At 42.4% G+C, this 144,179-nt stretch overlaps 1 protein-coding gene across 3 annotated transcripts; it reads right to left on the bottom strand.

Moving 5' to 3' along the window:
• Nucleotides 1-34,107: 34,107 nt before the first annotated feature.
• Nucleotides 34,108-90,500, bottom strand: LOC144679487 (sal-like protein 3). Of its 3 annotated transcripts, XM_078539906.1 has the most exons (4): nt 90,353-90,500; nt 48,355-51,288; nt 47,798-48,138; nt 34,108-35,474 (listed from the first exon to the last, which is right to left on the bottom strand). In XM_078539906.1, exons 1-4 carry the CDS (start codon nt 90,426-90,428, stop codon nt 35,043-35,045), a joined length of 3,783 nt encoding a protein of 1,260 aa, XP_078396032.1. In that variant the 5' UTR covers nt 90,429-90,500; the 3' UTR covers nt 34,108-35,042. The 3 variants fall into 3 exon arrangements, with proteins under 3 accessions (XP_078396032.1, XP_078396031.1, XP_078396033.1); XM_078539905.1 differs by having other exon boundaries at nt 47,798-51,288; XM_078539907.1 differs by lacking the exon at nt 47,798-48,138 and having other exon boundaries at nt 34,535-35,474.
• Between the last annotated feature and the right edge of the window lie 53,679 nt (nt 90,501-144,179).

Below are 144,179 nucleotides of genomic sequence, written 5' to 3'. Positions count from 1 at the left end.
AGACTCACACACTCAAGCCCATCACATATTCACTGGCATCTCACTCACTGCCAGTTCAAGGGACATCACCACTCATTCTCACACACACACCCTCACATGTCCATCTGGCCTCATCTCCTTTGGAGGCTGCCTCCTCAGCCCTCACCATCTTGAAGCCACTTACACAGACCAACATGTGCCCCCACACACACCCTGGGATACCCCCCTTCCCCAGTACAGCCCTCGCCCTGCAGCCTCTCCTCTTGCTTGAGGCCACTTCTCCCCCTTCCCCATGCAAGCCCTAGCCCTGTAGCCGTACAAAGCCACCCCCGCCTTAGGGGATGGTAGGTAGAGACCTGCCCGTGAGTCCCCATAAAAGTGCTATGGTGCTGTCTGTGAAGCCTGGCGCTGATGACTGCGAGTGCTGCCCGAAGCAAGGTAGGCAAACAAACCTCGAAGTCCCGAGCAAAGTGCAGCTTGTCAGGTGCACGTCATTTATGTGCAGTTGTGAAATACATCGGCGTGCAATCACGCCAACGTGGGTGGGCGACCCAGCGTGGAGGGGTGAGTCCGGCGAGCTTGCCTTATAATGATATGCATATGTATTACAACGAAGTTCCCAATGTTCAATGGCGGGAAACGCGGCCCCCATCGATGGGCTGAGCGGGCGATCGCAGGCTGGTTTCGTGACATTGTGGAACTGATTTTTAGCCTTCTCGCCATATTGCCCGCTCATGCCGCTGAGCACGCCCGACGCCAGCGGGCATAGAAAATTCCGCCCATTGTTTACATAGCTGTGCTTTACATTGTTCAAACTTCAGGGTAGGCTAATTCTCCTGCCTTCTAATGTGGTACTTCTATTAGTTTGCTTCATGATAGGTGGAATGCATGGAAAAAAATAGACTACACACTTGTGGCTGTGCCAAATATTGTGCTGAATTTTGTAGGGGACACTGAAGTCCCACTGCCAGGGCCAAAAGTGGGGTGACCCCCACTTCAGCCAGTGGCAGAAAGCAGGCAGGCATTTTCCCCATGGTGGCCCACCCCCAAGAGTTGCCAACCCAATCACAGGGCCAGCAGTTCAGCAGCCTCAGCAACACCATTGCTAGGTGGCCAGTGCTGAGGCTGCAGCTGCAGGGACAGAGCATCTCAATGGCCAAGGAGTCCTCGAGGAGGGCGGTGGGATTGGGAAATGTCGGGCAGGCAGGCCATGGCGATTGGGTGAGGAAGGGTCACGATGCCAGATGGCGTCATTGCCATTAAGGCTGGTCAGTGCCACTGGTGGGGGCACTCCGTCGGCCATGGAGAGCCCAAAATGGAACCTCTGACCCTCCCTCTCACAAAGCCCACTGACAAGCAGCCAGGTTTCACTGGGCAGCATATGCACATGTGGCGGTTTGCATTCCCGTCGTGGGCAAAATGCCCACAGACGCAGAAGGAGACCCTTAACTGGCCTCTTAAGTGGCTCAGTTGGTTTCCCAGTGGCTGGCCGATCTTCCAGCTTTCCCATTGCTGGCAAAATAGTCTGGTAGCAGGAAGGCAGCTGAAATGCCCCTGTGCCTTCCCATGCCATTTGCCAGCCTTCCTGCCTCCCAGCCTGTCACCAAGGGGACTGGTAAAATTACAGCCCTTATCATTCAAATAATATACCTAGCAAATAAACATTTTTCTGGATCTTCCATTAGACAATAATTGAACTTGGTATATTCCGAGTAGGCTTTTCTATCTCCACGAATAGACAGAATTATATTTTCTTCAGGTGCTGTTTTTGAACAATAGTTTGCAGCAATGCTACAGAAGGGGACACGTTTCCACCTTTGTCTCCGAGTGTCAGCACCTAACGCTTTCTGATCCAGGGTTGTCAGTTCCTCATCATTATTTTTCCAAACCAACATGTTCCTGTTTAGTTTTAAGTATTTCCTTGTGACTCCCTGCGTACTGCCAAAAAACCTAACGTAAAGAATGGAACCATTGTGATTGTGCTGCTTTCTTTTCCTGAATGACAAGCCACGGTTAACTTAGATGAACAACGAGCAAACAGCACTTCAGACCATGAGTGACTCATTGCTCCAATCCACTGGGAGAGGATTGATCCAACTTGGAGTCGGAGAAGTTGTCCCCGTACAGAAGAATATTGAAGGACGATTTATCTGTGTGTGTGCAGGAATCTTGTAGCACCTGGGAATGCTACAGCACTACTAAATGCAGAATGCAACTTCTTTCAGTCTACGTAGTACTGGAGTGGCTGTAAAGCAGCAGTCTCAAAGCAGTCCATAGTGAATACGGTAATCTTCCCACAATACCAGCCTCTTGGTGTGCCCTAGTTCTCTTCTGCTGCGTGCCAGGCTGTCTTCCTAGGGTGGTACTGAGACCTTTATCGAGTGTAATATACAATTTCAATAGCTACTGCTGAAACTTATTTCATGCAGGATTCTTAGAGCAATCAGAAGAGAAAGCTTACAAGGCTGGGTTGAAAACTATGTCCTAGGAGTCAAAAAGCATTGCACTAACCCACTGAACCACCTGGTCCCTAATCTCCGCACTGCTTTAAAATTAACGAATAAAAAGCCTTTGTGCCTCTTGTGGTTAAAGTTGAAAAGAAGAAGTTTTCTCTTCTCCTTTGATCCGAAGGGAAATGAGACGTGGGTGGTCACATTGCCAAAGTTTGTATCAAATGCCTCCTACAGCGCAAGAACTGAAGGGGACTGCTGAGGAAATGCTCCTGTGGTGTACAGAATAGAAAAGCTGTGTGGCGTGAAATCTCTTAAAAGAACAGCCAATCTGTGGGATTTTCCTAATTGGCCTTTGCTATTGCATCTGCAATGTTATGCAACATTCCTTCAGTTCATAAAGAGAGAGCAGCTACACCTAAAGGTAAGTAACTTTGGAAAGTATTTTTACTTCACTTTTTATTATCATAATTCTCTGGGAAGCCAACAGGAATAGACAGAATATATTTCAACATGCATATTGGAAAAATAAGCACGTTTATACTCATTTATATCCTTTAACGCACAGATTGACTGGCTCCAAACTAGTGAGTACACTTCAGTTGTTTCACAAGGACATGAACGCCAGCTGGTGCAATCCTAGGATACCTAACCTGAGCCACGCAGGTCTAGAAAATGAATTCGCTCGTCACTCTGCAAACAATAACCCCGAAGCTGGCCCTGCACTGGTCCCTAAAAAGGCCAGGCAGCCAAATTACAATAAGGCAATTTGTAAGATCTTCTGCTATTGCAAGATGTCTGGACATAGTTGTGCAGTGTATCTGGAGGAGCTGTGGTGTGTTCCTCGATTTATCAGTGAGTGTTGCTGCACCCTCACAGGGAGGGTAGAGGACTTGGTGACCTGTCCACAAAAGGCTGAAACAGGTTCGGAGGCCGCAGTTGCAGTGCCTCTGGGTCTGCAGCACGACAGGGAGATGGAGCAGGTGGTGCGGAGAGGGCAAGCTCTGCCCTAGACCCTCTGCCAGGTTGAAGCTGGGCTCCTCGGTGCTGCTTGACAGTGAGAAGAGGCTGTCTGACAGATCAGCCAATGTACCCGGCGTCTCAGTGAGCATGCCCATCAGGGCTGTCCTGCATGCTGTCCCATCAAGACCCTCACCTGAGTCCTCTGCAGCAGAACCTGTCTGCGACCTCACCTATCCTTTCCCCCGGCCTGATTGCAACCCACTCATGCTCCAGAGAAAAGCAGCCTGCTTCATTGGCACCCTTCCACCACCTTAAACGTCCACTCCTCCACCACCAACACACAGTGGCAGCAGTGTGTACTGTCTACAAGATGCACTGTAGCAACTCACCAAAGCTCCATCGGCAGCACCTTCCAAACCCACCAAGAAGAACAAGGGCAGCAGATGCATGGGAACACCAACAGCTGGAGGTTCCCCTCCAAGCCACACACCATCCTGACTTGGAACTAAGTATATTACCGTTCCTTCACTGTCACTGGGTCAAAATCCTGAAACTCTCTTCTTAACAACACTGTGGGTGTACCTACACCACATGGACTGCAGGTGTTCAAGAAGGCAGCTCACAATTACCTTCTCAAGGGCAATTAGGGATGGGCAGTAAATGCTGGCCCAGCCAGAGACACCCAAATCCTGTGAAAGAATAAAAAATGAGAAAGAGATGATTCATCGTGTATTGATCCCAACTCTATGCTCACTCCAAGATAAGTGCAGTGCCAGTAATGGAGCTGGTGGCTGCGACTGTCAGATCGAGTAATGGAGTCTCTTCCTTAATGCTGTAGTGTTGCGCTCTCTCTCTCTCTCTCTCTCTTCCTCCTGGGACTGCTGTGACTGGGTGTCCAAGAGCAGAAAGTCAGAAGGCGAAGTTGGTATGAGGGAAATGGGTGCATGGAAAGCAAGGTCACACCCTCAGTAGTTTGCTCATCTTGCCAGAGAGCAGGATGGGGGTGTGCTGGGAGTTGAGAAGACACAGAAGGCAGGAACATCCTGTCATTCTCAATGCTCTCAGTGATGACGGACACCACCAGCCCCATCACAGCCAGCCCCAAGATGTTGAGATCCATCGGCTCCATGGGGCTCAGGAGTTGCTGGTGTCCTAGTCCCCTGTCAGTTCTGATCTGTCCCCTTCTAATATATGCCACCTTGTTCTGCAAGAGAGAGGGCAGAATGTCAGTGATTGTGGTGCACTGCGTTTGCATGATGTGCCTGCCAGGGTTGAATAGCTGGAGGTATGTGGAGACAGCAAGAGGTGGGTGTGAGGCTAGCAGCATTGGTAGGTGTGTGGGGTGAGGTGGAGCATCTGGATGCTAGGCATGTGTCCTGAATGGGTAGCAGTGCTGCTGGTTGAGTGGCTGGAGTGTGGCGCATTGAACAGTGTGAAAGGTTGGTGATGAGGCGGGCAGGATGTGTCATGTGAAGATGCATTCACTGATCTTGATCACCCACATGAGATCATTGGACGTCTTGTGGCATTGCTTTGGGGCCAGACACCAGGAATTGACCTCTCTGGCCTCTTGCTCCCACCCCCTTAAGAGAATGGTCCACGGGGACTTTCTGACTCTCCCTGGAAAAAGTGTTTTCCTTCCTCCCCGCCTCCACCACTAACGCCTTCAGCACTGCATCTGACACCCCGGAATCCGCTCTATGGCCCTGTTCTATTTACCGTGTTTAAAATTATGGCAACATTATACAATGCAGCTTCCCCTTTAAGACGGACAGACTACCTTTAAGAAGAGCAGGCTGGCTGCACCATGTACTATTCTCGCACAATGTTGATCAGCCCCCTGCTGAGTGCAGAGGCAGCCAGCAGTAAGGAACCAGCTCAGCCCTACGTTACAATCAAGCTAATGAGGTGATGAGACCAAATTTGCGCGCTGCCCTCCTCCAACAGAACCGGCATGAGCAGGGTGTGCTACAGAAGCCCTATGCCAAAAAACGGATCAGATGAATTTTTTAACCCCAAGTATCTAAAGTGTAACTCTAATAATTACAACCATCATGGCCATTCTTCGAGGCTAAGATAGGGAGAGAAGGAAGGGAATGAGAAATAACTAAATCCTTACTTTCCATTCATATGCATTCTTATTATATGCTGAAATTATCAAACAAATTTAGATTAGTGGGTAAGGAAAGCGAATCATACATTCAGCTTTTTTTTACTGATTTTGCCACACTGATGAGAAACTTGTTCCATGTGTGCAATTTGCCAAAACTTCGGTTTCCATGAGTTCTACATTGGTGTACACTAAGATCCCCCAGTACAGATGCACAGGAAGTATGATAGATAACCCTGAGACACAATAGGGGTAATTTTATCCTAAGTCACTGGGTGGGAAACCCAAGGGGTCAGGTGGAATGCAGATTTTACACCCCACCCAATATTACTTGTTGACTTCAATGTAAAGTAAAATCGAGCAGGGAAAACCAACATTTTACCCAACCCTGTGGATTTCTCGACTGTTAGAACAGTTTAAAATTGCCCCCATTGTGTCTAAAATCAATATCCTACCTGATCCCGGGGGTTTTCCACTCAGTAAGTCAGGGTAAGTAAGGATAAAATTGTCCCCAATATCAAGGTTTGGATTCTGCACTATGTTGATTACCGATATACTATCCTTGAGTGCTTTATTCTTCCAATTATGGGAGAAGTCAAGAAGATGCGTAAAAATTCTTCACTTCTTGGTCTCTCCCAAACCATTCCATGAGCTTTGTGATGCACAGGATTCCAATGCTGAAGACAACTTGAGAAAAGGAAAAAGAAATGTGTATTTATAGAGCACCTTTCATGACCACCGAACATCTCAAAGCACCTTGCAGCCAACGAAGTGCTTTTGAAGGGTAGTCACTGTTGGAATATAGGAAAGGGAGTAGTCAATTTGCACACAGCAAGCTCCCACAAACAGCAATGTGATAATGATCAGATTATTTATTCTGTGATGTTGGTTAAGGAATAAATATTGGCCAAGATACCAGGGAGAACGCCCTCGCTCTTCTTTGAAATAATGCCATGGGAGCTTTTATGTCCACCTGACGGGGCCTTGGTTTAACATCTCATCTGAAAGACAACACTCCAACATTGCAGCACTCTCTCAGTATTGCACTGGAATGTCAACTGGATTTTTGTGCTTAAGTCCTGGGCCACGATTTTCCAATCGTTGGGCGGGCTTGGCAGGACTGGACGGGTCAATCGTGGAGCCGACCGCCGCCCACAATCGGCTCCGCACCGCGATTTCACCTGGGCGGGCCAATTAAGGCCCGCCCTGTGTGGATTGCAAGTGGTAGCGCTACCTGTGCGGGCAGGGGGAGGAGGCAGAGCCAGGCCTAGCGCGCAGTTTGCGCATGCATGAGAAATGGCGCTTCAATCTCCCTGAGGCACGGAGCTGCCCCAGGGAGATTGAAGCACTTTCTGAAAAACTTAATAAAGGGCAGAAAAACTCAATCAAACATGTCCCCTCATGTGATTGTGTCACATGAGATGAGACACGTTTTTAAGCTCAAATGAAGCTTTTTATTTAATTTGTGATAGCTTCAGGAAACCTCATCCCGCTCATGGATGAGGTTTCCTGAAAAACATAAAGGCCACTTGGCCATTTTGCCGGCCCGCCAACTGTAAGGTTGGATGGGAAGCATAAAATTCAGGTTAATTACCTGGTTAATGGCCTTAATAGGCTTTTTACTTATCGGCAGGTGCGCAGCCGACTCCAGCGCACGCCCGCCAAATGAAATATCAAGGTGATAATGATCAGATTATTTATTTTGTGATGTTGGTTAAGGAATAAATATTGGCCAAAAATGTCCAGCTGGCTCCATTGAGGAGCTGAAGATTACCTTCTGGTACTTTCAGAGTGGAGTGACTTTCCTCTGATGTTGCTGCCAATGGGTCAACACAGGAACTGCTGATTTGCTCTCCCCAGTAGGTGAACAACCCCCATCCTTTGTGATGGAATCTAATGCCCCCTGACTTCTCTGCCATGCTTCAATATTTGCTGCATCCACTTGGACAGTTGTGAAGTGCCTTTCAGTAGGCGTTGGAGTAATGTTCAGATGAATTTCAGATGTTAGCAAAATGTTTGTCTGCAGCATCAATTGTGGAGGCACTGGAGGGAAAAGTGTTTAGCTTAGAGCCGTACTTGTCCTTATTGTACTTTCAGGAACAGCGTAGTACTTTGAAGGAAGCAATAGTAATATTAGTAGTAATGTGAAGGAAAGCTGAATTGATGTTATCTAATAATTTCCAGACCAAAACAATGATGCAATAAGTGGAAAACCATCAAAACATAAACAGTATTTATAGCTTTTCATGTAATGTATAATCTTGCTTCATACTTCCTTTTAGTCCTGTGACATACAATAACAAAAGACTTTAAACATAATCCATTGAATTTCAGCTTGTGATGAATTCTAATACATCAAGGAATATATAAGAACTATCTAATCCAGTTATGCGATCTGTCAAGAGAGCCACAAATAGCCAGGTCTCCTGTGCACCGAGCACAATGATGCACTACCTCCTTGTTAGGATTTGTTCCTTTTCAAATAAAATACTGTCTTTTCTTCCAGTGATTTCACAGCACTTCCTGTGGGTGGACCTTGTTTCTATGAAACTAGAAGCTAATGTTTCACATTGCCGGCCCTTGCAGGGACAGCATGACTCATGGATCTAATTATTAACACAATCCGAATAAATTGTTTGCTTTGCTGAAACATATATATAGTGCCTGCTATATTCCCAACTCACTCTGGAATGGTGGAAGTACAAGATCAGAGTGCCTCAAATTAATGACAGTATTTAGTTCCAAAGGTAAAAAGCAAAATGAAACACAAGCAACGAACAAATATTGCAGAAATTATTTTTGTCTAACACCCATGTGTATTGGCGTCACTCTAAAACTCACATGTACAGTAAACATTTTCTTGGGTTCAGTATCATTGATCATTCCTGAACTTTGACTGCACATCCCCTACAAACTAGAGTGCACCTTTATGCCCAATATTTAAGATGAAATTATGACCAAAAATCATAACAAGAAGATTCCTTTCTATACATTTTGGATATTGTGATCTGGTATGCGTTGTAACATACATTTTTCCCATCTTTTGAAATGTAGATTGATAAGCCTGCGAGTGAGATGACGTCTAACAAACTAATTTATTTTTACATGACATGAATGACATGAAGGCTGTGAGGATCAATTAATTCCCTACTGGTCCTCCTTCACGGACTCATTGAACTTTTCTCCTGGTGCCCTCATTTGCTATGCAGGGCAGCTTTGGAGCATAAATAGTACTCCTGATAGGGACAGAAATTCAATGCTTGAGCAGCAGCCAGCTTTTGGGAAGCATCTGCTTTTCTGCAGGAGTGTGAGGTGCCTCAAGGAGTAACAGTTTCGGGGAAAACCTCTGCAAAACCTCAAGCATCGTCTTTACTCCAAACCACTCTGCCAACTCACAAAAGGCCTCTTCTTGTTTTCTAAGAAATGTCATTTAAACAGACAATGAGGTTTCATCTCTCATCATCATAGAATGCATGGGCTCATGTGGGAGGCAGAGGAAGGCGGTATAGTCACGTAGGAAGGTGCAGGGTGGAGAGCCCATTGCCTTCCCAATGTCCCTGATACCATGAGGGGCACAGAAGGTTGGGCATGGCCTTCCTGCCCAGAGGCCAACTGAGGCCCTTAAGTGAGCCATGTGGGGACACTGCCCGGGTCATGTGGGCTTAGTGGGGGAGGGGCTTTCTCGATCCAGGCAACCTATGGACCATGGAGGGTCCCCATGACACAGCTGAAAGAAACCTGTTTGTGATCCACAACGACATCAACTGCCTCGCCAGGGCCTCCTCAACTGTCCCATTCACCTGTCTTCTGGGTCGTCTATTGATTCTGCTGTTCTGGGGCCTCCTGCAGTCTCACCAGTGGCCACTGTGATTGGTGGCGCTGCTGGACTGAAGAGCTGCCAGTCCTCTGGAGGTGGAATCTTCACCTTTAAAGTTATATGAGCCCCAGTGGCAGGCAGTGAACAGCCTGATTAATAGTTATTCCCGTCAGGGCTCCCAGAAATGGGCAGGATTGCCACAGGCTTTCAGGCCAGTAGACGTGGCCAGTGATTTCAGCCCATTGAGTCTGCATGAGCAGCAGGAACTGGGAATCATAGGCTATCATAGAAATCAGGAAGGGTTGATGGAGAATATAGAGAATAATGTCAGAGATCCAGCAGCAAGTTAGGTTAGAATTATCCCCGAGGTGCTCTCACTTAGGAATAGACAATCCCCTTATGGACAGCAAGCTAAATGATCTCTAAGATGAACTTTCTGAATTGTAAAACCCCACAGTGCTCAGGCACAAATCCTATTTAATCTCAGAATTGCATCTGAAAGGAATGTTACTATTTCACCATGTAACAAAAATAATACCCCCTGAACATTATTCCAAAATTAAATACGTCACAAAAATACATCACGAAATGAACTCTATTCATAAAAGTGATGAAAATATTCACTTTATGAAGATGACATAGAACTCCAGTGGGGACATACACTTGTTTGGTCAACTGCAACAGCTGCAATCAGGTTCACAATTGTTGCCTGTCGTACTCAGTGTAAATGCACACTTCACACCATCTTCTTAGTTAAACACCAGATCAATGTCTAAACTAGATGCAATGGAGTTGGTTGGCAACTTAAATCCAGGGTGTAAAGTATTTTGATTCTGGTTACACAAGATTTCTTAAAAAATACACGCAATCATTTGAGGACAAAATGTTTGTTTTGGGCATCATGAAAATACAAGTTCCACTGGGTGGTTATTCCGCTTTGGAAGAGTCATTAATTCCACTGTATAGTTATTTAACTGCAAGTAAGAGTACATTTTATGGTCCTGGCGCTTCAGCACCAAGACAAGAGGATGTGACATAGCCGCTAACAAGTGGAATGGGTTAAACCCCAGGTCCCCCCTCCTCCCCACCACCCACTCTCTAGAAATGGGCTGCCTTGGGCACTGTTAGTCATGGAAGAGAAGAGCAATCACTATCCAATTAGTTTCCAGGCAGGAGATCTCCTAGAATATTTCCAATCTCCTTGGGGGGGATTGGAGAGGAATTTCCCAGGTTGTCCACACCACCCCCCACTTGAATTGGCCTTGGGGCTTTTGCCTCTCAAAGGAGATTGTATGATGGTTGGTGGGCAGGTGGCTGTAGGTAGTGGTAGGTATGGGTGCCCAATTGTGATGCTCTGGTCATTGTGGTTGTGTGGGGCAGGCCCAATGGACCAACTGGCCTTTTCCTGTCCTTCAGTATTGAATGTTGCAGCAATCATATTGCAACTTCATTATCAGACTCCATTCCAGCTATTGTCCTATGTCACAGATAGAATGTATCTGCTCTCTTATTGCCTGTAATCAGTATGTTTTGTATGGACAGAAGTGTGTCTTTTCTTATCCTCGGAGTGTGTATTCCAATTAAATAATTCAGCAGCAAGCTTTCATGAGTTTAAAATAAAGAAGGTTATTTACTCTCATACGCTTACCCAGAATTTAGGCACACGCTCAGTCTCATGCACACACACAAACAACCAAAGGTTTTTTACAGATATAGACAGTGCACCATTACAGATCACAATTACTTCAGTCTCTGATTTATGATTTCCAGTCTCTCTGTGACAGGCCTGTGGTTTATTGAATCGATTCGATGATTTAAAGTTGAAGTGAGGATCTTGTAAGGGTTCACAGCAGGTTGTGAGGTTTCTTGTAGTAGAATATCTGGAAGGTTGGTTCTCAGGCGAACTTTGAAACTGGGGCAGGTCAAATACTTTGGCTGCTTGATGACTTCCAGCTAGTTTCAGAGTCTGGTTCTCAGGCTCGCTAATGATCGACGACAGATCTGCTGAGCCCTGGGATAATAAAGGTGCAGTCCCAGAAACCAGATTTGATCACATGACCACTAGGTTAAGACTGCTGAGGCCCACCCAGTCTAGCTTGGACAGGGGAGGCCATCATGATACAATTAGAAATGACATGATCAGAAGACATGAAGGAAAAAACTATATATATATATGTCACCCGAGCTACTTCATAAAATTATTATTTTTCTTTTAAAATGGACAAATGGATGGACTGATAAAATGGCTACTGCTGACCACCTGATATTAGCTCTGGAAGTTTCTGAGCAGTTAAAAAAATGGACAGAGGCTGACACATTAAACCCCTGGAATGTAACACCAATCGCATTGTATGAACATTCCGTCCAAGCTAACGCAAAGGATAGTAGATAAGACATCTGCACCAGCCAGCTATGGACAAAGGCAGAGCTATTTGTGACTCCTCACCTTCAATGTGTTATGATACAGCAGCGGGAAAGGCTGGGGTGTTTAAATCCCAGAGGGAAACTTGAACAACTGTCATAACCTATATTTTCAATTGGTATGTTTGAGATGCAGCTCTGAATTCAGGAATAAAACCACCAAGCCTCAAGAGGTTTTTTATATAAAACTAAATTAAACATTTATTAATTTAACTACACATTTAAATAGATACACATATCTACAAATTACTACCATAATACCTTTTAAACAAATAACTTTTAAACAAATCCCCAAATTATTCACTCCCAGGTAAATTTTCACCAAGGCAACAATAGTCCCTCGGGCAGAATTTTTCCCTTGGTGTGTGGGCTTGGCAGGGGCGGGTGGGGGCGGTTGGGAAACTGACCGCTGCCTGCGATCGGCACCACACTGCGATTTCATGCCGGTGGGCCAATTAAGGCCCGCCCACTGTGGAATGCGAGCGGCAGCGCTCAGCACTACCTGTGCAGGCCGAGTGCAAACCTATGTTGCAACAATATGTGTGCGAGAGAGCGCTACATAATCTCCCTGAGGCACGGAGCTACCTCAGGGAGATGAAGCGCTATTTAAAAAAAAGACGAAGAAAATAAAAATGTCATAAAACATGTCTCTGTCACATGAGTAGGGACATGTTTTTAATTCAAGTGTAAAATTTTTATTTGATTCTATTTGCTCTAAGAAACCTCACCCCGCCCATGGATGAGGTTTCTTAAAAAGCGCAAAACAGCAAAGGTTAGACGGCAGCGCAAATTTGAATTTAATTATCTTTTTCATGGCCTTAATAGGCCTTTTAATTGTCGGCGGGCGTGCTGGCGATTCCAGCGCTTGCCCGCCAAACGAAATATCGCGGGACTGCACGATGATGTCGGGCTTAATATTCTGCCCATAGGCTTTAAACAGATGCCAGGCGAAACACATTTGACTTTATCAATTCAAAATGAGGTTACTTTCAATTTGCACACACAGTTGTTGGCTTGCAGGCTGGTTAGATCTTACATGCCTCTGACTCACACACACAAACTCCTTTCAGTTTATACCTAGCTTCCCCTTTGAATGTAAATTATTCCATTGTATTATTAGGTTTTTAAAATTTTACCTCTCCTAACAATAATTCTTTCATTCCACCAATTTTATTTGTAATATAAACACATTGCTTGGCGTCTCGCAGCTAGGTGCAAGATTTGAATGGTTTATTCAACAAATGCAAATTGCACTTTACCTTTTACTCCTTACGTTTATCTAATTAACATCTCAAAACTACTATACATCAAAGCACCCAGACTAACTGGCTTTAATCCAACTCAGACATACATAGACACAGACCCTATTACAATTCCAATTTAAAAATAATTTCCAATAACATTATTGACATTAATATCTCTTCATGATAAATGTTGGGCTAATGGTTCTACAGTTACCTGCTCAAAACACAAAGGGTTTTAACAAGGGGCCTCGTTAGCTGAATGGCTCGACCCAAAACCACCCTGTCACATGACCTAGACTTGAGCTGTTTGAATTGCTTTAATTATACAGTTTTCAGATTCCACCTTCAGTCTGCTGTTTAACAGTCTGCAGGCCACACAGAAGCAAGCTCAGGACAGGTTGGACAACTGGCCCCCATCTAACCTGACTCTGCTGGGAAGACTTGTACTATCGCCTACAGAACTGATTCAATCTCTGCATGCTGACTTTATCTTGGGACATCAACACCACTGGAAAAGTGAATCACACACCACTGGTCTTTAGCCAGCCGAACCCTGCAAAAGAATTCCTCATTTGACTTTCATTCTGGACTCTGGACTCAGGTGAAACCATAATTCTTATTTTTATTGTGGTCTCTGCCCTGAAACTCTTTCTTTCCCTTATCCCCATTTTCATTGTATGAATGCAAAAAGAGGTGGATGTGGCAAAGCCCCTTTCCCATATTTTGCGTGAGTGTAAAAAAGACCAACGCTCTTATTTTACCTTACTTTGAGTTTGCTGTGGGGTTATTAATAGAGGATTGGATCACTCGAAACTGAAGGGTTGGGGAACATACACCACCAATTATAAAAGGGGGAAATCAAAAATCAAAAACACTTTTCTATTTATGGATGGGTAGTAAGCAGAGAAATCAGGGCTGTTCTAAATTAAACCCCCTCCTGTTTGTAACAGTAAGTTGATAGTTGCCATTAAATTTTGATGTCCCCTTTTGTCCAGAATGAAACATGGAGACAGGCAGTCTGGAAACTCCATAGTCTTTAGGTGTTGGCCCATCCCTAAACAATGGGATGTGTGAATTCCACAAATGGCCGTAAGGTAATCTCACTTATGTCCACATTTAATTATGTATTCGCTGGAGACTTGATACTGTCTGTAGTCCAAATGCCATGTCACATGATTTGCAGCAACCATTTTAACAGCTTGTTTCTGTCCAATTTTTAAAAGTAGTGACTGAAAGTTCATAATAAGACAGGTCTTTAGTGGACATGACCCTTATATGTTACCAACTTTGCATTTTCATTCCGACACAGTGACTGAAGATGTTGGTATAGATTTTATTTAATCCATTTTACCGCTCATTTTAATCCTCCTTCTCAAAACTGGTTTCGCAGGCATAAACTCCTTCCCAGTAGGAAACAAGTCAGACAAATGCATTGGATGCAAAGCATGGCAACTGACTCAAGCCTCACACTCATTAAAAATCAACCAATGAATAAACAGTGTCAGCCATGGCTTTTTGGGTAGCACTCTCATCTGTGAGTTAGAAGGTCATGAGTTCATATCCTGTTCCAGGACATGAGTACAACAATCTAGGCTGACACTCCAGTGGTGCATTGTCAGAGGTCTTTTGGAGGAGATATTGAACTGAGGCCCCCTCAGGTTGACAGAAGAGTTCCCATGGCACTATTTCAAAGAAGAGCAGGGGAGTTATCCCTGGTGTTCTGGCCAATATTTATTCCTCAATCAACATCACAAAAACAAGTTATCTGGTCATTATCACATAACTTTGTGGGAGCTTGCTGTGTGTAAATTGGCTGCAATGTTGCCTACATTACGGCAGTGGCTACGCTTCAAAAGTGCTTCATTGGCAGTAAGTCACTTTGGTATATCCAGTGATTGTGAAAGGTGCCATGTAAATGCAAGCCTTTTTTTGTTTTTTAATCACTTAATCACAAAGCTGCACGTTGTACTTTATTAACTCTCAAAAAAGGACAATAACATTTCTTAAAAATAGGAAAAGAAAGCATGTGCAGGTTTTCTCTAACCCCTCCATTGTCTCCCCCACCCCAGTGTTTTAGGAATTCCTAACATGAAAATATTAATTATCACCTCATCCTGTGACATACACAGGATTCAGCCCCTAAAGCCTGTTGCCACATTCAGTTAGATCATGGCTGAACTGTTGCTCAACTCCATTTAATCACCCTTGCTCCATATCCCTCGATACCCTTACCTAACAAAACTCTATCGATCTTGAAAATGTTTACCTCTGAAGAGCTTTGGGCTGTTTTATTACATCAAAGACATTGTACAAATGCAAGTTGTTGTTATTGATTCAGTGATTTTACTAATCCAATACAAATCTTAAAAATGTCGACACAGAGTATACTTTATAACGGCTGTAATTAATAATATAATCAGTATTCCCACAATCTCTACATTATCAAATGCTTATATACAGATATTACATTTTTAATTAAATTTGTGAGGAACAGCTTATTGTCCAATTTATGTGCCTCAATTTAATTAACCTTCAAACTACACATTTTGATATAAAGAACCTATAAAAATGGGAGACTGTGTTCAGTTTCATTGAGATTTAGATTGTATTGTTGGTAAAGGTATTGTTACAAAGCAATTTGCATATAGGTCATATATATTTTCTGGCCTGTTGCAATATAATGTCCTGCAGAATTTGGGCCTGTGGTGTGACCCACCTCAGCTAGTGAGTCACCACAGGATTCAAGTGGACTCTTTAGAAATTTGTATTATGTTACCAGTTCACAGGTAAAAAGCTCCTTTGACTCTTGACTCTTTTGTCTTGTGGCGTGACTGCTTGCTGATACATGTGATCTAACATTCCTTTTTTCTTTGACCTCAACTCTCATTCCATACTTTGTCTGACACTGATTGCTGTCGTCAGTCACACAAATAGTGTAATAGCTTTCACTTCTGCCCTTTGTTTCCCTTGTAGGGAGAGGAGGCTTGGGTTAGGATCGGTAGAACTGATTGTTATTATTTCTAATTCTTTAACTTTACCTTCCTTGCAAGTGCTATTTTTTACTAGATTATTTTATGGATATCACCCTAGGCTGCATGGACATTCTTTACGTTGTATTATCCTGACACTTAAATTTTGTATCTGCAAATATTTTTGTGAGGTTGCTACAATTGTTTCAAAACGCAGCATATTTGTAAAAAGGAAAAGTTCATTGTAATAATATCACAATTTAATTTCATTAAAACATTCCAGATTAAATTGATCCTTGGAGCTGGGAAAAGATGGATTTAAATTTCAGAATATAATTAAAACAAAGTTGGGGCTCCCCCATCGGTTCAGTGATGAACACACCAGCAATGAAGCATCAGTAGCGTTGCTACCGTAAAATTATGGGGCAGCTGTATAAAGAGATAGTTTTCTGGGAATCATGTGCATGAGTCATTTGTCTCTGTGTGAAATATCCTGCAAGGTCTGATGAGAAATATGGAGGAGCCCATTAACTGTATTGTTATAGTCATGGATGAATGGTTGTCAAGCACTGCAGTCTACCAGAGGGCGTATGGCAATTCCTGTAGCATGTGGAGCACAACACTCATTGACACAAGTCATAAGCACATGAAAGTATCTCTAATGAATGTCCAGACAGTTGCTTTAAAAGCCTCAAACCTAAAAGTGGGTATATTGTCCAATTTGAACATGATGGTTGAATGTTGGATTTGGAGTACCTCAAGGCAGAGATCTAAGAGTTCATTGCTGTGCAAAGTTTTGCAACAATAGCATGTTTAGAGTAGGCACACATAAAGCTGCTGTCCGTCACCCTTTGAGCAGGGCCATCACAAAATACTGCAGAAGGAGATATGTCTGCATGGTAAAGAGGCCCTTATTTCAGCTCTTCCTGTTCTGTTGAAATCTTGGAATTGTTTCAATTAATGTCAGCTTTCTGGTGGATTTACAGACAAATCAAGTATTTAGATTTCACATGAACAGACCCCTCAAGCATATTTTGTTTTAAAAAATAGAATTTTTTTTTCATTAAAATGCCAACAAGCGACACAATGTTTTGTAAAACTGGACATAAAAAGGACGGTTAAATAGCCTGGGAATAAGAGTTACATTATCCATAGGCCCACTGCATATGTGCAAAGGTGGTCCAATCCTCCTGCAAGCAGAATCATAACCAACTATCGCTCAAATTCTGCAACATATGGAAATCAGTATGGATAAAATCCAATAGTGCTAAAACACACAGTAGAAGCCTAAATAGGAGGCACTTAAATACAAGAACACAAGAAATAGGTGCAGGAGTACACCGCTTGATGTTATTACTTCATTTAATGATTAATTATACTAATGAAATAGCATGGAAAAGATGGGCAACAATGATATTGGAGGATGTACAGGTGATAGTGTTGCTAGAAATGTTTTATATATGTTTGGACAACAGGGTTTCTTAAAACAGCAGTTCACGCAACTTGCCTAGATATACCTTACACGAGCACCTGCCCAACAAGCCTTGTTCACTGTGTCCAGGTTTCAGGATCGACATCCTCAAGGTTGCAATCTGCCTCCTGCTTTAGCAATGCAGATTACAATTACCTTGGCAACCTAAATCGTCTCTGTGCAGGCATTTGAAACATTACTTCAAGATGCCAGTGATTACGCGGGATCATTGTAATAGTGTTCAGCTTCTGTTCATGACCACAAGGATAACAACAGCTAGAGCTGAAGAGGATATATTTGGTCTCCTGGGGCCTATCCTTCTGGTTTTCCTTAGCCTTTGGATGAGCCTAATACATAAGATTGGCTCAATACGAGCACTACCTGGGAAGCAGGAATTGACCTGCATGATTCTTATACTTAGCAAGCTGTTGGCTCATACTGAGCCTGGTGCTAGGAATTCATCAAAAGCAAAGGGTCACTATGCACAAGAGCAGCCTTTAGAAGGTTCCTGACAAAATTAAAAAGTGACCACATAATTGAGAAATATTTGTTCCAATGGTGGTAAATATTTTAAATGCATTTTTCAACTTTTCTAAGGTTGTGTGGAGCACAATAAGATTGGAAAACGGAGAAAATTGAGTTGAAACCCAAGATTAGTCATAATTGTATTGAAGGACAGAGCAGGCTCAATGGGCCATGTGCTCTACTTCTGTTCCTATTTCTTATGTTCTTATATTCCTATTGTTGGCAAAACCAATAGGAAAACTAATGTGGATGCAGGAAATGGACTCTGTCAAACTGAGAGAGTGACACAGCACTCGACCCACCTGTGTAATAGCTGACGAAGTGGAGGCATCACTGTATGAGCTGGGGCGGGGGAAATGGAGGACGACTGTGTTTTGTACTGCAAGGTAACCACCCCAGGGGATAGTACTATAGTGTACCTGGTGGATGGTCGCTAGGGTCTACACTGTTCAGGACCCATACAGCCTAGGAACAGATGCAGAGAAAAATGGTACATTTTAAGGAAGGTGTCATTGTATTACCCAACAGTGCCTTAATAGGGAGCTGGTCTCAATTTGCATGCCTTATAGGGTTGCCAAACACGCAATTCCACTTATATTGCTGGCCAACACTAAGCCTGCATATAACCTTACAGCTCTTTAATTGAGCATCATGCAATGCCAATATTTTAGTGGGGCACACATTCAAACTGCAATTTTATAACTGACTCCCTTGTCCAACCCCACCACCCCACCCCTCAGAATCTTCAAAAGGCCTTCACATATAAAATCATTCTGACTACCTATCCTATCACATGGACATGCAGAATAGTCTGCAGAATGACCTAAAATCGACAGCTCCGGCAGTTTTAGCAGATGCAGCAGTTCGATATAACTGGTCAGCCACACCATACTGATTTTACTATTCATTGTGAAAGCTGACAAGAGGTTCTGACCACATCACCTCATGCATCAGTCAGCTGTTTGATATGTGTGAGGAGCACGTTGGACGATATTGTAGATGGTTCTTTTTGGACCTGGAAGGGGACGAAGCAAAAATATCTGAGAGGAGATGACACTGATTCCTGCTGACAGATAGGTCCCAGAAATCCTTGCAGTTGAGGACAACTGGCTCTATACTGGCCTGGGACCTGCAGTCAGTTTTGCAGAGTCACTGAGGGGTTGGTGCACCAGGGCCTGCAGGTAAGGTTAGATGTATGATGGCTGGAAAATCCAGTTTGACTGCCGGCCGATTTCCCTGGCATGCCTTCATTACCACAAAATACTCACACTTCAAAATCAACTAACATCATCATTTTTATTTGATTTACCAACTGCTACGGGGCTTTGCACCTAGCTATCTTGACACCTCTAAGCTCCTGTGCAAGTCTGCGTGGTAAAGAGGCCCTTATTTCAGCTCTTCCTGTTCTGTTGAAATCTTGGAAATGTTTCAATTAATGTCAGCTTTCTGGTGGATTTACAGACAAATCAAGTATTTAGATTTCACATGAACAGACCCCTCAAGTATATTTTGTTTTTAAAAGTAGAATTTTTTTTTCATTAAAATGCCAACAAACGACACAAATGTTTTGTAAAACTGGACATAAAAAGGACGGATAAATAGCCTGGGAATAAGAGTTACATTATCCGTAGGCCCATGCCATATGAGCAAAGGTGGTCCAATCCTCCTGCAAGCAGACAGGAAACTGCTGCTGACTTCATTTCAATGGATTTCAATATCTAAAGAACTCTTTGACCTGTGTGTAGCAAGCCCACTTTGGGCATGTCTGAAAAGGCAATGCCAGAAGATTGTGCTCGGTGCTGAGAGTGCAGCAGATCGGATTATAGTGGTCCGAACCAGATTTTGTCATCTTACAGCACCTGGTCCAGAAGAGAAACACTTTGATATCTCACATGGTAGCCTGTTAGGAGGCAGGAAAGTGGGGGATTGTTGAAGACTTTTTATGTCTTGGGTAAATGAGTTTGTTGGCCAACTGAACTCCAACTGGGCGCCTTCTTATGTTCAATTGCTGCTTGCAATTAATAATGGGGAGATACTGATATAAGAATAAACAGTGATGGTTTATTGGGACTTAGGACAGAGCATCAGATCATAGGTACTCACTCAGAAGCCTCCAGAACTAAACTTACAGTTCCCAGTTGCCCGCGCTGTACAGTGATTGGTCAGTGTTGTACACTTGCATTCTCTTAAAGGAACAGGACACCTTAGTTTACCACAAGGCTGTTGTTACCCTGCTGGCTGCCAACAATGCCCTCCTTCGAGGCTTCTCTGCAACGCTACCTGGAATAGGTGGTACAGCTCTGTTACTGCCTCCTCGCTCACTCTCAGGGGGCACATCTTCAGGTCATTGCCAAGTAGCTGTCCTTGGGCCTATGGATGTCGCAGCCCATGTAGGTGGAGGCACGTGGTCCCGATAGCAGTGGGAAGTCGGACAGGGTGCGGGGAAGAGTCAGGAATCAGGCCAGAAGGCTGGCGAGGTTCGGGGGTCATCTTCCGGCCGGCAGTCAGGGTCAAGTGGGGACATTTGGCATTGGGAAGAGTGGGGAGAGAAGGCAAAAGGAAAAGGGGTTGGGGGGGGGGAAGAGTCAAAGGTCTGGAGGAGAAACCCTGCTAAGCCTCCTCGTCTACAAGGATTACTCTTCAGCATCTACCTCGAATCGGCAGCTCCTGCCTCTGGGATCAACCAACAGATTGGGCTTTCCCTCGGTCCCTATCAAACGTTAAACCCTGGTGCCATTGAGTCGTGATTTTAACATATTAGTTAGGTCCTGGCTGCCTTTTTGCGGGAGTTTCGTTATGGTTCGATTTCTGGGTGTTGAAATGCAAGTTTTGGAAACGGGGTCAGGTTGCTCGATCCTGATATTTTAACCTCCCCCCCGAAGTCTAAGCTTTCCACCCCACCCGAAACCTTTGGCGGGCAGCGCTTCCCAACTCCTGCCGATCCACCTTAAGCAAGTCAAATGTCAGTGGAGGAATCGAAGTTATTCTTCTCGCTGTGAAGTGAGTGAGCAGAAAGGCGGTTTCTCCAGTGTTGTGAACAGGACTGGCAGGCACAACGATTACCCGATGTTACAGCACAGCTGGAGTTGCAGCCGTGCACACACAGCCCTCACCGGCTGGACAGCGGTTACCAACCAGCGCCAACAAACGCACCAGGAACAACACTGACCGCTGTCGCACCTTTGCCCCTTGGAGTAACCCTCCTTTATCATCAGCAATTTTTGAGGCTCACGTCTGGCTAGGACCATACAAATGCAGGAGGCGGCCGTTTGGCCCATCTAGCCTGTCCCGCCTCTGTGAAAGAGCCATCCAATTATTCCCACTCCCTTTTCCGCATAGCCCCGCGTTCGTGTTCCTTTCCAAATAAGTATCGAATTCCCCACCTGAGTGTTATTATTGAATTGATTTCCACCGCCCTTTCAGGCCGTACATTCCAGAACATAGCAACTCGCTGCATAGAAACATTTCTTCTCACCTCCCCTCTTTTGCCAATTACCCTACCCCTGTATCCTCTGGTTACCGACCCTCCTGCCAGGAGAAACAGTTTCTCCTTATTTACTCTATCACAACCCCACATTGTATTTAGCTCTAAGCTCCGAATGTTCTCTATTACCATTACAAAATTGCCAGGAATACTCCAAACAGAGGGTTTATTCAACTTCGTACCGCCATTTCAGATTTGAATAACAGCAGTAAAAATTATCAGGGGGAATATTCAATGTTCGCATGTTTATTCATTGGCATTATACATTTTCGGCAAGGAACGTTTTAATTCAAGCGGACTTCAGGAGACTTAGTTTCATCATGGAATGCAATGAAGACAAATGTGCGCTCATAATCAGAAACATTTTTTTTTTGAAGGATGGAACATATGACATTACAGGTTAGTTGGGCCCGTTTTCCTTGTGTTCCCTCGGCCCCAGCCCCTCTAAGGCTCTCCCCTAGCCCACGTGTAAAGTTGTGGCCATGCAGCCATGTCATTTTGGGAGCCTCGTTCACTTTTAGTGAACCGTCGGTTAAACCGATAAGTAAAAACTCCTCAGGCGCCACTCTCCTCGTACAGCTACTGAGGACTCATTTGAAAGAAATTACAACATTTTAAAACCATGTCAGTGGCGGTACTGACGAAGAGTCCCTCGTCATTTGGCTAGGCAACGACTAAATAAATGCTTGGGTCCACGCCGGTCCACTTGTCCTCATCAAATATAAAAACAGAAAAACTCAGCAGGTCTGGCAGCATCTGTGGAGAGAGAAACAAGAGTTAACGTTTCCAGTCCAATATGACTTTTCTTCGGAGCTACTGTGAACGTCTCCGTGTCACAATGAGAAGTTACAAAGCAGTTGGCCCTTATGATAATAGTAATAGATAATAGTAATAGTTAGTTGATAATAGTTGTATTTATTCTGGCACATGTTGTCACAGGCTAGCAATAACCAAACATACCATGTCTGCAGACGTTTCAGGAATCGATTATTCGTTTCCTCGTGTTGTCAAATGCACAGTAAAAAAATCTGCTTAAACCTCACAGCACAGTAAAATAGTCCCGACGATTCTACAGCAGTTATTAAACGACCTACCATTTTACGAAGGTTCCTCACCATCTTTACCAAGTCACAATCTTTTCAGTTCTCCTGAAAGCATCGTGTGTGTGTGTGTGTGTGTGTTTGTGTGTCTGTTGTATGTGAATTAATCAAAGACCAACCAGACATAAACATGTTAACTAGTTTAGTGAATGTAGTTTAGTGCCTTTTACCTGCTGACCAGTCGCATGATTCGCCGCGGGAGATAATTTCACTTGAGTAATTGATTCGGTTAATGTCAAATCACCCAGACTTTAGATTGATAATTTTAAGAGCCGAGTCACAAACATATCGTACATTTCATTAAATATCGCTTCTCCGTCTGATGTGCAACTTCCAGGGAAGAATCCCTGTTAGCACCTGGGAAAAGACACATTAACATTTAAATTATAATTGATGTTTTTAACAAAATACAGTCTCAATAATTGGATATTGTCGTTGCAGCTGGAAATATTGAGAACATATAACGCCACATTTAAAATGCATTCATTAAATTATGACAATAATAAAAATGGTAACTAAATTACCAATATAATGAAACGCCCATAAACCTCCCAGCAGGTAACCAAAGTAATTTCCTGCAATTTTACTTGAAAAATAGTAAATTGAACTACAGATTGATCCTTAAAAGGAATATTTGCTTCATGTGCATTCATATCCTTTGTCGAATTCGGCATTTGCTTTCAATCCATTCCAACATTAAAAAAAAGTTTCGTGATTCTGCCGCCTACTGTACAATTTGTACCTTTGCTGTGCTACTGAGGAAATGGGTACTTGCTTTTAGTTTTGATGCATAGACGCCTATTGTCTTCCTGGTAACTGTTAGTACATTACAACACTTCCAAAGTACTGCGTTTGTCAATTGAGCGCCTATTGGGGGTCGTGAAAGGCGCTACAGAAATGCAAAGTTCGATGCTGGGTCCCTGCACCAGGATTTGCGAAAACCGCCGAACGAATTTCGCACTGCTGCACTGGGAGACTGTGCTCACCCATTCCAGTAATGACCATGCACGTGTACAACACACTGCTTTCCATTTTAGCGAGCCCTTCAGCCAGTCACCTACAGGTTAAACAATCTCGGGGACAGTCACACGTGTTTTGAGAAATGGAACTTGAGTAACTTCAGCCCCTGGAGCTGGGCTGCTCCGGGGATGTGAAACGACGAGATAGGCCCCTTATAAATATATTTATATAAAAAAAAAACCCAGAAAGTGCCGGAAAAGCTCAGCAGGTCTGGCAGCATCTGTGGAGAAGAGAAACAGAGTTAACGTTTCCAGTCCAATCTGACTCTTTTCAGAACAGTTAACCCTGTTTTTCTCTCTCCACAGACGCTGCCAGACCTGCTGAGCTTTTCCAGCATTTCCTGTTTTCACTCCAGATCCCCAGAATTTTGCTTTTATTTCTGTCCTTCTCAATAAAGCCTTCATTCGTTGCTGCCCCATTCACAAAAGGCAAGATTTCCAGCCTATGAGTTAAGCCGGCAGCAACGCGCGTTCAAACCGTTGTCACACGTTAAGAGTTGTGATACTGTCTTGGATGAATGGCTCTGATAATTTGCAATGGAAAGGAGAAATTTTGTGTGGCGGAGGTGGTGGTGGTGGTGGTGGGGGAAGCGTTATCCCGCTCAAGGTGTGAAACGATTTGGATTTGGTTTTGGTTTGGATTCAGTCGCGGCTTCGGATTCTGCTCAATATTCTCTGTTCGCTCTCAGTAAACGTGGGGGCATTTTCATCTTCTCAGGGACGCCCACTGAACAAAGAGGTGGATCAATTGGTGGAATGTACATTTAAAAAAAAATTTTTTTTTTTTTTTGGAGATGACAATGTCTTGCATGATCAAGTCATACGGAGGAGAAGCCTTTGCCCAGGACTCAAGGGATTAAAAAGCCTTTGCCCAGGACTCAAGGGATTAAAGTAGATTGAATTTCACAGATACACTCATTGATTTTTGAACACTTTTTTTTCTCTTGCGTCCCTCCCCTGCTCATTTGTTCGGGGAAACTAAACCTTCAACATTTACATCCAAAATCTCACCTGTTTGCACACATCAACAATTCCATTTTTACATGAGCTGTTTGGCCCTGTCGGATTGCCCTTTCAATGGGCCCGACCAGCATGTGATAGAACCTGATGTTTAAAAAAAAAATTAATAATGGCAAGTTGCAATTTACTGAGCAGGCATTTCCACTCTAATAACAATTAATGCTGCCAAAGTACACAGGAAACTTACAGCTAGCCGTTCTCGCATTAACATCGCCACAGGAAGAAAAAATGCCTGAAGTTTATGCTAAACAACATTTTGAGGTGTTGGTTCTCCTCCTTGCAGCGACCAGGCGATAGTTTAATATTGGTCGCACTTATGCTTATTGGAAACTTTTAAGTTCTCGGAAGGGGTCCGCCCGTGTTCCAAGATTCTGGAATAAATTAAGGAATAATTAATTCACGGCGGAAGGCACGATTCACCGAGTGTACACACCAAATAACGGTGGGGGCAAAAATGTTGAGGCTTTTCCAAACAGTTTGCATTGTCGTCCGTGTGTTTTGTGCAATGTGGGGCAGGAGGAGGAGGGGTGTGTAGGGGTGGGGTTGGGGGGGGGGTTGTGAGGTTTGGTATCTTGTCGCTTGTAGGTTATCAAATACGGTTGTGATGACTGTGTGATTTGCAAATGTTACCCTGCTCTAGTCCGCTTTATGCCATTCGATGATGTCAGTCCCTCCGCTCCCAGAACAGGTGGGAAAAAAACTAAAACTAAACTTACTGGAAGAGAGGAAATGTCTTCACAGAATCATAAACCCCAGCACCACTTCAAGTCACCAACCCGGAAATAACCAACGTTTATAAGAATGAGTGACATGGTAACTTAATTAGGGGGAGAAACCACAATGCAACAGGAAGCCCCAAGGAACACAGATGGATTTTGAAAACAAAACTCATATTCCACATTTTGGTATTAAGTGCGACTTCAGTGTCGTGTCAAAGGGTCCACACCGACACACTCCGGGTGTGCTGTAAATGTACTTGCCCCCTGGCCGGTGCAATATCCTCCCCCACCCCCCCAACCACCCCCCTAGAAAGGGACCCAGTCTTGTTAAACAGGAAATATCAGCACGGATCTTATCTTAAAATAGTCTCCTTCGAGCCAACCAGAATGTTCACAACATCAGTAACAAATCTACTTTCCGACCTCCAGTCCTGAGCTGTACCCTCGCTACGTCTCCTCATTACTGTGTGGATCCAAAAGCGCACAGCGGCTGTGTTTTATACAGCGGTTCACAGGTACTGAGGATTGCGATTGAGACACACAAACACACACAAAAAAAAAATCACAGATGAAATGTTCACCTCCTGTAAGACAACCCACATTCACTGAGAGAGAGGATATAACCGAGCAGTGCCGCCAACACCAAATGTCACCGCGGGCTCTTGTCAGTTAACAAGTTAGCGCTGCTTAAAACAAAATATTGAGGCAAATCTCCGACAATCCGCTTTGAAACATTGAGCTGAAGCAAGTCCTTTGAGGTGGGGGTGGGGGGCAGTCAGCCTGGAGTTAACTGAAAAATATCCGCGCGTGTATATGTTTAACATTCACAGCTCAACTCCATAACTGACATGTTAACAGTATTGTTCCGTTTCAGTTACCGTGTCATGATGTAAGGTTCGGTGGGGACAGGTAGCCAAGGCGGATGAGGAGCATGCAACTGGAATCTAACGTTTCAATGATTCTGCTATATATTGTAGCAGAGTGAATTATATTCTCCAATTAAATCTAATTCGTACATACTGTACACAATGGAGGGTAGAAATCACAGTTCGCTTAAACATAGTTCTGGGGTTTAAAAAAAAACACTTTTACACCTGAAAGGCTTGGTGACATAGGGATTTGCTACTTGCCCTCCTAGAATTTCCTTTCCAGAGTTGCCTGCTCCTCCGGAGCAATGCTGAAGATCACGAATTTTGGAGATCTTTCAAAAGATTTAAGCCCTTACATCGGGTCTCAGCGTCCGAAAGATTTACACATTTTTGCTGCATCTAGTCTCGCCCGGTTGAAAGATGTGCACCTTTGTAATTTGTACAGGTGTGTACATCACCATGAGGGCCCCGGTGAGGTATTGGAATGAAGGTGTGTGTTGCACAGGGATGCAAATACATACAGGTTGTTCGAAGCGTTAACTGAAATGTCATTTTACTCCATGATAGAACTGCCGAGGTATCATTGGCGGCTCACATCCACAAGCGGTTCCAATAGCTCGCAACACTGGTTCCACCGGCGTGAAAACATTATTTTCACACAACTTTGGTGAGAGGGGTGTTGTGAGCGAGAAGCATGTCCACGGCCGTGGGAGGTAGTCACCGTTTCCTCCTGAACGTTGAGCATTTCGTAACGATTTCGGCAACACGATTTGCAAATGTACAGGATCACTTTCTCCGGGATCCCGAATGATCGAAACTATTCGAACTCTGCAGCGGGGATGATTAAAATACAATTATTACTTGGAACATCGATCTGGACAACTGTCAAATGTCTGTGATTTCAATACCTGTAGCTATCAAGGTTGCAAATCTTCTCACTCTAATTAGTCCCATTTTTCAACACCCCAAAGTGCCGTGGAGAAGGAATTAGATCTGGTGAAATGTGTAAATACAGAGTTTGAAAGCAACGAACAATTTCATGACCAACGGTTTAAAGGCAGTACGGTATAATAGGATATTTTTTAACGGTGCTATTTTGCAGATTAGTATGGCCCCAGTTTGATACAGTGTTTTGAGAATTAAAGACAGGTTGCTCAGCTAGATTGGCTCATCACGCGTTTGTACACGAGAAACAAAACAGGGTCTGGTAAAAGTTCACTTCCACGAGAAACCACAGCATCAGATTTGTTTATATGTAGAATATGCAGCGAAATATCCTGGTCCCCTTCGTGCTCCCCTGAGCTGCCACTGCACTCTGCCTGCTCTCAGGTGATTTGAAGAATGTTTCAGTCTGAAGGGCTTATGTTCTCTTCCACGGGGATGCGCTTCACAATCCCGTTTTCTTTCCTGGCACTATTGCCACCTCTACATTTGGCTCAAACGTTTTGGGATGCACAAACATCAGTGGGAGAACAAGAGGGAAAGGCTGGGTTTTTGTTGCTTTGCCCTCAAGGTAATCTGGTGGGGGTTGGCAGGGGGTGTTGAAACTGTCGCTGATTCCCCAGAACTGAGGAAACTCCCCGAGTTGTTTCAGTGCTGCTTGTCCCAGGCCTGACAAATATAATTTAGTTCATCGTCACCTACTTGGGTACATCTTTGTGTGTCCTTGGTTCACTCTTTTCTGTTTAATTTTATGTTTTGTCTTTTTTTTTTACATTTCCTACTGCATGTGGCTGTTTTGTGTTGTGACTTGGTTACCATTTGGAAATGATCATTGTGGTTTTATCCTGTGGAACTATTTGGAAGAAGAGCAGGGGAGTTAACCCTGGTGTCTGGGGGAATATTTATACCTCAATCAAAAATCACTGAAACAGATTATCTGGCCATTGTCATCTTGCTGTTTGTGGGAGCTTCCTGTGCACAAATTGGCTGCTGCATTTCCTACACTTCCAATGTACTTCAGTGGCTGTAAAGTGCTTTGGGCTGAAAAGCACTCTTTAAGTGCAAGACTTTCTTTCTTTTCTCTTGATTATTCTAGCGTAATATTTCAACTTCATTTTTACTCTAACTAAAATCTTGCATGAAGGGATATTCACAAACAATGTGTTTAATATTTAGTGTTTGATTTTGCCAATGGGAATTTGGGAATATATGTTTCCTGGGTTGTAGTTTGGCCATTTTAACTGTTCTGGGTAATTTCATGTGAACTGGTTCAAAATCTACTTGCGACTATGCTAACAAATCAGGTTTCCACCAATCTTACACAATTTGGATGCTTCCTTTGATGTGAAAGCACAGCTGCACCATGATCTGTACATAGTCTCCCCCGTTCACACCCCACTCCCCCCAAAAGAACACCTGAGATTAGTTTTACAAGCGCTAGAAAGATACATTAGAATTTTATACTGGAGTCAGGACCATTGGACTCGGCTGCAACATTGTATGGCAGTGCTGAAATATTTTAGTTGCACTGATTTATGCACATGTTTAGTGTGATTTGCACATTTTCTGACATTGGATATTAAATCAGTGATCCTTTATTTGGCTTGAAAGCTAGATTTAAAACTTTAAATAATTCAATTTTTATTTGCTAGTTTTATTTTGAACAGATACACATTTCACATACATATTGTGCAGTTTGATCTTGTTTGAATGCGCTTTTAGTCTTTGTTAAGAATTTGAATCATATTGCATTTACTTTTCAACCCATTCAACTATTGGCATTTAATTGGAATTGATGTGTCCATCTAAAAGCTAGATGACGTTATCATGGCAATGCAAGGCATCGTTCCAAATCTGTGACATGATTAATTCAGTTTTGTATGAAAATTATTTATTGCAGCTTTTTGGCGTGATGTAGTTTGTACATCACCCTAATAGAAAAGGACCAGCATAACTTGAGGAATAAATTTGGCAAATAAATGATGCATCGAATTTTGGCAAGCACCATGAGGTCACCTTGAGGAGGTAATTATTTTTCAGCATTGGTAAATAAATGCCTTGTTGGTCCTTTGCTCACACTAAAGAAAAAAATGACATTTGGATGTTCGTGGATGAAGTATGAACACAGGATTGCTTTCCTGATTGGAACTTGGTAGGTTTGAAACTCATTTAACTCATTCAAACCCCTTCTACTCGCAGGGTTAAAATCAGGCCCTGCAACTCAGCACTGCTAGCTGTGCGCTGCTGTACGCAGATACCTGTAAACCAGCATGATAACAGAATAATGGGAACTTGCTATTGTTCTCTATTTATGGAAGACAACCCTTTCTCATTCAGGTATTCCGAGTGAAGTCAAATTGAAATACTTCATCCAGATACTGTGGTTGTAAGCATTCACAAAGTTCACTCGTCTGCTACCCAAGAAAAAAATAAATGCATTTATTAACATATTTATGTGTTTTCAGATGTTTGTCATTTGAACCCTGTACTTTGTCATCTAAAGCTTACTTAGGTTACTTGCATCTTTAGTTACTTCTAAAGAACTGAATGAATGGAAGAGCTCATGCACTGCATCCCGTGTGCTTTCTCCAAAGGAGATGTTGTATTTTGAATGTGGGATATACCATGTCCCACAGCAGCACTGAGATGTAATTAATATTTTCACTGCTGATGATGACTAAATTTGATTTCAACTTTAGTTACGAGTTACTCAATCCACCTCCAGTGTTGAAAATACAAAGGCCATTTTGCCTCGGGCCATAACACAAATTCTTTATTCTTCCCTCTGCCCTTCATCTCACTAGTCTAGAAAATGAAATGAAGTGAAATGATGTTCCAGCGTTTTGTATATTCCGCATCTTGCCAATATCCAAGAAGCATTTATTATTAGTTAGAATCTTGTTTTAGTTCTTTTGGAATGAAAAGCACACTTTGTTTTACCATTCAGAGTCTTGTATCAATTGGTACATTTACTATTCAGAGTCTTGTATCAATTGCTACATCACACAAATGCTAAGTGTAGTATAAAATACACTAAGCATTGTTAATATTTATAGTTATAATGTTGAAAATTTGTGTCAATAAATCAGGAGGAGAGATGCGATTTTTTTCATTCCCCAATATAGGTGCAGGAGCACCAGAAATAATCTTATGTTGCTTTACTGCAACATACACAGCAATTTTAAAGATAGGCAATATTGCTTTGTGTGAAACCATGGGCAGCTTTTATGGCAATGGGGGATTTAGGTTACAAATCTTTCAATTTCCCAAACATTGTATGTTGCTATTCAAGATAATAGTGAAGGTCAAGCTATGAAGTCTGTAGCAGTGTAATGGTGCATGCATTTAAAATTGAAAGGGGAATCAAAGTGAACTTTGCAGGAAAGGGATATTATGATTTCAACCTTCATTGAAATGCTACTACCACAGACATAGGTAGCTCACTGGAAATTGTCTTTAAAGAGTTATTACTTAATAAACACAAATTAAATAAGGTACAGCATCTCTAATCTCAAAGTAATGCTCTAGGTCACAAATTAAGAAATTAATCAATGAAAGATTCTCCCATTTTAACCCCCAGCAGGTCATTTAATAATTCACATTTAATAGTTTATTTTAAATTAGATAACACTTACATCAAGTTCCGTTCAAAAAAAAGGATACTGCAGGGTTAAATACTCTCATTGACAGGTTCTTTAGAAGGACATCATCATAAACCACAAACTTCTATGCCAGTATTCTGGTTTTGAAAATTGACAGGTCAGGAAAGAAAAAAACACTTTTACCTTGCAAATCATATCCTGCATTTTTTTTATTTATTCCATATGACAAAATAGTAACCTAGACTAAGACATCCATTTCAATCAGTAGATGTGTCAAGCCAACAAGGTTTAATAAAAATATTGGATATAGGTAACAATTCCCAACTGGTTCAGGTTGGTTTCCCAGCCCTACATGGTATCGCAGTATAAAAATAGTGTCTCTCTTCACCATGTAGAGAAGAACAACCAGTACCTGAATACAAAAGGGTTCAGTCTACCTACTGCCCTATTTACATTGCTTTAGAAGTCTTAAGTTACAGATCCTTATGGACAGAACACTACATGGTACCAAATGCTAACATTTGGCTAACAAAAATTCACACCAAAAAATGACACAGATAAATAAAACATTCAACTGCTGAAAATACAGCAACGTTAAGCCACCTTACAACTTGTTTTGTTTCATTTTATTTATGCTCTTGAAAGGTTCCCAAATCACCCACATTTAGTGCTTAAAAGGTGGAAGTAACACAGGATTGATGCATTGTTCTCACTGTAGGAACAACTCCCCTTGCGGTAAATACAATAGCTTTAGTGGGGGGCAAAAACAGCTCTTCTAGGATCAGTCGTGTCTCTTCAAGTTGGTTGATTTTGACAAGATGGTAGAAACAACGATCTAAAGTGATTTTAAAAAAAAATGTTCCTTAAGTGAACCCTAAAATGTTTATTCAATGAGCAGATTGTCCCACTTTCAGTCCGTTCAAAATACCCGCCATGCAACTCCACCATGTGATTACCGTGTCTTTTGCCCAATCCGTATTGCAATATCTCTTCAAAAACAGTTTCATACAAATGGAAGTTTTTACACCACCGTCCACCGTGCTTTCAATGCAAAAAAAATGAGGTAGTACTGTACACGAAACGGTTACTGTTAGTTCAAGTTTTGATTAAGCTCCACCCATCCCGATTTACTAGCTTAATAATAATGTAGATTAAAAACAGACTTCTTACTATGGTGCACCATTGACAAATGATCACCAGTTGTGTCACTCTTTTACCATTAAGGACAGTTGTGCTTGATACCCAAAACATACCGAGAAGACAATTAGCCAGTCTGAATGGATTTTCCAGCACTTTAAACATTAAAGAAAGTTTACAACACTTTCATCAAATTCATAACATTTGCCTTCTTATCTTACATTTAATACTTGTCTTTAGACTATGGAAATTTGTTGTTCAGTTCTACATTTGCTGTGTTTAAAAAGGTCATAAAAGGTTTGCACAAATCTCTTTTACTCATCTCAGTCATATCATAAGGTGCAAGGTACTTTACATATCCCAGCTTCATTACAGAATTCAAATTATACAAATCAGTTTGATGTGAAATTCCTCCAGTCAATAATTTTAATGAGAAAGATTATTGCGAGTGCAAAATGGGATTTCCCACTTTGTGCTCGTGCTGCTATATTCAGTTAAATTGTTCACAGGTGGAGTTTCACCCTCTTTAATGATCAACTGGCACAAAGGTCAGACTTACAAGGGGTTCAACAGTGTCAGAAGAACCTTCAGATACAAAAGGAAGTTTATATGACTTCATTTTGCTTCACTTCTGGGTCCCTGTTTTGTCTCATCTGCTATACTACACAAAAAAATTAAAACTCAAAAAGTACTACCAGTGCAGGGGCAGCATTATGATCATGCTCTGGGAAGAACTTGCTCTCAATCAGAATAATCGATTGCTACATAATAGAACATGCGCTCAGTTCCATGAATTGAGAACATATTCATAACAGTTTTACTCACACACTTCTATGCACATGGCCATTGCTGACTCTATTAAGGATGGGCACAGCAATAACAGCAATGGTTGCTGCTGGTAACCAAGCAGTACTTCACAGTTACTGCCAAAATTTGAAGGCGAACGGATGCAAGTGGAGTGGATATCACGTCACCTCAACCAAATGAGATTTCACAGCATCTGTTCCAGATGTGCTTTTACACTCGATGAAACCGAGTAAGGATGACAGGTCCAGCGGAAGTAAATCCTAAATCAGCAAGCTTAATGGATTTGAAGCAAAACTTACTTCTCCAACTCGCAGATAATAGTGGCATGCAAATGGGGGGCTTATAGTTTCCTAAACTAAAGGGTTCTTTGCTTCCTACTTGTCCAAAACTTGTTGTCAACATAGAAGGCGAAGGCTCCATGAAGTGTGCAAAATATTAGTGACTCTGCAGAGCAGGGGGGCAGAAAAACGTGTGCTCCAGTGTACAAATGCCCCTGTCTATGGTCACCGAAAAATGGAGCAAAGCCAGATACCTACTGGCATGTGGATTAAAAAAAAGAGTATCTCTTTGTACCTCACATATTGAGATTCTGCTGCACCAAACACAATGGAAGCAGGATAATAAAAGTAGGGATTGCCAGAGTAAATTTCCCATGATCGTAACACTTAAAAGTGGATTTTCATTGGAGGAAATAACAATAAAAGATTTCACGTTGCCACCTACTTTAAGGGATAAATAAAATGTCCTGTTAACAATTTCTAACCAATTAAAAAGTATAGGACTCTGGTGGATTCAATTCCTTTTGTACAGTTTTAACGCACCCATTAACACGTTTGCATAAATTCCTGTCTCTGCCATTTTAATGTAGGTGTTAAGCAGTTTGAAATAATTAAGTTAACATCTACATTGAAATGGAAGAGAAAGGATTTATTTTTAGGAAAGTGTTAACTGCGTTAAAAACAGTTGTAGTACATCTGTAGGTGCTTTTATCTTAAAAAAACACACATTATGTGATATAAATAAGTTTTTAAACTGTATGCAGTTCCATGGCATCAAGCGTTTCCTAAATGGACTCTTGACCACCCCTGCACCCCCAAAATACATGCCGTTTAATAACATATTAATACTGGATTGGGCCAGTAACAAACATGTACCAGTTGATCAGTTAAATATATTAATATTAAAAGAGGGTAGCAGGCACCATAGTTAAGGGGGAACCATCACTTTTTTAGTAATGGGTCTGTGAAAATAACATTTTAACACAGAAATGTTAAAACAAAACAGGCTAAAACTTGCTGGGAGGACTAAATTATTCAAGGTTAAATTGAAAGGTACTGCAGTATACACATGATTTCCGACAGTTTAAGTAACAAACAGGGTTTGTTCTCTCTATGCAACTGAAGTTGGAAGTGAATACATTTAGATTCAGTCCCAGTCTAAATTTTTAAATGTTCATTTAATGGAGGATTTCACTTGTTCAAATATAATTCTACCCTCTCCTATCGGAAATACATATCTGACCTATAAGGGTTAAATAGCAGCTTCTTTAAAACAGTTCAAATTTTTCAACAAAAAAAAAAGGTCACAATGGCATTCAATTGGATTTGGGAAAAAGAAACGAAAATTGACAAGTCTACAAGTTTTGTTCTTTCCATAGGTAAGAGAAGATCTTTCAGACATCATCATGTATCTGGCTACAATTTAAAAACATGTAATATATATATGCATATACCTTGCATATAATTCTGCCAATACCAAAATTGAGGGTGGGGCTGGATACTTTTTCTGACCCGCATAATCTTGACAGTATAAATAGTACAGACAAGCACAATTTTTTTTTATAGTTTACATCTCTGGGGACACAAAAATCACCTTTTTTTCTTTTTAAAGAGCAGGATATCTTAAAAAGGAAAACAAATTTATAATTTCAAGTTTCTACTTCATGTGAAGACAATTAGCACAGTTGTCCAGCCATACTCCAGTCAGTTTATGGTTTCCAGGCCCTTAGCGACTCCACTCACAGTATCGTTGTCAAGGAACTAAATTAGAGCAATGGCCCCACCCAGTTTCCAATCCATCAAACAGTTCATCTGTTCACGGTAATCAAGGGTCTATTAATTTTTTGAAATTAGTTTTGAAGTACTTTTCTGTAAAATTTACTATTGAAACAAGTAGTACCATGCAAATCTTGCAAGACAACTCAAACCATAACCAGAATATGGAACTTTCGTGATTCTGGGTATGAGTAAAGGAGCAAGAAAACACCAACAACTGAGTATTTGGAGTTGAAGTCATATCTTAACAACTATTGAAGGTATGCTCCAAAAACTGTACATTATATAGTACAAGATTCAAAATGGTTCATGTGTTATTTGTGTTTAAGAGTGCCATGTTTTAGTTAATGCCAATTTCTTTGTTATCTTCAATAAATCTAACGAATGGCCGATTTGCTCCTCCTTCTGTGCTTGGTTTCTCCAGCCCAGCGACAGGCGGACTGCTGCCTGTGCGAACCCTGTCCATTCCGCTGGTCACATTAGTTAAAGCTGGGATACCACTGCTCCCCAAGCTAACAGGGAGCTGAGGAATGCCTCCATTCTGTATAACAGAAATCTCATTATTTTTCAAAGCTAGACCATTCGTGATAGCAGCAGCGTACTGGTTCCAGAATGTTGCGTCAACATTCATTGCCCGAGCTGCCAAATCCTTTTGAAAGATCTCTGAGAACTTCATAGCATCACCACCTAGTAAAGCCATTGGGTTCTCCACTGACAGACGACGCCCTCTTCTTGCTGGAGCATTATTCCACATATGGGTTCCCATGTGAACCTAACGAGAAACACAAAACAGTGACAAAGAAAAATTGCATTGTTAAAAAGAATATATTTTCAAACGCAATATATTTTTGATATGCTTTTTTTTTTCAATTACCCCACTGTTACAAACATCTGCACAGACTCTCTTTAAAGGGTTTCATTCTGCAGGGAAATCTTGAAACAGTGAAGTGTGCCAAATGGAATTCTGAAATAGAAGCATAAAATGCTGGAAATTCATAGCAAGGCCAATCAGCGTCTGAAAGAGAAAGATAAGTTAACATTTTGGGTGTGTCCTTTGTCAGAACATTAATCAATGTTTTCCCTTGCAGAGGTTTAACAACTGATAGGCATTTCCAGCATTTTCTGCTTTTCACTTCCAGTTTTTGTACACAAATCCACAAATTCAATTTTGCTCTTGTTGCAATCGCTCATATTCATGTCATGCATAATCATTTTTTAAAAAAACTGAATATTTAAAATATGATTGCAGTTTACACCTCATAAAAGAAGTTTACAATTCAAAAGATCTGATCATGCAAATCTCTTAGCACCAAATTTCTACCTTCCTTTGCTACTTATGTTGCTTCATTTGCATTATTGGATAATTCAACAACAAGAACTTAGTCACATAGTGCCTTTAATGTGGACAAACATTCCAAAGTGCTTCGCAGAAGCTAATGAAAAAGCAAATGGGCTGAGCCAAAGAAGGAAATGTCAGGAGAAGCAACCAAGAGTTTGGTCAAAGAGGTAGGGTTGTTTTGGCAGGGACTAAAAATAATTACTTCAGTGCCTCCAATGGTTAGCTTGATGCAATTGAGGTTCATCCAATATTGAATGTCGGACAAGTAATGAAACAGCACAGTGAGGGTGGAGGGATTGAGAGAGGATGTGGAGAAATAGGGCCAGGTATCACCATGAATGTCTACGAAGGATCTTGGCTAGATGCAACGCAGTAGATTTTCAGCTTGGAGCCCGGGCGGAAATCTGGTATTGTGGATTGGTTAACCATTACAGGAAATACCTGAGTGACATTTCCAGATGAAATAGAGGTTAAAAAAAATAATTGTTTTCCGTAATGACAGCCAATTGCTCGGCCAGTTCCATGATTGGGTGGTAAATTAAAAATCCACCTCAGCATTTAGATGAGGACGAGGAGAGGAGTCAAGGATAGATCTTTTGAGGATTTTGGAAGTAACAGTACATAGGTTGGAAGAGAAACCACTGCTGGAAGTGCAATAGGGACAATCAAGGAGGTAAGAGTAAAACCAAGTGACATGAACACCACAACTTGTTTAGCGTGAAAAAACTTTGAATTATGAGGCGTAGACTATATTTAATTTTGTACAGCCAAATCTCCCATGATGTTGTTCATGGTTAACCAGATTTTACCACCCTGGTTACCACATAGCCAGAATCAATTTCTGGTAACTAGCCACCCAGCGCAGATTGGAGAAGTTGGCATGGAGATTTAAAAATTCTTATCTTGTTTTCAAATACTTCCCCATCTCTGTAACCCCTTCCAGCCATACAAACTTCCAAAATTTCTGCACTCTTCCAAATCTGGCTTCCTGCACATACCCGATTTTCATCGCTTCATGATTGGTGGCTTGAGCTGCCCAGGGCTCAAGCTCTGCAATTCCCTCCCTAAACCTCTCCACCTCTCTTTAAAACCCACATCTTTGACCAAGTTTTTGGCCACCTGTGCTAGCCATCTCCTTTTGTGGCTCAGTGTCAAATTTTGTTCGATAATTATCCTGTGAGATGCCTTGGCGTGCTTTACCACATTAAAGGCATACATAAACATAAGCTGTTTGTGCAAGTCAGCATACTCAACATGCAGTGGTCCAAATTGTTTGTGATCTCTCGTCCACCCTCCCGTCAAACTAGACTCCGTAAGGGTACAGTCTCCCAAAACATACCCTCTTACTTTCTGATGACAGTATTATATTACAACACGCACAAAAAAGTTAAAAAATTACTCCTGTTTCCCTGCTGGACCTGTGCTTAAGTGGCTTGTTGTTTTAGGGCCACAAAGTTTAATTGTTGTAAGGAAACACTGCCAGTGGTCACTCAGAGTTTAACTGTTGCCTGGCCAAAGTATTTTGCAAATTGGAATGTGCTTGTCAGTTTCATTTTGCATCTCAAACACCAAAATTTTAAGCTTGCTTTGCATCTGTGACAAAGTGCGTCATCTGAAATGGGCTATCTGTGGTTCAGAGAAAGGTAATTTTTATCTGAGAAAATGCTAATGTTTCTGAAATAAGATTAGATGTCTGAGTCAGTTTTATTATATTTGTAATATCTTTTTTTAAAAAAAAAATACAAGACTTTCTTATTTTGGCCACTCACCATATTTCTTTGCTAACGGAAATTTTTTGTTATCAAGACATTATATTGATTTTATTAACTATCATTTATCATTCAAACTTATGTAAGAGAAAGATATTTTGACTGTGGTCTTAGGATTTCAACAGTCATGTTCTTCTCAGTTAGCTAAAAGCTACATGTTATAGAAACAAGACAAGTTTTGGGACTTTTATAAGAATTTGGAAACATTTTTTAATGGGGAAAGTTGCTACTCTCAGTTGGGTTGAAAAGTGAAATGTCTTAAAGGGCCACTTGTGCAAACATCCAGCAAAGTTAAACTCAGAAGGATGTTGACAATGGAGATATGGATGAGTGAGCCCAAATAATGGGGACATCCTGAATTTAGGAGGCTTTTTGGGGAGAACAAATTTCAAAATATATTAAAATATACATTAAAAAAAATGATTTTCACTTATATTGTGCCTTATCCTATCGCTCAGAGATGGCACAAAGTGGGACAGACACAATGCAAAAAATTTCATCAGGGCTTTGCAACTTTGGAGGAATTCCTGTTTTTCTGTGCACAAAGGTGTCCAAAGAACTTCTGCTAAAATTATGATGGCAGGAGCTTTGAAAAAACACATGGCAATCAATTACTTTGAAGAGTTGTGACTGTTGTTTCTTGGGCAAATGTAGCACCATTTAGTACCAAGCAAGTTCCCACAGACAACATTGAGGTAAACGACATTAATCTGGGCGGGATTTTCCAGCCCCACCCGCCTGGATCGCCCGGTTCTCCCTGAAAGTCAATGGACTTTTGGCTGGGGAAGCAGCATCCACCGCAGCGGGTCCCACTGAAATCCCGCCCTCTGTTTCTGATAGTGTTGATTGAGTAGACCATTGCCCAGACACTGGAAGAACTCTCTGTTCTTCCTCAAATGAGTGCCATAACGTTTTTAACATCCATTTATCCAGAACTTGCTGACATATCCTCGTCTCTCAAGCTATAAAATGTAGAATCATGAAGTCATTTACTGAACAGAAGGAGGCCATTTGGCCCAATGAGTCCATGCTGGCTCCCTGTGGAGCATCCAGTCAGTCCCATGCCCCTGCTTGGTTCCCATAGCCCTGCAAGTTTATTTCCTTCAAGCGCCCATCCAATTTCCTTTTGAAATCATTGACTGTTTCTGCTTCCACCACCCTCATGAGCAGTGAGTGTCAGGTCATTACCACTCACTGCATAAAAAAAATTCTTCCTCACATTCCACTACCCCCCCACATCTCTTGCCTGAAGTCTTAAATGTGTCTGTAGTCCTTGAACAATAAGCTAATGGGAAAAGTTTTTCCTTGTCCACCTTATCTAAGTTTGTCATAATCATGTTCACCTCTACCAAATTTCCCCTCAATCTCCTTTGCTCCAAGGAGAACAACCCCAGCCTTTCCAACCTAATCTTGAACTAAAACCCTCCCATTCTTGGAAATTTCTGGTAAATCCCCGCTTCAGCCTCTCAACAACATTCACATCTTTTCTAAAATGTGGTGACCAGAATTGGATGCAATACTCTAGTTCTGGCAGAGCCAGAGCTTTATGTAGGTTAAGCATAACTTCCCTGCTTTTGTACTCAATGTCTCTATTTATGAAGCCCAAAATCCCAAATGCTTGGCTAACCACTCTCTCAATATGTCCTGCCACCTTCAAAGATTGAAGAACATGCACCCGCAGGTATCTCTGTTTGTGCACTCTTTTTACAACTTTCAATAAGTCCATATTGCCTCTCCACATCCCTTCTGCCAAAATGCATCACCTCACGTTTTTCTGTATCAAATTCCATCTGCCACTGGTCTGCCCATTCTGCTAGTCTACCTATGTCTCATCGAAGGCAATTTGTATCATTCTCACTGTTTTCCACTCCTTCAAATTTGGTATCATCGGAAAATCTTGAAATCTTGCTCCGTATTCCGTGATCTAACTCATTTATATGCAGCAAAAAATGGAGCAGTCCGAGCACTCACCTGTGGGGAACACCACTGGCTACCACCCAACAGTCCGAAAATAAGCATCTACCACAACTCGCTGCTTTCTGTCCTTAAGTCAATTTTTTATTTACTTTCACACTGGCCCTCCTATTCCATAAGCCTCATTTTTGTTAACCAGCTTTTTATGTGGTACCTTGTCAAACTCTTTTTTAAAATCCACATAGACAACATCCATCACATTCCCTTCATCAACCTTCTCTGTTACTTCATCAAAAAATTCAATTAGATTAGTCAAACATGATCTGCCTTTTAAAAATCCACCCGGGCTTTCCTTAACTCAAACCTTTTCAAGTTCCTGTTGATCTGTTCCCTGATTAGGGATTTCAAAACCTTACCCCACCACTCATGCTAGGTTAACTGGCCTTATTGCTAGCACTGTCTTTGCACCCTTACTTGAATAGGGTGTCACATCTGTTACTCTCCAATTCTCTGGTACCTCAACCATTTCTAGGGAAGCTTGAAAATTTAAGGCAATCACTTCTGCTATCTCTGCTCCCAATTCCTTTAGCAACCTGGGATGTAAGCCATCCACACCAAGTGACTTATCTACCCAAAGCATAGCCAGCCTTTCCCTTTCAGTTTTCACACTACCCATTGCCTCCACTATCTCCATTTCTACCCATACTTTGTCAGATTTCTCTTAGTGAACACTGATACAAAATACTCATTAAGTATTCTAACCTTGTTCTACACCTCTCAGCATATATCACCCTCTTTGTCCATAATAAGACTCATTCCACCTCTTATGAGCCCCTTACCATTTACATGCTATTAGAAGATTTTTGGTTTCCTTTTTATGTTGACTGCCATTCTATTCTCCTCTCATTGCCAGCTGTATTTTCCTCTTTGCTTCCCCTCTCAACCTACTGTATTTGATCTGGTTTTCACTTGAAGAATTCAACTGACATGCATCATACGCCCTCGTTTTTTTTGTTTCATCACAATCTCTATCTCCCTCTTCATCCAGGGTGGACTGTTTTTTGGTTCCCTTACTTTCAGCCTGTGACTGAAGCATCACTTCTTTAAAGATCACCCATTGCTCCATTATAGTTTATCCTGTTAGTCTCTGGTTCCATTTTACCCTGGCTAGATCCCTTCTTAGCACTTTGAAATTAGCTCTCTTCCAATTTAGAATTTCTATATTAGTTTTTCCATTACTAGACTAAACCTGATATGATGATCACTTTTACCCAAATGATCCCCCACAGACACTTGGTCCATTTGACCCACCTGACTGTTCAACACTTGATCCAACAATGCCTCCTTTGTAGATGGGCCGAGAATATACTGATCAAGGAAGCTTTCCCAAACACAGTTCAGAAATTACCCTTTGCTCTAACATTATCTCAATCGATATTTGGGTAATCATAGTCTCCCAGTATCACCACTCTATATTTCTTGCACATCTCTGTTATTTTCCTGCAGATTCGTTCCTCTATCTCTCACTTACTATTTGTAGGCCTATAGAATACACCAAATAGCATGATCTTACCTTTTTCGCTTCTCAACTATAACCAAATGGATTTTGTCCTCACACTCTATAGGAAACCCTCTCTTTCTAATACTACAATGTCTTCCCTAATCATTACTGCCACCCCACCTCTCTTTATTCCTTTTCTATCTTTTACGAACGCTTTATATTAAGTGCTCAGTCCTCACCATTTTTAAGCCACGTTCCCATTATTGTCACTACATCATATTCCTACGCTGCTATTTGTGCTTGGAGCTCACCAACCTTATTCACCACATGCATTGTAAACCTGTCTTTGCATTCCTATAGTTCTTCATAGTCTGCTCCTATCTAATATGGTACTACTCCCTTCTTTAGTACTGTCTAACACTCTGACTTAATGCACCTTCTTCCTTTATTTTTACATATGCTGATGGCTATGCCCCTGCCAATTTAGTTTAAATCCTCCCCAACTACACTAGTGAACCTCCCTGCAAGTACATTGGTGCCAGTCCTGTTATGGTGCAACCCATCCGTTTTGAACAGTTGCCTTCTGTCCCAGAACTGGTCTCAATGCCCCAAGAATCTGAAGCCCTCCCTCCTGCACCATGTTTCAAGCCAAGCATTCCCTTTTCTACTCTAACCAGTGCTAGGCTGGGAGTAATCCAGATATTACTATCCTCCAAGTCCTGCTTTTTAACTGTCGAATATTCTGCCCCCTTTCTGTGATGGCCTTTACTGTGGTACCAGGGAGGCAGACACCATGTGGGTCTCACAATGACAGTTACAGAAGTGCCTGTGTGTCTCCCTAACTGTCGAATCTCCTGTAACAACTGCATTTCTATGCTTTGCTGTTCCCTCTTGTACAGTCCCTTGCCCATTGGTGCCAAGGTCTGGGCTGCACTCCTTCAGGGTATCAATACTCCCAGCTCTCTATAATATTGAGTATCTGTTTGAGGGTTGCACGCACCCTGAAGACTCCTGTACTACCTGCCTTTTCCTACTCTTCCGGATGGCAGACCATCTACTATCCTGACCTCTCACTGCCTGTGGGGTGACCACCTCTTAGAACATATGATCTAGGAAACTCTCATCTACCCTGATGCTCCGCAGTGACTCCATTGACAATTGACAATAATGATTGACAGGTCAGCTTTGACCTGATCACTCAAACTAGTAGTGGCTTCCGTAATTTTTAAGATTTATTAAGCTACTCATAAGATACAGAGATGAAGACATGACCAAAACTTAACACTGGTTAAAGCACCAATCCTTTGAACTGACCTGTGCAAAAATCCTGTGTACATATAGCAGATCAAAGCCCTGCCTGTCCAGCAATGCTGTGCGCTCCCAGTTAAAGCGTGAAGCAACAATTGTAACTTAAGCCCTTTGCTGCAACTAACGCCTGACAAATCTGATTCTATACCTCAATCAGCAACAACAGCAAGTTATGGAACTGCCTGCTATTATCTTAAAGGAACACTACACAACAATAACAAAAATTGCTTTGGACCAGAGTGAGGCATTTTGTGGAGGTGGGAAGCATTTTATTTAGGACAGAGAGGGAGCATTCTTAAAAATGACAATTAGCTTCAGCCAAGCATGTGAAGATCCAATAATGGGTCTCAGGACTGATGGCCCAGGGAGAGAAGAAAAAATCAGTGGTAGGGATCCCGCTCTTGTTCCGTGATCCCTGTCGGATATAGCACACGTGGGTGTCAAATGAAGAGAGGACTCACTTGACTGCGATGATTCCTATATTGAGGTTAAACAGACTAGTGACATTCCAGGCTCAACCATGAAAAATGCAAGTAAAACAAACACCATTTGTTATTTTAGCTATTGTGGTTCGGTGTAGGAACAAGAGTTGCAGGCTACTCCAACCGGGAGCAATTTTCATTTACTTACATGCTGTTTTTGTTTGGCATTGTTTTTTTTACTGAAAGCAGGAGCTCAATCTTATGGGGCAGATTTTCTTGTTAAAAAAAAATGCTGGTGTATAAGGATGATCAGGGTGCAGTGTTTAAAGGAACATACAAGCTGGTAATGGAACTCGACTGGTTCTCCTCTGGTTATATATTGGGTGGGCTCCCTAACAGACGTGCAATACTCCCCAGGCAATCCAATACACTCAGGCGCAAAACAGGAAAAATACCCCATGAAATCACCTATGATTGAATGTAATCTCTCATGCATTTAGTCCTGTATTGTACACCAGCCCTCATTCCACATATTTACAACAACTGGGAGCCTCCAAATATGCTTCCAGTTTCTTAAGGAAAATGAGCACATGAAATGACATGCCATCCACCTTTAGAAATGTGTAGTTATGTCTCTGAGCCCCTCCAGCCAGGTGCTTGCCAAGTATTTTTTTTTTTCGGTATTCTCCAATAATATGTAATTGTACTCTACCAGAAAATGTCAGTTGCCATTGTATATGGCGATTCTGGACCAACTACTAATTAGAAAATCAAATTCCCAACTCAAACTACTTAGGAGAAACAACACAAAGTTATTTCTAGAGGGAAAAGTTCCACAATGTTAATTTGTTCATAAACATTAAAAATGAAAACTAAAAGAGAGTTTATGCATAGCTAGAGGGTAGCAGGATGAATTTAACATAACAGTATGTCAACATGATGTTCGATGATGCTGCTGATTTCCCTCGCCTTATTTCTCCTCTATCCGACTTTGTTGTTCAAACAGGCATGTAAAAGCAAGCAAGCTATACTTTGTAAGTTTGTAACCACTGGGGCGATTTTACCCAACTCACCAGGTGGGAAACTGACGGGATCAGGTGGAACACTAATTTTCAGCTAGTGCAGCGGGGACCTTTTTAAATCTATCCCGCTAGCTGAAGGGAGACAGACTGATTGGGTGCAATGTTGGTTTCCCACCTGCCCAATTTTAATCCCCCATTAAAGTCAACATGTGGATTGGCTGGGGTGTAAAATCAGCATTCCGCCTGATCCCGAGGGTTTCCCGCCTAGTGAATCTGGTGGAAATTGCTCCCACTCTCTTGTTAATCCAGAACATCCAATCTGAGAACACTGCACACAAGTTCCTTAAATATTATTCATATTTGGAAGCCCTACTTGTTCCCAGGCTCTTTGTTTTCACTTGGGTTAAGGATATGGTGGGGAGGAAGGGGGTGTGGGGATTGAAATTTGTCTCAGGCAGTGTTATGTTGGCCACATTTTGTACCTTGCACCTTATATTGCAGTTCCAAGTGCAATGGAACTTCAGGGTACCTGATCATCATGAATCTAATTGAGTTTGGCAGGGAAAATCAGACATACTGACATGGATCAGCACTGAATCTACTCATGGGGCTGGATTTTATGGGGCGCTGTAGTCCGACCCCTTGGCTAAAATGTCGCTGGGGAGTCCGCCAAGGGGAAGAATGGCTGCTCACTATCATTCAATTGACCATTAATATAGGCTGGAGGCAGGATTTCTATCCTTCAGAGACAGGAAGTTCCGCCTCAGAGAGCTTCTGGCCATCGGATGGCTGGCAGTTCTATAGTCCCAGCAGCGCCAGTCGGGAGTGGTGGCCACTGCTGGAACTACAGGCAGCCTGCAATAGAGATTGTTGCTGGAGCCAGACACCAATGACCTAATATCCACCCTCGTCGGGGGTGGGGGGGGAAGATTGGGAGCGGGTGCAAGCAGGCGGGCTCCCGATCGGTGCCCCTGGTCGGGGGGCATGCTGCCATTTTATGTGGGTGGGCCAATTAAGACCCGCCCAGCGTGACATTCGCCAGGAAGCGCTGTGCGCTCCCTGTGCGGGCGGGGGGGTGGGGGGGGGTGGGGGGTGGAGATTCCCTCAGCCGGGAGTGCGCTCTTTCCTCAGCCGGGAGCGTGCTCTTCCACGCATGCGCGCGAAACAGCGCACAGATCTCCCTGAGGCTAAGTGCTGCCTCAGGGAGGTTGGATCCATTTTGAAACTTTAAAAAAGGAATTGAAAAATTTTCCCTGCCACATCCCCTAATGTGACACTGTCACATGATTTGGGGTACATCCATAACTTTTATTGCAACCTTTCATTAAAATTCAAAAACCCTCATCCTGCCCGCGGTTGAGGTTTCAAGTTTTTCCACAAGCCGGCCTGGGCTCCAGGCCTGCCTGCCAACCTTAAGATTGGACGGGCAGGTCTATTAATGAGCTGAATTTCTTAATGGCCTGAATAGGCCATTGACAGGTCAGGGCCCGTCAACCTGAAAATGTAAATGAGGCGGGGTGACGTCGGGAGTTCCATCCCTGCCCCCCGACGGAAAAATTCTGCCCCCGAGGTAAGTAGTGGAGGGATTTTGCCAGGGTCAGGCTGGCAGGCCCTGGTGAGGAGGTGAGGGACCAAGGCCGGTGAGAGGGTAAAGCGGGAAGGATGATCGGGGGTGGGGGGAGGGGTGGGGAGGGGGAGGCGTGTCTCCAATGGACATGGGACACCGCAAAAGAGACCCTTGCCTGACACCAGCCACGCAGCTTCCACCATGTCATGGGCCTCCCCTTGCTGTGGGTAAAATAGGAGGCGGGAGCGGGATGAGGCCGTTAATTGACCATTTAAGGGCCTCAGTAGGCCCAAGGGTAGGCAGGCCATCTGACGCCTACACCGGCCCCCTCCCCCCCTCTAAAAATTTCAAACAGATTGGGGTGGGGGGTGGGGGAGGGGGGGTTACGGGGAGAAGGCGGGAGAATGGGATTGAGAAACTTATCAGCCATGATTGATTGGCGGAGCAGACTCGATGGGCCGAATGGCCTAATTTCTGCTCCTATGTCTTATGGTGGGGGGAGGTGAGTAGGTGGCAGGAAGGCCACATGTTGCATTTTATAAGCACCCTCCGCCTTCAAACCCGCCGACAGGGAAATATAAAATCCAGCCCATGGTAACTGAATAAAAGCGGGAGAGCAGTGGACTATTATGCAGCGCACCTTTAAACTTATACCATTGCTATCTAGTTCAAAAACATGCTCTAAAATATGTGAATGAGCTATAAATGCAAATTTGTGATACGTTGAAAGTGACAGCTTTAATAAGCTAACATAGATTTTCAAGGTTTAACTCTTGTAGATTTATATCTATCATCCTTCCTAAAGAAAATGGTTTAATATGAAGAATTGACAAGAGGCAGAATGCTGAATTTTGGTAATAGCATCTGAGCAGGAAAGGAATGTTAAATGTAATCTGATATAGCATGTAGACATTCAGTTTCAATTTCACAGGTTTAGTATTAATTCACTAGCACAAAATAAATTTATAAAAGTAAAAGTTTTGTTGAAAAAGAAATACCAATTCTGCCCATTTTGTTATGTGGCACTTTTAAGATTGATGGTTCTTGGACACCAATGATCATCATTTTTTAACAGTAATTGCTTAAAATACGAGCAAAGGCAGTTTAAAATGCAGACAAAGTCATTTTGTATTCAATCTTATTAACTGCATAGCTCAGATTTTATATTATATGTCTAATCAGGTTTTCAGCTGAGGCTATATACACCATTGCACTATAATCAGATCTTGCATAGTTTTGGAATCAGTCAGTTAAATATGCACACAACTATATTATGCAGTATTCAAATGTTGGAACAGTACATACGTATGGCTTGAATTTATGGTGTTTTGTATATATCGTGTCCCTCTTGAAATTGCAGAACATAAGAGTTTAATGTAACATAATGTAATTTACTTCATTAGAAGAAAAACACTTGTCCCAGAAGTCTGTGGCTTTGTAGGAGCAACATGCAAAATTTGGAATATTTAACTTAAGTAACCACTTACTGGCAAGGTTCTTCCAGTGTTATGACGCATCCCAAAACTCTAGCTTTATCTAAGCTGGCCTTTTTAAAGGGGTAAGTCCATCCCACCTTCTGATTTTGTAGTGAGACATTTTCTACAGCTATATGCTAGTCAGATACATTCCAGTGAAAAATTAAATGACAAAAGCAGATAGGCTTGAATGAACCAAATGGGGGCATGTTGTGCTATGTGTGGGGTTAAAAAAGACGAATTCTGTAAGATGATAAGGTCTTTCAGTGGTGAAGGTCAAACCCCTTTCCTTTTAAGTCTTAAAATATTTATCCACATATGCAATGCATTATTAAATTACGTTTATCGTTTTTTAATCATTTTTATCAGTTCAAATATTACTCCACTATGTTAAATGTTTTTTGGCTTATATTTTACTTAAGATAATTGATCACATATGCTTTATTTCTCATATTTTTTAACACTAGGTGACAATGACCCGGGAAACTGTTGACTGCCAATCCTCTTGGTCAGAGAATGAATGCAACGTGTGTGTGTGTGTGTCAGAGAGATAGAGAGATGAGGTTGGGGAAATATGACCTGTTTAGCACTCCGTACAAATTAAAACCTCAATGCTGACATAAACAGTATATGTGATTGGGTCATCTTTTTAACCATTAAAGCAAATGCCTTTGCTGTTGCTAACATTCTGGATCAGATTTACTTTAGCAGGTTCATGATTTAAAGAGTAGCAGCCTATAAGTTCTTATCACTAATTTATACATTAAAATGATCTTACCTTAAGATTCCCTTTTGTTGTAAAAGCTCTGCCACAGATTGTGCAGCCAAATGGCTTTTCACCAGTGTGTGTGCGCTCATGGATCTGAAGAGCACTTGCAGAAGAAAAGGTCTTCCCACAGGATGGACAGTTATGCTGCTTGGGTGTCCGACGAGGTGGCGGTGCCAGAATGGGTGTCATACCTGGACTCATGGCTGTCTGTGGTGCAGATGGAGCCTGTATACCAACTGGAACCTGCGTACCATCACCTAGGGAGATCGGCTTGCTGTGACCATTGACTTCCATTTTGACCACGGTTGGTGCGGTGCTGGTGACCAGGCTAGGAGTACTTTGGGTGGGACCTAGAGTGGAGTTGGGTTCAAATAACTGAGAAGGAAGTTCTTTCATCTTGTGCGTCAGTAAGTGCTGTTTTAAATTACCCATAGTGGAGCAACCACGATTGCAGATTGTGCAAAGAAATGGACGCTCTTTAGTATGGCTGCGGTAGTGAATTTCCAATGCACTTTTACAAGCAAAAGGTTTGCCACAGATACTACAAACAGTACTTTTCAACTTACCACATTCTTGGTTGGGGAACAGCATACTAAAAGCCTCTTCTTTGATGATCGGCCGACCCAGGTTGTTGGCTGTCAGATCTAGTGCACCTCCATTCTCCCGATGAGTTGATGGACTGTCCGCTTTTTCTGATTTCACTGATGTCTCATGTGGTTCTTCTTGGTTGCCAAAGCCTGGTGACTTTGACCTTTGACTCTCAGCATTACTATGCACAGGTGACAATGCCTGCATTGAAGAAGAGCACTCGGACATTGCTGGGCTACCTGCACTCTGACTTTCTAAGTCACCCACAGCGGAGGAGGAGTCATTAGTTAAGCGATCACTTTCCATGGATCCATTTTCAACAGATTTCATGCTGGATCGCTGCTGTGTGCTCAAAGCACAGTCTATTATCTTCATCTGATTCTCCAGTGCAGCAATGCTAGAAATCACTGAAGGAGGAGAGTTTGGTGATGAACCAGAATAACATAACAATTGCTTTGAAGACTCAGTTGTGGTAATGTTTAATTCTGCCTCCTCGTCCATTGAATTTTCATCCATCAGTTCATCATCAGGATAATTGCTCATTAGTTCAGCATTCACTTCATCACAAGTTAGGTCTGTGTCCATACTGTCTGAGAAGCCCTCCGGTAAAGGTGTATTTGGAATCTGTCCGCCCATATGCATGCGAATGTGCTGTTGTAAGACTACAGCATTTGTAAATTTCTTCTGGCAAATGGGGCAAGAATGTTGTACTCGCAGAGGTGGCTTTGCTCGGTGAACGCCGAAATGTGTCTTTAAGTTGCCCTTGGTGGTAAAAGCGCGCCCACAGATTTTGCACTTAAACGGCCTCTCACCTGTGTGTGTGCGGTAATGCATTTTCAGAGCACTCTGGCAACTTAGTACACGGTGACAGATAATGCACTGGTTGGGGTCGGTCATCTTTTTATCAATGTTCTCCACCAACTGTTGCAGTTTTGAGGTCTCAGATGTTTGCATAGAGTCTAACAGGCCGCCAAATGGGAACTTTGCCTTAAACTGGCCAGATATTATGGGAAGCAGAGGGCTTGGGAGGGTTGTAGGAATACTGTTCACTCCATTGTCTGCAGCAGTCGAAGGTGTGGTAGAGCATGGGGCAGAGGAAACTGACGGTCCAGTTGTACAGCTTTCTGTGGGTTTGAAACCTGAAGTAGGTACATTTAGTCCTTGAACAATGGGGACCACACTACCACCATTAATTGACTGTGGAGATTCTGCAGTTATTGGAATGCTGGAATCATTCTTGTTCATGTTTGGTGACAAAGAAGCACATTCACTTGATGGAGGAGATGGTCTTTGGGGTGACCTGTTTAAAGGAGTCACAGTTGGGGACTCAGCCAGACTGGTAATGCTTGATAGAGTTGGAGGCAACTGTAATCCAACTGAAGTTGGTAAGGTTGACAGCACAGGCTTGGTGTCCAACCATGTTGTCACTGGTTTTTCTGGTGGCAAGGACATCCCATATGGAATGCCTGTGCTGGTAGGTACATTATCAAGGTATTCAGGGACTGGATATGGGTTCATCTGGATGTGAGGGTATTTTTCTTTATGCCTCTGAAAGTGAACTTTAAGATTACCTTTGGTGGAAAAACGATTTCCACAAATATTACACTTAAATGGTCTCTCTCCAGTATGGGAACGGAGGTGAATCTGTAATGCACTGTCACTTCCAAAGACTTTAGCACAAAACCTACACTTATGCTTGAAAAATGGATCTTCTGAGCTTGTTTTGGGATCAAACACAGAAACATTGGGTGGTTTTCCTTTGCGATGTTTCATGAGGGCAGCCAGTGGATCTAGAGCATTAGTAGTTGCAGCAATGCTGACCAGTGGGTTTTGGAAGATCACACTACTTGATGTGTTCTGAGGTAGCAGTGGATTAGGCATGCTGGAAGCTGGGCTGAGAAGATTACCATGTCCAAGTGATGAAGTTGAATACTGTAACTGTGAGGAAGTGTTACTCGTATTTGAACTGGAACTTGGAGTCAGGGAAGATGAAACTCCGCTAGTGGACGGAGGCAAGTTGGATTCTGATCTGGGAGATACACTGCTGGGCAAAACAGGAGTGCTAGCCCCAGAAGCAGGCTGTGTGATTTGCTGTGAACTATCAAAGGCAGACGGGTGGATACTGGATGCCTGTCCTGTTCCCGAGGCTGAAATAACGGCTGACAACTGGTTAGAAGAATGATCACTGAATGAAACATGCTGGCTAGCAGCAGATACGGGTGTACCTTGGGAAGATGCCGATGGATTTAAAGGGTGCAATGTTTGTGGATTCATCATCGCTACTTGGTTTCGGATTTGTTCAATCAGTTGAAGCTGGTGAAGTTGCTGCTGTTGCAGAGCCATCAACTGCTCTAGAATCATAGGGATCGCAATGGTGGATACTCCACTATTTGAACTAGGACTGTTAGATCGTGTGTCCTGTGAGAACTGTGCTACCGCCACTTTTGTACTTTGCAAAGTCTCTAAAGTCACATTAGTGTTTGGCATGTTATAATTGGTCATGGAAGATGATTCGGGAATCTGAGGTAGCGAAGTAGCAGTACTGGAGGTCCCTTGATTCTGGTAACCTTTGTCAGTGGAGGCATCCACCTCCATCGGCTCGTCTTGTTCTGTACTCTTTACCTCGGAGCTGTCATTTCCCTCCAACTGAGTGCTCTCCTCAGCAGCTTCACTCTCTCCTTGATCACTTGGGCTACTGGCAGGAGAAGGCTCAGGGAAGTCTTCTGAGCGTGCTGCCTCCTCGTCGTTCACGATTAAGACTAGTGGATTCTTAGTGCAATTCTTCTGGTGCTCCATGAAGTCAGACCATTTGAAGAATTCTGCACAGCATTTCTCACAGATGTGGGTTTCCTCACTTCCACTTCTGCTTTCGTTCCCACTATCAGCATCATCTGGTCCTTCCCCTGGGGCTGCTAGGAAATCAAAAGGACACATCAAGCAATGACTTGCAAGACTATCCCTCCCTCCAATTTCAAGTTTTTGCACATAACTAAAATCAATATTTTTTTATTTTGTACAAATTACCTCACTTCAACACATCTCAGGTCCCTCTGTGTGTATTCTATCACTCTTTCTACCTAGCTAATCATTTTCTTTGCACAATCCATCAAATTATGAGGCCCTATCAATTGTGGATACTGCTGCTTAATGAAATTCCATAGAAGCTATTGATTTCCAATATTTTCATACAATTCACAGCTGCCTTGTCTGTTGGGTACAAATCAAGCCTTTGATGGACTCATTAGGATTCCCCTTTACCATCAGGCTTCCTCATTTCCAGCAAAATTAGAGAAGCCTTTGCCAGTTCACTTGACATCACTAAACTAATCTGTAACCTTTCAGGCTCAAATCAGTACCTGACAGGACAAACTGGCCCTCTGTTACTCAAATGTGGTCTTGGACTGACCATATTTATTATCTTCATACAGCATCAAGAAAGTATGGATTTAATGCTAGTCTATATAATGTCTTAAATCAATGACCATATCTTTAGAAATCTGAAGAGCAATGTACTCGTAAGCATTAACTAGGGTAAAGTACCTTTCAGAACTCAGCACGATTTAGTTAAATTAATTATTTCCTGTGTTACTAGAGAAACACAAAAGCTGTGCCATGATTATTACAAGTTATTGACAGAGACTCAATCCATTGAAACTTTGACTAACAGAGGAACACATTTTGAAAGATGACTTTCTGACAAACAAATTGCTGCAAGAATGATCACTTGTAAAAAAAGAGCCAAAATGTAAATCTTTTTGCAACAGGATATTTTTATGATGTTCAACGAAGCCTTCACATATTTTTACCTTGCTTGCAGCTGTTTTTAGCAAGGCATATGTGCAGTACTGGAAAGTGTCTTGGAAGGTTTAGACATTCAACAAAACAAATAAGTTCAATGCCTGTAATCTTTCAGACAAGAACATTCTCAGATGCCGACTTTTACCTATGCCTCAAGAAAAGGCTCAGCGAATTACATGCTAGCACTCTGGCAGAAAACTCACTAATTGGTTACCAATGTTTACCTATGTATATTGTAGGTAGCCTCCTCTCTGGACTCAACTTACCACTACGTGCCAAACAACAAGCATGTTTAATGAATAGAATAGTAATGTGCATTTGCTCAACTAAGTTGTTCTTCAAGAAGGATGAACTGTGAAGTACCAATTCCATCCACAGTGCAATTTCTGATCCGAATCATGCCTCTAATAAACTCTAATGTGCAGGCTCTGATTATTCAGTTGCTGTCATTTGTCATTATTCAGATTATTGGACATACAGCTACTCTCCACATTAGAAATTGCCTATAATTATTCAACAAACTGAAAACCACGAGCAGTTGTGAAAGACTCGTGTTTTGGCAGACGTTACTTTGAGAGAAAAATAAATTTGGCACTCTCCAATATTTTGGCTGGTTAGCCTAGTGTTTAGTTGAGCCATTCCAGGTATTGGCCTGGATGTTCCAGCCATGTAAGGTCTGTTTTTTTTTCATTCCGCTTCACCAGCAAGCTGCATGGCAGGCGTCCACCGCTGGCCAGGGTGACATGTGGCATGTAGCAACTGGTCTCAAACAACAGTGAGTTAGGAAAAGGGCACAATGGAAATTGGTGAGGGTTCCCGTTCCTGGTCACCCAGCCAGCATTGTTAGATTGTAGGTGCGTGTGTGTTGGCGTGTGGGAATGGTGATACTGCGCTTCGGACACATCATGACCCTCGACATGTCGTTCTGATCTCAGCAGTGCTGAATCAAAGCTTCAGCGCCTCCCTGCAGGGAAGGGATATCAGATTAGTGATATTGTTGTTACGTTGTCATGTCTTCACTTCCCAGCCGCCAGCAAAAAAGGGCATTAGCAGGAGTCTGGAAACAGGCTGTGAGACTGTCCTCTTGGCAGAAAACCCATGAGACCCACCGGGACCTTGAATATAATGGAGAGAAAACTGAGGCGGCATGTCCTTCATGGGGTGTGAACTGCTGATCAATACGTACAAAAATGAAAGAACTCTTATAAAGCGATTGACTTACAACAGCATTAACTGGTGCACAATACAGAGATGACGCTGTGAAGTAAGAACTAACATGATATGCATTTCTCTTTCTGATTCTTGATGAATATATATGTATAGTATATGTATATGCCTTAGAAGCTTTACAGCTTCAGATTTAGCACCATATTTGCTTATTTACATACATAAACACTGGAGACGGTGGCATAGTGGTAACGTCACTGGACTATTAATCCTGAGGTCCAGGCTAATGATCTGGGGGCAAGGGTTCAAATCCCTCCATGGCACCTGGTGGGATTTAAATTCAATTAATAAAATCTGGAATTAAAACCTAGTCTCAGTAATAGTGACCATGAAACCATTGTTGATTGTCATAAAAACCCATCTGGTTTATTAATGTCCTTTGGGGAAGGAAATCTGCCATCCTTACCTGGTCTGGCCTACATGTGACTCCAGACCCACAGCAATTCTTAGCTGTCCTCTGAAATGACCTAGCAAGCCACTCAAATCAAGGGCAATTAGGGATGGGCAACAAAAGCTGGCCTTGCCACCAACGTCCACATCCCATGAAAGAATAAATAAAAATACGTTACGACAGTGACTATACTTCAAAATGACTTCTTTGGTTGTAAAGCACTTTGGAGCATTCTGGAGTCATGAAAGGTGCTGTATGTCATTTATTTTTAACCCCAACTTAATACAAACTTGTCCTCCACAGTTTTCTCTCTTGTCATTTTTACACAGAAATATAAATCTTTACAGCTCTGGATGCCCAGTATAAGCAATGTTGATGGCACATTTCAAGAGAAGGCACATACTGCATGCAGTATTGCAAACATGTTATCAGAAGAGACTGCTCATATCATGTGTGGTGTGTTGGACCACGGAGTGTGGGGCCACAATTTTCTCACAAAGTCGTGACTTTGGCATTCAGTGGCCTTGAAGTTGATATGAACGGAGGCGGGCTGCTTCTCTCAGGATTCGATGACTTGAATTTCAGTTAGTGGCAAACACTCATATTCTGTACTTTTCTATCAGTTGTTGCAAGGATGGTATGGAGAGTGTGCTGTGAACAACATCCAGTTAGCTGAATTAGGAATGATGTATAGCTCATTTTTGAGGGGGAAACCTAAAGATGTGAAATGAAAAATAAAAAAGCGGGCCCAACGCCTTTCGGGTGAGGTGAGGCCATGTCTGGTCTGGCCTGCCCTGCCAGTGGATGTAAAAGATCCCACAGCACTATTTAAAGAAGAATAGTGGGCTAACATCTATCTCCCAAGCAACACCTAAAGAGCAAGATTATTTGGCCATAATCTCATTGCTGCTTGTGGAAACTTGCCATGTGTAAATTGGTTGACGTGTTTTCCTACACTACAACAGTGACTACTTCAAAAGCACTTTGTTGTTTTAACACCCTTTGTGATGCCCCGAGGTTGTGAAAGACGCTATAGTAATTCAAGTATTTCTTCTGGGAAACACTTTACAAAAAAGGTTAAAATTTGAAATGGTTTGAGAAACTGTAGGACTGAAAATGTAGCATTAATAAATGTAATATTACTTCACCAAGAAGCAATATAGCACTCTTGTGAATAGGGGATGGATCAGTTTCTCTTTAATAAGGTTTCAGTAAAAAAAAAATCCCCACACTGAATGATTTCAAATTCACTTTTATCCAATACTGATAAAGGTCCACTACTGCTTTATTTAATTTATCAAGAATGTGCTCTATCTTTCTGTTGAATAGTGACATATAAAATAATAGGCAATAGGGAGAGAGTTGCCAGACTGTAACCCTGTCTTGAGATTCAGGTGAGGTCAAATGGTTTTGAAACCCTTTTTGGAATCTTGAAATTGCATTACAGGTTGTAAATCTGCCTTTGGTATACAGAATAGAGAATTTGCAACAGTTGATAAAAAATAATTATTAAAAAATATTGCTTAAAACCTCCATCTGGCGAAGCGATTTAGCTACATACATGAAGCAAGACAAATGTCAATCACAGAATTACAGGAACAAGGAATATTATAGATCTTTGGTGCTACCAGAACTGGAGAAATGCATCATCATGTGACAGGTATAAAGTCATTGCAACCTTGTAATTAATTTTTACCTGTAACATAGAATCATAAAATTGCCATCGATGGAAAGAGACCATTCTGTCCATTATGCATGTGCTGGCTCTTTGAAAGAGCTATCTAATTAGTCTCAGGTCCCTGCTCTTCACATCCACATGAATTCTTTTCAAATATATATATCTAATTTCCTTTTGAAAGCTATTGGGCATGATTTTAACTCTGTGTATGTCAACGAGTTTTGAGTGAGTTAAAATTTTTCCTGTATGAATCTGCTTCCACCTCCCTTTCAGGCAGTGCATTCTGGATCATAACAACTCTATGTTAAAATAAAATCGTCCTCAGCTCCCCTATGGTTCTTTTGGGGGTTAAATCTGCATCCTCTGGTTACCAACCCTCCTGCCAATAGAAACTGTTTCTCCCTATTTAGTCTATCAAAACCCTTTATAATTTGGATGCTGTTTTTTGCCAAAGAGTTCACTGTGCAGCTTTCCCACTATTTTCAAATACGCTCCACCAGCTTAGCTGTTGTGGCGACAATATCACTGCAGTACTGCCAGGGTTTTCTGGACATGCGACATCAGGCTCCCTCTTAGCGTTGAGGGGTCCAGCCAGAAGCCTGCTTTACATAGCAAGTCAGACACCACCTTGGAAAATGGATTGGGGTTATGGAGGGTTCAAAACTGCAGGCAGAACACACTATGCTATCCTGACAATGAGGAAGATACAAGCTTTTGTGTGTTTCAAATTCCTTGCTCCAACATTTATTTTGAGTGTGTTAATTCCTCTGCTGAAATAACACAGAAATTTCAGCAGAATGTGTGAAACATTCATATTGTAGCATCCCATAGTGCAAATTCAGAGTTGAGACCTTTAGGCAAATTTTAATAATACAGGTGGAGGAATTTCAACAGTCTATTGTCCCAAGTATACGCTGTCAAAAATTGATTAGTTTTACTGTTGCAAACATCTATTTGTGGAATACGTGAACACAAAGACATAGAAACAGAAAAGTTGTGTCCCCCTTAAATATCAAAGTTAGTAAATGAATGCTAGGGTTGTTGCAATCCACAGTAAATAACTTGGAGTTGTGCACAGAAAGAAAACTCTCCAAGTTTGCAAATAATACCAAACTGGGCGGCATTGCAAACGTCAGGGAACAGACTATTCAAATAGGGAAGGACATAAAGAAACTGGGGATCAGGACTGGTAGATGGAGATGCCATTAAATATCACCAAATACATAGCCAGAACAACAGTGCAGAAGATGATTACACTATTAGCCGCCAATTCTAATTGAATTTCTGTGCATTTTAGAATGGTTGTAACTCTGAGATATCTGTTTTACTGCCTCAATTTTGGCGCCTTCTTTCACCATGGTTGCAGTACTTTTGTATCAAAAAAAAGCTTTTGAATTTCAGACCCAAAACAATATCACATTCAACAGGAAAACAAATAGTCTCAAACTTAGAAAAGGGGGAGTAAAAGGCAGTTTAGATTAAACTATTTTATGCATTGGTTGGCAAGCATACACAGCCTGATTGTATCAGCTAATCCAAGAGAGAGCTAGTTAAGTACCTGGTAAAAAAAATTGATATGGCGTCATGAGAAATATTATGGGATATGATATTTCCTAGACACTGAGACCAGCCAGCCCATTCCAGGCCTGTACATTCCTATGTTCCTACAATCACCCTTTAGGGAATTACTGCAATTGTTAACTGCAGGCTGTGATATTCCACATTAATCACCTTAACTAAAACCTTTCGGATAAAATACTGAAATGTTAGGTAATGGTAAGACTTTTATTTATTCATGGTCAATTGATTTAAGGGGCAAAATAAAACACGTGACTCTCTAATGAATAGATCATTTGATCAGAGAATCATAAAATGGTTGCAGCACAGAAGGAGGCCATTTGGCCCATCGTGTCCGTGCTGGCTCTCTGTAGGAACAATTCAGCTACACCGCCACCCCTGCCTTTTTCCGTGGTTCTACAATTTTTTTCTCTTCAGATAAATATCAAATTCTCCTTTGAAAGCTGCGACTGAATCTGTCTCCACCACAGTATTAGTGCATTCCAGGTCCCAACCACTCGCTGCATAAAAGAGTTTTTCCTCATGTCGCCTTTGCTTAAATTCCATCAATGAAAATTTACATAGTGGGGAAAAAGTGTGCATTTATGTAGTGCCTTTTGTGGCCTCTGGAAGTCCCCAAGTGCTTCATATCGAACGAAGTACTGTTGAATAATGGTCACTGTTGTACTAGGGAATCACTGCAACCCATTTGTGTACAGCAAGCTGTCACAAAAAGCAAAGAAATAAAGGACCATATAATCTATTTTGATGGCGTTGAATCAGGGATAGATATTGGCCAGGTCATCCACTTCTTCAATTAGTGCCGTGGCAACCTCTACACCGGCTACCTGAGGTGGCAAATGGGGCCTCAATTTAATGTCTCATTGGAAAGACAACACCTCTGACAAGCCTCAATACTGCATTGTTAGCCCAGCTACAAATTTCTCAAGTGCAGCTTGAATCTATAACCTTCTGACTCAAAGGTGAGTGTACTATCACCGAGCCCAGGCTAACACTGACATTGGTTATCCAAAAACTCACAAAACAGAAGATCAATATCTGAGCAGCTAGGTGATGAATTATAATGGTTATGTTGTATTTGGTACAGTTATTATTTCTGATTGTGTTTGTTATGTCAAGATGAAGGATCTCAGTGCTGGAGAACAGAACCTAATTTATCACCAAGCATTCCCAGGTGAAAAAAGAACGGATCATAAATGCAGATTACAGCTTCCTCTGTCCAGAACAACAAGATGCCTTAAACCCATTGCCAGAAAAACATTCTCACCTCACTAGTGCTTATTTTCCATTCCCCACACAAGGTATCTTTGTGATCGCTTGTGTGAGATTACCAGCTAACATCAAATTACATCCAGTTTTGATAGGAACTAGCAGCCATTTGAAAATGGGGGCTAAAGTTCCTCTGTTCACTTGGAAACTAAGAAATGCTTTCTGGTTGCTGATCATGAACCTCTAAGGAGAATATGGCAACACACATAACTGTGATGCCGACGAAAAAATAAGTTATATATTAGCACATCAGGATGCACTTACAGTAATATAAAGTCTTATAAAGATCCTGAAGTTGCTCCTAAGCTACATTCCCTCCATAAACCTTAAGTAAAATGGCAATGAGGGAGGACGCAGTGAGGTCGGTGCACTATAAACATTTATAACGGTGTCAGGATAATATTTCTGCATGGTGAGGAAGGGTTTCGTACACGCAGAAGGGGCATGTGTGGGAGTGCATCATAAAAATGGGTGAATGTTCTCTGTGGGGATGAAAGGATCTCTCAGGGAATGGAGAGAGGAGAAATTACACAATTGCGGGAAGAATAGCGAAGACACGGCTTTGATATTACCAAAAAGTGCCAGCACCAGATGATAACATGGATGATAGAAAGTTGTTCAAAATATATACAAAAAGGTACTTTTGGAGAAAGGAAAGCTAACGAAAAATGTAGCAAGTAAGGTATTAGAACTAAAAAAGAGGATTATGTAAGTGACGTTATAGCAAGATGGAAGAGAGAACATCATGCAAAAAGTGATTTCTCTGTTCTGATGAAAAGTATGAGAAATTTCTAATATCGTATAATGGGGCAAACAGCCTTGTTTTGAAAACAACTTGCCAATCAGCGGAGGCTTTGGATGCTGGAGAAAAGCAAAGAAGTTATTTCATGTACTACATTGTTGAGATATTCAACAATTTACATTGATGTTACCTTAATGGCTCCACAGCCAATGATTGGGCGCAAGAGCATAATAAAGCATATGATGAGAATGCAATACCCATAGGATAAATGTGCTTATATACTCATAATGTACCATCTGTTAACTTTTGAGCAAGGAAAACACTCTACTAGAAACTAAGGAGCAAATTCACCAGAACACCAACCATCACACACTTGATCCATTCTCATGGGAGGGCCAGTAAGAATGCTATCACTGAGGTGATGACTAGCTCCAGTTTGTTATGCCTGGTGATGAAAGTTTAAAATCCAGTTAAGCCTGTATGGCTGCCCTAGAAATCCAGCGCCTGGACCAAGCAAATCAGAAGTACTTCGGGGCACTTTTGGCAATTAGCCATCAGCCTGGCTCTATTAGAACTTGGATAGGAAGGAAAGAGAGAGAAAGAGAGAAAGAAAGACCATGTGTTAATATAGCACCTCTCATGACCTCAGGGTGCCCCAAACGCTTTTCAGCCCATTAAGTATTTTGTAATGTAGAGAGACACCAAAGCCAACTTGCGCACAGCAAGGCCACACAAGTAGCGATGAGATTCATGACCAGGTCATCTGGTTTTACTGAGGTTGTTCAAAAGATAAATATTGACCAGGACACTAGGAGAACTCCCCTGTTCTTTTCCCAATAGTGCTATGGTATCTTCTACGTCCACCTGAGAGGGAAGACTTCTCATCCAAAAGATCACATCTCCAATAGTTCAGCCCCGGTTACATAAATGTCTAGAGTAGGGCTTGAATGAGTCCCTTTAACTGGGAGGCAGGATTGCTTTCACTGAGCCAAAGCTGATACCGGGATTTACTATTCAATGGCATTCTTTCTACTTGGCTTCAGATAACCTCTGAAGCCAATACCCTAGAACATACCCGTGGAAGCTTGATCATGCTTCATTAACTTCCTGCAGCACCTCTATACACATTCTGGGGGTCCTTGGATCTGATAACCACCTCTGAAACTCTTTGAATGTAGCTAGGAAGAGTGAGTTTCCATATACAGGGCATTCACTCTATACTGTGCCTTGCTGAGATATAGGGGGGAAAAAACCATACAATCATGTTAAGGTCCACTACAAATAAAGGCACTTTGCAAGAATTAGCTTGGGATGTGACTGTGGAACTAAAGGAGAATGGAGTACTGAGCACAGTCATAATGAAGAGGGGCTTCAATGGGGCTGTTTCATGAGGGGGCAGCTGATGCCACCCTTTAAAGATCAGGCATTAGTGGACCTGTTTTGTAATTGAGGCTGATACTGTGGCCGGAGCATGCTGACTACTCACTTGAATCTTTGGGGCATCTGGTTATGACTTGAGTCGTGTTTGCACAAAGATGGATGCCAAAATATAGATACGGTGTTATTACTCACAGCGATATATTGGAGGTCCAGCTGCCAGTACTGGGTGTCCACCATTGAAAAAGTGGCAACATCAATGGCATTTAGATGGGGACCACAGCTGTACAAACCATAGGGATAGTGGAGGAATGTCTCAGAGAATGACACTGTTGCTATGGAATCTTTGAGGTACAAACCTGACATAAAGTTGGGTCACACAGTGAGCTGTGGAGACAGGAAGATGGGCAAAACTGTGGCAGATTGAGCTCAATTTGGAGAAGCCATCCAAATTGGATCTAAGAAAGACAAATCATAATATTTTCTTAACCGTGAGAGCAAAGGGACTTATTTGTCCTTGTACACACAAATTGCTAAAAGCTATTTGCACAAGTAAAAAAAAGGCTAAAAGTCTTTACCTCAAAGACAAAAAACAGGAAGACAAAAGTTAGGAAGTTATGCTTCCCTTCTTCAGGGCCTTGGTCAGACCTCATCTAGAGTGCTATGTTTCATTTTAGACACCATACCTCAGGAAAAATCTATTTACCCTAGAGGGGCCCAAACTCCAGACTAGGTAAAATAGGGTGGAAGGAGGTTCATGTGGAGCATTAACACAAGCATTGACTTGTTGGGCTGAATGGCCTGTTTCTCTGCTGTTAATTCTATGTAATAAATTCCAAGGTGGGCTGGCTTCAACGTACATGGGGAATAGTTACAGGCAATCATGAGAGAGGGATACAAGGATACCATAAAGGCCCAGCGTTCTGCATTTAGGCACAGTGGTGGGCCCTGTGAGAATATGCCTTTCAGTATTGACAAGAATGGACCAACAGCTGGTTGGTCATGTCAGCTGGATTTCTGTTTCACTACCTATTGCTGCACACTGATAGTCAGCATCTCTGTGGGCAAAGTGCCCACAGGGTCTCCAGAAAAAAATGTTCCTATTATAGATGTGACTTCATCAGGGTCTCTTGTAAATAGAGTTGCTGGACTTTCTGTATTGCATGCAGTCACTTGAATTTAGTTGGCCACCAGTTCCATGATCTCAACCAAGAGGGTTTATAACAGTGGGCATCATGAGCTGAAAAATGCAATTTTAAAAAAAGCATATATATTTGTTCATGGGATATCAGCCTCATTGGCAAAGCCAGCATTTGTTTTCCATCCCTAATTGTCCTTGAGAAGGTGGTGGTGAGCTGCCACCTTGAACTGCTGCAGTTCATGTGTTGTAGATACACCCACTGTTTGCTGTTTTGGAGGGAACTGAATGGCTTGCTAGGCCATTTCTGAGAGGGCAGTTAAGAGTCAACCACACAATTCTGTGTCTGGAGTCACATGTAGGCCAGATTCGGTAAGGATGGCAGATTTCCTTCCATAAAGGACATTAGTGAACCAGATTTTTTTAAAATGACAAAACAGCAGCTTCACAGTCACCATTACTTAGATTGGTTTGTTATTCCAGATTTATTAACTGAATTTAAATTCCACCAGCCACTACAACAGGATTTGAACTCAAGCTTCTTGTAGTTTGAATCTAGTCTCTAGATTATTAATTCAATGACATTGCCACTACTCTACTGCTCACAGTCACACTGAAAATGGGAGAAATTCACACACAAACAACAGTAAACAAATAAAATGTGCAACCAAACACATCCCCTTCTCCCCTTTCTTCACAAAAACAAATACAGCAATAGTAGAACAGAAGATTCCTCTGAACTAAACACAGTACTATTACTGCTATACTAATAATTCTAAATCTTCAAATGACTAATGCCACGTCCACTCAGGCACTGAACACTCACTTTTCAAAGTGCAATTGTACATTGGGTGGAGGTCCATTGATTGGCTTGATAAAGGCCTTAATAAGCAATAAATATTTGCTTTACAATCATTTTGCTGAACTTTGTTAATTCATTTCTGGAGGAGTAGACAAATAGTTATTAGTGCTTTCTCTCCAAATTATATATATATATATATATATATATATATATACTCACATTTTTTCACTCAATTTGGCAAGCACAGGAGTTTTAACCTTGGTTTAGACTGGTCAAATTCATTTCATTTACTGCTGGCAGAAACTCCTACCACATTAGTCAGGGTTAGAGATGAAAAGATATCTGTGCCAAAAAGCTCTCCATTTTGTACATTAAAAAATAAACTCTTCTAATCAGAATGATTTTAAGATCCTTGTCCTTACTTTGGAATCACTCCAAGGCCTCACTCCACCTTATCCCAGTAATTTACTCTCGCCAAATGTCTCCTGTCACACGCACCCACTGGTGCTGAGATACCATTACTGGCTGTTCACTGCTCCCACTTGGAATACTCTGAGATGCTCCCTTCCATTTGAGCAGCACTGTTGAAATGTAAATTGTTGAAATTATGACTAATAATTTACTGCCAAAATAACAGCGAGGCTCATAGGGGTCAACTTTATTTATGTACAAATGATACAGCTGAACAGAAACGCACAGTTAAATGTCAAAATCCCAAAACTGCAGTCTGAGATGTGCCTCTCCATTATTGGCTTTGCAAAAATGGCATCTCGCTGCCTGCCTCAACATTGAAATGTATTGAACGGCGTGAAGTTTCTGTGTTTGTGCAGTAGATACAAACTGAACCGACCACAGAAAATCAAGTCTTGCCCATTTAAAATCAAAGTACTCTTTTAGTGACATGGCAAGTGTTAATTACTGTCAGTCAATCTCTCTGGCTTTGAAAATTAACTGTCGTGGCGTCTCATTCCTTCAGGTTTTAATTGTTGACGGAGATTTTAAAAACGTAAAATATAAAATTAAAATAAAATCCTTTTCCATTCTGTCACGTTTATCTCTTTATCTCTTAACCCTTTTCCTTCCTGCCACATTTATCTCTCTCGCACTTAATACTATCTCCCTTTTTCCCCTCTTTATTTCTTTCTCTGTACATGATTCAACATTGAATTCACCCATTTGACTTTACAATCCCTTCTCAGTGCTTGTGCTGTTAATTTCACAGTCCTTCAATCTGATTAGTTAAAGAGATACACAGTTTCCTGCCCTGTTCATTCAAGTCCTAGATGCCCTGTTTCCCCATGCTGCGATGCTACCAGCTTGTACTTTCAACAGCTTGCCACTCAAAAACGTAAAAACCTAAACGTGCAAGGACAAGTATAACTTAGAGCAGGCACCATTAGGATGCTCTGTCACAAAAAATCATGGCCCATTATTATGAATGGTCACATATATGTTTTATTGCTTATTGGTAAAAGGTACAGGGTTAAAGATATAACAGCATGCCGAAGCTCTTGGTGTATGCACAATTGTTTGAAACTCTCAATTTACAATTTAATTTCTTCTTGAAATTCTTTTATCCAATGGCGTAGTGGGGGTTGTGGTGAAGGAGCTGGGGGGTGGGGAGGTGGGAGGTGTGGGCGAGAAATCCTTGCCAGAAATGGGAAAAAATGCATCACTAGCCTGTACGGTCAAGCTGAATATTTAGTCCACTCTCTGCCAGGAACAATAGTGGCCTGTGCAATGAGTAGCAGCATTTATATTTGCGGTAAGCAGCACTGCTGGCTCCCGGGGCACCAAGGAAAATCATTACTTTATTCACCGCACCTCGGGAGGAACGCAAGCACTAGCTCATTTAAATTGGAGCGTGGCCACTGAACTCAAAGCTCACATCGACCGGGGCAGTGGTGGAAGTGCTCCAATCAGTCTTGGCATTCCTCAACGAGGGAATGAAACAATCGACCCATGTTTTTGTGCTTCTGATCTCTCCTCAGTTACGACTCCTGGAAAGTCCATGTGTGTGAGTGTGTGTACGTCCAGTGCAGAGCAATTCAGACACGGTTATGAATGCTTGCCTCCCCTACCCCTGCCATCAGTCAAATAGCCTCTGTATGATCATTCATGAAGAGTAGTCACTTGCAAGGGGATATCAGCGTTCATAAAACCCTAAACCAGCAAGAACCCAGGTGAGAAGAAAATGGAGCAAAATGTTGCTTAATAGTAAACTTCCATCAGAGACAAATTAGGACTTCAGAAAATAAATTAGCAATATACTACCTAGTATTAAGTGCTTAAAAAAATTGCACCAATGCTCCAAAAAGGAAAAATAAGCCACAATCCTGTTAATTCAATAACTTGGTATGAGGTTTAAAATCTGCCCCATATTTAAGCAAGACATAAAAAAAAACACATTTTTTTGGACACTGCATGTTTTGGATAAGAGACAAAATAGCTTACCTAAAAACCTCTTCATGCAACCTTACAACACCCACCATTTCTATACGGCATTTTACAGGAATCCTTTTGAGATAGAAATCTTTTTACTCTCAAGTTTTCTTAATGAATACAGTATTTACTTCCCTGGCAGACACCAATATAATTCATTACCTTACAAGAAAGCCCTCTTTATTAAATGTTTCTGTAGACCTCTTAATGCACAGTATCTATTACCTAATGCATACGTATGATCTGTAGCACTAATGTTGTTACCTAAACTGACAGAGCACAGAAAGCTCCATAAATGACAATAGCCATCTTGCTCTGCATACTACAGTAGTTGTTTTTTAATCTCTTCCCCCATTTTTCACTGTTAAGTCCACACTGGCTGCAACCTGCCATCATGCTTAATGCTCTGGGCCATATGGCTGCTACAGAGTCATCGACTGTCACATAGTAAACTGCCCAATAGTTGGGTATGCTTCAGTGGGACTGGGATCAGAGTGATGCCAAGAAGTTTTTCTTCCCTTCATGCCCCCCATCCCCCAAATGCTTTTCCTCATAAGCTGAAGTGTCCATTGTGGTGCAGTGCACCAGCCAGTGGCTTAGGTCAGAAGCTTTGATGCCTTAAATCAGAACTATTAAATTCAAGAAACTTGGATTATGGTTCACCACTAGAGCTTCTAAACTCTCCCACCGTGGGAATGTAGATGCTCCTTCAAAGAACCTATGTTTGTGCTTTGGCAAATCCCCTGTTCATTTTTCCAAATGTGGATTTTCATTTTTTTGGGACACCAAGGTGAAGGGCAAACTTCCATGATGCAATACACTACCACAGCTGAAAAGAGTAAAAAAAACACAGATTTGGTAAATCTGGGAGCAGTTAAAAGGTGATGCCCAGCTTGGGTTTTTAAGAGTCTGAAGAGATAGTCAACAAGCTATGATGTTTGTAACCCACGAGTTATGGAGCAAAAGACTGCGCAATCAGCTTTAAGCAGCATGGAGGGATGGGGGTTAGAATAGCACGTAGCATGGTATCTTGTAGCTGAAAAGAACAATGCAGGAAAGTGCAGATCAGCATGAATGAGGGCACTGTTAATGAAAGAGAGTGAGAGGGACAAGTGAACTCATAACAGAGAAAGACACGTTAGCGGGCAGTGGTGAGAGAAGGATTGACTATCAACTGACCGGATTCTTCTTCTATCCTATCTAGGGGTGTCAGAGGTGTTAAAAGACCCCGCCCTGGATAATTTGTTCTGAGTTCAGCTTTGTATAATTTAAGAATGATTACGCAGAAAAGAAGTATTTGGCATGAAAGAGGAAACCGAGCGTTTGGGTAGCTTTAGTAATGGAGGAAGTGTGAGAGCTTTATTTGAGGTCAGAGGAGATAATGAGGACAAGAATGTTGACAGATGAGAAAGGACTAAAGGTGACGCCATTAAAGTTAATGGGACAGAGCTGGTAGGCTTGCAAGAAACATAAGCAAAGTGAGCTGAAGAATTGAAACTAAATTTTCGTCGCTCCATTGAAGATGGGTGAAATGAACTGATTTAGCCATTACAGTGTAAAAGCATGGAATGATGTGTATACTGAAGATCTTATGATCTGAAGGACATTGATGACTGTAGAGTAGAATTGTCAACAAAATAGGTGGATAGATTGGAGAATATGTGGAGGAGGCCATTATACAAAAGAGGAATATAGTGGGTTATAGCACAGACCCAAGGAGCTGAATCACGGGATGGGCCATATGCTACAGCACAGATAGGATAATTTATGAGGAAACTGGATAGTCATGAACATAGCTTTGGAAGCAGGTCACATGATAACTTCTTAGAACTGCACAGTACCAGACCCTGTCAGAGATTTTGGCGTTGCTCAAATCAATGACAGACAATGCACCAAAGTGATCAAGAAGAGTTCCAGAGTTGCATCACATAGCAAAACCGTCAGCAGTGGATCAGCCACATGAAAAAATTTACATTGTCACTCATGGATTTGGTCATGATTTTTAAGTTGATGCACTGTTTGAGAGTTAACAGCAGACTCCTATTCCTTTGGAGAGCACTAAGGGCAGTAGGGAAGTAGATCAAAACAGGAAAGAGTGAACATCTGCTTACAGGGTAAATCAATTATGAGTACATTTCTAAATGGAAGGAAAAATGGAGTGAGAGTTAGAAAGATTGAAAGGATGAGATAGAGTAGGGTTAATTTGAAGACATGTATTTTGATCGGAGGGATCGGAGATTTTATTGGAGTTCAGAGAGCAGAAGAACTGACAGACTAGAGGTGATTAAAACTCTGTCACGATGGTTGAACAGGTCAAGAAATGGAGGAACGATCTTTAATGCACTCAACAAGAATAGAGTTTGAAGACAAAAGTGAACCAAAAATAAAGTGCATATGAGAGTGGTGAAGCAGAAACAATCAATGATTTGGAAAGGAAATGGGATGGGTTCTGGGTTCGGGCAGGGGAATGGAACGGGCTGTATTGCTCCATGGAGAGCTGGCATGGATCTGATGGGCTGAATAACCTCCTTCTGCACCAGAAATGAATCTAGGACTAGATTTTTAAGATGGCGGGGTTTCCCTTCCCACCGTCTGAAGAGTCGGTGGGGAACACATCCCCACCGATACTGCCTGCCCCGCAGCTACTTGACGCTCCAATGAGCATTAATTGGCTGGTGGCAGGACTTCCGCCCCTCATGGGAGGAAGTCCCACCTTAGAGAGCTACTAGCCAACCTGATTGGCCAGCAGCTCTCTAGTCCCTGCAGTGCCAGACGCTGCAGTGGACAGGACTGGGACTACAAGCAGTCCCCAGAGCTGAAGTCCCAAGGGTCCAGGACTGGGTTATTTTGAGGGTCTTGGGGCAGGGAGAGAAGGTGAGGCCTGCGGGGTTGGACAGAGGGAGGAGGCTGGGGGGGGTGGGGGTGGAGGGGTGACCTGCAATGACTGAACCGTATGGGGGTGGGGGGGCACCCAGTGTTAAAAGGGGCCTGCTGATGGAGACCCCCTCCCCCCCCCCTCCCCCTCCACTTCCCGCCCGAGGCCTGAACTGCCCCGGAACTCCTCCCACCAGCCTGAAAATTGAGGCTGGGTGGGAAGCGGCCCTTTAATGGTCAATAATCGGGCCTCAACTGGGGCAAGGGTAGGCAGGCTGGCCTAGGCCTTGCCTGTCCCAATGTAAAATTGCGGAGAGGTTGGGGCAGGTGGGAACCCAGCGTGAAGCCCAACTGAACAATTTTAGGTTCACCTCCCCCCACCCCCACCCCCACCCCCTCCCCTCCCCTCCCCCCAACTACAAAGCTGCTGGCGGCGGAATGTAAAATTCTGCCCATATGGGGGGAACTTTGTTGCGGCGTCAGGGGTCTCGCCTGCCGGCTGGAGGCCTGGTGAGAAACCCGCGCTGCCTCTTTTCAGGAAGGCCTGCCAAACCAATCAGGCAGGGGTAAGGCCTTCTTCTGGAATCAAGACTCTGGGGCTGGAAGTTGGCAGGGTTCCGGTACGCCACTATCCCACCTAACTATGTGCCCTTCCTGCCTCCAAGCTCGCCACCAGTAACAGCAGGAGATTCTGCCCTGTGACTCTATAAAAGGGTCAGCTTTTCCCTTAGCAGAGCAAGGGATTACGACAAAAAAAAAAGAGTTGAAAAGCAAGATGCTTAGAACTTAGCGAGGAATGGAGGAGTAATAACTGCTAAAGCCCAGGAAGACACTGGCTGATATACTTTCCCGGTAATATTATATTTAGTGGTAGAGTGTCAGGTATGGCAGAACCAAGATGCAACACTAGATTTGACAGTCAGAGAAGGGAGAGGTATGAAACCTTCCAAGTCAGCTGCAATAGCATCAATACTTCACTGGTGCTGACAGAATGACAAGGGTAAATGCTGCAATTGGACTAGGTAAAAGAATTCTCAAAGACTGTCAAAGTTGGTTCATTTCTGCAGCCAAATGACGAAGACCTGACTGATTTGTTGCCAGGTATTCTAGAAGAGGTAGACATAAGATAGTGATCAGAATAGTCTAATGAGACAGTTACGTTCTAAGATTTGGAGCTGGCAAAAGGAAAAAGAAAGGAAAGAACTTGCATTTATATTGTGTCCTAATGATTTCAGGATGTACACCCAATGAGGCACTTTGAAGTATAATCTTTATTGAAATGTAGGAGGACGCAATACCCAATTTGCACACAGTAAGGCCTCACAAACAGCATTGAGATACATGCCGGATAAGCTGTTCCTGTTAGAGATGTTGATCGAGGAATAAATATTGACCAGTGCACTGGGAGAACTCCCCTGCTCTTCTTTGAATAGTGCCATGGGATATTTTGCATCCATCTGAGAGGTAAATGGGGGCCTTTAGGTTAATCAAAAACAAAAACAGAATTACCTGGAAAAACTCAGCAGGTCTGGCAGCATCGGTGGAGAAGAAATCAGTTAACGTTTCGAGCCTTCATGGCCCCTTCGGCAGAACTGAAGCATAGTTAGAAGAAGGGAGAAATATAAATTGGTTTAAGGTGGGTGGGGGGTGAGGGGCGGTGGGGGGGGCGGTGGGGGGGGGGGGGGGGGGGTGGAGAGACATTGAGGGTGTGGTGATTGTGGAGGTGAGCAGATAATCAAAAGATGTCACAGACAAAAGGGTCAAAGAGGTGTTGAAGGTGGTGATATTTGTCTGAGAAAAGTGCTAATTAAGAATGGAAGACAGGATATTCAAAGTACAGCTCTAGTGGGGGTGGGGTGGAAAGACTAACGAGGTTTTAGTTTTAGATTTAAAAATAATGGAAATAAGTGGGGAAAGAAGAATCTATATAAATTATTGAAAAAAAAGCGGGGGGGGGGGGGGGGGGGGGGAAGAAACGGGGTGGGGATGGGGGGAGGGGGAGTTTAAGATCTAAAGTTGTTGAATTCAATATTCAGCCCGGAAGGCTGTAAAGTGCCTAGTCGGAAGATGAGGTGCTGTTCCTCCAGTTTGCGTTGGGCTTCACTGGAACAATGCAGCAAGCCAAGGACAGACATGTGGGCAAGAGAACAGGGTGGAGTGTTAAAATGGCAAGCGACAGGGAGGTTTGGGTCTTTCTTGCAGACAGACCGCAGGTGTTCCGCAAAACGGTCGCCCAGTTTGCGTTTGGTCTCTCCAATGTAGAGGAGACCGCATTGGGAGCAACGAATGCAGTAGACTAAGTTAGGGGAAATGCAAGTGAAATGCTGCTTCACTTGAAAGGAGTGTTTGGGCCCTTGGACGGTGAGGAGAGAGGAAGTGAAGGGGCAGATGTTGCATCTTCTGCGTGGGCATGGGGAGGTGCCATAAGTGGGGGTTGAGGAGTAGGGGGTGATGGAGGAGTGGACCAGGGTGTCCCGGAGGGAACGATCCCTACGGAATGCCGTCGGGGGGGGTGAAGGGAAGATGTGTTTGGTGGTGGCATCATGCTGGAGTTGGCGGAAATGGCGGAGGATGATCCTTTGAATGCGGAGGCTGGTGGGGTGATAAGTGAGGACAAGGGGGACCCTATCATGTTTCTGGGAAGGAGGAGAAGGCGTGAGGGAGGATGCGCGGGATATGGGCCGGACACGGTTGAGGGCCCTGTCAACGACCGTGGATGGAAAACCTCGGTTAAGGAAGAAGGAGGACATGTCAAAGGAGCTGTTTTTGAAGGTAGCGTCATCAGAACAGATGCGACGGAGGCGAAGGAACTGAGAGAATGGGATGGAGTCTTTACAAGAAGCGGGGTGTGAGGAGCTGTAGTCGAGGTAGCTGTGGGAGTCGGTAGGCTTGTAATGGATATTGGTGGACAGTCTATCATCAGAAATTGAGACAGAGAGGTCAAGGAAGGGAAGAGAAGTGTCAGAGATGGACCAAGTGAAGATGGAGGGGTGGAGATTGGAAGCAAAATTAATAAATTTTTCCAGGTCCCGACAAGAGCATGAAGCAGCACCGAAGTAATCATCGATGTACCGGAGAAAGAGTTGTGGGAGGGGGCCGGAGTAGGACTGGAACAAGGAATGTTCCACATACCCCATAAAGAGACAGGCATAGCTGGGGCCTTTAGGTTAATGTTTCATCCAAAAAGTAGCACCTCCAACAGTGCAGCACTGAAGTGTCAGCCTGGATCGCGTACTCATGTCTCTGAAGGTGAGAAAAGCTTTTTTAGAGTTGAGCTGAAATACTGGTCTAATTTGGGTAGGTTGACAAGTTATTAAAGGTCACTCAAAAGAACAAACAACTCAGAACTAGTGGAACCAGTGCTGACGATGAACACTGAAGTCATTAGTGATTACAGGAGAGGGAAAGCTAGATAGGACAAGATTAAATTTTGCTTGACAACAAATTAAGAATGCTCTAGGGAGCCATCAAGGTTAGGACATGAATAGACAAATTCATTTAGCATGGTGAAGAAGGGAAATTTTGACCACAAAGCATTAAAAATCACTGATTCAAGGAAGCTAAGTTAAGCAGCAGAGATGCAAAATAAATATAGTTTCAACTTGACTCAATCAAGGCAAAATACTGTGGATGTAAAAACAGACCTGAAATGTTAACTCTGCTTTCTCTCCCCAGATGCTGCCAGACTCGCTGAGTATTTCTAGCATTTTCTGTTTTCAGATCAACTTGACTCAAGCTATCACTCTTGCCTCTGGGTCAGGAGATTATAGGTTTGAGACTCAAATCAGGATCTCAGGGTGTAACTGGCATTCTAGCACAGTACTGAAACTGTGCTACTTTATCAGAGCTATTCTCCTTCAAATGAGTTGCGAAAGTTGCCTGCTTGTTCAGGTTGATGTTAATGCTGTAATAGGAAGTCATTAGGATTGGCAGTGTAGAAGGATTAGATCCAATTGGCTGAAGGACTCTCTTCAGGTTAGCCTATCTTGAAATAACATAAGCACATAATGAGCTGTGTTTATCTATGAGAAGCTCTACTCTTAGCACCTCATCAACTTGAAGCCCCCCCCGCCCCACACTGCCACCCAAGGCCACTCCTCTTTCACATTATCTATTCAGCTCTCCCCCAAAGTATCATCACTTTCTTTTTACCAAAATATGCCTACCCAGGTTTACTGGCATTAAATTCCATTTGCCACATTTTTGTCCATTCCATCATTTTATCAATACCTCCCTACATCTTCCATTGGCTCTTAGAATTATTTACTACGCCTCCTATTTTAGTACCATCTGCAAATTTGGACACCTATCTCTCTGGCCCCATATCTAAATCATTAATGTACATAGTGAACAGAACGTGACCTGGAACAAAACACTACGGGACTCTGCTCTCTGCTTTGGAAGGTATCAGAGCAGGCACATCAGGGAGATTTTGGCCCGTGCAAAGGAGGGTGTGGTCAATCACAGAGCATGAATGAGGAGGCGCAATGTGAGATAACAGTAGAGGAGCATGAAGCTGCTAGCTAGAGGTCCAGCACACATCCTGCTCCAATTGAAGAGTACAGGGATTCTTTCCTTGTGGAGTCTGCCTCTACTAGAACATTGCTATTGAAGCAGGATCATCTTACAGAGTCATTTTGAGGCTGTCCAAGGCAGAATGCAAAGTATTTTGGCAACTGTTGACTCTTGTCCCAAGATCTTGGTCAGGCCTCACTTGGAATACTATGTCCAGTTCTGGTCTCCCCACAAGGTGAGTGATATTGAGGCTCAGGAAAGGGTGCAGGGAAGGGCCAGCAGACTAATTCCTAGGAATAAAACATTTTGGTCAGGAGGATAGACTAAAAGGGTAAGGACTCTGCACTTTAGAGAAGCGAAGATTTCAGATGACCTGATAGAGATTTATAATTTGATGTAACAAGTAGATAATGTTTCAATTGACACTTTTTTCCAATGGAATAGATAAATGGGGGAGTGGGGGACCAGGGTTACGAAGGTCAAAACTGGGTTAGATCAGGAGGTGGTTCTTGGGCTCCTGGAACAAGCTGCAGCCCTCAAGTGAAGGGCGCAGATTTGCCCTTAAGCGAGGGCAGGACCTATTTCCAGTCGACAGACATCACCTCATCCAAAAGGTAGGCCCTGCAAGGATTCAGGGCAAGATTGATCTCCTGGACTAGTTCTGATTGCCAGCTGGGTCTGAAAAGGATTTCCTGGATTTTTTTTCCCCTCTGGATTGTCCTTGGTTTTTATCTGGTTTCTCACTTCTCCCTGGGGATCCCGTGGTTTCGGGTGGGGTGGGGAGTGCATATATTGCGGTACACAAAGTGTGGGACAGACTGGATGGAGCCGAGGGTCTATCTGTCTACCTATCTGTCATTGTTCGTATGTTTGTAGTATATGTGCAGTCACGCAGGATGGTTTCTTGGGTTTGTTGGCAGCCACAGAGGATGTGGGAACTTCGCTTTTAGCTCCTAAAATCATTGAACAGTAGAGTGCTAGAGGCCTTTCGGGTTCATCCTGCTTGTACCAGCTCTTTTGAAAGAGCTAGCCACTATGATAACCAAAGGATTTGTAGCAGAGGCCTAAGCGGTAAAGATTATTTCAATGTAAATGCCCAAACTATTGCTATTGAGGCCTTGGACTCCAGCACCCAAAAGACTCCCTTGTCCATTTTCTCATGACCTCATGGTTTTGTGAGAACATCTGTTTAAGTCATGGTACTGAACATTAACCACTGCTGTGAATCAGGAATTGTGCTATGCTGGAATATAAGGGGACCTCGACCCTACTAGAGTTCCTGGGGCCAAGGAGTTCGAGTAAAATGGGTGGATGGCTATGCCGGTTTGGATGTATCTTGGACACATGCTGGAAGGGAGGGTGATGTGGGTGGGTGGGACCAGCTTGCAAATGAAATAAGCATGGCAATCCGGAAGACACCAGAATGCTGGTGTGTTCCAGTGACTCCAGCTCAGATGGTCCCGTGGACCCCGCTAATGTCCCTCCAGCAACTATTCTTTTCTGCTGCCCACTGTGTTGGGGGCAGAGGAGGCCCACCGACTTTTTCCATTTTTTTTTTGCCGATGCCAGGCCTTTGATGGGGTGGACCACAATTACACCCATGGTGGGAAGTTATCCAGAGGGCAAAAATTTCAGCATCCTCGGGCACAGTCCCGTTTTCTGGTGTCACCAGTCGCTGTCTGCAGCACTTGGACTCCTGGAACATTCTGGGCTCTTGTGCTTTCTTTCAGTTTACTATCATATCCAAATGTTACACTGAACAAGTCTTGAGTCGAGATTTATGTTTCTACAATGTGTAATAGCTTGCAAAACTGGTGATAAAGAGTTAAAAACAATTAAATATTAATTCAGTCATTTTATCATCATGAGTGAAGCAACAACATTATGAATGTCACGGGGGTGAAGTTGGACTTATTTAATATTAAGAAACACGATTAGGATGTTTTACAAGCAACCTATGTCAGCTATACCATGCATTAGAATCAAAACAGGACTCCATCTATACTGTGTCAACAATGAGCTTGTATTACTCTTCCCAAAAGCTCCTTCACACCTGACACACATAAATACAGCTTTTTCCCGGGGTCTCACGAGGTGATACAAACAGTCATTTGATATTTATCAAGAAGTTCTCTATTACTGACTTCAATTGGCTGGAGTCATTCATTTGGAAAACCTTGGATCCGATTTGCATAAATGAGATCAAGAGGAAGGTGATCTGGTAGTGCAGGGAAAAGCACATTACCACTATGTTATTCGGCGTCCTTAGCAATTCATGTGTTTGACCACAAACAACCTCTAGCACCGCAACAGGAAACAAGCAGAGAGTAAGGACCCCTGACCCATGCCCGCACCCTCTCCCAAATAAACTGAGGGTAGCGATTCACTCACTAAATAAAAGCAGAAAATGCTGCAAACACACTGTAGATCAGCCAGTGCCTGTGAAGTGAACAGAACATTTATGATTTGGGTTTGGGTGCTCACTCTTCATCACTCACGAATTTTTGCTGAAATTTAATAAAGGATTTTTTCGGGTTACTCAGAATTTACAGGTAGAAGAGGGAAATGTTTAGTGATGAGTATAATTGCATTCTGGTAGCCCCGTAGTTTAACCTGGAATTTGCTTTGACCCCCTAACTGGAAGATAATAGGGTTGGAGTTTTGGGGCTAACTAGTGGTTAATAGTGCTTATCTACATCATGTTTAATAGGTGTCCATTGACCGAATCAGGCAACAGAAGACATTCTGTGAATCACAGCTGTTCTAACTATAGGTCAGTACAAATACCAGTTGCCTCTTTTCCCTCCTGGATCCTTTCCCTGTCTAAAAGCAAAAACCTAGTTACTGGCTTCAATGAGCATCACCTGCTCTCAATTCACTCTGAAGCTTGTCCTGGTTTAATCTGAAATGGACCTGCATTTCTAAAATTGTCACATCAGGCTGAATTTCATCAGGACTCAGCTGAAACATTAGATGGATCACCATCTGAAAGGTAAAATGTTTTACCTCGGGTGGGGAGATAGCTGGTACTGACTCAAACTCACTCAAAACTAGGATCAAGTCTGTCCACCCAAGGGCACAGGATTAGATATAGGCAGCAGCTGGGGAGAAGTCCAGAGTCAGCCTTCTTGGCCGTAGCAGGGTTCATTGAGGTGATCAGTGTGTGCAAAAATAATACTTGCATTCAAATAACAAAGCGTGCCAAGTTGCTTTGTAATTGAGAATCACATCTGAGCAGGAGCCCCCGAGGGGTTTCAGGGAAGTGGCCAAAGCTGCCATTCAAGAAGCAGGGTTTTAAACAAAATTTTGAAAGTGGGCAGAGATGAAATGGCTTGGGGCGTTGCACTCTGTGACAGCAAGATGGCTGGAGACTCTTCTAATGAGTACAGAACCAAGGGAGGGAGAGAACATAATAGTCTTGTGTTGAAATAAAAAGGACATGAGCAAGGGTACAGAGCTCGATCCAGTTACAAAGGTGACGATCTGATGATGACAAGGATGTTGAATTCAATGTATTAGGTGATAGGGAGCTGTCAGAGATTGACTACTATTTGTACGATAAGCGAATGGAACTTTATGTGGAATAGACAGTTTTTATTAATTATGGAATGTGCATGTTGCTGGCTAGGCCAGCATTTATTGCCCATCCCTAATTGCCCTTGAGGAGGAGGTGGTGGTGAGCTGCCTTCTTAAACTGCTGCAGTCCACGTGGTACAGGTACACACGCCGTGCTGTTAGAGAGGGAGTTCCAGGATTTTGACCCAGCAACAGTAAAGGACCGGCAATGTATTTCCAAGTCAGGATGGTGTGTGACTTGGAGGGGAACTTCCAGGTGCTGGTGGTCCTATGCATCTGCTGCCCCTGTTCTTCTAGATGATAGCAGTCATGGGTTTGGAAGATGCTGTCTAAGGAGCCTTGGTGAGTTGCTGCAGTGCATCTTGCAGATGGTACACACTGCTGCCACTGTTTATCAGTGATGGAGCGAGTGTATGTTTGTGGATGGGGTGCCAATCAAGCAGGCTGCTTTGTCCTGGATGGTGTCAAGCTTCTTGAGTGTTGTTGGGGCTGCACTCATCCAAGCCATTGGAGAGTATTCCATCACACCCTGACTTATGCCTTGTAAATGGTGGACAGGCTTTGGGGAGTCAGGAAGTGAGTTACTTGCTGCAGGATTCCTAGCCTCTGACCTGCTCTTGTAGCCACAGTATTTATATGGCTAGTCCAGTTCAGTTCCTGGTCAATGGTAACCCCCAGGATGTTGATCGTGGGAGGTTCAGCAATGGTAATGACATTGAATGTCAAGGGCAGATGTTTGATTCTCTCTTGTTGGAGATGGTCATTGCCTGACACTTATCAGCTCAAGCCTGGATATTGCCCAGGTCTTGAGGGTAACAAAGTTCTGAATGAGTTGATTTTTTAAAATTATCCTTTCATGGAATGTGAGCATCACTGGTAAGGCCAGCATTTGTTGTCCATTCCTAATTGCCCTTGAGAAGATGATGGTGAGCCATCTTCTTGAACCGCTGCTGCCTATGTGGTGTAGGTACACCCACAGTTTTCCTACTAGGGAGGGAGTTCCAGGATTTTGATCAAGCAACAGTGAAAGAACGGTGACATAGTTCCAAGTCAGGATGGTGAGTAGCTTGGAGGGGAACTTGCAGGTGGTGATGTTCCCAGGCATCTGCTGCCTTATCCTTCTAGGTGGGAGAGGTTGTGGGTTTAGAAGGTGCTGTTGAAGAAGCCTTGGTGAGTTGCTGCAATGCATCTTGTAGATGGTAAACAGTGCTCCCACAGCGGACTGGTGGCGGAGGGAGATAATGTTTAACTTGGAGGATGAGGTGCCAATCAAATGGGCTGCTTTGTCCAGGATAGTTTTTGAGTGTTGCTGGAGCTGCACGCATCCAGGCAAGTGGAGAGTATTCCATCAAGCTCCTGACTTGTTCCTTGTTATGGTGGACAGGCTTTGGGGAGTTAAGAGGTGAGTTATTCTCTGCAGGATTCCCAGCCTCTGACCTGCTCTTGTAGCCACAGTATTTATGTGGCTGGTCCAGTTTAGTTTTTGGTCAAACGTAGCTCCCAGGATGTGGACGGTGGAGGACTCCCAGCCTCTGACCTGCTCATGTAGCCACAGTATTCATAGGGCTAGTCGTTGAGTTAGGGGTTTGTGTAGGGTAAAGCTTGGAAAGGCAGTCAGAAAACTGAGTCTGAAGGTGACAAAAACATGGATGAGAGTTTTAGCAGCAGTGCATGTGATGGCCCAGAGATGGAAGTAAGCATTCTTGCTGAAGGATGAGATGTAGGGATTAAAGTTCAGTTTTGGATTAAGCAGCACAGCAAGGTTATTCAGCATAGGGCTGTGGGTGGCTGATGGAATTTGAGGACTAGGGCCCAAGAGTTTCTCGCAGAGACCAAAATAAGGCAGCTTTAATCTTGTCACTGTCAAGCTACAAAACAAAAGTTGGCTCACCCACAACTTCAAGTTGGAGAGGGAGCTTGACCATACAGAAACTTGTCAAATCAAGGGTGTTAGTGGAGAGCTCTGGGTGGGTACCTGTGAAAGTTGAGGATAAATGTAAGGGGGAGTGTCTGGTCAAAAATTGATTAACGAGTGAATTTAAAATCTTAACATTTATCTAAAACTATTGAAAGAATATTGGATAAATTAGAAGAAAGGAAAATGGAATTCAATAACCCCTGCCAAACCAAAAACATCTAAATTCCTAAAAATTACAAAACCTATCGGACGTTGCTATTTTAGGATTGTTACTCCAAATATTTATATTAATGGGAATACTTCTGAAGCAGGCACAAATATAAAAACCATAGCTGTTCTATTCATATCCACCTTTTTCGAAAACATTAGGTGGCAACAGTGAATAAAGCCCATTTCACAAAGTCTGCTGATTTTTATCTTAAATATGTAAAATGGCAGGGATCACCATTATTTATAGGCTGAACCAAATGAATGAGCATAAACAGCTCTACTACCTTACTACAGGAGAGGCACTGCGTCAAGGAATGCAAATCAAGCAAAACTGAGCACTTGAAATGATATATGTGGTACAACTATGGTGTATCGAGAGAGCCAGACAACATAGCCAATTCATAGAGTTCCCTCATCACTGCAACAAACATTCAGGAACATGTTTAACCACGATGGGGCAGGGGGACATGTCATTAAAAACTCAGAGAGGAAAGGATAATTTAAAAGGCCTCTTCACATATCACTAATAGATAAATACAATTTATATACTGTAAAATGACTTCTGTACTTCAATGAGATGCAATTTCAAGTATCCATCACAGTATTGCTGATGCATAAACAGTTTGGCACATACAGTATCTGGCACTCTCACACTGAGTGAAGGGCTAATGGCATGTTAGTAACCCTTCCTGCAAAACATCCCTTTAAAAAAACCTCAGTCTGTGGATCAAAATAATTTATCCAGTGTTATGACTGATGGGAAGTAAAACCTTCAGGGCGAACAGATTTGTTTTTTAAAAATCTGTTACCTCAGCATTACTGTCACAAATCGCAAAAGCTAAATTGCAAGAATTCTCAAAACATTGGCCTTTGTGGTGGCAAGCAACTTTACAAATAAGAAGAGTTTTTAAAAAAAAAACAGGCCTCTGGAACCTGAATGTTTATTACGAATGCCTGCATCAACCACTAGTTACAGGCTCGAGTTCCCATCTATATCTCTGTTTACATGCTCAGTATCGGTTCGGTTTTTGTACTGAATTTATAATTGTTTTGTATTAAAGTGCATCGTGCAAATTTTGTACAACAAGTTTTGTACATTTTCTTATTTTTTTTCTCCCCTGCTCTCATGGCACTGCAGAAGATAAAAATGCATCTATGTCACAGCGCTGATTTTATAACAGCATTGAATTAGCGTGATTCAAACCGAGACCATGTAAACAGCCTGATTCAAATCCCTCGCTGGCTTCTGCCCCCTTGTACAACACAAGAGTATGCATTGACATGAACGTGATACAGTCTGGAGTACCTCCTGCCATGGTGCCATGCAAGAAGAGTACCAGGATTGAATTTAGCTTTGATCAATAGATCCATATAGAACTCAATCACCATTGTAAATGTGCTATATGATGTTTTTTTTAAAATGACCTGCTCGTTTTGTGGAGCACTGAAAAATATCTTGCGTATGCAAAACAAAGGTACTGTATTTTAATCCACTTCAATGCAAGGACGATAAAGTGATAAGAACTGATAAAATATTTTGTCTGGTCACTTTAAATTACAGGTCCGTAAAACAGAATTAGAGATTATTTCCATGATATTACTTTTCTCAGCATTTTTATACAAGAGAGAGAGGTGTTTTTAAATATGACTTTAATTTTTCATTTATTACTTTGCAGCACCCTGTATGGCTGATATCAGGTGTTTCTTCTGGTGTTTTGGTTTGACTTCCTCGAAAAAATTCTGCACAATGCATTGTTTTTCTGCTACAGAAAGCAATTAATTTTGGCAGAGTTGCATTTTTTCTTTTCAAAATGTTAAACCACTTTATTTTCACATAAATGCTCAATGCCCACGTGTTAATTTTTCCACATAAAAGAAAACCCTAAACTGTGCATCCTCACAAAAGAGGAAAAAGCTAAGGGGAATATTTAGCACAGGCAGTTCTAATTTGGGTAAAGACTGGTGGAGGCCCAACACTGCTAGCAACTGGCTAATAAAAAAAACAAATATTAAACATTCTGAAATGCAACCGATCTAAATATGTAGTTAGGTCTGCATTTCAAATACAAAGTGGCTTGTCGGTCGAAGGAAAGTGATGGGAAAATTACTTATCTCATTATGAATTCTACAGTAAGATAATAGGTAGAGAGTGAGTTCAAAGGTGGTAGCAATAAAGAAATCTCTAATACTCTTGGAGGATATTAGTGATTCTTGAATGGTGCAGGTAACCAATAAATGTTTCAAATCGCTGTTGAATATCTGATCAAATAATAACTCTGCCTGTACTGTACGAGAAAATTGAGGGGTTAGCGAGCCTGTTAAAGGACTGGATTTGCGGCCTCGTCAAATTGATTTGCATATACTGAATTTCCTGGTATTTTATAGGCCTTTATCCACCTTTAGTTATATTAACTCGCACAATATTATGACGGCATTTTTGAGGTACTTAACCTCCGCATTGACAGTGTCTTTTGTGAAACTCCCTCCTACACGTTAGAACCCCTCTGTGCAACTGAGCAGTTCTGGCTGTTGCCCTCAACTCAGAAAAAAGTACCTGAGCATGGTTATAAAAATGTTACATGTTAAAGCAAACCTTTTCTAGCTGACAACACACGTTCCAGAAAATTCTTCCCATTGAAAGCATCTTTTGAGAACTGGGTCTGATGCTTTTGACTGGTCAGGAGTACCCAGTTATTTATAAAACCCTTTAATAAATCATAGCTATTTCATTTTGCGGTAGAAATCAATTATGCCTTCTTGATAATATTTAATCAGTGCTACTTTTTGTCACTGTTTCCAGTGAGCAGCTGAGGACACTGTAGATGAAAACTTGACATAACAGAAACGCAGGATGTTCCAAACTATTGGTAAATCAAAAACTAAAGTCATATTTTAGAAATCTCTCTCTATTTTGTAACTAAATGTTTAGAAAAATAATAGCACACAGGAATTAAGGGCTGTAATTCACTCTCTGCATTCTGCAGACATTCATTAACCACTCGAACTTCTCTCGTGTGATTTATGTCGTCAGAACCTCCAAGTTAAATTATAGCCATTAGCTTCCTGTCTGGCATTTATTATTCGCCATTCTAAATGCTAGCAAAAAATATTGGGGTATTTTCCCTCTCAAAAAACTACTTTTTTTTTTGCAATGATCTTAAGTTCATATATTTTCACGCAAGCTACCAGAAATTAACACATTTTCCTTTGTCAATGTTACAATTTTCTATTGCCCCAAAAGCTTCAAATAAGAAAGAATGGCCATTACGTATCACAAATATTCAACACAACTAATAACCATCATCTCATGCACCACTTCTGTAGCAACTGCAATCCAGTGACACAGACTTATATATACTCGTATATACGTTTGAATCTCATTTACATAACATATATCACTAGATACCTACACAGCAATTAAATTAACTAACCTATCAATCTGAAAAAAAAAGTCTAAATAAGTGTCAATATATCACAAACTCTAGTGGTCTTTGTACTTAAAGGTTCACATCACCACATGCCCTCCAAAAAATTGTGCAGCATAACAAACAATACAGTCAAAATTATTTTAATGGCATTAAAAAAATATTTTTACGGTTTTGCTTACACTGGCTACACTGTTGTATATTTCTCGTTCTTCCATCTGTGACCTCTTCTGCCAAAATCTCTTGGCAACAAAATAAAAATTAGTTTGTTCTGTCTTATTTACAAACAGTCATTAAATAAGTAAAATGCCAAAGCTTCTGGCATTCCTGTGCACAATCTCATTTGCAAGGCACTAGCCTGCAATTCCTAGCCATGCTGTTAATATTCAGGGTACAGATGAATCCTGTTACGTGTAATGGCAAGAAAGTGGCTTGTTCCCAAAACGCTTTATTTACCCAAACAGCTATTCCAGTACTGAATAATTGTGTTGGGAACAAATTAAAGGGATTTGCTTATTTCAGAACTTTACCTGCAATTTGCTTAAATTCGTTTAAGTGCAAACTTGTTAAGATGAAATACTGTGAACATATGACACAGTATGTCAGGCAAATTAAATAATATTTGGAGGGTGCTTCATGTAATTGCTACCCATAGAGCGCCAAAGAAGGGAGATTTCATATGAACAGCCTATAAGAATTTTTTTGTTTAAAAATTGAATAATTCAAGCTTTTTTAAAATATAAAAACCACACTGAATTTTTTCCAGAAGACTGGAGCCAGTTGTAAATAACTGCTCAGCTTAAATGGAGCAAGAAAGGAACTAATGTCTGTATTACTTGGAGCCGAAGTGCATCAAAATGTTTCCTTGTAGTACAGTTTAACTGAAAATTTGTGATGAAGCACTCTCCGTCTGTTGAATAAATTAATCGTTTTTTTTTTAACTCTTTATGGTGCCGTGAATGCTGCAGAAAAAGGATGAATCACCACAGACAGAGCTCACGCTGCGAGACAGGAGGAGATAAATAGGGATTTCCCACAGAGTTTTTAACAATGCGGGAAAAATTCCAGATTGAATGTCAGATTCTTCCACCGTGGTCTTTGCAGCTCAAAAGGCTGCCAGCAAGAGGCTGAACAGAGGAGGGCACTCTCGCTATGCTAAACCCTATCACTGACCTGGCACATTCATTATGATCTATTCAGTGGCCCAAGTCTCAGGATTTGTAACATAGAACCACCTGTGGTACAGTCTGCAATAGTATTCTATTGGAACAGTTGCATTTTCTAAGTATTACAGCATTGCATTACTCGGGCAAAACAATTAGCTCTTTGTGTACAAAACGCAGATGTGGAGAGGGCTAATACATTCCTGATATGATGTATTACTCTATACACGTTGAAAGAGTAATATGTACAATACTGAGATTTTCTTAGTCTTGAAGTTTCTTCCCAACTAATTTCCTTCAAGAAATAAAAGTTTAAAATAACTTGTTGCTCTTTCTAGAATCGTGGATGTGCAAATGAGGGTAGTATATATATCAAATACTGAATGCATTGGATACAAACTGCTAACAAGTATTATTGACACACCTAGTGGGTGGTCTTAAAGTCTCCCAAATGGTTGATTAAGAAGCAGAGAACAATGGGAGATTAAATGAAGAAAACACTGAGCCTTTTCTCATTGTGCCATTGTCCACCAGTCATTAACAAAATGCCGAACTTAATAGGAAACACTGTAAAAATGAAAGCTGAAGCTGACACACAGCAAATTACAAACTTTCAGCATTCCTCTACTAAAAGTGGCTCGGTAGTAATATGCTAGAAAATGGTTCTGCCTCTGCACAAAGAACTCACTGGCTGGTTGGTGAAGCTGACAGGAATCTGATCATTACAAAGGCGTTCTTTAGCTTTCAGCTATATACCCTGGATCGTTACCTCTCCCTCCACCTTTCGAAAAAATTATCTCCAATCATCAACTGCCACTCAAGATTTGTACACTGCATCGCATATGCATGTTTTAATAAATGGCACTGCAGATGAATAATTAAATGTAACATCATAATATAAAAATGTGGTAAACTTAAAATTGGATCTGTACCTGCCTGTTTTGAGTTGGTTTCTGCACTGTTCTCCTCTAAAAGGCAGCAAATTCAATGCAAATCGACAGTATGATAGCGACCGTGCTGTTTTGAAGGTTCCACCTCAGTGATGTCATGGATAGGGAACTGACACATCTGAGGCAGCTACATATTCAACTTTTTCAATACTCTGAATCAGGTCCCATGGTCCCAATTTTACAGCTTTCACACCCAGTCATATTTCTCCCCTTTTTATTGTCATGTCAAGAAACTCAACGTTTGCCAGCAAGCATGACTTATGAGACACTCTTCACTCATGACGTCACTTCCAGGTAATGCAGTTTTGTACCACAGAGTGCTTCATTGCCATCGGGAAAATTAATAAATAAAACAAACCACAAACAAACAGTCGAATACATTTGAAACTCTTGATTCTGAAATAAGAAAAGGGACCCTGACAGGTACACCAAAGTAGAGAGTTAAAGCTTCCGTGAAATGAACACACCCACTTTAAGAACATGAACACCAAACACGCAGCAGAAATAAAACAGTTACAACACATAATGCTTTTTAAAAATATAAATGCTAATGCCAATAGTTATGCTTTAGCTTACAACAAAACAACATTCTGCACTTGGAGGGTTAAAAATCTAGCCTAGCAAAATTTTTCCTACTTAAGGTCTGTAAACACTTCTCTTCATCTAGATGGGCATGTGATAAGCTGTGGCATGTAAGAAACTCACTGGGATCTCTGTTTAACACTCAAATTCAGTGTTAACACTTAACAGAACAGTGGTAAGCTGTGCCGCCAAGGTCAACGGCACAGATGTACTAATTGTATTATGAGTTTGACATCTAGTGGCCACCTCTGGCAGGGCAAAGCAGGCAAAGGTTAAATCAGCAAGCTCTGTCAAAGCGCTTCTAACTACCCACCCTCAGGGATAACCCATCAGATGCTTGTTGGCACACCATGCAATCCCACCTTTTCAGTGAAGCCAAACAAAGGAAACTAATGTGTTACACTGGACAACAATGCAGTACTAATAAAGAAAGGAAGCACAAAAGGCCAAAACAACCCCAGTTTTTTTTAAAAAAAAGCCATGAATAAAACCAGCAACAAATTCCAACTACAATCATACCAGACCATTTCCCTCCCAATCCTGGAACCCCACACCATTTTCTGCAGCCAAAAAGCCCAGCAATAGTCAAACTGTTCCTTGATACTGAAGATTCAAAGAAACACAAAACTAAACAACTATTCCCACAACGAATTACATTATCTCTATTTTGGAAAATAGATGATATAACTTGCCTTTTGCAATTAAGCCCCACCTTTGTTAATATTTTGACAATGCTGTCATCCACATAAAACATCCAGCTCACAAGTAGTTCAAGACTACCATATTATCAAAGTCTGTTAACTTATATTGTGACCAAAAGAGACCATTCTGCTCAATGTCTGAACAGAGGTAATACATGGCAAAAACGCCAAGGCAACAGCAATCAAAACAAAATTACTCCTAACAGCATTAGAATGAATGAGAAACTCCTAACTTATGCGATATATGGTTACATATGCCAATGTCATACTATTGGGACTAATTATTACTTAAATCTTTTCCATCTATCCAAACGTAGTAGTAAAAAAAATTAAATAACCATAGCAATAAGAATGATTTATTAAAATATTTTTTTCAAAGAGATTGGAACTTTTTCATGCAAGAGGTGTAAAATAAAAACAATAATATGCAGCTCCTTTGTATTTTATACATGCCGGTTTAGCAGCTGGAAAACATAAGTTTCCTTTTAAGCTATCTGTACCAAAACCATTTTGTGATCAGTAGCTTGAGACAACAACGAACATTATTTACACAAGCTTTCTCTATCAAGTTAGGTTCTCTCGAAAACTGAGTTTTACTAACATCCATGGCTGATCCAAAACAATATTTGGAATGGTGTTAAACGAATTCTGATTAGCAAAATAACTTCACGAGATGTCTTTACCTCAGACAGAAAATATTGTAACTACAATATTTCATTTCCTTGGCCTCTGTATTCTACACTTTCTTCCCTATAAATTCTACAGAGTCGTAAAAAAGCCGCAGAAACAATATTTTCACTGAGGTACAAAATTCTTTTGTGAAATATTTCATTTGAAATTTGTGACCAAGAAAGGAGAGCAATCAAATGGCAGTACAGCATTTCAACTATACTATTCTTAGTTGTAGGAAAATTACACCGCCTTACAGGATAACGCTGTGCAGGCATACATTTACAGAGTGCAATGTACAGAAACAAATACAGCAATTCCGACAGAATTGACAGCGTCTAGTGCCAAAGATTATTAATTTCTTTTCAAAAGGCTAAAGACCTAATAGTTCGTATTCATTGCCACACCAGCCTTACTACCTAAAGTAACTGATGTTCATAATAATGGAACCAAAGTTTTTCTATATCTAAAGGTGCAATTTAAAAAGGTAAACTCATGTTGGAATAAGAATGCAATTCTTCAGGAACTAACAAAATGGAATGGTCTACAAACATCATTGCTTCACATGGGCAACACGACACTCTTGTACAAATTTACCACAGTGAATTGCATAAAATAAATTAAGGGTCATCCTTTACACAAATTACTATACCAACCATACCACCATCTGTCACAATTTAAAATTAAATTATCTTTTGCTACCATCTTCTGTAATGACAACTTAAAATTCCTGTTGTATCAATTGTTAATGCAGCAGAAAAAGAAATGCACCAGGCAGCTCTAGCTGTGTGTACAAATTCATTTAAAGCTGCTGCAAACTCAACTTGCTATCAGTGAACGGTTTTAATTTACCAGAGCAGCAAGTGACAGAAACAGAAATACAGTACTGTCCATTGATGCCTTTTACCAAGCCTATCAGCTATTGTACTAAATAGATTACTATCATTACAAATGACAGGTCATAATACTTCCCACAGAGCTATTTTTCTACAGTATTATCATTCAATTCTGCAAATATTAACACAAAACTGCACCCTGAGAGGAGTGTTTGTCTTTATTAAAGATAGTTTTTGAAGCATAAATCATTGAAGAAGCTCAACCGTGCAATGTATCTGGATGGAAAATGTTAAGTGTCTCGATGGCATGGGAAACTCTTATTTACATTGAACTCTGTTTCTATCCAAGTATTTAAGTTCCCCTACTGTGTTATCAATCCTTAAACTAAGAGCTTTTCAACAAACAGCATTTTTAGGAATTCGAAAGAAACACACTTAGCATATTAAACCTTGCAGGATTTATAAATTAGCATCATCTGCAAGATTACGTATATCTACTCAAAAACTGTTCTCTGTAGGGACTAAGCAAAGGAAATTCCATTCTGAACTTCACTGTACCACTGTTTTTTTTTGTTTCCAGCATCTCTAAATGGTGTCATAATAAGAATGATTGCAGTGTTCACTCCAAAGTATTTAACAGTCCAAACCATGGAAAAATAATTTAATGACCCATTGCTTCCACACTGAATTACCAAAGACAAGGAGGGGGGGTGGGGGGGGGGGGAATAAAACCCAATTAAATAATAAAATGGAAACTCGACTGATAACGCTATTCAGGGTAGTGGGGGGAGAAAAAGCTGCCATTCATACCTCTACCTCTGAACTCCAATCAGTTCCTCTGTTGACTTCCAGATTGAAGATGGTAAAACCTGATTAAACCACCGCATTATACCACAATCCCAATCTGAATGTGTGAAAACTAACCTAAAACTTCTCCAGCAACCAATTACAACGCCCCGCTTAAAATCTCGTGTAAAAAAAAATTGTGAATGGCACACCAGAAAAGTTCCCTTTTTCCAGTACTGTAGCAATGACACAAGTCAGGGTGTTCCATAACTCGACAATTCTGCTGGAGCATGTTTTTACTTATGTCACTGGTGCATGGAAGTTTGTGGGTAAATATTTAACTACCATTACGAAATCTTTCTATTTTGCACAAGAATGCAGCAGGAAAAAAAAAGTATGGATTGTTTCTGAAGGCCTCTCTCCTACTTAGTAGTAAATCTTTAAAGCCCTAAAATCGTTACATGGTTGCAACGGTGGCTTGTGAGAGCCAGTTTACAGCTATTCAACAGATCACAACAATAATGCCAAAAATTCCACACTGGGATGCAGTGTAGTCCTTTTGATTGTGAGGCTGTCTTTTTTCCCCCTGCAGAAATAAATCCATTCATCCGACCATGTAGTCATTGAGGACGATACAAAACAAGCCAAGTGTGAGAAATTCTACGTGATGGAGTAAACAAAAAACATTTCCATGACAAAAAAAAAATACTTTGCACTTAATCTACCTTACCATATGCAAGCTTTTCTTTTAACTTTAAAAAATATATTTAAAAAAATGCTTTGTTGAAATCTGGCCTGGGAGAAACCTTGAGAAGCTGAGAACGGGCCGCCAAATAAATAATAAAAAAAAGCAGCCTTACATTTACTAATATAGATATATAAATCTGTAAAGTCACGTGAAGTTTTAACATGAAGGAGAATGTTTATTGTGCTACATTGTAGTTCCTTTAGTGAAGATTCCTTAACCACGAAATGTTTTATAGGGAGAAGAAAGGTTTCAAATGGACACGCACAAGTGGCTGAAAAACAAACCACTTTGACACGACGGTGAACTGTTTTTTTTTTCCCCACCTCACTTTCTGTCAGGATTATTTCCCTGCCTACAAAGACGAAGGGCTGCAGATACCGAATTTACAATCTTGATAACAGCAAACACACACACACAGACACACAGACAGAAAAATGTTATTATTACCCACACAGTGGCCAGTGTGCGGAGAGAACGAACTCTTGACCACAATGCGGCTTTCTCCTTCCCTTCACCTCCCTCCCCTCACCGGACAGGCAGAGCCCGCCGCGGACACTTTCATCCCCCCATCCTTTCAAGGAGGATGATTCCTCCCTCCCCTGTTTCAAAAGCGGGATATCGCTCGCAAAAGGAGATAATGGTGCAGCAAGTCGAATAAACAAGTCAGTCACGAAAACTCCAGTTCCCTCCGACTTGTGAATTCTCCGTGAGAGAGAGAGAGAGGAAAAAAATATGAACGCTGCCCTGTTGACATTTTAAGAATAAGAAAAAAAAAACTTGGGAATATTCGACTTTTTTTATTTTGGGGTTTTATACCAATGGCAGGCTGTGAAATGTGATGCTGACTGGATTTAAGGGTCTTATTTTTCTTCCCCTCCCCCTGTCAAATATATTTTATGTATTATATATATGTGTGTATATATGTATATTTAGTTGGCTGGAACTGGGCAGGTTTAAAATTCGATGCTTTTCATGAAGGAAATGTTGGAGCCAGGAGTGCAGGAATGAAGTGGGAAATTAAAGATGGCTGGCAGGTCAAGCTGGGAGCTCGGCGCTCTGCTTGTTTTATTGTAAATTCAACAACAAACACACACACACACACCAGCCCCACACTGACCCTTCACCCAGCTCCTTCCCCTCCACCACGGGCCCTCCTTAACCCTAAACTAAACCCCTCAAATTAAACAAATACTGTTGTATTTCTTGTCTCACAACAAGAAAACTAAACTCCCCCTCCTCCTCCTCCTCCACCACCACCACCAACAACCTCCTCTATAAACTTCTGCCAAAGTCAAGCAAACCAGGATGTCCTCTGCTGATCTCACACACACACACTCTTTCTATTTTAACACACACACATACACTCTCTCTCTCTCTTGTCTATCAAACACTTCAAAGTTACAAGATCCGGTATTCTGCGAATTAATAATCCAGGGAGAAAGAAAAGGATTTACCAACCAGTACCGTGTGCGCTCACATCTGTTATTTAAAACACTCGAACTGGAAGGTTTCTTGGAAACACGCAGCTGGAGAAGGTTGAGGGGTGGTGGTGTTTGGGGTGGGGAGGGGAAGGGGGGTGGGGGGGAGAGGAGAGGAGGGGGTGGGGGTGGGGAGGCGGTTTGTTGGTAGTCGAGGGTTGTAATGTGTTTGGATGTGTGTATGTGTGTGTAAGGGTTTGGTTTCCGAGGACCGAAACCCCGAGTCCAGCTCGCTTTCCAACCCCGGTTACAACTCTCACTGTGGGGCAGGGAGACAGCGGCAGACAACGGAGGTCCCACTCACCCCCTTCAACACACACACACACACCTATCCAAAAACAATCAGCATCTCGACTTTTTTTTCTTCTTCAAAACGACAACAAAATAAAAGGAGAAAATGCTGCCACCGAAGTGGAATATAACGCACTTATCCAGCCAGATCACTTTCTAAAACTAGCCCCAACACTCGCGAAACTACTGTCAGGGCTGCGCCGCTCACACGCAGACAGCCTAAAAATGTGTGACAAATGCTGCATTTTCCCAATGAGAAAGCAAACATTGCATTTTCGGTCTGAAGTCCACATTGTAGGGGGGGGTAGGTGGGGAGAGGGGGGGGGGGCAAATGGAAGAGAGGGGTGGTTGAGAGAGAGAGAGAGAGGGAGGGGGGTTATCTGTGCCAACATTACATAGAGTTTGCAAGTTACCACTAAAATCTAATGCAAGCCTTCGTTTCTTTTTTTTTCAATAAAAATGCATAGATACAATTTTCACACACACACCCAAAAAAATCCCCTTTCGCCTCAACATCACCATCATCTCACACACATCTTATCCTCTTAAGTGGGGAAGTGGGGAGGAGGGAGGGAGGAGGGAGAGAGAGAGAGAGAGAGTGTGAGGAGGGGGGGTTGGTGGAAGCAGATAATAAACCAAGAAAAAATTTTCAAAGGGGAGGAGGAGGAGGAGGAGAGGAGGAGGAGGAGGAGGAGGTGAGATGGAGGGGGGGGGGGGAAGCAAAAAAAAAAATTTAAAAAAAAAAAAAATATATATATACAATAACCACAAATGATGAGAAAAATTGGGAGGTTAAAAAAAGGCACACTTACAATTTTGTGAAACTATTGCCACTGCTTCCTCGTCCGACTTGAGATGCTGGGGCTTCGCTTGCTTGCGGCGCGACATGGTGGTGGTGGCAGATACATCAGCAACAAATAAAAAAATAATGTTTTTTTTCGCAAATACCCGAGTTGCAAAATTACGGAAATTAGCCGGGCAGGAGCGGCGCAAGTGCGCATGTCAGTATATAATTATGATTATCAATAATGCATTGCGATTAATCATCGCCACATCTGACAGCCCATTGGCTCCTGTCCAGAGGGGGGAGACACTTTGAGATTATTCAAATTAGAAGCAAGGAGCAGAGAGAGAGGGAGAGAGAGAGAGAGAGAGAGAAATCAAGTCACTGATCAATTACCGTCCAGTCACTTGTATGGCAGCCGCGTCCCCTTTGCTTCTGAACTCCTCTCCATGTGTGTCTCTGGCGAGCATCAAGATATTCCACCCACCTCCAAACAAAAAAACACCACCAACACCAACCCCACCCCCCCCCAAAAAAAAAATGTTGGCACACTTTCTTTTTCAGCCAAGCTCTCTCTCTCTCTCTTTCTCTCTCCCTCTCTCTCTCTCTCTCTCTCCAGAATGACACTTTCCTCTTCTTGTGAGAAGTCTCCTTCCCATTCATATCATGTTTATGCAGTGTTTGTTTGTGTCAATATTTCTCTGACAAAGCGACAGAAAAAAAAAAAGCTGGGCAGTTAACTTCGGTTTTGGTGGTAAAAGATGGTTGTTTTTTTTTCCTTTCCCCCCCCACCCCCCCTCTCCTCCTCTCTCCCAATGCACAAACACACACACACATACAAACAACAACAAAGTTTTGTTTTTCTCTCTCTCTATCTCTGCTGTGCTGGGTGTTTGAGATATATATGTGTGTGTGTGTGTATGTGTTCAAAGAGAGAGGGAGAGAGGTAGAGACAAGAGTGCCAGCGAGAGGCCACCGTTAATGCGAACAGGAGAGGTGCGAGTCACGTCTGTTGGTGAAGCCGGTCTCCACGCCTTCGGTGCCGGAAAAACCCAATTGCTTGAAAGAGGCGAACGGCTCGAGTCGATGCCTTTCCCTTGATGCCCGAGTGTGACAGAACAAAATTAAAAAAAAACAAGCGACAAAATCCTCCCAGCACCATCAGCCAAAAGAGAAAAAGAAAAAAAATCCCCACAACTATTCGCTTATATATATATATATCAAACAGCCAAAATAACGATGGCTATGGTATCTTGGTCCTTGGGAAAGTTGTCCGCGGGTTTGAAGGCAGCACTCACAATTATTTCACACCTCCCACCCCCACCAGCACACCCCCACCCCCACTCCAAACTACCTCCGTTGAATTTGGAGGAGATTGGACGGTAAGGAGTGCCGGTGTTATATGCAATGAGTGTCCTTGCGTGTCTCTCGATGCGAGTGCGTTTAGAACTGTGCCTGAGCCCAACAAGTTGGAGCCTTTTCCTGCAAGAGAGAAAAAGGCACCGACGCAACAAACACTACGACATGCCGCCGCTAGGATGTACCAGATACTGTAGTTACTATCAGCAAACTATTGAGAAACATCAGCACCGCTCTTCGCTTCTCTCTCTCCTCTCTTTCTCTTCACACACATCACATTCTCATTTCCCCTTTATTTTCTGACTCCCACCGAGCGTCCACATTTTTTGTGATCTTGTCATCGCGCGTGTGTTCCTTTCACCCCCCCCCAACCCCACCACACACCCACCCCCACCCCCACCCCTCCTTATTTTCTTTCATTTCTTCCTTTTTCTCGTTGAGAATGAACTGCGAAGGTGGGGTGGTGGGGGGGCGGAGGTGGTGGAGAGGTGGGGTGGGGAGGGGGGGAGAATAAGACTTGAACCTCTCTATTCGCCTGTTGGACGGCGAAGCTGGCTGGATGGATTTGGGGGGGGGTGGGTGGGGGGTTGCAGAGGGGATGGGTGGCTGGGTGGGGGAGTGGGGAACTTGGCGGGTCCGCCTACTTGTGTTAGCCGTGATTCATTTGTTCTGATTTTCCTTCTGGTTTTCAGGCATTAAATACCGTTAAAATACGGTTATAACAATAAACACTTGTTGAACTTTATGCACCGACGCCGGCGTGCGGTAATAGTGCACTCGGCAAGGTTCCCGGTGGGCTAGCGTGCGGTGAAACTTGACCGAGAGAGGCGGGAACGATGGGGTCGCATCTCGTTCAACCCGCGCGGTTTGCTGTCACCGAGATGTATAATATTTAAGGAAAGGGGGCTCTCAGGCTTGGTCGTTTTATTGTATTCAATGCGCGTTTAAAGAACGCGCTCTGTAACAGGTTATGTCTTAAAATGCTTCGTTGAACACGAATTACAGAACCCCGAAATGAACGCAGGAGAGGACCCAGTGAATTTATACCCACTCTCGGTCAACGATAACGCACCTTTATATTTCATTTTGTTTTGGTGCCTAATTTCTTGCACTTGGTAAGCAATTCAACCTAAAGGATTAAGAGGTGTTTACAGCGCTGTGATTTAAGGACAGTTCGGAAATCATTTGAATATATGTTAAATAAATTTGAGCCATTCGTTAACCTGAAAGTCGGATCAGTGCTTTCCTCCCCCCTCCTCTGGTCTCTGAAGCCTCAGTGGAAACTCACACTTAAGATTCGCTGGTGAATATGAAAGGCATCTTATTTTACAGAGATTTAATTAACTCTTAAAAGGCACTGATTTGCAAGGCGACGGAATCTATCGAAATGTTTGTCGCTGCAGTACCTTGCCATCAAAACTTTAAACAAAAAACGAATTCACAGCATGAATTTGTTTATTTTCTGCCACCAAAGACTCCTATGGCTTTTCAGGACGTTTCAAGTAATATATTAGATCTGAGTTTGAAGCGAGTCGCTGAAATATTAACGCTAATCTCAGAAGTATCCCTGTGATCATTTCAATTTTCACATTACGAATAAATAGGCTGTGCTCTCCCTTGGGAATGGCGGGGGGGGAGATTTGAGTCTGAGAATTTATCAAATCTGAAATCACTGAAAGTTGAAATAAAGGAGTCTCCCTGTTTTAATACCATTTCTTAATCTGCAGTGTCCGCCCCTAATATTTTCCTTAAAACATACACAAATCGCGATTACATTTCTTTCTCACTGGTATTGGTTTAAAAGATAAGTTTGAAAATAGGCTTTGCTTTGTATGTGAGGTGACAGATGCCCTTACGGATCCTCAAAGTTTTAAGGAAAACGCAATGCCTTACATCTTCCTAACTACAGCTTCTTTCGACTTCCTCATGTATCAGCGAAATAAGGTTGGGGGGGTTGGGGGGGTGGTGGGGTGGGATGTATCGGGACAGGTTAACTTACCAGGCACTGTACTTTATACCTTCACAAGTCAACAAACTAATAGTGCTTGGGTCAGTTAATGCTTACATGAGCTAAATCATATGCTGAGTGTTTTTTTTAAACTGATTTATATGAAAACAAAGGATCAATTTCAAAAGGTGGGTCACAGGCAGTATCGTTTGGTCAGCAGCTGCCAATGCATTCGGCTTGTTTCGAAGATTTTTCCTCGCTCTTGCACATTGCAGCGATATGTGCGCTTGTATCATAACTTTTTTTTTATTCGCACAGAAAAGTCAGCCAGTTTTCAAATATTCGGATGGTTAGATCACGCGGAGGGGGTTGGGGTGGTGGGGGGGGGGGGGGGGTTGGAGGGGGGGCGGTCGTGGGTGTGGTGGGGGAAATTCGGGCTTTTCTTTTGATTACAGGGTCACATCCTCAGAGGGATCTGAAGAGCAGTCACAGGCGAATCCGCATGCTTTTGTGTGAAATATTAGCCATGTGAGCGACAATTAATTACACATCTGTTTCACGTCCCCGTTGTACGGGGGGCAGGTATTGACATAGCGATGTTGCATATTGTTTTTACACCGACAGGTAATTCAAAGCATGGCCTGTCATTCTTCAGCAGTCACCACCATACACTCGTTTCCATCAAATTGGAAATCTCAGTTTGCAGCAACAAGCGAAACCAAACAAGCCTGTCAAACCTCAATTGTATTCATTATTTTCTCTCTCTCTTTTTTTTTGGGGAGGGGTTGCTTATTGAAACTCTTTTCATAGCTTCTCTTTCATTCCCCTACGAAGAGAACTCTTATTTGACTGATGCTTGCAGTCCCATCCAGAAGGTTATTATTAGCCCAGCTCATAGAATCCAGCTCGGGGAGAGAGAGAGAGAGAGAAATCAGCTATTGATAATTGCAAGAACCATACAGCAGCTACTGTATCGATCGGCTTGTGCCTTATTCCCCTGGTATGACAGAGATAAGAAGACACACTATTTAGTAGAATATAATTTCTTTTGACCTATCTGCTTCGTACAGACTTATGATGAATAGCTGGAGCGGCTATAGTGCTTTATCAGAAGACTTACTCCTATTCTGTTTCTGGCCCCCTCCAAAAACTCCACTATCCCAACATTATCAATATCATTACAAAAGCGCCAGAATAAAGATCTACTCCAGATTAAAGTGCTGCTTTATTATCTGGTTAACTCATCTTTATTGGCCGATGATGGGTTGGGGTTGGGGGGAGGGGAGGGCGGTGGTTGCCAAGAGAGAAAGAGAGAGAGAGAGAGAAAGAAAAACTGTCATTTCAACTTTTTTTTTTAACCCCCCCCAAAAAAAAACCCATTCGAATCCGCAGCGCAAAACGAAGCAGTTAGCAAAGTTATCGATCAGTTCCGCAGTGAGTAAAGAGGCACAACAAGAAACACTCGACGTGCTGTCACCGGTTTCCTATTTCCCGACTGGATTTCCACCTCCCCCCCTACCACCCCACCAACCCCCCTCTCTCTCATTTTAATGTTTGCTCCTACACCAAACGAGTTTTAGTTTATTTAAATCTCGGTTTTGGTAAAGGACAATCTATTACGTTTTGGGAAACCGCAAAAATAAAAAAAAATCAAACGCACCATTTCTGTGTGCGTGTAAAATATGTATATATCGAAATCCCGCCTTCCATTCACAGGGCTAGCGTTATTTTTTTAAAAAAAAACACGCGCTTATTGAATCCATTTGCAATCAGTGTATTGTGTGAAATTGGGAACGGGGGTAATGCATTGGCAACCCCCCCTCCTCCCCCAGTGAAGTCATAATGGCTGGAGGAAGGTTTAATTTCAATGAACACGCTATGTTGTTCGCTGATCAGGGATATCCTTACAATTAGTTAAGCTGACCATGTCATTTTACAGCCAGTGCGCTTCTGTGGAGAGCACTGATGTTCCCTTTCTGAAGTACAGTCGGGCAATATACAATAACATAACGCGAGCTGAAATATCTTGCCTGAGAATCACACTGGGGCAACCCCTCCCGATGAAAGCCCATTGATTTCGGGTCGGCACATCACGGCAACTTTTCAAAATATTGCACCTGGATTAAACTTTCCACCACCACCACCACCGACCCTACTCTTAATAGTGCCACAATGATCTTATTTGTAGTTCACATTCTGCGGCGCCCCAATTTTTTTTTTGGTGCCCCATTACAATTCGAAAGCAACAAACGTTTGACTTAGTGAAATTCCCTCCTCTGTGCTACTGTACTTTGCACCGCTTTGAAGAACACGCCACCGAAATAGTTTACGCAAAATAATTTCGGAAAATGACTGTCTTTCTGGAAGTGGGTTGCAATCCCCAAACAAACAGTCTGAAGGATTTATAGACCGATGGACAGATTAAAAGAGCATTCATTTTTTTTCCTTTCTCACAAATTTGGCTGTTAATAATTCTCCAACCGAGTTGCATTAAATATTACACATTTGCGCGGTCCTAGACCGCGGAAATTGATTAAAATGGGCATATTGTTGTATTCCCGAAGAATTGCCTTTATTTCAGGACATTTTTTTTTTGCGTCGTTTTCTCTTCCAGTTCCCTCAGCTCCTTTTTTCCCATTGCTTTTTTTTTTAAGAAGCCCAAGAGTCCTGAATAACTGAGGCCACCCTAATTACGTTTGTTTTCTTGATGTTCGTTAGGAGGAGTACAGCTGGGGCACTGAGGACACAATCTGTCTGCTTCTTGCAAGGTACTCCTAAACTGCTATGGCAGGAGGAACGCTTTCAAACGCTCAGAAGTATTCCAAGTGATGCATCAAACAGGGTTCGTATACACTTGGTAGTCTGATCTAATGTGTTAACTGTAGGAAAATAAAGGCGATTATAGGTCGTACACGCAGCCTCAACTATGATAGTCTAGATAGGAAGGTAGAGCAGCAACTGCTAAGTTAAAGACAAAGGATGTGATGATACTCTTTATCAAGAAAGGTCACATTTGGAGCACACATCAATCTCTTACAATCTATTCAGCAGACATTGCAAACACCTACCACTCCGATTCTGGATAGATGCACTGCAAACATAATAGATTGTTCTTCTGAGCTAGATATAAACTTTCCACAGTTGTAGTTGTTCAGGAAAAGAAGGTAAAATGAAAACATAAAAATGGGGACTGCGTGAGCAGATTGCTGGCATTTTGAACCTATTTTAAACAAAAACAGTTATGTTAAAAATTCTACTATTAATTAAAACTGCATTGCTAAATTACTAATGAGTTGCAAACTATTTTCATGGCATTTAAATCAGACAGAACTTATATAGGCTTCTTCCCCTTCCATGGCCCATCAACATTTTAAAATCTAATCCTCATTTATCTAGTAAAATATATCAACACGCTCGGGTTAATTAGTAATTTTGCTTAGACATAAAATGTTTGAGTTATTTGACAACAGGTAACTTTTCAATCATTTGTAAATAGAGTGCTTTAGATTTAATACAGATAATGAAATTAGATATTTGTTAGATTTAGAGTTACAAATTGTATTGAATTGCAGACAATTTGGAGCGATGAAATTGGGACTCAGTTAACTGAGCATTTTTCAGTATTTGCATGTGGTGAGCTCGAAAATTCAGAAGAAACTTACTCTCAAGAAACCGTCTGTGGCCTCAATCTCTTTAGCACTCTGTTCTTATAGCTCTCAGCTATCCTCCCTCTCCCTCCGAAAAAGTTCTTAGCTCATTTGACTGAAACTTAGCAGAAAAAAGTAATGATAGATTAAAATGTGAAATACACTAAAAAAAAAATCACCCAAAGGTTAAACGTGAGCATTAAAAACAGTCAATTTAACCTAAAAATGCAAAATACGCTATATTCTAGTGCCTGCAATCCTGCTTAACTCACATGAATAATATGGAAGGAAAAATGCTTGAACATCATAACTTGCCAATACAAGTGACTAAAAATGATTAGGCCAAACTAACAGTTGAATCAGGTTCATGCATTGGCATTTTCCTTTTTGTATGTACTGCACTATGTTTCAGCATATTGGACCATCTTTGTCAATTTTGTATTAATAATTGTGTGCTAATTCAACCCGAGTGAAGGCGAGTGTCACCTTTGTGAATGTAGACAATTGCAGTTTGAAGTGGGAGTGAATGTAACTATCGACATTGTGAAATTAAGTGTCAAACTGATTGTGAACTTGGTCCAAAAGTAGAAACTGCCTATACAAATATTTTATTTTGTTATTTGAATACGCTTTGGGCAACTGTTGCTGAAATTCATTCGTTGTCAGTTGATAGAATTGCTGTGGTTTGCAATGTTACCATTTTGGTTGTTAACAAAAGATATATCTGCCTTGCTTTTGATTAATTATTTAAAGTATTTAACAAGTTCCTTCGCTCTTTTGTATATCTGCCTGTGCTTGTATTGAGAGCACTGGCTGGTTGTGGCTGTGAGTTTGTCACAGGCAGTCGCCACTCAGTGAAGTTTCACAAACATTCCTTCATTATTCATGCATGCTGTGCTTTATTACATACACCAGGTGTGAGCTCTGAACACTCCACTACACACAGGCAGTTAAAAAAAGGTCAAATGTCACTGTTGAAGTAATAACAATAAAAACCTCAACAGCAGAGGTGTGTTGTCATGTGATTGACCACATGTTTGTCACACAAATATTATCAAACAGCTCTCATGTTTTTAGTAAAGATTAAAAATGACTATTTCAATCAGTGTCTTATCTTAATACAATGTGAAGATGTTTCGTTAAGACAGTGACAAGGTCAGGATCTTGGCTACACTAACTACGTGGTTAAATTTAAACCACCTTCCCACCATTGAAATTATTAACGTAATGCCCTTTCAGACTTTGTTTTAAGGTCAAGTAACCACAACATTGATAAAGTGGGTTCTTCATGTCTCTCATCCAAATTGAATGCTTTAGCAGTGTCTTGTGGTGTTTATTTTAAGCAGAATCCTTTCTAACTTATAACATTCTTCCTCCTTTTACATTAAATAAAGGGTTGCGTGCAGTAGGGTGGAAGATGCTTCTTTACATCACTTTCTATCTGTTTTAAATTCACCACCTTTTAAGCTTAATAATTTTGGATTCCTAAATTGCGTTGAAAATTAATATTTAGTAATTCAAAAACAAATAAATCACCATAACTAAAAATCACCATTTATACTTAAAGCAAAGTAACCTGATATATAATTACTTGCATGCTGTAAGTAATTCAAATTTTATATAACAGACAATGATGTGAAAAACGAAAGCATATTTTGTTGACGGTGCAGATTTTTATTTCATTCAATAAATTAGATGTGTGCGACTTTGTGTCGGACTTTTCCCAAAGCTGAGCATGATTTCTCACAAAACCATCGAGTGAATCATTACTTTTACTGTAATAATTAGCCAGCATTTTTTAATGTGTTATGCTTCTCCTGTAGGCATGTTGAACTGAAGTGCAGTTTACTTCTTGAATATCCTTATATTATGTCCTTAGTAATCTTGATAAATTCCCATTACAAGTCTCCCTTTTTTTAAGAGTGTGGTGAAGAACACATTCCATCTTTGAAATAACATTTTAATAGACAAAGACAGTTCTCAGCCAGTTTGCTACCAACTCTGCACAGTTCTGCCCTTGGGCTTGAAATCCTCGCTCGTGATGAATACGATCATTCATAACTGCTCAGTTGTTCTTTCACTTGTGTTGTGATCATTTGAAATTATTACTGTAATCCTCTTTAAGCCTTTGTTTTAAAGTCAGGAGACCACAGCATTGACAAACTGGGTTCCATGTGTCTTTTGACTATTTAGATATTTTAACAGTGTTTTTTGGTATTTATTTTAACCGGATTCCTTTCTCATTTCTAACATTCTCCCTCATTTAACATTAAATAAATGTTGAACACAGTAAGGCGGAAGATGCTTCTTAACATCACTTCCTACCTACGATAAAAACTTCTGGACTAATACTGAAAACACACACACACACAGCACACACACACACGCACAGCACACACACTATTCTATGCCATTGTGGCTCTAGAATCATTGCTACTTTGAAGGATAGGAGTCTATGGACTCAGTCGGGAGTTAAACCTGTCTGGCTTAATGGCGGTTTCACAGAGATTTTATCTGTGATGTACACAGAAGACATTTCTTAAAGACATTTCTTTTAGATTATAAAGAACAACAAAATGTGGCTGAGTGAGTAAAGTGTAAAATGTCACTCTGGAGTGGGGTAGATGTGTGGCTGGGTAACTTGGAAGAGGGAAAGGGAAGACTCACAGTCAGAGAGGCCAGGAAGTTTCAAGCAGTGCTGAGTTGACTGATTTCACTGGGGTGACAGCACGGTTGCCACAATTAACTTCAGCACCCTGAGCTGCAAAGAGGGAGAAAAACATAGAGGATTCCAAGTCCTATTGACCTACCTCTGCTGGGAAGGTGCATGGTGTGTTCATCAGATGAGAGCAGAGCTGGCCATTGGTGTGATGCCCCCATAAGACACAGGAGCAGAAATTAGGCCATTCAGCCCATCGAGTCTGCTCCGCCATTCAATCATGGCTGATAGGTTTCTCAAGCCCATTCTCCCGCCTTGTCCCCGTAACCTTTGATCCCCTTACCAATCAAGAACCTATCTATCTCGGTCTTAAATACACTCAATGACCTGGCCTCCACAGCCTTCTGTGGCAATGAATTCCATAGATTCACCACTCTCTGGCTAAAGAAGTTTCTCCTCATCTCTGTTCTAAAAGGTCTTCCCTTTACTCTGAGGCTGTGCCCTCGGGTCCTAGTCTCTCCTACTAATGGAAACATCTTCCCCACGTCCACTCTATCCAGGCCTTTCAGTATTCTGTAAGTTTCAGTCAGATCACCCCTCATCCTTCTAAACTCCATGGTGGAATAGCCTCCTGCTATTCACTATTCAGCTTTACATATAAATAATGGCCGGTGAGGTGAGGTGCTGGAGGGTGACCAGGTTGAAATATACCCTAGCTTGGATCAATACCTTCAGGAGAAAAAGAAAGCATATAGTAGCAGGAAGCTGACAAAACAAGTATACAATGCATTTGTATTTCTCATAGGCATAATATTTCAGTAATTTTTAGGCAGCTATACTGGGTTCTGCTTATGTGTTAACATATATGTTTTAATGCCTACATCCACCTCCATAACATCGTCCATATTCACTCTTGCCCCAGCTTATCTGCTGCTGGTACTCTGATCCTTAACTTTGTTACCTCGAGCTTTGACTATTCCAACACTCTCCTGGTTGGCCTCTCACCTATCTGTAAACTCTGTAAATTCATCCAAAATGCCACAGTCCATACCCTAACTTGTACTGAGTCCCATTCACCCTTTGCCCCTGTGTTCGTTGAACTACTTTGGCTCCCCTTTGGGAAACCCCTGAATTTTAAAATTCCTCCTTGGCCTCCCTTCTCCCAATGCTTGTAATCTCCTCCAGCCTCCCACAACCCTCTGAGATATCTGCACTCTCCCAGTTCTGGCTTCTTGCACATTTTGCTTGATAATTACCTCTGTGAAGCACTTTGGAATATTGTACTTTGTTAAAGGCACTATATAAATGCAGGTTGTTGCTGTTAATAATTAGCGACAAGTTAACAAAAGAGTGGACTTTTTATTTAATTTAAGCGTGTCCAGTAGATCAAGTGAAAACTTTTAAAATTTGATTTTAAATGCTATAGATTTGTATTGCACTAGTTGTTATTATAGAGTACATTTACAATGTACTTACCAGCTTGAGGCGAGTATTTGCAAATCAGGTTTTAGTCCAGCAGAATCTCATTTACATAGATGGCTTCTGCTTGGCTGAAATTCTAACTGTTCTGCCTTTGTAGAGCTCTGCACAAGCATAGTCAGAGTCTGCAGATTTCAATCTCACTAGCGAATAATTCAAACATTCAGATTAATGCCAGGGAATTTTTTTGAACAAGTGTCCTGGAGGTCCACCTTACCTTTTGAACACTTTGCAAGTCGGATTTGGTATTCCTTTGGATTTATAGTCTGTGCAGTGCTAGGGAGTCTTATATAGAAATATAATTACAGAGAAATTACAGCACAAGCACAGACCATTTGGTCCAACTGGTTCATGCCAGTGTTAATGCTCCACACAAGTTTCTTCCTAACCATTTTCATCTCACACTATCAGCAAAACCTTCCGATACCTTCGCCCTCATGTGTTTATCGAGCTTCTCCTTTTGCACCTATTTTATTTGCTTCATCTACTCCATGTGGGAGTGAGTTCCACATTCTCACCACTCCCTGGGTAAAGAGGTTTCTCCTGAAACTGAAGGAGAATGAACCGAGAAGCCAATTTCCCTTGCTTCTTACTCCATTTGACTCTGGGGTCCGATCATGTTCTGTCTCTGGATTTACACCGAGCATTTAGCATCAATGCAAAACAGAAATTGACACTGAACTTGCAGTATAAATGCACTCATATTGCATCCAGTACATAGCTGCAGGAGTGTAAAATTACTGTGCTGCTTTGAGGTCTCCTCACGATCTGAAGCATGACACCAAAACCACTCTGCAGCATTGGAATATTTACAGGATAAATGTTTGCAATTTTGAGTAGTCACTTTCTTAATCTTAGGATTTTTGAAAGAAATCTTCTATGTGCATTTTCAATGCAAACATTGAATTAAATATGGTAGCAAGAATCTGTCTTTAAACATAATAATTCTCAAAATCTAATTTACTACCTAATGAAAAGTTAATGAAAAGAAATGTTTAAAAGCAGTAGCCCTGAATTTGCACAAAGGTAGGCCTAGTCTGCCAAAGTAACGTTGAAAGTTTGACAAACCTCTGGAGACATGGTATAAATGGGTGTAATGGTTGGAAATAAGGATTATCCCGATGGAAATTCAGGGCCTGTGTTGAGATTAGGACTCCTTGCAAATTCCAGCAGCTGTAGAGAATTAGGGTTCATGGTATCATCTTTGTTTTTATGTTATTCAAGCTGTTGTGGTGGGTTTTGTGGATGTTTTTTGTTTAAACAGTGATATGGCACACTTTGCAGAGTATTGGCACAAGAAGATTCTCCAGTGAACCATATAGGAAGGTCCCATTTGCCACCGTTGGTTGATGTGAGTTAGCTGATCTCAGCCAGGGTAACTGGTAAAGGTGATTCAATTGGCTTCAATGTCTTTGGGTTAGGGAGAGGAAAATTGGCCAGGATTTCTGCTCGACTCCGTGACTCCTTCTGAGCTTGCACTTGGGATCGTTGGATGAAGACACGATTGGGATGAAGCAGGTACCCTGTCTACCCCAAACCCTCACCCCCTGCCAAACAGCCTGTCAACACTGAGTGTTGGGGTGCCCATGTAGGTGATGGAGGATTCAGCAAGTGAAACTTGTTGCCCCTTTTAAAAAAAATTAACATCACTCAGTGCAGCTCCCCCTTTTCCCAATGTGTATCGAACTTTCGAAGTCACTGATTGTGGAGTGCGCAGATTGGAATTTTTACAGTAGGTTATGAGAAATCCACCAACTTAGCAGTTTCGTTTTTGCTGTGTTTTTCCAGTAAAGTCACGTTGAAAATGGCTGAGCATTCAGAATCTTTCTCTCCCACTGGTGACCAAGCAGCAATTTCACCATGGAAAAGTGAGAAACAAGATAGTGATGGTAATTTAAAAAAAGCCCACGGGTGCTGCCAGTCCGCTGCCTATTATCCTGACTGTTTTTCAGATGGGTTTAATGGGACTAATGTGATTTGAATCCCATCTGTAAACATTAACGTGCCAATGATGCACATGCACAAAGTATGCTATCCCTCCTTGGCCTCTCTCCTCTCTATCTCTGTAACCTCCTCCAGCCCTACAACACTCGGAGATCCAAGTGCTCCTCCAATTGCGCCCTCTTGTGCATCCCAATTTTAATTGTTCCACCATTGGCGGCCGTGTCTTCAGCTGCCTATATGCCCTACATTCTGTAATTCCCTATATAAACCTCTCTGCCTCTCTACCTCTCTTTCATCCTTAAAAACGTTACTCTTTGACCAAGCATTTGAGCAGCTGTCCTAATGCCCTCTTTTGTGTCTTGGAGTCAATTTTTGTTTGATGGATGAATCTCCTGTGATGTGCCATGGGATGTTTCGCCATGCTAAAGGTGCTATATAAATCTAAGTTGTTGTTATTGTTGGCACCTGGTCAGATAGATCTTAAAGACCATTTCCTGTCCTGTATGTTTCCCTGCATTCCTATTTTTAAAAAAAATATAATATTTGTTTTCTTCACTACTTTTTAGAGCCCAGGCTTTAGGCAGGTCATGTGGAAGCCAAGATAGAATTTGATGCTAGCCCAATTAATTAAAAAGGCAGCTCACTGCCACCTTCTCAAGGGCAACTAGAGATGGACAATAAAAATGCTGGCCCAGCCAGTGAAGCCCACATCCAGTGAATGAATATAAAAAAAAACCAGCATCAAAATTCACTTGTGCAACTTGTTTTTATTTGGAGCAACATGTACTCATGTTGCATTTGGCAGGTTCACAAAGGTGCATATTATTTACTCTAAATATTCTAAATACACTAGGTCTGCACAATTTGTAACAGCCAAGTCACCCGGAGCATTGGATCCCATTTACCTGAGGTATTGCTTGACTTTTACTGTCGTTTATTCAATGTTAGATGCATGATGGTGAGGTTGGATTAAGTGATGTTTGGGAAGCAGCAGAAAGCAAGGTAAGTAGGACAATTTTGTGTGCAGAATTTAAACAGGGTCCTGAAAATGCTTCAACACACTGTGGGTACACACCATTGTGATAAATTGCATGTACTCTGGCCCTGAATATTCCTGTGATTCAGCATAAAAATGACTTGGTAACATGGCTTGTCTTAGATAGGAAATTCAATATACCTTCAGGTTCTACTTTTCAAATTCAATATTCCTTTAGATGCTACATTATTAAATTGATATTCTGTCAGGGCCTGTGACAGTTGACATCTTGGATACAACAACTATAAGAAACAAACTGCAAAAAGAATTAATCACCTTTATTTTCATAGATGTTAAATAAAATCCAACGCTATGTGGTGAATTTTAAGTAAATCCAACTTCATAACTCAATTGAAAAACCTAGCGTACTGGAGTTGTCCAAGTTTATTATATTATTAAAGGTTGGACTGATGTATTGCATTACAATTAATCAAGAGGCATCCACATGTCCTCCATGTATCGCATTGAAATAGAAGTGAAACATGTTCATGTTTAAAGTGACCATCCTTCCTGCATTATGCACATTGATGGTACAGTCACTAGTCCTGCTACTAACAATACTACCTTACACACTTAATCTGGTTCTGTGGCAAGGGCCCTTTAATTAGTTAAAGTATGACAGTCAATCCTGCTTCTCTGACAGGCCACGGATTTGTGGCATGTCAGAGTTAATGGTCTAGAAATTCAATTGTGCAGCACTTGTTTTTCAAGTAAACAATGGGTGTAGTAAGACCCAATATGGCCTGCGGCGCTAGTGTGCTGACTCCACACTGGGAGAGCACCACACGCCATATTGGTCAGTGGAACCTGCAGTCATCCAGGGCACCCAGCAGAAGCTGGTATTAGGCCCAATAATAATGCCAGTTTCACACCCCTTTGTAACATTTTCTTCTGACCACCTACAGTATGTGTCCTTTATTTATTTTTTCACGATGTGGGTGCCACTGGCAAGACCATCATTTTTTGCCCATCCCTAGTTGCCCTTAAGAAGGTGGTGGTGAACCACCTTCTTGAACCACTGCAGTCCATGTGGTGTAGGTACACCCACAGTCCTGTTAGGGAGGGAGTTCCAGGAGTTTGACCCAATGACAATGAAGGAACTGTCAATGAGTTTGACCCAATGACAATGAAGGATATAGTTCCAAGTCAGGATGGCATGTGGCTTGAAGGGGAACTTCCAGGTGGTGGTGTCCCCATGCACCTGCTGCCCTTGTCCTTCTAGGTGGTAGAGGTCATGGGCCTGGAAGGTGCTATTGGAGGAGCCTTGGCGAGTTGCTGCAGTGCATCTTGTAAATGGTACACACTGCTGACACTGTGCATCAGCGGTGGAGGGATTGAATGTTTAAGGTGGTAGGTGAGGTGCCAATTAAGTGGGCTCCTTTGCCCTGAATGGTTTCGAGCTTCTTGAGTGTTTTTGGAGCTGTACTCATCCAGACAAGTGGAGGGTATTCCATCGCACTCCTGTCTTGAGCTTTGTAGATGGTGGACAGGTTTTGGGGAGTCAGGAGGTGAGTTACTCTCCATGGAATTCCCAACCTCTGACGTGTTCTTTTGGCCACAGTATTTATAGGGCTGGTCCAGTTCAGTTTCTGGTCAATGGTAACCCCCAGGATTTTGATTTTAGGGGATTCCGCCATGGTAATACTGCTGAATGGCAAGGAGCGATGGTTAGATTCTCTCTTGCTTGGAGATGGTCATTGCCTGCCATTTCCGTGGCATGAATGCTACTGTAACTGCTATCAGCTTTCTCAGGCACACAGCAGTCAAACCAGCGGGTCCTTAGAGGTTGTTGCTCAATGGGCTGCATTTTATGGGAGAGGTGGGGGCGTACTGCTAGAAAGCCCCACCCCGTCAAGTAAAAGTCGGTCGGAAACCGACCAATGACAATAAGTTCACCCTGCAGCAGTAACACGCTGTGAGAAACTGCATCAAGGAAATCGTGAGACTTCTGCCCCTCACTGGGAGGAAGTCCCACCCTTGGGAGCTGCCGGCCAATCTGATTGGCTGGCAGCTCTTGCAGTCCTAGCAGCGCAGAGTTCAGTAGTGGGCAGCGCTGGGACTGCAAGCAGGTCCAGGATGAAGGTCCCAATGGATCCCGGACTCGGGGGATTGGGTGAGGAGGAATCGGGCACCTTCGGGAGGCGGGGAGTCGAGAGGAGGTGGGGCGATGGGTTTTGCAGTTCATGTGGGGAGGAAGGAAGGGTGGGTATTATCTTTGGGGTGGGGGGTGTCCTTTGCGCATCGGGGGCATCTCCCCGAAGATAGTAGCCGCCCTTCCTTCCCACCCTTTTAAAAACTCTTCTGGAAGAATTTCCACCTGCCTGCCCATGCCAATCGTGTTATGACGTGGGCAGCATAATGTTGAGGTCAATTAGCTTGTAAACAAGCTCAATTGACCCTAAATTATTTATTTACATGTGGCGGGTGGGCTACTGAATTCGTCGCCTGCCCATTCCCCCATTTTATGGGGGATAGCTCAGGGTTGTGAAGGTGGTGGGCGAGCCACCTCTCATATTTTACATGCCGCTCTGCTGAAAACACACTCAGCAAGGGGGGCTTGGGGGGCTGGGGCATAAGGTCCAGCTAAATCGGTAAGTTTAAAACATTGACTTACCGTAACGTGGAGCCGGGAGTGTTGTTCTCACACCTCCGTGTGAAAGCTATGGGCTGCCCAGTCGCTGCGCTCACCCCTTCACTGGATTGTAACCTCGAATCGTGAAACCAGCCATGACCGGAGAGCTGCCCCAAGGGTCCCGAGAGGTGCCCTTAGCTTACCGGTATTATCCTAAGGAGGCTGGTGGACAGATTTGCCCTCATACTCCCGCTGATTTCATTGGCGGTGCATTGGGATATTGCACCCCAATTCAGACATGGTCTAATTCCTTATTTCCAACTTCCTCCACTGCCCCGGCTCCATGAGTAGATGGGACAGGGTGAACTCAAAAAGCCCATGACTGTTCTTCTTTATTCACTCATGGAGTGTGAGCATCGTAGGCCAGGCTTGATTGATTGCCAATCCCTAACTGCCCTTGAGAAGGTGGTGGTGAGCTGCCTCCTTGAACCCATGTCGTCCATGTGGTATAACGCTGTTAGGCAAGGAGTTCCAGGATTTTGACCCAGTGACAGTGAAGGAAAAGCAATATTACCAGTCCACCTAACCTTGGACAACTACTGATGATATTCTCTACCAATACATTAAGGGAGATGAGATTGTGGCACAGGACACTTGTTTGCTGAACATGTGTGGTATCTGTGATATTCTCTCGTGTCCTGCACATTGCTCGTTTTCACTCTCTGATGTGTCTTGGTTGGACTACTGATTCAAAGGACTCATTGAAAATTGTTAGTTTGTTAATGAAACATTGAAATTTTCTGAAGCCGATGGTTTTAACGCTAATATTTACTGGATTATCCTGTGCCCAGCAATTCTATAGCTACTACTGCTAAAAAAAAATGACTTGTACCTTTGGGGGTCTACAGGCACTGTAGGGATGGGTTTCCCTGCTCACACCAGAGGAGCTCTGGGCTCTCCGCTTCATCTTGTTGTTGAGTACATGTCTGCGTGTATGTGTGGTGCGTGCATGCATGTGTACATGTGAGCTGTTTGACAGTGTGAGGCACCGTAACTGAGCCCAGTCCTGCAAATACTAGTGACAGTAAAGGCACAAGTATTGGTTTGAGCACCATTGAGGTACAATGGGGAAAAACCTACCCAGAGTTCCTGCCCATGATCACTGTCCAACGCCGCTGCTGGAGGTGTGCATCCATGCATGAGGACAGGATTGGGCTCAGTTGCAATGCATGCACATGCACACAGAGACAGACATACGCATGCACTCAACAACAAGATGAGGTGGAGGGCTGAATTCTTGCCCCAGACCATCTCTGGTGTGAGCTGAGGAACCCAATCCTGTCATTTTTATGCAGGGCAGCATTCCCATTACCAGGGGGAAGTGTGAAGTTATTGCAAAGGAAAATGTGAACACAGCTGTGGTGGGACACTTGGCTAGAGCGACGGAAGACTTGAGACTGATGTTACACATAGCAGAAGCATACAAATGATCAGCAGTGTCATTAGAAGGAAAACTCCACTGGCTGGAGTCATACCTAGCACAGGGAAGGTGGTTGTGGTTGTTGAAAGCCAATCATCTCAACTCTAGAACATTGCAACAGGAGTTCCTCAGGGCAGCGTCCTGGATGCAACCACCTTCAGCTGCTTCATCAATGACCTCCCCTCCATCTGAAGGTCCGTGGTGGGGATATTCGCTTAAGATTCCACAATGTTCAATACCATTCGCAACTCCTCAGATAAACAAGCCTGTGCCCACAGGCAGCAAGACCTGGACAATATTCAGGCTTGGGCTGATAAGTGGCATGTAATATTCCTGCCACACAAGTGTCAGGCAATAATAATCTCCACCATGAGCAAGTCTAACCAGTAACCATTATCATTGCTGAATACCAGACCATCAACATCCTGGGAGGGGTGTTGGGACTGGTGGGGGGAGAGGGGGGTGTTGGGAGGGTCACCATGGACCAGAAGCTTAATCGGGCCAATCATATGAATACTGTGTATACTAGCAAAAGCAGGTCAGGGCCTGGGAATTCTGTGGAGAGTAACTCACTGCCTGACTCCCTAAAGCCTTTCCACCATCTACAAGTCAGGAGTGTGATAGAATACTCTCCACTTGCCTGGATGAGTGCAGCTCCAACAACACTCAAGAAGCTTGGCAAAATCCAAGACAAACCAACTGTTTGATCAGCATCCCACACACCAACTCAAGCATTAATAGTCTCCACCATCAGTGCACAGTAGCAGCAGTGTGTACCTGTACAAGATGCACTGTGTCAACTTGCCAAAACTAGTTCAACAGCACCTTCCATACATACAACCTCCACCGCCAAGGAGGACTAGGGCAGCAGATGTATGGGAACACCACCAAATGCAAATTCACCTCCAAGCCACACACCATCCTGACTTGGAACTGTATTGCAGTTCCTTCACTGTCGCTGGGTCAAAATCCTGGAACTCCCTCCCCAACAGCACTGTGGCTGTACCTACACCACATGGACTGTAGTGGTTCAAGAAGGTGGCTCACCACCACCCTCTCAACGGCAATTAGGGATGGGCAATAAATGCTGGCCCAGCCAGTGATGCCCACATCCCATGAATGAATTAAAAAAAGTATTACCTGATCTTCACTTCAGTTTAATTTTGTTTAAAAAATGAACTGGACTGAATCAAAATAATAAACCATGTTATTTTAGTTAAACAGATATCTTAAGCCATAAAAATGACTGAATTAGCAGGATATGTTGATAGGGGTAGCTGACGCGGGGTAGTAGCTAATAATCCCTCGGCCCCATTCAGGTCCATTTAAATTTCTGTGGCTGCTTGGTCTCGCATAAAATTTAAAGGGACTGTGCACTTAAAGAAATCACCCGTGCATTCACAAACAAATTATGGGGAATGTTGGTGGGAGGAGGTTCACCTGGAGCATAAATCCCAGTGTAGACCAGTTGGACTGAGTGGACAATTTCTGACACTTTTTGTCAATGCTCAGCTTTACTGAAGATGAATTCTTCACGTTGGAAGCCTGTGTTATTTTTTAATTCATTCATGGGATGTGGGCATCGCTGGCTAGGTCAGTATTTATTGCCCATCCCTAATTGCCCTTGAGAAAGTGATGGTGAGCTGTCTTCTTGAACTGCTGCAGGCCCTGTGGTATAGGTACACCCACAGTGCTGTTAGGGAGGGAGTTCCAGGGTTTTGACTCAGTGACAGTGAAGGAACGGCGATATATTTCCAAGTCAGGATGGTGAGTGGCTTGGAGGGGAACTTCCAGGTGATGATGTTCCCATGTGTCTACTGCCATTGTTCTTCTAGATGGTAGTGGTTGTGGGTTTGGAAGGTGCTGTCTAAGGAGGCTTGGTAAGTTCCTGCAGTGCCATCTTGTAGATGGTACATACTGTTGCCACTATGTGTTGGTGGTGGAGGGGTGAATGTTTGTGGATGGGGTGCAAATCAAGTGGACTGCTTTGTCCTGGAGTGTCAAGTTTCTTGAGTGTTGTGGGAGCTGCACTCATCCAGGCAAGTAGGGAATATTCCATCACACTCCTATAGATAGAGGACAGGCTTTGGGTTGTCAGGAGGTGAGTTACCTGCTGCAGGATTCCTCGCCTCTGATCCGCTCTTGTAGCCACAATATTTACATGGCTGATCCAGTTCAGTTTCTGGTCAATGGTAACCCCCAGGATGTTGATAGTGGGGGATTCAGTGATGCTAATACCATTGAATGTTAAGGGGCAATGGTTAGATTCTCTATTGTTGGAGATGGTCATTGCCTGGCACTTGTATGGTGTGAAGGTTACTTGCCATTTGTCAGCCCAAACCTGGATATTGTCCAGGTCTCGCTGCATTTGGACATGGACTGCTTCAGTATCTGAGGAGCCACGAATGGTATTGAACATTGTGCAATCATCAGCGAACATCCCCACTTCTGACCTTACGATGGAAGGAAGGTCATTGATGAAGCAGCTGAAGATGGTTGGGCTGAGGACACTACCCAGAGGAACTTCTGCAGTGATGCCCTGGAGCTGAGATGAGTGACCTCCAACAACCACAACCATCTTCCTTTGTGCTAGGTATGATTCCAACCAGTGGAGAGTTTTCTCCCTGATTCCCATTGACTCCAGTTTTGCTCGGGATGCCATACTCGGTCAAATGCTGCCTTGATGTCAAGGACAGTCACTCTCACCTCATCACTTGAGTTCTGTAAAAATCTCAAAGTTGAAAATCCTACAGAATGTCATTGATTTAACAGAGCCACACAAAATCTTGGAGACAGATTGTTTTAAAAAGTATGATGAGGAAAAAAACAATGAAGTAAATGAAAAGGAGAATGTTTTTAGTTATGAATTACAGCATACTCCCTATAGGAACAAACGTTACTGGAAATCGCGAGCATCAGCCACTCCCCAAGATGTCGGAAGATCTTTGAAACTTCTTCAGATGCCTTTAGCATGCTGAAATCAAAATAAATCATGACAAGAAGCAGAGATGATACATTTTACACCTGTGCGATAAGTGATTGTTCCACTCTGTCCTGAAGCTAGCCCAAATAGTATGGGATGTCTATGCACCACATCCACTCCCCCCCACCACCCCACCAACGACCCCCACCCGCAAACATTAGAAATAATTAAAGTTCCTGTGTTGTCTCAAATGAAATCATAATCTGGAATTTATGAGCCTCTGTCAAAGTGATGAAAACTGAGAAACATTTTTTGATTTGTAGGTACTAGTTCTTTATCCTATTGTAGATAGGCAACATATCCAACCATCATCTGGGACTCATAGGATATGCAAGGTTAAAACCCAGGATTACAATAGGATTGCAAATGCTAGTGACAGTAGAGGTGCTAGTATTGGTTTGAGCACCACTGAGGTACACAGAAGTGAAAAACCCACCCAGAGTTCCTGCTCATGATCACTGTCCAATATCACTGCTGGAGGTGAACATCTGTGTGTGAGGATAGGATTAGGCTCAGTTACGATGCCTAATATTGTCAAACAGCTCGCATGCACATGCGCATGCACACACAAACACCCACAGACAGACATACACATGTACACACATGCATGCAGAAGCACACACATGCACAAACAAGAATTTGCACACACACATGCACATACACACAGGCACATACACACACACACACACACACACATACATACACAAACACACAGACCCTCATAGCCACACACACACATAACATGCCCATACACACATAGCCACACACACACACACACATATACACACACACATAGTCTCACACACATGCACATACACACAGGTACATACACACACACACACACACACACTCACACATACATACACAAACACACACACACACACACACACACACACAGATCCTTATAGCCACACACACACATAACATGCCCATACACACATAGCCACACACACACACACACGTACACATACACACACACATAGTCTCACACACATGCACATACACACAGTCATACTCACATGCATGCACATACACACATAGCTACACACACAAACACACACACACACACATACACTCACACATGCACATACACACAGTCATACTCACATGCATGCACATACACACATAGCTACACACACACACACACACACATACACTCACACATGCACATACACACATAGCATGCATAATGTTTAAGATCCATCTGTACCCTGGCAGGGAGTCAAAACCTTCAAGATATTAGGGAGGCAGAGGAGGAAAAGTTAGCAAAGAATGAGGAAAGAATATAAGAAAGACAATTGAGTAACTTTTCATCTTCACCTCATGAGTGTTAATGCGGCAGAACGAATAATCCATCCATTATTGAACCTGTAGTTCTTGAACAGGTTGTTGAAGGTGTGGCTGTGCTGCCCTGTCAGATCACTACCCATGGAGTGAAGACATAAATTTACCTGCAGAAGTTCTTTCACTGAAATTTCAGCCATTGGTTGGTTTGTGGATGTGAGGAGTTGAATGCAGGAATTACGAAATGGGGAGTCTGATGAGTTCGATTATTGAAAGGCTACCGCAGTGTACTTTGAGCTTTATTATTTAAAAACAAGTCTTTCAAGAATTCTCAAACAAAAGGGCAATGAATATGACGCAGAATTCTACTATATGATGTGATTTTCTGATTTCACACTGAGTTTGTGCACTTTACAGGGTGGCATTATTTAACCGAGTGCCATGAAATTATCTAAATTAACAGAATCAATGGATTCAGCAGTTTTAATCTCAAGCTTCCCTCAAAATAAGAAAAAAATTAATTGAGACCTCTGCTTAGCAATACATTGAAATTATTCCTGCCTGGGTGTCATGCCTCCACATTGTTTGTTCTCCCATTTTGGACCTTTCTACAGATCATTTTTAAAACTGTCAATCCTTTTAGATTATTTAGTTTGTTCCTTTCATTCATCAGCATCTTCGATAATATGGCACGGTTTGTTGATTTTGTGGACGAGCTTGGACCCAGTTTTTTCCAACACTCAGATGTTTGGGATTCTGACACTACCCTCTTCTTTATTTTACAGGCTGTTGGCTAGCGCATATGTGCTCCTTTCTCTGTGAAATGTGGCACTCAGTTCTGTTATTTTGGTTGTCTGAACTTCACTGCAAAGCGAAACACAAACAATACTCTGTGGAAGTCTGTATTTGTGTATACTCGCCGGCAAAAGGTGCCCCCTGTTCCACAAAAGACGTTTGGCCTCCTAGCCCAAGTCGCTACTGCCTTGCCTTTGTATATCACTAATATCATTGAAGAAGGGCGCATTATCCTCATACTCTGTGTACAAACTAGCAATTCACATCAATTGATTCAGTAGGATCAATATGATCCAAATAGCCTCCTATTTGTAGCTAAATGATAATACTGAGCTGTTGGCAGAGATTACTGCGGCCCACTCATGTAGCATCAGCGTGGAAATGTGACATTTACATATATATTATTTTTTTTCCTACAATAATGAATTTGTCCTGGATTTTAGCCTCCTTTGAAGCCATGCCATTTCTTGATGGAGAAAAGCCAGGCCTATGATGGCTTCTAGGCCAAAGCCACGGGGTCATAATTTGCTGTAGCAAGGACAACCAATGGCATCTGCCATCAGTTATACTTTTTGCTGGTGCATTTCAGCCTTTAAAGTTTTTAAAATTTTGTGCATGTCAAGCTGCTGAGAGTGCGAGATGGTAACAGAGGACTGAGAGAGGGGAATCTGTTAACAACCTACTAGGTGGTACGTGCGCAAGAGTGGTATAGCTTTTCATTTTGTCATTTTTTTAGAAGGAATTGCCTGCCATGAACTAATTGTTACCTCGATAAAAGAAAAGGAAAGAACTTGCATTAAGATTGTGCCTTTAACAACCTCAGGATGAAACATGTAGCCACTGTTGTAATGAAGGAAACGTGTTTGCCAACAGCAAGCTCCCACAAACATCAATATGCCAATGATCAGATAATTTGTCTTTAGGTGAAGTTGGTTGAAGGATATATATTGGCCAGGACTGCAAGGAATAATCTCCCCTGCTCTGCTTCAAAATATCGCCACAGAATCTTCTACGTCCCCTTAGATGCCAAACAGGCCCTCAGTTTAATGTCTCATCCGAAAGACAGCATCTACAACAGTGCAGTTCTCCCTCAGCACTGCACCGGAGTGTCGATCTGGATTATGAGCTCAGTTTCTGGAATGTGACCACGAACTCAATTCTGGCCAAGAGGGGAGCTAACTAAGAAATATTTTGCATGGGTGAGATTAAAACCGAGCCCTGAAATGAATCCAAGGAATTTTGACAGTGCAAAAAACGCTCAGAATATTGAAATACGCAATAGTGTTTCAGGATGCCCTACTACTACTAAATGTACTACTCGAGAAATTTCGCCAGTCGGTGGAATTTTTGCAGTGCAAATTAATATCTCGTTTACACTGGTACCTGCAGTGTAAATATGTTGCTTACTCTACTGATCTTTGGGTCTGTTTCATTTGGCAATAAGACTGACTCTTTTATACTCCCTATCTGCAGTGTTTATATAAGTACCTGGAATTACTACAACAGGCTCACTGCAGGTGGCAGTCACAAGTCTGCAGTCTTTATGCAGTCAGAGACCTTAAGATCCCTTAAATTCAATAACACAGATTCATAGCAGAAGACACCAATTATGTTAAGCCATCATGCTGGCACTCTTTGGGAGACACGCAGAGAAATAAAATGCTGACTATAATGTCATGTTATGCATGCAGTACTGGCAAAATACCAGTATCACACTGGTAAAAATACTATGGCCAGAGAGCTTTCCTTATCAATACAATTCCTTTACGGACAGTTTATATTACAAAATTAACTTGAGCAAGTAGGGAACCATGACTCACACTTACGTTACCTTCCCTCAATTACTTCAATTGCCTTTGCTGAGTTTTCACTCAAGTCATCCATATTTTGCTGCCCCACATGAAGACCTGTTCCCCTATCATTTATGACCTTGTTTGCATTCATGGGCTTTGCATTCAATGACACACCGCATGCAAAACCTTTGCCCCTCTGCTATAGCCCCACATGGTCTCCCAAGACCTCTATCACCTTCACTGTCACTCTTTGGGTGTCAGCTGCAGCTTAGCTGTTTTGAGGGTGCACTTCCTTTGAATATGATGTTAAACTTTGACTCCTTTGGATGGATGTAAAGGATCCCATGACACTATTTCAAAGAAGAGCAGGGGAGTGATCTAGCCATTGTTAATCCATCAATCAACACCACATAAACAGGTTATTTGAGTACTATTGCATTGTTGTCTTTGGGAGCTTGCTGTGCACAAATTGTTTGCTAGGTTTTCTATATTATAACAGTGCTTACACTTCAAAAGAACGGCATTGGCTGTAAAGTACTTTGGGGTGTCCTGTGGTTGTGGAAGTTACTATATAAATGCACAGGTTTCTTTCTTTTTTTCTTTTCTCTTGGGAGCTTTCTCTCCCTACAAGTTCGAAGATTGTAGGTTCAATCCCCGCTCCAAGACTTGGGTCCATATCTAAGCTGACTTTCCGGTGCAGTACTATTTGAAGTGCTGTGCTGTTGGAAGTGCCATCCCTCAGATGGGACGAAAGAGCTTTTTTTTTAATCTCCCAATTCTCTTGGGCTGTTTGCCGCAGTGTCCATGAAACTAATCTTTCATTCCTGGAGACCCCGGGACAATCCTGGAGGGTTGGTAGCCCTGAAGGTTGCGCTTAATTGGGTGAAATTTTTTTTTAGGTACCCTGAGAACACGATAAGGCCCTATATCTTTCTGATATGCATGTAATCTGAACTACAGTATTTGTTCACAAAGTTCCGGCACATTTTTTTAATATATATTATTATTTTTTTTTAAAATGGACTGGATTAGGCTGGGCCCACACTATTCAGTCCTCCTAAGAAGCAAGTGAATATCTGAGAGGAACATGTTCTTTGATGTGCTGAAATCAGGCTCCATAAGCCTGCGGCCTAGTCGCATCACTCACAATGTGAATGGAATCGCATATTTGCAAATGACCCAACGGAGTGCACACTGGTCTACAGTTAAATATTAAATGAGCATGAAAATAATTTGAAACTCAACTGATGGAAACATTTGCATTTTTCAACGTAGCTCTGTGAAAATCCTATGCAAAGCCTTGGTGAGCCTGGTGTGTGGAAAGGGGTGCAATGCAACGCCACAGGCATGGGAAAGTTAGGCCAGCTGCATCATGAGTTTTATCTTCCATAAGCCATTAATTTCTGTTGCGTGTACAATTTGAATGCAGGATTTTGCATGCTTTGAAGTAGTCATCATAATGCTTTTGGCACGTACAATGTTGTTTTACTGCAATAATATTGGCAACATTATTTTATCACATTTCGCATTCGCGTGACTGATTGCATTGCAATCTAACGGGAAGAGTTAAACACCATTCCATAGGCCACATGTACTGTATAAAAGATTGTTACAGGTCCAAAGGGATCGAGATTGTTTATTTTAAGCATATTAAAAGCCTTTGTTAAATTAGTGGGCAAGAAACATTATGCTAATCCATTGAGGCATTTGTTACTGATATTGCACAGTGTGATTTCAGATCCAAAGAACCTGCTGTCACAATGACCTGACATAAATAATAGACGCATTGTGGCATAAAACCAAAGAGTAATAATTAATACATTTTCCAGGAATCGCATTTGTGAAGCAGTGAATTATGAAATAATATCGTGACGCCTCATGACAGGAAATTAGGAATGACAAGTTAAACAGGCCAGGATGCAAGCGCATTGGTTGGATGATGATTTAGAGGGATTGCTGAGTCACATGAACAACTTATCCATGTTTCCACAGTGGATCTGCACGCCAAGAGGAGTCCAATAATTTATTTAAAAAAGAGAAAGATACCTTGGCACATGAATTACCCTGCCACAGCCAAGACAGCCAATAGGTTCAAGGCAAATAGGAAAAGCAATTAAGAGATGAGAATGCAATGGTGGGAGCACAATAAGTCAAAGGGCTTTGCTTGAGAGATAATTGAGGCCTGTAATATGTTCAGTACACAAACAACAACAGGTTGTATTTATATAGTGCCTTTAATCGAAATTAAAATACCCCGAGGCATTCCACAGGAGTGATATCAAACAACATTTGGCATCAGGCCACATTAAGGAGATATTAGGACAGATGACCAAAAAGCATAGTCAAAGAGATAGGTTTTAAGGACGGTCTTAAAGAAAGAGAGGTGGAGAGATATTACATCTCAATGCAAGCAAGAGAGGAGGGCCAATTAGCTCAGTTGGCTAGATAGCTACTTTGTGGTTCAGAATAACGCCAACAGCACAGGTTCAGTTCTGGTCCTGGCTGAGGTAGACTTGGGACCTGCCTCCTCATCTTTCCCATGCTTGATGTGAAGTGGTGCCCCACAAACTATATGAAAAATTTTCTCCCTCCAATAGAAAGAGATGCCTACGGTCCCTTGTGGACTACAGCTAATTACCTACCTACAAGCATTGGGAACATAGTGCTGAAAGAGGGGATAATGAAATGAACCTATTTTCTTCCATGGTGGTTCTCCTTGCTCCTCTCCCATCTTCCGCCTCCCTCTGCCAATGATCCATGAGCAGCCATTAGCCCTGGTGATAGAATTTCCAGCCCCCATTCCCTGGTGTTCCTCGAAGTCATGACTGATGCACTTGAAACACTAGAAAAATACTCAAATGAACTGGCCGGCAAGTTATTTGTCTGCAGTTGAAGTGCCTGAAAAATGCCAGAGTTGGTGACACTATGTGGGGGCTGCTATGTTTACCCTGTATCGCTTATCATTTGGATCAATCATAAGGACAAGAACTGAGGGACTTCAATTATGTGGGAAGACTAGAGAAGTTGAAGTTTTTCTCCTTATAGCAGAGAAGGTTAAGGGGAGATTTAATTGAGGCATTCAAAATCATGAAGGATTTTGATATAGTAAGTAAGGAGAGACTGTTTCCATTTACTGGAGAAGGCACAGATTTAAAGTAATTGACAAGAGACCATAAGAGACCATAAGACATAGGAGCAGAAATTAGGCCATTTGGCCCATCGAGTCTGCTCCGCCATTCAATCATGGCTGATAAGTTTCTCAACCCCATTCTCCTGCCTTCTCCCCGTAACCTTTGATCCCCTTACCAATCAAGAACCTATCTATCTCGGTCTTAAATACACTTAATGACCTGGCCTCCACAGCCTTCTGTGGCAATGAATTCCATAGATTCAGCACTCTCTGGCTAAAGAAGTTTCTCCTCATCTCTGTTCTAAAAGGTCTTCCCTTTTCTCTGAGGCTGTGCCCTCGGGTCCTAGTCTCTCCTACTAGAAGTAGAAAGAAGCTGGGGAAAATTTTTCAACATAGCGAGTTGGAATGCACTGTCTGAAAGAGAAGCAGATTCAATAATAAATTTCAAAAGGAAATTAGAGGGGGGAAAATGTAGGCCTATAACAACAGAGGAGAGAATTGGAACTAATTGAATAGCTCTTTCAAAGAGCTGGCAGAGGAACGATGGGCTGAATGGGCTTTTTCAGCGCTGTACCATTCTCTGATTCTATAAAACAGGTAGCTTTAGAATAAAGGAAATGACAATATGTTTTATCAAAGGAATCAAAACTTTGATGGTCATCAGGAGACCATGTATTGTTTTAAATAAAGTGCTAAGCCCCCCAATAATTTCCACTTGCAGGGGGATTGTGTTGTAACGCAGAGGTGGGATGGAGGTGTGTTCCACAGAGTAGTCTCTTACTAGTGTAGTTTTGACTTAAATAGTTATTGGAGGGTTTTAGGCAGACTCGAATGGCATTGTGCTGTTTGCTACCAATTCTCCAAGGTCAGCTCTTAATTTCAGGTGGAGATTTAAATGGCCAGAATCTTCTGTTCAGCGTGTGGGGGTGGGCACCACACACCGAAGCATAAAATGACGCGCGGTGATGTCGGGCACGACATGTACGACAGTATAAGACCAGGCGCCTCTTCCTGACACCAAATAACATTGGAGCCCATATAAGTGCCCGAGCTAACACTGGGGCCTGGGTCCCCGAAGACCAGGGGAGAACATCATTCTTCGTTTCACAAGCAACCCCCATGGTACAAAAGGCCAGTGGGGGGGGCCTGCCCTTTACCCTGGGTGGAGCGGGTAGGGTTTGCAGAGGCTGCCAGGCTGGGTAGCTGCTGCAGATGTACCATCAACCTGCAAAAGCCCTGCTTTCCTTGGTGCCTCAGGGGCATGGGCACATGTTGGTACCTATGCAGTGATATGTCTTCTGCTACAGATTTCCGGGACCCTGCTTTCTTTATCACAATTTTTAAAAATAAAGATTTGAACATTTAAATCCAATAATTGCTGTCAGTAGTAAAATAAGAAATAAGTTGAACTGAGTAGCTTGCTAGGCCATTTCAGAGGACAGTTACGAGTCATCCACATTGCAATGGATCTGGAGTATAGGCCAGACTAGGTAAGGATGGCAGATTTCCTTCCTCAGGGGTCATTAGTGAACCAGATGGGTCTTTACAGCAATCGCTGGTAGTTTCATGGTCACTATGGCTGAGACCAGCTTGCAATTCTTGATTTATTAATTGAATTTAAAGAACACTGGCTGCTATAATGGGATTTGAACCTATGTTGTGTTATGACTGATCCTGGATGAGGTCCCCAATTTGTTAAATTCCTAGATGAGATTCCCAATTTGGTACGGCCAGGATGAGACCCTAATTTTGTTATGAACCTGGGTGAGGAGCAATGAGCTGGCTCCCCTCTCTACTCAACCCCCTCGGTTGGTTGCAACAAGGCTTGTTTAAAAATCCTTTCCCCGTGGATACCTATTCCCAGTCCAAATGTATTTACTTTTTATAAGGCTTTCTTGAGCCAAAGAGAGAATAAGTTTATTAGTTATTAAAACCCAAGGAAAAATAATAAAATGATGTGCCACACACATACACACACAGATCAGAAATGAGGGGCAGGATTTTCCCCCCGTCAGGGGTGAAGTTGAAGGGCAGGCGCGCTTCTGATTGGTGCCTTGAATTGAGGGCGTGGCATCATTTTACGTGGGTGGGCCAATTAAGGCCCGCCCAGCGCAACGTCTGCACGGAAGCACTATGCGCTCCTTTTGTGGGTGGGGGTGGGGGGGAACCCCAAAATTGAGAGTGCGCTCTTTCGCGCATGCGCATGAAGGGGCGCACTCATCTCCCTGAGGCTAAGTGCAGCCTCAGGGAGATCGGCTGTTGTATGACAAATATTAAAATTAGAAAAAAAAATTCCTGACATGTCCCCTCATGTGACACAATCACATGAGTTGGGACACGTCCATAATTTTTACTAAAGCTTTAATAAAAGTTTAAAAACACCTACATGAAACCTCATCCCGCCCGTGGATGAGGTTTCGTGCTTTTTCTAATTCCCGCCGGGGCTCCTGGCCTGCCCGCCAACCTTAAGGTTGGACGGGCAGGTCCATTAATTAGCTAAATGACTCTGTCAAGGGCCTCAATTGGCCATTGACAGGTCGGCGGGCGCACAGCTGATTTTGCTGAGCCCCCGCCTACCGGAAAATTTAAATGGGGCGCGGTGACATCAGGAGTTCCGACATCACCGTGCGTCACATTATGCGTTGGCGAGAGGGCCCTGCCCCTCCCCACTCGCTGATGGGAAAATCCTGCCCGAGAAGTTAAGAGTCCAAATAAAAGTTTTAAAAAAATACAAATCACTCCTTGGCTTGTTTGTGAGGCATAGATGGTGATATGTTGTGGCCGTTGAGTTGGGTGATTTCGGTAGAGCTGACTTTGGCAAATTCGCTGTCTGTTGGAGACAGTAGTTGGCTTGTCCCAGAAGGAGGAATCCTGGTTCTGCAGTGGAGCTGAAGAGGCTGTCCTGTTTCCTTTTTGCTTGTGGTTTCTGCTAAGACCTTGCCTCCAGCAAAAGAGGGAGAGAGAGAATATTGCCTGTTTCTCTTTGTAGGGATGACTGACTGGTTTCTTCTTGTTTCTGTCACTCACACATTGGTCAGCTTTTTAACCCCTTTTTTCTTGTGTATTCCCAGGAGGGGAAATAGTCATGTCTTGCACCCAGAGTATGTTTTTCTTTCATCTCAAACTATTTTACAAACTCTAAGATATAAAATCAACAGGAGATGAATTTCTGGATGACTGCTGAGATGTGGGAATTAGCCTGCATTGTTTCCACCAAACACAGGAGATTAAAAGTCCAGTCTTTTTGCATTTTCTATACCTTACTTTGAAGTGTCTTTGTTTGAAGTAGGCCTTGACACCTCTACAGGTGCGACATTCCATGTTCTCTCAGGACCGGTCTGTCAATTATAATCCACACAGGAATTTTCCAGAAAGTGGTCATTTACATTATCAGCATTCTTTTGATCAGTCTTTACTTGTATTTCTTTAAAAAACACAGTTCTTCCTTGAAAAAAGTTCAATATGTCTGTAGGCAGTTGGTAGCAGTAGTCTGATGTCATGACTGTTGCTAGAGCATTAACCTGGGTCTCTGGATCACTGGTTCAGTGAAATTACCATCACATCACCATCTGCCCATTAACTTGATAGAATTAAACCTGTAAGACAGTTTCAAATTCCAATTTGTGGAGCACAGGAGGAAAGCCAGCTCACTCTAAGGACAAGAGGCAAGTTACCAATCATCTCTCAGGAGATTGGCCAGTCATTGAAATCTCTTAAGGAGGCTGTGTGTCTTTACTTCAATGGCCTTTATATTTTTTAACCCACGTTGACTGAGTTTCCAGGAACTAAAAGGAGGTGCAAGGGCCAGGCCCATCAGATAAGCGCCTTTACAGCACTGCTTGTGGGCCAGGAAGAGCATGAATGTTTCCTCCAGCCTCACTAGGAAAACCTGTAAATACCCTCTCACCTCCACAATCTCCCCCCGCCCTCTTCTCTTGATCACTGCCCCACTTGCGATCACCTATCCCGCAGTGATCACTGATCTGTCCATCTCTGACCCCCTTCCAATATTTCTGCCACCCTCTTCCAAATTCCCTCCAGGCTCCCTCAACCCCCTATCACTTCCTTCAACCTCTCACCCTTCTCCGATTCCTTCCTGGCACCCCAGCAATCTTCTAAGCCACCTGAGATCACTCCAGATCCTCCTACCAACACTGTATCCAACCCACACTCTCCTCACCTACTATACTCCCAGCAACCATTAGACAAGGTAGACAAAGCAAAACTGTTCCTATTAGAGGATGGTACAAGGACTAGAGGACACGGATTTAAGATTTTAGGTAAGAGATATAAGGGTGGGGTTGTGATGCCAGGAAGAGCCTTTTTGTGCAACATGTGGGAAATGACTTGCTAACCATGAAGGTGGTGGAGGTAGAGATGATGAATGATTTCAAAAGGAAATTGGATGGGCACTTGAGGGAAATAAACTTGCAGGGCGAGGGGATAGAGTGAGGGAGTGTGGCTGACTGGATTGCTCCACAGGGAGCTGGCATGGACATGATGGGCTGAATGGTCTCATTCTGTGCTGCACTGGCTCTATGCCTTACCTGCCCCTGGCCTGAGACCTTTTCTCTGCTCCCGTCAATTTGCTTTTGAAAATGCTGCTGTGAAGCACTTCGGGAGGCTTTACTACATTGGAGGCGCTATATAAGCGCAAGCTGCATGTTGTTATTGTTCTTGAGCTAAGTGTTGTTGAGTGGGGAGAGGTGCTTGGCATGAACGAGGAAGCCACAATAGTAGCAGTAGCTTTAGCAATAGAGGAGGCATGAGATGAGAGGAGACAGCCAGACCAAGGGACAGATTTTCATGTCGGAGGCGGGAATCAGGAGGCGGGACTAATCCTGCTGTTGTGTTCCTGCACCAGGCTGCCAGGAACTGGGATTTTCCCAATGGAAGGCCCCACTCTGTGCTGAAGGCGGGGAACTGAGGCGGGACAGCCCCGAAGAGAGCCTGCTGAAAACCTGGCCTTGGCTGCCAAGAGCTCCAATGATCCCTTATAATTTTCAGCAACAGTTGCCGGCTCTTAAAAAATGCAGACATGAGCCTCCTGGGTTCTCGGATGAGGGCCCACCAAAATCAATGGCTGCTCAAGATTCGGCCCTTCTCTGGAGTCATCACCTGCCTCTAACCCGCCCCTCCCTTACTGACTTCCCTCCATATTAACTTGCCTCCAATGCCAATCTTAAGCCTCGAAAATCCTCCAACTTGCCTTTCAAGGAGTTTTCTGGCCTTCTCTGAGCCGCCCCCCCGTGGCTGCTCCTGACTCCTACTTGGCGGAACTGCAGAGGGCTCCCGAGGACCCCCGGCCCTGGCCCAAAACCCTAAAAGGTCCGAACTTCGCCGGGCGGGGCAGGGCGGGCTTCCTGCCCCTCCCCATTTCCCGACCCCCCCCCACAAAATGGCTACCGGTGGAATTGGAGGCGGGACTTCCGCCCGCCCCTTTAATTCCGCCAGCCGTTTTGTTTTGCTGCTGCCCCCACCTCCGCTTGGTCCGGTTACGGACCCGCAAAACCCGGCCGCCAGGAAGATGACAGAGGAAGAGGGCCTTAATGTGGAGTCATCAGCACGGAAGATTGGCTATACCTGTGACAGAACGGAGTAAGGGCAACTCTAAAAGAATGAAAAGACATATCGTTCTTAAATGGACTGAGGAGTAACACCGTTGGCATCTGTGGTAATGTCAGGCAACTCTTGACTGAACTATATATATGGAGCTAACACTGAGGGACAGTGGAGGAACTGGAAATAGAAATTAATTGGGTCGTGCTGTACTCGCTCTTCCCTACCTGGAACCTTTCCTACAATTCTGGGAAATAAAAAAAGCCTTTGTGCCAGAACTGCATTTATTGTAACTCACGCCACACACGGTATAATAAAAAAATTTACCTTCCTGTTTGCAATGAACAAAAACTTGTCTAAGGTGAATTCCCAGGTAAATTTTAAATTTTGCACACAAATACATGTTTATAAAAACCGAGTGGTGAAACGTCAACTGGCTATAGATTAAGCTCAGAGATTCAGCTGGGAAGATTTGCCACTCTAATAATACCATTTCTCCAGTCCAGAACAATGAGTAAAATAGACTAAAACCTCAGCAATGAGGTTTAATCTCATTAGAATTCCTTGTCTGAGCTGACCTTGGGAAGATACTAACCAGTGTGAGTGACATTGTTTGTTGGAACGTGGGTGTCACGGGACATTTACTATCAATGTGATGCTGATACTTTTGGGCTGCAGAAGTATTTCCTGCTCAGAAATGTACACAGAGGATACACAAAGCTAAATTATTTCAGATTCAGCAACTTGGGCTTCATTGTAGCAATAATGTATTTTCTTTAATTGGTCAACATTACCCTCTGAAGAATGATCTGTTATCTTACATACACATGCCATATTTTTATAGTTCGCAGCTTCTTCCCCCTCATATCAGTTTTGTCCCATCATTTACCTGCTACAGCTCCCTGGCCGACCCCCATCCTGTAGGATGCACCTCCAGTTGTCATGCACTCACCAGTTGCCAAGCCAAGTGACCTTCTTCACTTGTGGCCATTGACAGGGAATATTTGAAAGCTCATTTGGCTATCGGGTGATCACCTCAGGCCTCATTTAAATGCTGTCAGCCCAAAATGGTTGAAAAGAGGATCAAAAATGGCTGGAATGGCTCCTCTGCACCCCTCCAAACCCGTGACCTCTACCACCTCGAAAGACAAGGGCAGCAGACGCATGGGAACACCACCACCTGCAACTTCCCCTCCAAGCCACTCACCATCCTGACTTGGAACAATATCGCTGTTCCTTCACTGTCGCTGGGTCAAAATCCTGGAACTCCCTTCCTAACAGCACTGTGGGTGTACCTACACCACGTGGACTGCAGTGGTTCAAGAAGGCGGCTCACCACCGCGCTCTCCTTAGGGATGGGCAATGAACGTTGACCTTGCCAGCAATGTCCACATCCCGTGAATGAATAAAAAAAAAATGGCGATGACTGTTGTCTGTTCCAGGTGGGAGGGTGGGGCCTCAGGGTAAGGAAAGCCAGGTTGGGGGCTGAGGTGGGGGGAGGTGAACAGTTGGTGGTTGGGTGGGGGTGAGCCAGGGCAGAGGGGGACTAAATTTCCCTGTGTGGCATAGGCAACCATCTGGTTCCTCCTGGCCCTCACAGTAAGAAACCTATCTCAAATGCCCTCTTCTACTTCTGATTCTCTTCTGACTTGAGTTCACAGACGGTGGCTTCCCCACTCAAGCCACAGGTAGAAGTTGGGGCCCAATTATGTCAACAGATCCCAATATTTTAAGGAAAGACCACCTGCCATCTTCAGGCGGTTGAACCTACCAGCCGATTGGAAGGGTAGGTGAAGATGGACAGCAGCTGACAAGTCGAATTTAATGACCTAACCCCCCCTGTTCTCATCAAATAGTCTCACAGGCTCACTTTGCGGGAGGAGCTGTCCTCGCAAATGCAAAGGTTCTGAGGCCAAGTATGGGGTTTCCAGCCGGAACCTTCTTCCCCCACAGGAGGTGAGGGAGGAGGGGAGCAGGCCTGAGAAATTGCAGACAAAAGCAAAAAAACTGTGGATGATGGAAATCCAAAACAGAAACAAAAATACCTGGAAAATACTCAGCCAGGTCTGACAGCATCTGCGGAGAGGAACACAGTTAACGTTTCGAGTCCGTATGACTCTGTTCTGTCGAAGAGTCATACGGACTGGAAACGTTAACTGTGTTCCTCTCCGCAGATGCTGTCAGACCTGGCTGAGTATTTTCCAGGTATTTTTGTTTTTGTGCTGGGAAATTGCAAGTTGTTTTGCCTCCACTGGAAGTGAGCTCTGGGTAGGAAGGCCCATGGTCAACCTTCCTGCCCCGTCTCCACTTGAGTCCCTTAAGTGGCCAATTACTGACCACTCAAAGGTCTTTCCCTGGCTCCGCTGCAAACTTCCCAGATTCCCGGCGGCCTGTTGACATGAGGCCTGCACGGCTAGTAAAGCTGGAGGTGGGGAGTGGTGGTGGGGGGGTGGTTGTGGCGTTCCCTCAATCTGCACTAACCTGTGCATGATTGAGAGCATGGGGGGTGGTCACTGACAGCTGTGGCCCTGCCCTTTCTGCCCACCCCAATGCCCGCCTCTCCCTGCAACCCCAGCCGGCGAGACAAACGCCCAACAGCACTTACCTTCCTCCTGGGTAGCCCCGCGACCCTGGGACTCCGGGGATGTTGTTCCGCAGCAACCACGGCCTCCTCCCGTGGCCACCGCCGAGTGCAGGAGCTGCCGGCCTCTGGTTGGGCGGAAGACGTGGACGGGGCCTTCCCCCGCTAGAGTCGGTGTTGGCGCCTCGCCGCTTTTCCCCAGGTAGCGGGGCGAGGCACCGGCCGAGAACGGAAGATTCTGCCCAACGTCTCACCCCCCCCCCCCCCCCCCCCCCCCACCCACCCACCTTGGCCTCAGCTTTGGCTAACTCAGCCCAAATCGTGGATCAAAACCTGGCACGTCCCTGCTCTGCGTCAGCTACTCACTGGATAAACCGGCTGAATTATCCTGGAAGGCCAGTTGCAGCCCTTGGCACGTAATTTTGTGCAGCTTTTTAAAAAAAAAAATTCTCAGTGTCACTTCATTGCTTCAGTGCTGGAGCTAAGATGGCAAACGACCTCTGCAAGCTTTCTAATTCTACCTCTCTCAATTTGTTCCCAATAATGCTGCTGATAATAATAAAAGAAAACCTCATTCAACAAAGCTGCAACGAACGATCTGAGCTAGCTGAGCATGAACATAATGTAGTCATAACGAAAGGTACACACCACAGCTAAGCAACCGGAAGAAATTGTACAATTCCTTCAGCTTTATGACATTATTTAAACCAATATTTTTGCTAATAAGTGCAGTGAATTTTTTTTTTCTTAGATGTTGGTGTCATACCATCTGCTAATCCATGTCCTGATTAAGGAAATAATCCTAAAACCCATTATTCTTAATGACAAGCCCATGATCCTTTGGTTGTGCAAGCTTAAAGCATTAGCTGTTGCAAGCAAAGGAGAAGAAATGGTAGTGGATATCAGTGATCTCAGCCGCAATTGAGAAATTGGCCCGTCTTACACACAACAAAAGTGATACAAAAGAATTACACCATCCCTAAAGTCTATTTTCCCTGTATAATCACAGAAAATGATTTTTCTTAAATATGATAATAAATCACAGCAAAAATCAATGTGACAGAGTCCAACTGCTATGGCCTGATAACGCATCAATCAATATTTAGTATTTAGATTTTAATTAATACATAGCAGAGAGAATGCCTTTTAAGAGAGAAATATTATCTCAGATAAAATATCCGGCAGCGGCAGCCTACAAAAGTTGTTGCCCGTATCTGTCATTGATCAATAAGCCGCCACTCTGATTAAAAACCCCTTTGAAAATATCAGGCAAGAGTATAAACAGATTGAGCTGGTGTGCGCCTCAGACATCACAGTCTGCCTAGGATACTGGGTGAATTCATCTCCAGTAATCCAGCACAGGAAACTCTCCGGACCAAAATCCATCTGGTGTCGAGTGTTTGACGTTTACCCAGCCCCAAGAAAATCACAAATTTTTTTGAAAAACAAGAACGAAGAAACAGATTTAAAAAAAAAAAAAATATATATATATATAAAACTGGGAACGAAGGAGCAGAAATAGTTTGTAGTTAGATAGCTGTCGCAAAACCAGAAATGAAATGGACACAAGGAAAGAATCAAATTGTTTAGATCAAAATTGCAGCTTTTTTCTGCTCTTGATAAATTGTACAACAGTATCAGTCACATTAGATGCTCTGAGTGACATAACAGATACAGTGGGTTAAACATATTCACATATCTTATGGAAGGGAAGAAAAATATGTGTTTGTGAAGAAGCAGAAGAATTCTGCGCTTCCTGGAGTATAAAGATTTTTTTTTTTGCATCAGCTGAAGAGGTCGGTCTTAACATGAATTATGATACCTGCAATTTTTTCTACCACTGGTTCTGTCTCCAGAGAATGCTGATTGACTTTTTTTGTATTTAAAAACTCAGCAATCGACGGTTGGGCTGTTAAAAATAAACTTCCATTGAGATTTTTGAGAGTTAAAAAAAAATGGATAAATCAAATTGATATCTTTTCATTCAATGGTGTACCAACCAATAGGTTTTAACCTTCCGCAAAGAATATCAGTATTCATTTTCTTCACAGTGTTTTTTTGACGTTTTTAATCATTTTGTTTTGCAAAAATGCTTTTACTTTACTAATATTATGGAAGTGGATCATTGGTCTGCAGTTCAACAGTAACTCTTTGAGACAGCAAACTAAGTTAAGGTGGCCGAGCAGAACTTTTGCCAAAGACTTCAGTAAAACATCTGTAGATTTTTACTAAGGTAAGGCTGTACCTGAGGTTTTACCCTGGTTATACTGCGTGCGAATTCTCAGATTTTAGCACATTTACTCCAGCAAAGATAACCTAAAATTTAACTGCTGTGGAACTGGCCCTACTATAATTTTCAAAATAAAAACTTGTCTACTTTGAAATTATAAGCAGTTTCAAATTTTAAGACAACCGTCAATATTCAGTCATGAGAGAGAACCAAGAAGCCACATTTCTGCAGGTCCAGAGCTGACTTTCAACTTTATTAGCTAAAAATACAAAAATAAAACGAATATAAGTATAGTGCAAAACCATTTACATTTTAAAAGGCGAATGGCATTTAAAAGCGGGTGTCTGGAGAATAACGGACCAAAAAACACATGTGTTTGCAATATTTTCTTTCAAAGAATAGGAACGTAATAAAATTTCTGTTAACTCCTTAACATATCTAACACTATATATATTTTAATAAAAGTAGAGCTTTACTAAAAGGCAAAACTCTCTGGCCGTCACAAACCACACTTTGTGAACCATAAAGTCCTAGGTCAAAGCTGAGGAATCAAATGGTCAGTGACCATCGGATAATTGGTTCAAGAAATTTGCTATAAGTTTTCTGTTCTAGCTCTCGAAAAATAACCCACCAAAAGATTTGTTTTTGGCCATATTTTCCAGGGGATACTCTGTCCAATGTTTACCTTTGTGCACCCACTTCCCCACCAAAAAAGAAATAAAGTCCGTAAGGGTGTCTTCCCACCTCTGCTGGATTTAAATAACTTTCTAAGCCACATATTGTTATTGCTTTCAAAAATAATGCAGTCAATAACGCGCGCTCGCTGATGTCTATTTATTTATTGTTTTATCCTTGGACATCATGAAATCAGAATGAAGGATTCAGACATAGATTTTAAAAAAAAAAGCTTCTAGGATGACAGGCAGTCGGTAGACAGGGTTGTTAGTTTATGTAGGCTGTAGGCTGAGTCAACTGGAAAATTTTGATCACTTTAATTTACTATATCCAGCATGCCTGCTCTACTTGTCCACCACTTTTATCAAGGCTTGTGAGGCAGTATTGATTTTTTTATTTTCTATGTAGGATAAGAAGACAGAGAGTTAGTAGGAAGAGTGAATGAAGAACTTTCCTCAGATTACTGCTATTCTCTAGCTTATTGCATCCTGTCGTTTGTAGTTTCAGATGATGTCCAGTATGTCAGGATTACTTCAAGCAGGAAATAGGGTGAATAACAATAGAAAATGCTAGAAGAGAAAGATTGAAAAAAAAAAAAAATAGGCAAGGGAAGAAAGTAGAAGAAAAAAGGGAGGGGGTGAAAAGAAGGGAACCTGATGTGAGAATCAAAAATTGAAAATTATCTTTCTAAGTCACTGGAACCTTAACACGTAATGAGAAATGTCGGCTCTCAGTAAAAGGGAAGATATGCCATTTGCTATATTTCACTTCTGTTTTTGTCTTTGAACCATATAATTAGACCAAAGTCTTTAACAGCTTAAAAGCTAATTATTCAAAGTATTGCATATGGTCTGTTCTGACACAGTGGATTAGATTAAACTGCTTAAATGGTGAGAATGTTTCTAGGTGTATATTTGTTAAAGGTTGTAACAATGCATTTCACTCAAGGTAATCAGCTGTACTTAATACTTAGATTTACAAATAAAACAGAAGCACCAAACCTGGGGGTGGTAGATGAGCTTTAACCAAATACTATTACAAGATAAAGCATGAAATGCATGCAAATGCAATCAACTGTCTAACAAGCAGATGGGAACAAAATTGAATCTTGCTCATAAAGAAGTAGAATTTAAACTTTATATTTTTAAAGCAACTGGATGTCGTAATTCTATCTTTCCACAGGAAACTATTACATAAATAACACCATTAGCTTGTTGAAATCGCCTGATGTATACAATTTCTCTTTCATATTTTCACAATCGAATTCTCAGCTCTTTGTCTGCTGTGCTTTTATATTTGGAAAATTACTTTGTATGCCTGAACAACACTCTTCGAGCAGTGAAGCAAAAGTCGCAAAATGCCTTTTACCATCAATTGCTCTTCTAAACATCAGAAAGTTACAACTAATGATAACTAATTTTAATGTTATTTTGTCTTTTGTGGAATATTGATGCTATATTCTTAAAATATCAAGGTTTCGGCAACTTCCTGAATTCAGTAAGTTGTGAGAGTATTGTTGATATGCAGAATCGAATTGAAAAGAAAACGCTAAAGAATCTATAGATTTATGGCGATATATCTAGTGATATTTCGTGTCAGGCTCCCACTTCGTTTCTAATAAGAAGCAAGATCTGAGGGAATGAAAATTTTGAACAAATATGTTCCTGTTTGTCACTAATAACCCAGTGAAGCCAAACCAGTCAAATGCAATTAAATTATTTTCGGGTGAGTTTTAAAGATAAATCACTTTTGTTTTCCCATCACTCTAGTGCAGTTGAGTGTAAAACAAATCTGGGTCATGTAAAATCCAACCACCGACTGAACAGCTCGGTCCGTGCTGCCTTAAGTTACAACACAGTTTGAGAGGTTTGTAAAAGTTTCTGTTTATATGGATCAAAACGGGCGGTAAATAATCTAATAACAAACTGCGTGTGCCCGCAGGTTGAAAATGCAGGCCACATATAGACCCATGACTGTTCTGTTTTTATATATTTTAATTTGATTTTTAATTGAGATCTGTTTCAACCAAATTTCCTCCCCTGCTGTCTGGAAGGTACTCAATCTTGGTGCCTGCTTGGCTCTGTGAGTGTGTGAGGCCTCCGCTATCTTGGTCGAGTGGCCGTGCTTCCTCGGTGAGCCTAGGCCAACGGGTCAGTCGGCCTCAATGACTGCGGTGCTCACGCTGGGTCCTTTCTTCACCCCAGATTCGCAGAAGAACCTCCCATCGGCAGCGGCGAAAACCCTTCCCGAGTTCTTTCGCTTCAGAACTCCGAAGCCGTTTGTCGCGCCTCTGCGACCACGAAAATGAATCATCTAGCCAAGGCGACAGATTGGACTTGGCATCTTTCTGGTCTCTGTAGCTCAAAACCGCACGTGCAGCTCAGAGTGACTGCTTTAAATAATACTCACCTGCCACCCCAAAGATCTAGCAGTAGAAAGAGATAGGTGGGTGTTGACATTGTTGGGTTATAGGGTTGCCAACTCTGGGTGGGTGTATTGCTGGAGGCTGTATCACATGACCTCCCTCCTCAAACCATGCTTCTTGCTCTTGGTCTATTCTGCAAACACATGGGAAAGGAACACTTTCTCAGCCTGTAGAATTAATATTGAACGTTGGTGAAACAGCCTATTCCCCCGATTGCCAATATTTGTATAACTAGTAAATGAAACAGTTGCAAAAAAAAAAAAAAAATTATTGCCACCCTGCTCCCCCCTTCCTCCCCCATTGATATTTGTCCATGAATAGCTCTCCAGCAGTGTCCGGGAGATTAGTCTTCATTTGCTCGAGAAACGAAGGCAAACCTAGAGGGTTGGCAACCCCACAGCTGAAGGTTTGGCTTCCCTCACCACAGTCAATTGTTGCACCTCAGCTGTTGAGCACAGACCCATGGATCAAACCTATAGCCTTCCTGGAGCTGATGGCTCAGTGCAACACGGGATGGGGCATTAACCCTCGGAGCATCTGCTGCAGGAAGATAGGACAAAAAGTGCGTAAGCTTTCTGAAGGATGGTACTTAATGACGTAACTCAAATAGTTAATGAGCCATAAAAGATGACATGTACAAGCAGGTTAACAATTGAGGCACGTAATAGTGCACGCACTGTAACTGTGGTGAAAGGCTGGAACGAGGTAGATGCAATGGGAAGGGATCTGTGTGAGGTATAAACACAGCACCAACAAGTTGGGCTGAATGGCCTACTCCTGCACTGCCTATTCTACATAACTAATCGCATGGAAAGACAAAGTTGTTTGTAAATATGGCCCAAGTCAGTCTCTAAGAAACCACAGTGGGTTTCCTGGTTCACAGCACTGATCGTAGTGTTTAGCTGTTAACTTTTGCAGCAAGCCGTGTTTGCACTACTTCTTTTAAAATTTAAGAGCAATGCTGCATTCAAGAAGTTTCTGCAGCATTGAATTCAAAGCCACTGTTGCGTAGAACTTAGCCACTGAAACTGTATGCAAATCGAGTGAATGCCACACTTTCATTTAATTTAAATCAAAGTAGATTGTAAGCAACTTTTGTCCATATTTTGTAGATTTAAAGTATACTGACCAAAACTTCAGGAATATAAAAGGACAAACACTTCTTGATAGGAAGTGGAGGAAAGGATGAAATGCTTTTCCCCTCCTTACAAGACAAAACAGGACCATGCACATTATAAAATAAATTGTGCAGGACCTAAAAAGAGACCACGAGAAGCAAATTAAAATCTTTTCTTTTCAATGCTGAATTTAGACTGTTCAACATATGGTAGGATCAGATAATTAAACTATTTAAATTACAAGAACTACATCTGAAGTGCCTTTGGATGTTCCATTATGTTAAAGGCTCTATATCAATATAAGTTATTACTATTGTATATTTGCAATAAAATATACCATAACTAGATTTGTTCCTTTCAACATCAGAAAACTGAGCAAAAATTAGGGCAAAGCCGTGCGCAAATGTATAATTCTTTGATCATGCACCCTATTTATGAGCACAAGTATATTGATATGGAACCCTGACCTTAAGCAACCTCCATTCTTGCCTTAAGCAGGACTATATCAAGATGACAAATGTAACAGAGATTGCAGTCATCTGTTTTCAATAGGACCTCTTTCCATTGTTTAATATGGTTGACCACACCATCCTCCTCTAATGGCCCTTCTCTATGGTCTAGCTAATTGGGATTGCCTCACTTGGTTCCCCCTTTATCTATTTGATTGTGGCCAGAACATTTCTAATAATGGCCCCCATCTCTACCTTACCCACATGCTGCACCTCAGCGGCATCATCTGCAGGCATAGCCTTAGCTTTCACAATGTACATTGATGACACCCAGCTCATTACCACCATTTTCTAAACCTCTCCGCCATTCAAACTCGGATGAGCTAAATTTCCTCCAGTTAAACATTGGGAATTCTGAAATCATTTCCTTCTGCTCATGCCACACGTTCAATATCCTTGCTACCAATTCCATCCTTTTCCCAAGCCACTGTTTCAGGTTTTCTGCAACTTCAGCATCCTATTCGATCCTGAGCCAAACTTCCAACCCCATAATCATCTCCTTCAAAAAAACACCACCTGCTATCAGGTCTGTAACATCACTCACCTCAACCTATCTGTTGCTGAAACCCTCACCCACAACCTGGTCACCACCAGACTCCAATGTCTGAATATCCAGCCTCCATAAACTTCAGCTCAAACAGAACTCTGCTGCCCTTATCCTATCCCACACTGCACCCCAGCACCCGCCAAGCTGGATTGTCCCATGGTCCTTCAAAAAAAAGTCTAAAATTCTCACTTCAATGGTTTCACTCCTCCCTGTATATGTAACCTTCTCCAGCACTACAACACTCCTCCGCTCCCTCTTCCTTTGACTTTGACCACTTCTGCATCCTTCAATCTCTTTACCCCAACATTGTTAGCTTTGCCGTCAGGCCCCATGCTCTGGAATTCCATCCATAAATGCCTTCACCTGTCCACCTCCATCATCTGTTTCATGGACATCTTAAGACCCACCTCCTTGACAAAGCCATTGGTTACCTCTACATCTGCTTCTTTGGCTTGGCAGCCATTTGTTTTTATTTCCTCCCCTTATACCTCTGTGAAGTGCCTTAGGACGCATTTCTATCTTAAAGGTGATATATAAATGCAAGTTGTTGTTAATAATATATTTTTGATGTTTTTGGGCCTTTTCAGTATATTTACGTGTGGCACTTGTTTGGCCAGTTTTCAACGATTTGATAAGCTAATGATTGATAGAAAATCATAATGCAAGCGAAATTTGTCCAGGTTTAGTGGGAAACAATTAATTTATGGAATAATATAACAAAAGTCAAAGGCTGGGATTTTGCGGCCCCGCCATTGACTTTTGGTGGAACCGGAAGATCCCGGTGGCAGGCGGGGCTGGAAATATTTGACAAATAAAGTGAAATGCACGGTTAGTTTTAATCATAGTTTGCATGTTGCAGGAATGAACTCATTTTCATACATGGGAAAGAACATTTAATTTACATTTTTTAAACCATGATGCAAAGTTACATTGTTTGATGTGTAATAAGTACATTTATGTTGGGAGGGTCATAACTTTATTGATAAGGAGAAGCAAAAAATACAATAGTTAATAATTAAGATACTATAGCTTGAAAGGTTATCAACGGGATAAAAGTGATAATTGAGAAATGATTCTCAGAAAAATTAAATTGTTCTTCTACAAAGTATAAAACGTGTTTGTGTGCATATTTGTTTTGCATTTTCTCCAAAATATGATTATTAATGGAATGAAAGAATTAAAAAAATTAATTCCATTGATAATTATGTTCAAATAAATCCAATAATGATTCAAAGTAATTTAAAATAGTGCATGCTATTTTCATAGCAGTGCCTTACGTCTGCAATCTTTTCAGACTGGTTTCAGTAAATCTATAAACTACTGATGCCTATTTTTGTCCACTTTGTAATGAAGCACAGTGCAATTTTTGTAAAATTTGTGTGCTTTTTTTTTTGAGTGGTTCCGCTTCCTGGATTAAGAAGAGTGTACATACAGGGCAAAAACAAATACCTTGTTCAATAGTTCTGAAAATAAAGAGACACACTTCACCCTGTGACAACTACTGTACAAAGCTTAAGTAGATGCTGTAAACATTTGTCAATCTGAAGGAAAGCAAAAAGTTCATCTGTCATCACAGCTTTGGCAAAATGTGGCTAACCGAAAAAAAAATTGGTCGTTCGAAACATTGCAGAATAACGTCTATTGTGAAACACTGTATCATGAAAACATTGATTGAAATATTACAGTGTAGTGCAGCCTAGGTTTATTTCAGTTGGGCTAGTGCCTGTCCAGATATTTCTATAACATTTACAAGTGAGTTGAGTCGTATTTAATATGACTTTGAACATGCACTAAACACTTGTATTTCCAGACCTCCAGACATTTGGGCTTTACAACTCATATGAACGTTCAGCTAGCTGTGCATTAATAGCAATCAGTACTAATAAAAAACTTGAGAATTCTTGTTCCAAAGGTAACACAAGTCAAGAAATAAGAATCACAGAGGCTACTTTAATGATACAAACCTGTTTACAGTCACTGTGATAAATATGGATTAAACGGATTGCATAACCATTAATATACCACCAAGTGTATGGGATTGTATTTGAATCTTGCTCTCTCTCCATTTTTACAAGTTATGGCTGGCAGTTCCTTCTAAAAATGCACATATTGTTAGTTATTTGAAATTTGTTCTTCTCTGTCTCTCTGTTAAATATATAAAGACTCCCTGGTTTCACTATGTGCTTATCGCATAGAATATTGCTGGCAAAGCTATCTAACAAAATGATTGGGGCATCTGTGTCAAGCAAGTGTTGCTGTTAACGGTTCAATCAAACAACATTTTTTCCCCCCCCCTGTAATGCAGGGTCTGGGTTATTCTGTTGTTTCCAACATAAGAGTTAGCATAGATTCAACGACAAAAAAAAAATCCCTGAAGTGGTCACAAAAATGCTCTGCAGTTGCGCTGTTTCGTGGTTTCTTTTTTCTTGCAGTGTTCTAGCTGCCATCTTGTTAAATTCTTTTTCCCTGTAATAACTGTAAAAGAATACTGATGATCGCAGAATAAAAAGATGAGGAATGTTTTTCACGGCAAAGTCAGCAACGCCATAATTATTGCTATTGACTAAAAACATGAATTAAGGCCAAGCTACAGAGGCAATGTTTGCAGGAGATCAATTATTCCTTTAGTGTTTAAGATGAATCTGTTTTCCAAGTCAGGTGATCATTTAGCTGACAGATTCTGCTTGGAAGAAAAATGCAATATGCCAGGGATTAGTTCAATTTTACATAAGTACAACTCATACTTTCATCCTATTACAGAACTATTTCATCTGATTTCAGTGTATCTTACACAGCAGGGGCAATTTTTTTTTCCCTGGTAAATAAAAAAATGACAATTTAAAATTTAACACCCTTATTTCCTATAGAATTACCAAAGAAGAAAATGAGATGTCAAGTTTGGTTTTCTTAATCTTTTCTTTCTCAAATGGCTCCTGCTTCTCTGCCCTCCTTGTGCATGGGAATGATTCCATGGGTGCTGGGGCCCCTCCGGTGCCTTGATTAGTTGGCCAGTCTTCGTGTGTGCAACCAAAGCAGTGAGTGTTTTATACTATTGAACGAGACAGGGTGAGGGAGAAACACGGACAAATCAGCCAGGATTGCCATTGTTGATCGCTTTCCAAGGCTCACTTTGTCTTCCCTCCCTAATTAAAGGGCGTTCGGGCCAATTGTAATGCATTACTGGCTGCTGCACCAGCTCAGTCCAGTTAACTCAGCGGAGACTAAACCTGGGATCTTCCTGGTTTCATGGCTCAATTGCACTCGATGGGGTGCATTTACTCACTCAGCAATCAGGATTGTGTTTATACGATTCATGATCCAAACCAGAACGCACACTTCCAACCTCGCCACATGGCAAGGCACACTTCTAATATAAAACTCAGTTACCACAACTGACAGTCATGGAAAGATCCACAGATTCAATACGTTGGCCCCAAATGTTTCCATATCTTACGCCATCTGCATGAGTACAGTGGCAATGTAACATAAAGAGAGATTTTGGCCCAAATAGATTTCATTTAAATCTCTCTGCTTGTTCACAAGGAGCAAGAATGTGAGGATAAATGTCTGCTGGTGGCAAACATTCTGGACTATGCAGTGATTTAAATGTACACTGACATAGGCTCCTACTAAAATTTCTTTATTTGATAACCCTGTGTTTTTTTTGCCTCTGCTTCATTCCTATCAGTATTTAACAAATGACTTTGTCTAAATATACAGTAATATGAAATATCCATCTAACTGAATTCATTTAAAACACTAATTAAAATAGGGATCTCTATTGCTGTCATGGAATAAAGACCCCTAGCTTCTAAACTTTAAATAGAGGCAACATGGTAAACTGAGGATCCTATAAAGGAGATGGATTTGTGATAATCTCATGATAAATATGCTTCAAATGTAATTCACCCATGCATGCTGAATTATTTTAAATGAACATTTTGGTGAATTCATGACAATTACTATTAATTAAAAAAGCCAATCGTATTTGTAGTGGGAGAGGTAAGCGGGCCCTCAGCCTCCCAACTTCTGGCTTCTGACATTGGGGCGGGGCCAGAGGCCAGGCCCCGCCCACTGTGGGGCGTTCCCTGCAGGGCATTAGGACCCGCCAGCAGAGGTTGTCGGCCTGGGAGGACACCGGCAGGGGATTTGGTTGGCCCTGGGGCCTCCCCACGGAACAAAAGCCGAAGTCCTTGGCAAGCTGGGGTCAGAGCCTAAGCCCAGAGTGTGGGTTGAAGAGTGCAGGAGGCAGGGCTTGAGCTGGCAGCACAGGCTGGAGGAAATGGAGGGACCAGAAGCCTTGTGATGAGAGAGAGAGAAAGAAAGAAAGCAGGACTGCAGCCTGGAGCTGGGGCAGCAGATCAAGACTGGTGAGTCACTGTGTTGAGCAGCTGAGACAACAAATAGGGCAGAGATCTGGAACATCAGCCGTGAATATTCCCTGTAAATAGTTTGTTCCTTAAAGTTAAGCTTTCCCTTGAGAGTTGCTATAGCTTTGATGCCGGTGGAATAAACAAACCTTGCTTTATAACCTTTGTGCTGTCCATGTGCTTGAATCTCATGTTACATATTGAGATGTAAAAAGAAAGAGTTGCATTTCTATACCACCTTTCATAACCTCAGGACATCCCAAAGTGTTTTACAACCAATGAAGTATTTTGAAGCATAGTCACTGTTTTAATGTAGAAAGTACAATTGGTACATGGCGAACTCCTACAAATAGTAATGTGATGTAAATTAAATAATCTGATCTGATGATTGACATTGCGGAATAAACATTGGTCAGGATACTAGGAAGGAAGTCAACAGCTTCTCCTCAAAACAGTTCAAAACATCCACCTGAGAGATTTATATGAAAGACAGCAACTGACAGCTATTAAATTATCCATACTATCAATAACAAGTCAACAATACCTTAGCCTGGAATGTTTCCTTCCAAGTTAAAAGCTTTTGGATCTGGGAGGCTAGAAAAATCTTCTCCTTGATTGGGCAAAATCCGCCAATCAGGAAGTGGCCTTTGGCAGTCCATTTGCAATGTTAAAGAGCTGAAGCATTTTCCCCTGCTCTCCCATGTTGCTTGAGTTTTTGATATACACTCATGGGATGTGGCCATTTATTATCTATCCTTAATGTGGTGGGGAGTCACTTGCTTGAACTGCTGCAGTCCATGTGGTGGAGGTACACCCAGAGTGCTGTTAGGGAGGGTGTGCCTGGATTTTGATCCAGCTAAAATGGACTTGCCATGTGGTAGTGTTCTGATGCATCTGCTGTCCTTGTTTTTAGGTTGCGGGTTTGGAAGGTGCTGTCGAAGGAGCCTTGGTGTGTTGCTGCAGTGCCTCTTGTCCCTTGGGCATCATCTTTCAAGGCACAGGATTCAACCCTGTCCAAATAATCTGCAAAATTCTGAAGGCCCTAAATCTCTGCAACAGAGGCTAAATTCGACAACGGTAAATTCTACCTCAGGAAGCTTTGATTTTAGTTGAGGTCCGTGGAGGCTAAATGATCTGCAATGGTGGTGGTACTGGGAGAGGAGGAGGAGAAGGAAAATGTTCAGGTCACAACCATGAGACATTCCTGCGCTGGCTAAACTTGAAGTAACAAAGAATTTAAGGTTCAGCTTTTCCTTTTTGCTTTTGCGCTAGCAATTGTTTTATCAAAAGATGACACAAAAGGGCCCAGTACAACAGAAACACCAAACAACAACAATCTTCCCCTTAGGCTGTCTCTTGAGATTGAGGATGACTTGCTTCAAATAAGGGGAGTCGGTGACATGGCGGTAATGTCACTTGACTAGTAATCCAGAGACCCAGGCTAATGCTCTGGGGACATGGGTTCAAATCCCACCACAGCAACTGGTGGGATTTGTTGTGACCTGCAGGCTCTGCCTCGTGTGGTGCATGGAGGGTTGGGTAGATATAACTTCAAGGCTGTACGAGGTGCTTGGAGTTTTGTGCACTCTCTCTGATGCTCTGACTTTGCCTCTGCGTGTTCCCGATGAAGTCCCTCATTGTGTTTGGTGCCCAATGAACCTTCTACATTTTGGTCGTTCACAAGCCAGGGTCTCCCATGAGTCGGCAGGGGTGTTTGACCTCCTCAGGGATGCTTTGGGGACATTTCTAAAGTGTTTCTGCTGTCCCGTTGGGAATTTCCTGCCATGATCGAGTTCCGAGTAGAGTCATTGCTTCAGGAGCCTGGTGTCAGATACACGAGCGACATGATCTGCTGAGCGGAGCTGGTTTTGAGTGATCAACAACTTGATGTTGGGCAGGTTGGGCTTGGGAGAGGATGCTGTTGTTGGACTGCCTTTTTTGCCGTAGGATTTTGAGGATCTTGTGAAGGCCCCGCAGGTGGTACTTCTCCTGTGCGTTGAGCCGCCTGCTGTAGTTTGTCCAAGGGCTGAATTTTTGCTCCCGACTAGTCAGGAAAGTTCCTGGCTCCACAAACCCGACTCGGGAGAAAGTGCCCGGATGTTCTAATTTTCTTTCTGGGGGCACGGTTGTTAACAGGGGTTGGGCTTGCTGACCCTGGAAACAGTGCCATGGCAGCCAGAGGGGCTGTTGTGAAATGCCAGCCTTGGTGATGCAGGACTTCGACACAGCTGTAAAAAAAAACAGGGTCTCCGACCCCATCTCTCACAACCCCTCACCCCCTCACACAATCCCCATGCCAACTCATGCCACTTCCTGCCCCCACCCATCCACCATGTTCCCTGATACACTCCATGCCAACCCAACCAATGCCCTTCTACCCACTCCCCATGGTCTCTCTCTCCTTCCCCTCATGCCAGCATATGCCCCTCTACCCACCCCCATGGCCCTTTATAGCCCCCAAAATCCAACCCATGACCCCCACCCACCACCCTTTGCCCTTACACGTTTCATGACAACTCGCCCAGTATCCACCATAAGCTGACTTCAGTGACCATGCTGAGGTGAAATAAAATAATGTTGTAAGTGTCTATTTATGATTTCTCTATTTATAAAGTAACACTCTCATTGATAAAAACCCATCCAATACACTTAGATTCCTTCAAGTACTTAATCCCAAATAAAAACAACTATTTGCATTCATAGCCCACATCAAAGACTTCTAATCACTGGGAGCTGTCAATCAAACTGTGAATTTACAAGGCCCCACCACTGTGATAATGAAAGGCTGTGCAATCAATCATGCAGCACTAATCCTATAATGATAACCCTCAGGCTTACGTCAACAGACAGCTAGAAAATCGGATCTGTTTGAAGGCAGCTGCACTTTTACATGTGCAGCTACCTCCATGATCCATGGATGTGCAAATACGACTTGCTCCCAGTCCCCGACCCCTCCCCTTCGAAAATGGCGGGTTGCCGGGTTTGGGGATGGGATGCCTGGAATCAGGGCTCCAGTGCCATTTTGGCTAAATTGTAGACCTCTTCCATTCCAGCAAAATTTCAGGTCCAAGTCTCCAAAGCATATAGGAATGTGGGGATCACTGCTGCCTGGTAAACCATGACCTTGGTCTTGTGTTTGAGATACCACAAATACTCTCTTCCTCAGTTGGCTAAAGGCTGAGCAAGCACTTTGGAGGTGATGATGAATTTCATGATGAATATGTCTGCCTTTGTTGACAGGAGGATCCCAAGAAATGGAAAATGGTCCACATTTTCCAAGATCTTGCCGATCATCTTAATCAATGGGGAGAAGTGGAGAACTGTACAACAACTTATATGTCTATGCTTTTAACAGAATAAAACAACCAAAGGTGCTTCACAGGAGCATTATAAAGCAAAGTATGGTACAAACTGATGAAATTCTTCCTGGTCATGAAAACACCATCTGCTATGTTACAGATTATAGCAGTGAGCACAATTCAAGAAGTACTTCATTGGCTGTAAAACACTTTGGGATGTCCTGAGGTCATGAAAGGTGCTATATGAATGCAAGTCTTTCTTTCACTGTTTGCTTTTAAATAATTTCTTTCCTTCAACATTTTTGAAAGACTTACTGAGGGGGTGCTATAGCAATAGGTGCTGGTGAACCACTGCACTATTGGTTCATGAAGAAGACAGGGTGTTGGGACATTTATACTCCATGTTGCTGGTGAAAAAATTCCTCAGAATAAATTGTGGCAGAGCCAAACTCTAGGAGATGGAGAGAGACCCTAGCCAGATTTTTTGAGACTGGAAGTGGGAGAGGACATTAATTCTAATGTTTTGACCTGGGCTCCATGATGGTAAAAGGATCTTCACATCTCAGTGTGCAGGACAACTTGAGACAGAGACGGATGTAGGCCAATGCTGAAATGGCCAGGTTAAAAGGCCCACCTTCATTCCCAGAAATATCGGCCCAGTTCTTCATTGCCAAGAGTGGCTCCTCCAAATAAAATTAAAACTGCAGCCAGCCCCCACTTACCCACTTCAACCTCCTTACCCCCTCACGCTTTTAACCCCCTCGCCTTTTCATCCCTCATCTCCCCATCAGACCCCCTATCCACTCACCCCTTCACCACCCTCACCTGCCTCACCCCCTCACAGCCCCCTCATCTCCCTTTCAACCATTAGTGCTTTTGAAAGCAGCCAAAAGCTCGTACATCTGTCAAAGCTCTCAAACAGCAAAACAGATGGCTGAGATAATCTGCAAAGAATGAACAAAAGTAATGGGGGGAGTTTAAACAATTAGTGTTGGATCTCACATTGAGTTAGCCTTTCAATATTGTACAATGCAAAGTAGTACTTTATCCAATGGAAAATCTATTCTAATGTATCTGAAGACTTTTCCCACTTTTACAATGTTGTTCTTTAATTTGCCAACTTGCCAATTGTCAGAAGTACCAACCTGATGATCACATTATTTAATGGTCACTTTTCTTTTCTAATCACAGTACTGTCATCACTCACTTTAGTAAACATAGGCCAAATCTTCTAGTCGACGTGCGGGGGTGGGTCTCCCTCACCGATGTGTAAAATGATGCACAGTGACATCAGGCGCTCGTTCTGACATCGCCGTACGTCATTCAGATCTTCAGTTCAGTGGGTGTGCACTGGAGTCAGCTGCGCGCCTGCCGAACTGTCAAAGGCCTATTAAGGCCATTTAAACAGCAATTTGAATAATTAACATAGCTGCCTGTCCAACCTTAAGGTTGGCGGGCAGGTGAAGAGCCCAGGCGGCCTTCGCATTTACCCTGAAACCTCAACCACGGGTGGGATGAGGTTTCATGAAGGTTTTTAAACTTCAATAAAAATTTTTAATAAAATTCATGGACATGTCCCAGCTCATGTAACACTGTCACATGAGGGGACATGTCTTAAACATTTTTTTCTTTCTTTATTTAAATTTTTAAAAATCGACTGGATATGGCAGGACTGTAGAGCTTAGATCTGATCTGTTGGTTGTGGGATCATTTAGCTCTGTCTATCACTTGCTGCTTATGCTGTTTGGCACTTAAGGAGTCCTGTGTTATAGCTTCACCAGGCTGACATCTCATTTCAACATATGCCTGATGCTGCTCCTGGCATGCCCTCCTGCACTCTTCATTGAACCAGGGTCGATCCCTGGCTTGATGGTGATGGTAGAGTAGGGGATATGTCAGGCTGTGAGGTTACAGATTGTGTTTGAGAGTACAATTCAGCTGCTGCTGATGGCCCACAGTTCCTCATGGATGCCCAATCTTGAATTGCTAGATCTGTTCTAAATCTATCCCATTTGGCACGGTAGTAGTGCCACACAACACAATGGAGGGTATCCTCAATGTAAAGGCGGGACTTTGTCTCCACAAGCACTGTGCGGTGGTCACTCTTGCCAATATTGTCATGGACAGATGCATGAGCGGCAGGCAGGTTGGGGAGGATGAGGTCGAGTATGTTTTTCACTCTTGTTGGTTCCCTCACCACCTGTTGCAGACCCAGTCTAGCAGCTATGCCCTTTAGGACTTGGTCAGCTTGGTCAGTAGTGGTGCTACCGTGTAACTCTTGGTGATGGACATTGAAGACCCCCAGCCAGAGTACATTCTGCGCCCTTGCCACCCTCGCTGCTTCCTGGCTTGCATAAGTTGTCCATGCTTCGTTACTGCATGGGTTATGTCATTATTACATGCTGTTTGTGGAAGTTTACTGTGTGTAAACTG

The sequence above is a fragment of the Cetorhinus maximus genome, chromosome 4, assembly GCF_964194155.1.
Source record: "Cetorhinus maximus chromosome 4, sCetMax3.hap1.1, whole genome shotgun sequence".
In the NCBI taxonomy this organism is placed as follows: Eukaryota; Metazoa; Chordata; class Chondrichthyes; order Lamniformes; family Cetorhinidae; genus Cetorhinus; species Cetorhinus maximus.
Note: the sequence above shows the minus strand (reverse complement) of the source record. Positions and strands in the feature narration are given on the sequence as shown.

Excerpts from the sequence above, each read along its gene's own strand:
- LOC144679487 (XM_078539905.1), bottom strand. The coding sequence starts at position 90,428 with ATGTCGCGCCGCAAGCAAGCGAAGCCCCAGCATCTCAAGTCGGACGAG. Across the intron at positions 51,289-90,352 it reads GGCAATAGTTTCACAAAATT|CAGCCCCAGGGGAAGGACCA; the intron begins GTAAGTGTGCCT and ends TTGATTTCCTAG. Across the intron at positions 35,475-47,797 it reads CAACAAAAGGGAATCTTAAG|GTTCACATGGGAACCCATAT; the intron begins GTAAGATCATTT and ends GTTTCTCGTTAG.